Raw genomic sequence first — 144179 nt, 5'->3', positions numbered from 1 at the left:
GGCCCTCAGGGGCCCGGCCGGAGCTCCTGAACCCAGCCAAGCGAGGGGAGGCTCCCCGGCCACAACGGAACCCTGTTCTGGGCCTTTGGGAGTGCCGCAGGCCGGGGGACGGGGCCTGGGGCCGGAGCCCCTGACCCGGGGCCCGGCCAGGCCCCTGCACCCAGCCGGGGCTCCCAGGACCACAGGCACAGGGGAAGCCTCCCCGGACCCTCCGGACCCCTTGTCCCAGGCACCCTGCCACACGGCAGCCCCTGGGACAGAACCAGGGTAGCATCTGGGCCCGTCCAGCTGGGAGGGAGCCCCGGACACCTGGGAGGATGTTGCCCAGGCATAGCCCATCTGGTCCTCGGCAAAGAACCACCAGCCCCGGAGGGTTGTTCCGGCATACCCTGCCCCTACTAATCCGAAGGAAGGCTACCCACCTTTCTTGTAACCCTCGTGCTCCGAGTGACGGAGGGGATCCTAGGCGCGGATGCGCCCGACCTCCTGCATCCCTGACTGGGATCCGGGAGTTAAATGAGCCCTCATCGGGACTTCCAGGCTGGCCCGGCCATCTGGTCGCCCCATTGGAAAGCATTGCGCGCGACCAGATGGCCGAGGGGAGAGGTGCAACCAGATGGCCGGGACTGAAAGGACTCCCATCAGTCCAACCCCGAGCCTTCGCGCTAGGGTTCCCGCCTGCCCACGCAGGGCTCCGTGGCTGCAGGGCTCCGGGGCTGCAGGGCTCCAGGGCTGCAGGGCTGCAGGGCTCCGGGGCTGCAGGGCTCCAGCGCTGAAGGGCTCCGGGCTGCAGGGCTCCAGGGCTGCAGGGCTCCGGGGCTGCAGGGCTCCAGGGCTGCAGGGCTCCGGGGCTCTGGGGCTGCAGGGCTCCGGGCCTGCAGGGCTCCGGGCCTGCAGGGCTCCAGGGCTCCGGGCTGAAGGGCTCCAGGGCTGCAGGGCTTTGGGGCTGCAGGCCTCGGGGGGTGGGCTCGTTGACCCCACGCTGGGCCTCAGGCATGGGAGGCCCAGCGGAGCTCCCGGGGCCCGGACGCCCGGGGGACTCATGGAGTCCGTCCTGGGCACTTTGCCTCGCCGCGGGCTGGAGGAGGGAGCACCTGACGCCCCGGGGAAGTGTCCATCTGGTCCCCGCCTGAGAACCGCCATCCCCAGGAGGGGTGTCCCGGCATACCCTGCCCCTACTAATCCGGAGGAAGGCTACCCACCTTTCTTGTAACCCTCGCGCTCTGAGTGACAGAGGGGATCCTAGGCGCGGATGCGCCCGACCTCCTGGAGCCCTGACTGGGATCCGGGAGTCAAATGAGCCCTCATCGGGACATCCAGGCTGGCCCGGCCATCTGGTCGCCCCATTGGAAAGCATTGCGCTCGACCAGATGGCCGAGGGGAGAGGTGCGACCAGATGGCCGGGACTGAAAGGACTCCCATCTGTCCAACCCCGAGCCTTTGCGCTAGGGTTCCTGCCTGCCCACGCCGAGCCATAGTGGTACGGCTCCCGCCTGCCCTTGCAGGGCTCTGGGGCTCTGCACCAGGGTCTCTTGTCCCGGGCAGATGGACACTTGGCAGGCTGCAGGATGTGGGATCCCAGGCCCTGACCAAAAATCAGGAGGACCAGGGCCGGTCCCTGCTTCTCAACGCAGCCAGGCCGGGGAGATCGGGGAGCCTGCCCAAGCACGAGGGACCCCAGTCCCGGGCACATGGTCCCTCAGGTTGTGCACTCGTTTTCCACAATTTATTTCAAAATTCCGCGAAGTGGCATTCCGCAAATTCCGCCCAGCCCTAGTTTTGATACTGTTAAAAAAATGACGACTTGGAGCGTGAGGTATGTTGGTGAACAGGTAGAGCGATTTAGGCAGAATCACCATTTTGATCAAAGACGCTCTAGCAGCCATAGATAGGGGCAGCGCAATCCATCTGGTTATTTTATCCGTCAGTTGGTCGAGCACACGGCCATAGTTGTCCCGCATCAGCTCCTCTCGGCAGCAGGAGACATTTATGCCCAGGTATGTGACCACGTCTGCGCACCAAGCAAGCGAGTAGTCAGGCTCGAATCACGGGGTGGAATCAGTCAGAGGGAATATTTGGGACTTCGCACAGTTCACGTTAACTCCTGATAGTCTATCGAATAGGATTAGTAATCGGAGGATTGGGTTTAGGCTGGCGTCGGGATCTCTCAAATACAATGTCAAATCGTCCGCTTATAACGAGATTAGATTCTGTCTCTCTGGGTAGATCAGTGCATATTCCCGGTAATGTTGTCTGACTTTGGCCACTAATGGTTCGATTGCTATAGCAAAAAGGAGGGGAGAGAGGGAGCAGTCCTGCTGGGTACCCCTAGTTATTTTGAAGGAGGATGATTGTACCCCGTTGAGCAGGACTCTTGCTTGTAATCCCGAGTATAGCAAGTTGATCCATGCCAGAAAGGGGGAGGGGAATCCCATTCGCCGCAGTACAAAGGCAAGGTAGTCCCACTCCAGGGAGTCGAACGCCTTAGTGGCGTCTAGAAATATCGCTGCAGCGTTTGTGTCAGGGTCTACGTCCTGGAGTAGCGCAAACAATGTGCGCAGATTGTGAGAGGTGCCTCTGGTGGGCACGAAGCCTGACTGGTCCGGGAGTTCAAGTGCAGTCATTAGGGGACTAATGCGGTTGGCAATTAATTTAACCAGGATTTTTGCGTCAACATTTATTAATGAGAGAGGCCTTTACAAATCACAGTATGTGGGTGATTTGCCAGGTTTGGGTAAGGAGATGATGTGCGCCTCACGCATAGAGGGAGGGAGGATACCGGTATCCCTAGCTTCTTCAAAGACGTGCCGTTACACCGGGATGAGTAGGTGATGGAAGTTCTTGTAGAATTCAGCCGGAAGGCCGTCCGGCCCCGGCGCTTTTCTCGATTGTAGTTGCATTATGGCTGTGACAATTTCCTCATCCTCATGATGTTCCAGAAGAAATTTCCTCTGGCCATCCCCCAACCATGCAATTGCTGTGTCTTCAAAGAAGAGGCCAAATTCCGCTGGATGATCTCTGTGAGTTTTATACAGGCATTTATAGAATCTACTGAAAGTTTCCACAGTATCTGACGTATTTCTATGCATTTCGCCGTCCTCATCATCGATTTCAAGGACTATGTTCGAAAATTGCGGGGGGTAGATTAAGGATGCTAGCGCTTTTCCCGGCCTATCTCCTTCCCCATATTGGCGTGCTCTATGATACTTTCCTCTGAATTTGCACTCGCTTTCCACGGTTTCTTGGTATTCATTGAGTGGATTCCAGAGTCGTGCTTGCAGCTCAGGTGTCGGGGCAGTTTGTAATTCGGCTTCTATGTGTTTGAGGTCTGTCTCTAGTCGACGCAGCCTGGATCTAATGTCTCTCAAGATCCCTCCACTCTTAGCAATGCACAGACCACGAATGGTTACTTTAAATGCCTCCCATATCGTGGAGTAGTGTGTAACCTAGTTCTCATTCCGCTGGAAGAAGTCAGTAATCTCTTTTTCAAGTTCTTGTTTGAATATCGGGTCGAGCAAGGAGAGTGGATTAGGCGCCAGTTCAGAAAGGTTGAGCCTCCATGTGGGGGGGTGAGAGTGAGAAGCACTGGGGAGTGATCAGAATATGTGCGAGGAAGATGGGAAGCACATGTCAACCACGGGATGATAGCTTTAGTGACAAGCCACGCATCAATTCTGGACCAGGAGGCGCGGGCCGTAGTGAAGCAGGTGCCCTCTCACCGTATTGGGTGCATATAGCGCCAAGCATCTATCAACTTGTGATCAGCGACAATCAGTTTCATAGTGGATTGGGAGTTAGAGTAGTGGTGTGGTTGTGGGTGTGAGCGGTCTAGCGTGGGATTAAGTGTGACATTGAAATTGCCACCCCATATCAGGTGTGTAGATCCAATTTCTAGGATCTTACCGCAGAGAACCCGGAAAAATTCTGGGTCATCAGTATTGGGTCCGTAGCAAGAGACAAACGTAAAGGATTGTGCGGCTAGCCTACCCCATATGATGGTGTAACAGCCCTGCTTATCTGTTATGGAGCCTATTGGTGAGTATGGAAGGGTTCTCTTTACAAGGATACACGTGCCACGGGCATATGACGAAAAAGAGGAGAAGCAGGCATAGCTGGCCCAGCAGGAGGCAAACGTGGGGGTAGCACTAGGGTTAAAGTGTGTCTCCTGCAACATCGCGCATTGTATATTATGGTGGTCTAGGTAACATAATATATGTCGGCGCTTGCGGGGATCTCCCAGGCCTCGCACGCTCCATGTAAGGAGCTGGTATGCAGGAGGTCTCGGGGGGTCATTCATGGTGGTGGTTTGGGTCGCATATTCTCAACCATGGGTTCTACCAAGTAACTGTCGCATTCTAGATATGCATTGGAAATTAATTGACCAGTGGCGTGTGGCGTGTTATAAGTACTTATGTCTCAAAGGTGGGGGTGCAAGGAAACCCCTCCCACATCAGCAGCCCAATCCTGACGTGGCCCCCAACCCTCTCTCCCTCCCCCCTCTCCCGTGTTTCAAGTGACAACATAACTTCAATCAAAACAGTACAATATGAAATAAAAGATCTTTCAATCCCAACCGGGAAACAACAACAATAATAAGGGTTCACCTGATGGATGGAGTCCAGAGGGCGACCAGAGTCTCCTCGCGATAGCGAGGGTGTTCGGGCAAACATTGAAAGGTCAACTCAGTTCAATTGGTATGTCATTTCTATGACTTAATTGGTGATCATATCGGAGTTTTGGTAATCCAGGATAATGTCGTTACTGACTTGCAGATCACGGTTGTAGGATGGGAAATCTTTGCAAACCATTCTTGTCAGGGGTACATTTCCACAGGCAGCAAAGGTCGGGGGGCGACCGCTCTCGAGGGCAAGCACAGGACAGTCCATCCGGGGAGAGCATCTCGGCCACCACTGCCGCACATTGTATCCATTTCAAACTTAGGGTCCCCAAGTAAAAAATGATTTTGTGATATCGATTCCTCGTCTATAGAGCAGCGGTTTAGTGCAGAAGTGGAGTGGGGTTAGTTCATTCTACATCTGAAGCGCCGCCTTCCCTGTCTGGGGGGTGGGGCGGAGACGCTCGAGCCACTGGTTGTTTCGGTAGAGTCTTGAGGAAGTCCTGTGCCTGCTGTGGGGTGCTGAAAAAAAGTTGCTTCCCTAGGTGCGTGACTTTTAGACGTGCAGGAAAAAGCATGGCATAGGGCAAATTGAGTTGCTGTAGTCTCCATGGTACCGCCATGGTAAAATCAGGTTAGAGAGAAATGTCCATCCCCTCAAAGCGGAGTTGCCTGTGTTCTCTAGAAAGGCGAAGAGCCGTGTAGCGGTCCCGGTAGTTTAGAATCCTGGTTACGATTGGCCAGGGTGTGGCACCCAGAACAGGGCCGGCTGACAAAGAGCGGTGAGCACGTTCCACCACCAGGACCGGTGAAAAGGCCTCTCTGCTGAACAGCGCTATGAGGAGACGTTCGAAATAGTCCTCCATCCGTCCTGTAGCTGTCGACACCGATATACCTAGGATTCGGAGGTTATTGCTCCAAGAGTGGGATTCTAAGTCCTCGTTCTTGGCAGCTATCACCTTAAGAACCCGCTCCATTTCTAGTGTGCGAGACGTAGTGGCAGTGGTGGTGTCCTCCAAGTCGAATACACGACGCTTCGCTTCCGTCAATCGGTCATCGTGCTTGTCCACTCTCTGCGTGACTCCATCCATTCTAGCGTTCATAGAGCCCATCTTTGATTCGATGGAAGTCAGGCTGGACTGCATAGGGCAAATTGAGTTGCTGTAGTCTCCATGGTACCGCCATGGTAAAATCAGGTTAGAGAGAAATGTCCATCCCCTCAAAGCGGAGTTGCCTGTGTTCTCTAGAAAGGCGAAGAGCCGTGTAGCGGTCCCGGTAGTTTAGAATCCTGGTTACGATTGGCCAGGGTGTGGCACCCAGAACAGGGCCGGCTGACAAAGAGCGGTGAGCACGTTCCACCACCAGGACCGGTGAAAAGGCCTCTCTGCTGAACAGCGCTATGAGGAGACGTTCGAAATAGTCCTCCATCCGTCCTGTAGCTGTCGACACCGATATACCTAGGATTCGGAGGTTATTGCTCCAAGAGTGGGATTCTAAGTCCTCGTTCTTGGCAGCTATCACCTTAAGAACCCGCTCCATTTCTAGTGTACGAGACGTAGTGGCAGTGGTGGTGTCCTCCAAGTCGAATACACGACGCTTCGCTTCCGTCAATCGGTCATCGTGCTTGTCCACTCTCTGCGTGACTCCATCCATTCTAGCGTTCATAGAGCCCATCTTTGATTCGATGGAAGTCAGGCTGGACTGCATGATTGATAACAGTTCTTTTAGATCCGCAGGGGAGGGGGTAAAGGATCCGCGTTGTCTTCTTCTTGCTCCGTCTGTGAGCAGGTGGCTTTCCGCACTTCAAAGTTCAGTTTGGGTAGGCGCCTGTCCGTTTTCCCCATGGCTGAAGATTATAGTGTATGGTGTAGGACTAGAAGAGTTGGGGGAGGGCTCTCCAGCGACTGCCAAAATGATCAAGCTCGGGTCAAGCTCTGCATAGCATGCAAAGGTTTACTCCGTGTGGCGTTGCAGATAAGGAGTGGTCTCGCAACCCCAGAATCCACAGGAAACCGTTATTGAGCTCTGGGGCTTGCACACTAAGAATCTCAGCGGTATCAGGGCACAATTAAGGACTGCAGCAGCATCCGCATTGGTGGGTCCCTGGCCTCGGTGTTTTCAGATCAGGCCAGTCATGTACCGGGGTCCTCAGACCTCCTCTCAACATCCGGGGGGGCGACAGCCTCAGGTGGCCCACGGGCCTACAGTGTTCGCAATTTAGGCCCTGGGTGTCTTTTCCAGCGGTAGGGCGCTGCTCATTTATGCAGACACTGTCTCCACAGTCTCTCTGGAGCACAGCAAGAGCGGGGTTGGCAGCGGGGGGTATCAGTGGGGCCCAGGCCATTTCACTCGGCTGTCAGCTCCGTCGCCGCTTCCCCCCCGCTACTGAGCTTCAATGGGTGCACAGTGGGGCTCCTCAGGCAGCAGGGCCGCTCAATCCACCTTAGTCAGAGCAGCCCCCAGCGCAAGCACGGTGTCCTCGCCGGGTCTCCCGGTATGGAGTACCAGTGTCAGGGCCTTCAGCAGAGACCGAGCAGGCCCGGGGTGCCTCCTCTGGTATTTGGACGTTTCACAGTCAGGGGGCAAGCGGGCTCCACAGGTTTCCCGCAGAGGAGCGTCCGCGCAGACCCCCACACACCGGCTCAGCAAAGCCCGGTGAGTATCATGCAGCAGCGGGGCCTGGGTTATCTCATGCAGTTCTCAGTGCTGCCGTCGCGTGTGACCGCTGTTTGTGTGGCTGGGATTGCAGCGGGGCACTTCAGGCGGTAGGGTCAGCCAGCATTCCACACACAGATGAGAGCCGTGCCACAGCTCACCCTCCGCCGTGTGCGATGGGCGTCCGCCACGACAGGCACCCCTCGGCAGCAAGGATCAGCCCTGGGGGTAGTCGCGCCCTCACTCTCACCTCCCCGCAGCGGCACGCACCCAGTCGGGTCGTCTCCTCCAGCCCCGCGGCTCACCTTATCAGTGTGTGAGGCATTGATAGTCCGCTCTGTTCACAGTCGGTGTCGCACCAGGGGGGGGCGTCCACCGCAGTGCCTGGCAGGTTTTATCTTCTGCACTGCACACGCAGCATCCCCTCCGCAGATGACGAGTCCCACCAGTGTCCTGTCTCCAAGCTCATTCGGTTGTGGCCGCCGCCATCTTGCGAGCCCCAGCTCCGGGATCGGGTGGCGGTTTCCTGAGTCTATTTGTACTGAACGTTGCCGCTTTTGGTCTCAAATCAATGCCGCTCCGTACATATGGCTAGATGTGTGCAAAATGTGCGTTTTTCGTCTGAGATGACCACGATATTGAGCGGATGGCAGCCCGAACAGCAAGAGCCTCACGCAAGTGCGGCCATCTTGCTTGGCGCCCTCTAGCGCCCCCCCCCATGTGTGGGCAGACTTAAGTTAAATGTCACACTCTCAAATCCCTTTACAAGGAACTGAAATAGTTTTTGCTAAAATTTGTTGGCATCAGTGATCCAATTCGCAAAGCGAGAATGCTAATGCACAATGTGTTTACAGGCGCAGTAGGCGTGCTCCGCCACTGCGGTCACTGGCATTGGCCACAATTGAATGATGCAGAATTATGGTAGAGACATCCTGACCCACGCGGTGTGACACCGCCAATGGGAATGACATTGCAGCCAATGGGAACCGCCATCGCGGTAGTGCTTTTCAATTTTGAACATCACGGTAGGCGTGCTCCACCACTGCGGTCACTGGCATTGGCCACAATTGAATGATGCAGGATTGCGGTAGAGACATCCTGACCCCTCCGGTGTGACACCGCCAATGGCAAATGACATTACAGCCAATGCGAACCACCATCGCAGTGGTGCCTTTCAGTTTTGAACATCGAGGTAGGTGTGCTCCGCCACTGGGGTCACTGACACTGGCCACAATTGAATTGTCCCTCACATATGACGGAGTCTGTTTCACCAGCGGTTGAAGAAAGGGATCACAAAAAATTGAAAGGGGTTCAATGATGAAACCTATTCCTGAGACAATTGGTCTCCCTGGGATGGGTGTCATGCCCTTATGGATTTTCGGGAGGGTATAAAAGTAAGGGGTGCGTGGTTCCTTAGTTACCAGGAACTCAGCTTCTCTCTTACTCAACCATCCATTGTTTTTTGCCTCAAAAACCATAGTTGCTATCTCAGTGGTCAGTCTAGTTGTTGGATTCACCATGATAGGGATATAAAATTTCTTGTTGTTCAGTTGGCGATGGCTTTTAGTTTTAGTCTGCGGGCATTTAGTGATTAAACCTGCCCCCCTCTTGGACTCTCAGTGGTCTCTTGTCTTTTATGAGCGCCACCTGGGACCGGTGGTACGTACGGGCGTCTGTCACACACAAGATCAGTGACAGCACCGCATCACCTTCGTGAGATTTCTGTGTGGGACTCATGCCCGCGCTATTCCTGCACCCAGTGATAAGGCTCAGGAAGATAACCAGGGGTATGTTTTTTGACTACCCCGACATACTGCCATACTACCTGCCTTACCAGTATGGTTGCAATGAGATGGTAATGCTATTCTATGTTTGGTTAATACAGCAAACTTTTGAGTTATAACTCTCCCCATTTATTGTGTCTTCTCTTACGATTGCCAGACATCCTAATATAGATGTCTTTACATAGTGATGTAACAGTTGGGGCGCAATCTTGAAGCTTACTAGGTGAGTTTGAGAATATATACTTCACCGCCCCTCACCTGAGCACTAAGGATGACATCACCATGATACTTGACTAATGCTGCCTTGTTGATTTTAAAGTGTACGTTACTACTTGTGTAATTTTAAGACTTTTTAATTTTCTTGACTGCATGCATTAAGCTGTACTAATAATTGGAAATGGGCTCCTCAGCCTTCCTGATCTTAAAATGCGGTTGGCACCTTGCTGGGCAATCGACGTTTGAAACATAACCAAATGTCGTTTTCATAATCTTGACATGCAGGTTCGTCCCAGGAATTGCGGGTAGTATTCCGTACATCCTTTAGTGGTAGGTAGTATCCTCCACTTCACCCTTGCACATTAGATTTAATTTATGAGACATGTTGCACACCCCATTCACTGTAGATAGTCACTTCTCATGGTCCTGAAGAAATTCCACTGGATCCATAGGGCCAATTGGCATGAAACACGTCGAAAATCAAGGAGTAGAGCGCCTCTTGACCCTTGTTAGCTTGTTAGTCGCCTCTCCCCATTAATTTTAATCAAGTAGGGATCCACCTAGAATAAAAATTGCTCTTAGGATTCACCACTTGTTTTATTTTCACTATTCCAGAAGATCTACACGCACACTAGGTCCCTCACACCCACAGCATCCATACGGCAGGAACAAAAGATCTCCGACAAAGAGCCCTTTATGGGTGCCCGTCAGGTATTGCAGCGCCGACCCGACGAGGAGCAGGCCCATACGATGAAGCATGACACCTAGCTTGCTGGATGTGTGAGGGCTTTAGTTCCAAAAGGAGGATTTCTCCTCCTCCCTGGGTGCCTGGGTCACTACCTGCATGTAGAGGAACTGCGTACCTCTTCTTGGCACATAACTTTGATGGGGCTAGTACGCTGGACCTCTTATAAAGGCCCTTTGTCCCTCCTCTTTTGTTGTAATACAATTGAATGATGCCGGATTGCCAGAGAGACATCATGACCCTGCGGTGTGACACCGCCAATGCGAATGACATTGCAGCCAATGGGATCCACCATTGCGGTAGTGCCTTTTAGTTTTAAACATCGCGGTTGGCGTGCTCTGCTACTGCTGTCACTGGCATTGGCCACAATTGAATGAAGCTTTGCCCACTCCCCCGCCCTCATTTTTCATTGGCTTTGTCCTTTGTAAATGCTGGCTTCTGATTCACTATGAGGCTTGTTAGTCCCTCCTTAGTACAACCATGTCATCATTTGTATCCTCCCGTGGCTACTGGCCCCTTTACTTGATTGTTACACAGAGCATGTACTATTTCTTTCGTGCACATGTAGCGTCACGCAGCTTTGTCCGTGCCTTCTCCTCTCCTCCATGCGCCCACTCGCCCTCCCGATGTCTGTGCCTTCTCACCCCCACTCCCCCTCCCTCCCTACCAATGTCTGTGTCTTCTCCCCCCGCCCTCCCGTTGTTTGTGATGCCAAGTTGCCAATGCAATAGGTCTTGTGTAAATTGGAGACCTATTGCATTGCAAATGCTAGGTTCTCCATGGGCTGCGAGGTTTTGTCGTGGCATCTCCCAGCACAACCCCCGTGAGGAGGCAGCAGATGGTCAGTGAGAGCTGCATGGTTTCCCTGAGGAGAAACTTAGGGTGTCAGTGAATGAAATGGAGTCATTGACGTCTCTCAAGCTGTAAAGAGCAGAGTGTCTGAGTCCAAATGGTATGGTACCCAGGGAGATGAAAACAGCTTCCGTGGAAAGGAGAGGACAGTGGGGTTTCAGTTAAGACGCTACAACTTTCATGTTGAGAAAAATGGGATGCTGAAGGCTACGTAACTTTATTGGAAAGGAAAATTGAGTGTTGCCAGCACATCTCTGATGTACAGTAAAATGCGTGTGAGTGAGAGCAGGTAATAACCTCAGAAGGGTACAGAATGCCTGTAGGGCTGTATGGCTTATTTGTGATGGAACGCATAATGAAAGCAGCGTGACTGTTATAGAGCGGAAGACCGGTTGCCAGTAAAGGCTATTTAATTACTTATTTTGTATATTTAGAAATTGACATCTATTAGCCATTTCAGCACTTGAAAGTTATTTGTTGAGGGACCCTCAAGGAACTATCAGATATGCAGAATGGGGTGAACACCAATGCTAGAAATAATTTTAATTTGTGTCAGCTGACGTCCACATATTGTTGTTTGCCTGGGGCCAGGTCCTTTCATGCGAGGTAGAGGATGAACCCTGTGCTTTCTTGGTGTGAGGAGAAGGCATCTGTGAGTGTGATGAGTCATGTCCTCAGAAATCTTTTAAAGGCTGGCACATGGGTTCGTTTCTCAGGCGAGGCTTAAGGAGTTCAGTGATGAGAGCCCATCACACTCTCCTAGTTATCGTCATGAGGTGGAGAGTTGCTGAGGGAGGTGTCCGGTACAGAGGCAACTCTGCCCCTTTGGTGGATGAGCGCAGGTTCTCAAGCACCTGGATGGCTGGTGGGGCTGACAGGAAGCTTGGTCTCTACTTTCCAGGAGCTTTCTCCAATTTCATCCATATTTCTGTCCTAGTATTTTCATATTGGCAAGCTTGTGCCTTATATGTTGCCCACAGAGAGGCCACAAAGTTGAGAGTTCTCTTCATGTTGCAGGGTTTATGTGGGAAGGAACACAAGCTGCATGGCTCCAATTGATAGGAGCAAAAGTGAAGTGGTTGCTCTATGGGTTGAATGGAGAGAGGAAAAGGGTGTTTCGGGGAAGTCAATGAAGAGGAACAAAGAGTATTGGTGAAGAATGCATAGGTCGATGCAGAATGAATAATGCAGAGGTGTAGGTGAGGGCGGCATGGCTCCAAAGGAATGGAACCAAGGGGACCACTAAGTGCTGCATAAATCACTTGGAGAGGACGAAATGGAGTCGGAGACTAATAGGGAAGCATCCCTGGTAGGCAGATTAATCGTACACCCAGAGTCATGGTAATACCATAGACATGTCTGATCCCAGAACGGCCACCGATCCATGACCATGGCACATCAACAAGTTGAAACAACGGCCGAATCATATAGGCACCAGTATCATGTTTTTTGTAGCCTGGTCTACACACATTCAAAACCTTCCTGAAGAGGATGTGTCCTGTGTGCATGTCGAGAGTGTAGGCACTCAAAAGCTGACTGAGCAGTCCATTTAACACTGAACTGTTAGGTTGCCATTGCTCCTCAGTATGTAGAAAACCAAAACAACTATACAAAGTCCAGCTGTTTGTAAATGTGCCTAAACCTTTTCACCACTAAGGGGATTTTGATGCAGTTAGGAAATCTTCCCGATCTAATCGGTTTGGAAATGGTTTCCGACCGACTCGGATCGGGAGAGTCCGACCGACCGAGTATGATGCATCAGGATGCTTCCAGATACGATTTGGTTGGACTCCCATTGACTTCTATGGGAGCCTGTGTTCCAACCGCATCGTAATCTGGCCCTTGGTTGGGAAGACATGTTCCCAATCCGATTTGAAAGGGACAAATGCTGTTAGGAGGCCTTCCTAACAGCATCGTAATCGGGCCCAAGGTGGGAATGTTTTCCTAATCGGATCGGAATCGGGCCTTAAATATTCACATTTTTCTTGAACTCCTCAGTGCATTGATTTGTCTTCTATCCTGCCTAGAGTTTTCTCTCTGACATCCTTAGTAGGGCTGCTAAGTCAATATTGCCTAATTGAAGTATAAACCTATATTTCACCAGTGTACATCTGAAAAATGTTCATTCAGTTTTTGCACTAGTAACAGCATTAAGCACACCCTTCTTTGGTTTATGTGTGAGTATTTGTGTGAGAGATCAACAACTGAAAGAGTTTATGAGGAACAGGAGAGAAACTGGCATGAATGAGAGAAGGTGAGGGATCTTAAGGTGAGTGAGAAAGGAGAGCGCAAGAGGGTGTGGAGAAGGGAAAGTAATGAGTTTGCAAGGGCAAAGATTTTAAGAAAGGGAAAACTGTGTGTGTTTGTGTAGGGAGCATAGGTTAGTGAGAGAAGATGTGGTGCAGAAAAGAGATGTCTCAGAAGAGGGAGAGACTAGAAGATAGGTAAATAGAAGTTGTGAGAAAGGTATAACACAACAGTGGCATGATGATCAGGAAACAGTAGTGTGTGTGTGTGTGTGTGTGTGTGTGCAGGGGCGCAACTAGACCCAAACTTTGGTGGGGCTTACACTCCCAGCCAGGGCTAGCCGTAGCACTGGTAGCACAAGGTATAACAGTCTTTTTTGGCGCCCCTTCCCTATTTCCTCCTTCTCCATGAATTCCCTCACTACCATTCACCAACAATGCACCTCATCTCTCTATAGCACCTTTCTGACAAAACATTTAATTTTTTATAGTGCTACTCATAGTTTACTCACACTCAGTTCTGTGATCTGCATGGTACACAATCTTTGTAGCAGGCACATTAACCCTCTGCGCTGTGTAGGTGGCAGGAGGGCCCATGTGAGTGCACGGTGAGTGTTGCAACAGTGTGAGAGTAGCATAAGAGGAGTGACTGCAGGATGAATGAGGTGACCATATTAATTTTGGTGCGGATGTAAGTGCAGAGTGGGACAAATGAATGCATGGTTAGTGATGGGCTTGTTTTAGTGAGATTGCAGATTGAGCAGTGAGGGGGACATGTGAGTGAAGTGTCACATGAGTGCAGGATGAGTAGTGTGCTTCTGTAACTGCAGGGTGAGGTACAGGGTGAAGGGTACAAATGCACTATGAGTGCAGAGTGATCACTGATCGCAGAGTGATTACTGTGAGTGCAGGGTGAGCGGGTGAATGATGTGAGTGCATTGTGATTGCTGTGAGTGCAGGGTGAGCATAAAAGTGAAGGGCGAGAATGTGGAGTGAGTTGTCTGAATGTAGGGCATTCCCAGACACTTGAAGTAACTCAGCATGTTATTGACTGTGGCGTAGGGTTTCAGATATAAGTTAAACTATTGATATTATGGCTTTAATCCTGGATCGAGAGTGGAGGAAATAAATAATGCGTTAATCCTGCAACAAACTTACAGTCTTATGATTAGGGTTGCCAGCTCATTATTTGGATGTACCAGATGGTGCAAAAATGAACAGTCACCTAAAGCTAAAGTGGGGGCGGTGGGGGAGCTCACTTCGGAGGTGCATTCAAATGACTTGTGGGGGTCTCTGCACTCTGCTGGCACAATCCCATGATGTGTGGCGTCATTATTCATCTCAATGATTGATTGATTGATTGATTGATTGAGCTGTATTTTCAGCACTTATTTGTGCATACTTCGAACAGCAAACATAAATAGAAAGCACTTTTAATTGTGTTCTAGGGCTGCCTGAATGATCCATGACTGATAATTAAAGGGAACAAAGACAGAAAAGTCACATTACAAATGAATACATACTTTTTTAATTATAGTCAGTGTCAAGATGAGTTCTTTGGAGGCTCATTAAAGGAGGCTCATTAAACAACACATGGCTGGCATTTTTCTTTTGGCAACTCTACTTTTTATATTCCTTTTCATTAAATGCATTCTCACACTACAGCATTAAATGTTAAATACAAATGTAAGGAATAGGCTGAGTTGGTGCCTAGGGGGTACTGGAACCAGAAAAAAACCTAAGCCTCTGTAAATAGTGTACAAAGGTATGTATATATGCAAATGGTCTTTCAAGACCTGTGAAAAACTCGGGTGTGCTGGAGATAAGGGAGGCAGTATTTTTGTACAAAATAAAACTGATTATGACACAGAAGTATTTAGACAGTTACATAATCCTGCACATTATTCAAAGTTATGAAAAGACTCTAAAGGAATGATCAGAAAAGAGACTGCAAGCCTTACGACCCTGAGCCGAGATGGCCTATGGCTTAGCCAAAAAGAGTTTAATATCTCAATGAAATGATTTTTCAATTCTGACGTTTTATGCGCTACCTAAAATTTATAAGGATGACAAGAACCTGCATGGTAAACCTATAGTGGCAGGTTGCCTATCTATTTTACAACCTCAGGCAGAGTATGTGGACTTCTTTATTCAACCTTTTGTCCCTCTAACTACATATTATATTAGAAACAGCTTGGCCATGATTATACAAATAGAGGGGATGGGATTTGATGTTAAATCGGATATTCTAGTAACAATGGACATCGAGAGTCTTTATACCAGCATTCCCCAAAACGAAGCATTATCAGTAATTGAAAGCACCTTAGAATTGAGACCTCAACCACATAAAGTCACTATTGATTTCATTATTGACTGTGCAAGAATTGCCTTACAACGGAATTATTTCTTCTTCTTCTTCTTTAAGCTTTATTGCGGTTTGATTTGCCATAAAAGCACATAAAAAAGCAATTCTATACAATATGTTAATCAATCAATACAACTCATGCGTATATCACATTTGTATAACTTAGTTGTTAAACATATCCTTTAAAACTATAAAATTTAGATAGTGTCTAGAGCCCTAAAATTGATAAAAACAATGGTTATTATACTGATAAAATGCTATCTGTTCTCTCCTTGTCCAATAGAGTTAGTGCAGATGTGTAGCAATATTAATTATCAAGTTCCTTCGAATTAACCACATTGAAAACAAATATGTGGCTAATGCAGACACAATCACTGCATTGGTGTCAGTTTTTAAGATCCTAAAAAAAAACAAGTATTGCTTTACACCCAGATTTTTACACAACTGAATTATCCATTTCCTCCTGATGTTAACATATGCTGGGCAGAAAAGGATAACATGTACGGGAGTTTCTTCCTCAGTTCGGCAACCTGGGCAAGGACGTACCGGGCCCCCTGTCCACCTATCAACGTTGGAATAAAGTAAATTGCAGGTAGAGCTTCTTCGCCAAAGTGGGTTGTATTGCATCAATCTCCGGCTCAAAACTATAAAAGGATTTAACATCCAAGAAGATGTCAGTTAAACTTGAAATTTTTGCTGAGCGGAAGAGATTCCTTAAATTAAAATCTTTTACAACACATGTCATGTTTTTTTTTTAAATGGCTGGGCAAGAGACCTCAGGGTTTAACCAGAGATCCTCGAGTCCAATCAATGTGAGTGATCGTCTTACAAATGATAGCCAAGGGATGGGGTGGCAGAGTGGGCTAAAGAACGGTGATGGATTAAACCCAGATCAGTTGACTGGGGGTGAGTGCTTGCAATGTTCAACACTCCGTCCATCATTTCCTTTGGTTTTTGCTTTGTTCGCCATAAGTTGGCAGGGTATGCTCAGACGTGAGTCCCTTGCTCACTTTGCCACTGGATTCAAGCAAGCCTGGCTGAAGACGGCTGAAATGCCAGAAACCGGTCCTAGGAAGCTTGTTTCCGGTCCAGGGAAGACATGGCTTGGCAGTTCGGGCTGGACTGTTCCCATGAGGCACAGGGTCAGACTGATTTGCATATGGCCATGTCTGAACTGGGGTGGCAGAGTGGGCTAAAGAACGGTGATGGATTAAACCCAGGTCAGTTGACTGGGGGTGAGTGCTTGCAATGTTCAACACTCCGTTGATCATTTCCTTTGGTTTTAGCCAAGGGATCCTACCAGATCCTAGTAAAGCCATGACCACTTTAAGTTCCTCCTTATAATTCACCAGCTCAGGAGTGCTCCACAGCCGCCTCCAATAAAGTAGGGGCCGAGCAGCAATAGGGTCTGCGATTGGGCGAATGTTCAAGTCCAATCTGAGTGGGCCCAGGGGAGTACTTCTTGGCAAATCCAGTAGTTGCCGTAAGAAATTATTTTCTGTTATGGATAGGTCACTTGCTGATATATGTCCCCAGAGTTCCGCCCCATAAAGGGATGATGCCCTGGCTTGAACTCTAAAAATTTCAAGGGGGGCGCTTATTATTTTGTGGGTACAATTCTTCTGCACTTTTAAGATACCCCCAGCAGCCTGAGTTAATCTTAAATTGGCCTTGGCCAATTGAGGACCCCACCCCATTTTATCGTTCAAGATTAAACCCAGGTAATCCAAAATTGGGACCCTTTCGAGGGGTCTGCCTTCCATCATAGGATGGGGGCAGTTGGTGGTGCTAGCATTAAAAACCATGTACTTGGTCTTATTGATGTTGACCACCAGGTTCCTTTTATTACAGAATTTGACAAACTGATTCAACACCCGCTGCATACCCATTGGAGACTTTGAAAGCAACAGAGTGTCGTCCGCAAACATTATTGCGGGAAATCTTTGGGCGGCCAGTTTGGGGGAGTCAATGTCGTTTATGGCAAGAAGATCTTCAATAAGCCCGTTGAGAAAGCGGGAAAACAGGGATGGGGCAAGCACACAACCCTGTCTAACGCCTTTCTCTGTCGGAAATGGTTCAGTTAACTGGCCTTGCTTGCCAAAACGAACTCTGGAAAAAGTGCCTTCGTGTAAGATCTTAAATTGATGACATAAATATGGAGGAACCCCCATTGATAATAAAATGGTCCATAACTGGTTCCGATCCACCATGTCAAATGCGGACTTTAGGTCCACAAATGTAAGATATAGCCTGCCCCCATCCAAGACCACATGCTTCCAGTGAAGGACCTGCAGCCGGAATAATTGGTCAATTGTTGCTGTTTTAGCCCTAAATCCCGCCTGGAGCGGAGTCAAAATGTTATTGTCGTTAGTCCAAGCCTGTAAACGTTGTAGAAGGAGCCTGGCATACATTTTTTGGGTCACATCGATAAGGCTAATAGGCCTATAATTAGAAGGTTGGAGCGGAGAGCCCTTCTTGTAAATGTTAATTATCTCCGCCCCCAACCAAGTACTTGGAAGTGGTAACCCCTGCAATATCGCATTAAATAGTACTAAAAGGTATGGGGCCCAAACTGTCGGTTCTTCTCTATATAGATCACCTGGGATCCTATCCAATCCCGGTGCTTTATTCGATTGGATACTTGAAATGGCCGATTGAACTTCAACCAACGTGAATGGTTGTATTGACCACGTGGGGTTCAGGGCCAATAGGCTCGGTCGGGGATCACTTATATATGTAGAGGGGAGAGAATAAAGATCTTTAAAATAAGAAGACCATGCTTCATCAGAGATGTTTGGGTCAATTGTAGTCCTGCCCTCTGGTTTTCCAGTATGGACAAGATTCCAAAATGACCTTAGGTCCTTTGCCGCAAGTGCGGATGTGATAGCAGACCAACGATCTGCTTCCCATTCTGATTTTGCGTTACTTAGCATCTTCTTGTATACCTGCCTGGCTTCTTTAACACAAAGTTTGTTACCTTGCCTTAGGGCCAGCAATAGGGCCTTTTTCGCATCCCTACAGCACCTATTAAACCATGGATTCCCATCACCACAAGGTTTAGGCTTGGTGAGACCTGTCTTATAAAAGGTGTCCTTCAATGTTGAAACCATTTCCCTATGGATGCCTGTAAGGTCACCCATATCATTATCCAAGGAATTAATAATGCTGGAGTTTACCATTTCAAGCAGGGGGATTACATCTCGATACATTTTCGCCATATTTTCAGTGGACAATTTCACAGCTGCCCATCGGATTCTTCTCCCACCTTGCACTATTCTCAAGTCACTACTTGGGGTAATCGTCATTTCACTATCCTCACTAGTCAGTTGAAAGTCCATCTTAGTTATCAGGGGATTATGATCACTTTCAATGCGAGGAGGGACACTAAAGTCTATAATTTGGAGGCCACAGGACCAAGCTGGCCATAAAATAGTCTATTACAGATGCATGCCCCATACCACTATAAGTTAACTGAGCTGGAGTGTCACTCTGGAATCGGCCATTACAAGCTCTAATAGAAAACGTGTAAGTGAGGGAAGTCAACTGGAGGGCAAGAGCTGTCCAATTTCCCACAGGGTAGGCATTGGGGGCGGAACTGACCAGGTTTCGTCTTCTTCAGTTGTGATCGGAGGGACCCCTTGTAATGATTCGAAATGACAGTTGAAATCACCTCCGATCAACAAGGCAACGTCACCCCCAAGCGAATGCAATAGGGTGGTCAGTTTGTCTAAGGTGTTAGAAGTTCCCCCCAATCGCACTGGCCGTGAGTATATGTTAATGAGTGCCAATTTTGGTGTTTCCTTGTTTGACATCAGGATACACATCAGATCAGGACTATTTGTTTCTAGCCTTTTCAGCGTGAATCCAAGATGGACACCCACCCATATGCACAGCCCCCCTGATGGTCTACCTCTCGGGCCTTTTACTGCAGCATCCGCAAAGGTTACATAACCCATTCTATGAGTGGGGTCTACCGCCCACGTTTCCTGGAATAAGCAGATCCCGTGTAAATCCACGAATGTGCACCAATCCGGGATGTCTAAGTTGGATGCGAGACCCGCTATATTCCAGGATAAAATTTTGAGGGTCCCCTTCGTCAATATCTGCCTATTTCCCAAAGTTCCCTCCTGGCCAAGCCTGGCAAGACCACACACTCCAGGACCGGCTGAATGCTGGTCCGAGAGTGGGCGGGCAATCTGATGTTGCGGCAAGGGTATAAGGTTATCAATCACAGGAGGAAGTGGGCCATCCCCTGGCTCCCCTATGGTTGCATAAGGTTTTCCCTCAGGGAACATTCTTGCTTCAGTAGAGGGTGGAAGGTCGATTACGATGTTCGCCACCCCCAAATAATCCATCCTGGTAAACTTCAAACCTTCCTCCCTTTTATTAGCACCCATTGGATGGACCATTAGGGGGCTGGGAGACATATGAAGTCAATCTACTTGATCCAACAAATTATATCTATTGTTTACTGGAAAGCCCAGCTCCTCACCCCTAACCTGTCCACCCCTACTTCTGTCTACATAATGCCAGGAATCCTCTTGCTGGGGCCATAGGTCATAAGGCCTATGGTTGATGGCGCGGTGTACATAGGCCGTTTGGTAAAAGTGATCTAGCCTACAAGCCCCAGCATTCCAGTGGGCAGGTCGCCCTCATCTCTGCGCGCCAGGAGGCGCATAAAGCTGCACCTGGTCCCTCCTCCCGCGAGGACGCGCGCGGGAAGCGCCGGGAGAAGCCCGGGACAAGGGCGGGGCCGTCTGTGGCTGTCAGGGGCCGAAAGAGGCCGGGCTGGGTCACCCCACTGACAGCCTCCCATTTGGACTTGCCATAGTTGTAAGGTATTTTAAAAAAGGGAAATACATTATTGATTTGAACTTCGGACATTGTTGTGGAAACCAAACCTCTCTGGCTATAGGATTTATACACCTAATAGTTTACTCCCTCTAGTGTCTAGTGCTGCCTAAGTTTGCAGGGAGGAATTATAGCAAATTGCGAAAGCTTCCCACCCTGCTTGTAAATATGAAAGGGAATGGTAAAAACAGTAAAAATTCTAAGTCTACTACATCCCGCCCCATGACCAGGCATCAGACAGCAATGACGCAACCCCTCCCAAGTCTTACAGCCATTGATAAAATGCTTCAGAAAACAATTGGGGTAGTGGCAACAGCTATAGAAAACACGGAGAGGTGATTGTCGATTACCCCTGCCTTTCCATCTTTCCAATCTGTGGAGGATTTTTCAATTGCTATCACTAATCCCCCTGATTTTAATTCCTCTCTTATGTGTTCCTTTGCTGAGTTGCCCTGTGCACAGCCTGTCCTTAATGAAACTAATGCTCCAGAGGCTATTAAATCTCCATCATATCTTGTAGCCAATAATGTGTTTGTAACTCGCCCCGCAAGCAGGAAATTTAGGATTGGGAAAAGAAAAGTAACAAAAACAACTATGCCTCTAATTGATTCCACTTTGGCTGATGGTAGTCCTTCTCCTTCGTCTTCTATGGGGGCACCTCTCTGGGCTACCCATCTGCTACTTGACTTCCAGGCCCATATGGAACAGTTACTTGGCTCACATTTTAAATCTTTGTCATCCAGGTTGGACAGACTAGTTTCCACCATTAACAACGTAGGTCTAGGGAGAGCCCAACTGACCAGTTCATTAGGGAACCCTAGTACTAGTTCTGTTTCCAATCACGATAATCCCCCTGTTAGTAAAAATATTCCACCTGTACCCCCCCAGCTAATCGTCAAGACTACCCCTGACACAACTACATCTTTGTCTAGGGATACAGGCATCGGTAGCCCTATAACGCAGAGGGGGGCTACCGAAGTGGGGGTAAAACGTCTGGATAAGCAAGCACAAGTGAACAGAAATACTGCTAGGGAGGGGTCTCAAATCGTGCTGCCTTGTATAGATCTCCCACCAGAGTCCCTACCATACGCTGTGGTGCTTGTTGGTGTCCCCCCCTTAACCCAAGGAAAAAATGAGGACTATTCTGAATTAAAAAACAAATGTGTGTATTGGCTTAACTCCAATAGGCCTCTTCCCTCCAACATCTCTGGTGAAATATTGGGTGTAAGAAGAGTAGACTGGATTGGGGCCGCACCTAAAACCATCGCAGGAAATTGTGTCATTATCAACTTTAGGCACACACTCGCTGTAGATTATATCTGCAGCAGGACACCAATCAGGTCTAATACTCAAATTATTCCACTACACTTGTCATACTTCTACCCGGCACCCCAGCTAAAAACAGGGCAGAATAGAGGTAGTTGGTGTGAGGGGGGCAAGAATATTTTGCATGCCAGAGCACAACAGGGAATGACAACTTGGGAGGACCGGTGGAAAACTACCCCCCTACTCACACTATTCCCCCAAAAGAACAGGTTTAGTAGGTAGGTAGGTAGGTAAAGCTTTATTCGATAAAAATATCATAAAAGCACAACATACAGTAATATAAAAAGGATCAAGTTTAGACAATAAGAATCAATTGATCATAGGTATGTCTAAAAAGGATTGTAAAAATAGGTAAAAAACAACATGTGCAAAGTACAAGAAGCTTAGGGACCTAAAATTCATTGTAGTGGGATAAAAAGCAGGTCAAATAGATAATTCAGTGCATATAAAGGGCAAGTTTTTTCTTCCGCAATAACCAAGCACAACCTAGATACTTGGCAATGCCACAGACAATGGTAAGGGACGAGGCGTCAGTTTGTAGAATGCGTAACACAGTACGATAGTCGCGGCAACCAAGCATTCTACAAATCGGTCTCAACCACTTGGCTCTTGCTCTTCTATAATGGAAACAGGCAAATAAAAAGTGAGGAATAGACTCTTTGGGTGCTGTACAGCTCTGACAACCAGCAGATGTAGGGGAAAATCCCTTCCAACCAGCAGTAACACAGTTAAGAGGAAGGGACCCCATTCTGAAGCGCACATACAAAGATCTATCCAATGGGGACTGAATAAAATCAAGATAGGGTTCCAATTTGCAGAAAGGCTTATGTTCGAAAAAAGCCTCGCTCAGCTTCCCCAACTTTGCATTGTTCAGCTCTCTTGAGTTTACCCAGCTCCAATAGGCCTTCTTAAGATCCTGTTTCGAAGGGGGTATCTGGGATTCCCAACAATCTTCGTAGCCAATGGACCTCAATGTTTGTTTTATGTAGGAAATCCATTTTAGCCTCCTCCCAGTATCCACTGATATAAGTTCACTTAAGCCTGCAGCATATTTGGCAAGTTCTGGTGTCTGTCGCAGTCTTGCCCAGAATAGTAAAGGTCGTAAACGTGCAATATCCTGAATAGAATCATAGAGCAAGGGTTTTAGTGGAGATGAAGTGGGGACAGAAATGAGATTCCTCATAAATTTATTCTCGGAGATGACCAAATCATGAATATTTTCGTAGCCCCAAATTTCTGCCCCATACATAGAGCTAGATAGTGCCTGTGCTTCATATACCACGAGGGCCGGCGCCACTGGTCGACTAGTAGAGAGATGTTGTTCTCTGATAATGGCACCAGATACCCTCTTGTGGGATAGGAGCATCTTGGTCAGGTGCGAGCTCCACTTCATCCCTTTTGCAATACGTATGCCTAGGTAATCGAAGGAATCCACGATGTCTAGTGGTATGACCATTAGTTTGGTTTTTTCTGTATTTATAATAAGACCATAGGACTTGCAAAAAGAGTCAAACCTATTTAAGATTTTTTGCAGGCCAGCTGGAGATTTGGAAATCAGGAGAGTGTCATCGGCGAACAGGAGAGTGGGGACTTTTTCACCAGCCAGGACTGGAGCATCAGCTGGGACCTCTCTAAGGAGATCCACCACCCCGTTGATGTATAAGGAAATCAGGGTGGGGGCTAGAACACATCCCTGGCGTACCCCCCTGTTCACCCCGACACTCCCTGTAAGCTGGCCCTGGGCACCCCATCTAATGTTGGCATGGTTGTTCTCATGAAGAAGCTTTAAAAAGGCAAGGATCTCTTGGGGAACACCTAATTGGAATAAGACCTGCCACAATCGTTGGCGCGGAAATAAATCAAAAGCTGACTTTAGGTCTATAAAAGCTAAATATAAAGTGCCCTTGCCTAAAACTACCGTTTTCCAATGTATCATAAAAAATCTAAAAACTTGATCCATAGTGCCTACCTTTTGTCTAAAACCTGCTTGAAAGTGCGATAAAACATCCCTATTCTCAATCCAACACCTCAATCTCATAAGGAGAACCCTGCCAACCACTTTCTGTATTACGTCAATTAGACTAATAGGTCTATAGTTGGCAGGGTCCTCCCTATTACCCTTTTTATAGATGGGAATCATCACTGCGGCTTTCCAGGACTCAGGTACTGTGGAACCCTTGGCTATGGCATTCATGACAACAGAAATGAAAGAAGCCCAGGGGATTGGATCATGTAGAAGGAGATCACCTGGTAGGCCATCCGGGCCTGCCGCCTTACCGGGGGCAATACTTTTAATAGCAAGGATGACTTCATGGATACCGAAATTAGTCTCGGCTGGGAAATTTGCGGTGGAAGGCAAATCGTCCACCACAGGAACGGCAGAGACAGTCTCTCCCGCATATATAGCAGAGAAATGGTTAAACCATTGCAGCTCCGCTATATGATTTGGGATGCTTGCTGTTTTAGCCCTTTTGGCTCTGTTTAGGAGGTCCCAGAAAACCGATGAGTTTCGATTTAGTGCCGCCTCCTTAAGTTCCTGCCAGTGGTTTTCCTCCCAATTCCGCTTGGCGACTATCAAAGATCTCGAATAGTCTTGTCTCGCCTTCCTAATTAGATTTCTATCCTGTAATCTTATGGCTTTAGACAGGGTCGCTCTGGCCCTTCTACAATCTTTGGAATACCATGGGTTTGTGCTTTTCATGGGATCGACCTTGCGACCAGTTTTCTCCCCCAGAATGAAATGTTCTCCTATATTATTTATAGTGTCGTGATAAAGGGAAGATATAAGTTGGGGATCGTCCGTTTTATTCTTGGCTTCGCAGAGCTCGGTATGTTTTCTGGCTAAGAGTTCTTTGATTGATGCGAGCTTCTCATCATGTTGTGAGATCCCATGCCATTTAAGGCGTCGACTACAACCTGCCAGTGATACTTCCTTAGTTGCCATCAAGGGAAGTTGATTGTTCACATAGTGCGGGGTCATCCAAAGATCTTTAATTTGAAGGCACAGTGGATTATGGTCACTATCTATTGTACTTTTAACAACCATATCCACAATGTTCCCCCAGGAGTAAATGTCGACAAGAATATAGTCGATGCGTGATGGAGTAGTTAGCCTATTAAAGGTAAAGGCACCGCCCTTGTCAGATGTGGATCTACCATTCACTGCACGTAGATTAAACTCTTGGGTGAGGGCATTCAATTGTATAACCCTTTGTGACCATTTCTTAATTGGAGTGAGCTCTAGGGGCGGAATTCCCCAATTAAGATCAGACTTACTAGTCCCCAATAGATCTTCTGAGGCTAGGGGTTCAAAAGTACAATTGAAGTCACCACAAATCATGATAGTAGAGTTAGGATCAATGAGAGTTAGTTCATGATCCAGGGCAGAAACTATCTGAGGCGTTTGTCCTCCCACCGTGCCTCTAGCATAGATGTTAAATAATTCTAGGCTAGGACCACTATGTGAGCCTTTTATTGTCAAGTGTAGAAGGTCGGGGGAAACATTCTTATGGGTCTGTACCAGCCAATTGTGCTTGATGTTTACCCAGACAAGTAGTCCCCCCAATGGGCGGCCTTTCCCTGAGCTAAGGGCCGGTAGGAAGTATGTAGAGTACCCTGATTTGTGTAAAGGGATTGTGCTCCATGTTTCTTGGAATACACAAACATCAAACGTGCTAATAAAGTCGTGCCAATCTAGGATCAGGAGTTTTTTGGGGAGCCCCGCAACATTCCAAGAGACAAAATTAAGAAGTGGCATAGAATTTTCAAATGCTGTAGTAGGTTGAATATAGGGGGGTATCTCACAGAACAGAGTGGACGATGAGGGGGGAGATAAGCTCTGGGACAATGCGGTGGTATGATTAGGAAAAATAGTGACCGGCTCCACAGGGCAAGACTTAAGGGATAGGTCTTGGGCCAGTCAATCTACCCTATTCAGGTTAGAATCATTGCTTACAATCCTCTTTCTACCCTCTGGTTCGTGATCTCTTGAAACCCAGAGAGGAGTACACCTTATCTGGATGCAGGAATAGTCTGGAGCTGAAGTGCGATATTCCAAAAGAACCAAATTTTCGGCCAGAATATTATTAGAGAATGTAAGCTCAATACAATCGAATTGGCTAGTGTGGTGTGAGATTCTTCTGGCCTTGGTAATATCGTCGCGGATAATTGACCTGCACCCCCTGACATACCTGACCCAGTGTATGGCTTTATTTTTTAGAGAATCCTCGTTTTCGTGGGATTGGTTATTAGTGAGTCTAGGTACCTTGACCATATAAGCTATGGTTGGGTTGGTCAGCAAGCCACCTGTAATAGAATTCGCTACGATATTGCCTCTAGAACAAATCTTAGACTCCTGGGAGCTGGGTCTTGAAGGCCCAGCAACCTCACATCTAAAAAAAGAAGTGGGGATTTCATTATGGGTTCTCTGATTTTTCACAATGTCCCTATACGACGGTTTGGTGTTACTAGCAGAGGGCAGAGGTGGCTTTCTAGTGAGGTCAGTCGTATTGCAAACTAAATCGTTCCCCCTGTGTGCGATTAGCGGGGGGCCAGTCTGAACAGATATTAGAGGTGCAAGTGGTATTGGTATCCCAGAGCTACTGTGAGTGGTAGACTGCATAGGAATTGATGAGACCCTCTTGCTCAGTTCCGTGACTATATTTTTCAAGAGTTCTATCTCTCTTAATAAATGGTCAATTTTCTGTTCCAGAGACACCCCCTGAGAACTGGGAGTCTGAACTCCTTTGGAGATTACTGGACCAGTGTCTTGGCATACAGGAATTTCCTCCTCTAAACCTTCCAAAATAGCAAACCTGTTGGAGCAAGAAAGCTCATGCGAGGTGATGAGGGATTGGGATTCTATGCTAGGTGTCAGATCCGGAATATCCTGCTTATCTTTCTGGCAGGACTCGGGATCATTGGGTATGGGAAGGGTGAGTATTGTAGATGGCACTTGTCTAATTTTATTAAACATGCTTGGGATCTTGCGGGTGCAAGTACTAAAGGAAGGATCTGCTGCAGGATCCCCTGTGACAGTAAGTGCAGAACTAGTTTCCTCTAGTATGACTTGGCAGTCATCTACAATAACTTCAATCCTATCTAGGACACAATTACCTGCTGCATGGTTGACTTTCTTAGCCTTCTTTCCCTTTTTATTAAAGCTGCCCCCACCACCCTCCATGGATTTTCTTTTGGCCATGTACGAATTGCAAAGGGAAATTAGCGATAGAAAACAATACCACAATAGTTGCTGAATAAACTGGTAGAGTTATATACAGGTGAGATGATGAATCAATCCCTGATAGTAATTATCGCTGCATGATATATGGCTGTCGCAATGTTAGTAGAAGGATAGTTAGGACGCAACGGCACAGTACCTTGGTCGGCGGGTTGACATGCACGAGGGGTGGCCCGGCCCTGCCTCCTCCTGCCCCGGACGGCCACAGACGGCCCGCCCTCTGCCCGGGCTCTGCCCGGCGTCGCCCGCGCGCGTCCCGCGCGCGTCCCGCGCGCGTCCCGCGACGCGGAGGGAGCTTCAGCTTATCAAGCGCCTCCGGGTGCGCTGGCGGCGGTAGTGACGTCAGGAGCAGGGGCTCACGGGGATTGTAGTCTCCCCTCGCAAGTGCGCCGGTCCCCAGGCGAAGGAAACACCCAGCAAGGCACCCCGGACAGCAGTCCCACCGCATGGAAGATCGGCGCTCTCGGTGCTCTCCGTGACTTAGTAGGTGTATAATATGCCCCCCGCTCCACCGAGGGAGCTTCAGCTTATCAAGCGCCTCCGGGCGCGCTGGCGGCGGTAGTGACGTCAGGAGCAGGGGCTCACGGGGATTGTAGTCTCCCCTCGCAAGTGCGCCGGTCCCCAGGCGAAGGAAACACCCAGCAAGGCACCCCGGACAGCAGTCCCACCGCACGGAAGATCGGCGCTCTCGGTGCTCTCCGTGACTTAGTAGGTGTATAATATGCCCCCAGGTTTAGTATGTTGGAAGAGGTTGTGTGACCAGATGTGATGCAAAGCCCTGTACCACATATTGATAATATTTTGGGTACCCAAATTGCGACAGTGGTGGGTAATGGTGGGAGCAGTACCTCTGAATATGCATTAATACCCCACTCTTCAAGCATAGACGGGGGAGGGATGGAAGCGAGAGAAACTACTGAATATGTGGGGGCTTCTCTTCCATCGGAGGTGCCGCTAAGAGATGAGGTAAGGGAAATGATATTAAAACCTAATATTCAAATACTAAGAACTAGTTCTAACCAAAATGAGGGTGATCCACTGGCTAGTAATAGGGTAGAAGATGGGAAAATAAAACTTCTGTCCTGGAATGTGGCTTGGATGAAGAATAAATTATTCATACCTGAGTGGGACAATTTCATAGGCAGGCATGATATTTGTTTGATGCAAGAAACATGGGCATTCAAGGAGAATGTAAGGACTGGTTTTGCCACCTTTGATATTTTGGCAACCACAAGGGGCAGAGGGAGACCTTCGGGTGGTCTGACAACATGGGTGGGTACGCACTGGGGCGCCCAGGCAGTCCAAATACCAACTAACTCCCCTGACCTCCAATGTGTACTCTTAACACTTAAAGATATGTCACAGGTTGCCATAATAAACATCTATTCTAGACCAGTTAAGAGCGGCCAAGAATCTGGCACCATTGATACACTAAAGCACTTTATATTGTCACTCGACCCCTCAGTTGCTCTATTAGTTGGAGGTGATTTCAATTGCCAATTTGAGCCCCTTGAGAGCTCGGATATGGGAGAGTTGGATGAAGAGGACCAGTTCTGGCATGTTCTGGATCCTCAAATTCCTCCTGTTAGAGCTTGGACCCCTCTGGTCCTTCAAATTAAGTCCTTCTCCCTCGCAATGTCTTTAAGGGCCTGTAACGGGAGGTTGAAACCCAATTGCCCGGGGTCGGCCACGTTCAATAGACCAGGGCAAACTTCCATCATTGATTATATATTGATGGAAACCAGACACTGGGATAAGTTGTTGGAGTTTATGATATACCCTAGACAAGATAGCGATCACAACGCCCTTGTCTTAACTCTTAAACCGGGAAGCTTTGGGTTAACAAACCCTCCCCCTGAACCCAATGGCCTATCGCTTCCCTTGCTGATATCTAACAATAGGAGGAGGGTCAAATGGCCCTATTTCCAGAATTCCCCCGCTAAACTCGCTAAAATATATCAGACAGTTATACCGTTTCTTTCTGATATGGGGGATATAAGTGAAGGTAACTTAGGTGCAGATTCCAAGGGTACCCCCCTGGAAATTCATAAACAGCTGTTTGCCAAGCTGGTGGATGTGTTCAATCCTGTGGGAAAGGATAAATGCCACCAGGACGGGACATATCCCTGGTATGATGCCTCCTGTAGAAAATCAAAAAAGGATCTGCTTTCTGCAATAAAAGATGAAGATAGAGCCAACATTAAGAAATTCCGCCTAGAATATAAAAAGGCCATTCTCAGGGGAAAGAAGGACTGGGAGGGGCATAGATGGGAGGAACTTAGATCAGCTCTCTCTCGAAGGGATTCCAAGGTGTTCTGGGCTATTGTGAGTTTCGGTGTGAGTAGGGGAGGCTCAACCCCAATTGCAAATATAGCATCCCGAGTGTGGGAAGCGCATTTTGGAGCACTATATGGCGATTCGGGTGAAGATATCACGCTCCTTCCTAATCCCGATTTACTTTTGGAGCATAGATCAGTGAGAGGGACTGACTCGGTCTTTGGTGAAACTATGATCCGCCATCCGTTTGCCGTCTCTGAGCCCCAGCAGGAGTATCGATTGCTTGGGTTTTCGGACGGCGGACGGACTGAGGACTCCCTGGTGGATGGGGGCGAGTTTCACTTGGATCAGTCCGAGGTCACTACCCTCAAGGAAGTAGAGTCTGCAATAGCAAGGCTACTACCTAATAAAGCTCCTGGATTAGATAAGATGCCAGCGGACCTATTTCGGTCCCAACCTAAAATATGGGCACCGTACCTGGTGGTTTTATTTAATTCAATCCTTATGGGGGCTGATCCGCCAGATACTTGGCTAGGAGCGGAGATTGTCCCCATTTTCAAGAAAGGTTGCCCGCTAACCCCAGCAAATTATAGGCCCATTAGCCTTATAGATACCTCCCAGAAACTAATGGGTAGAATTATTTTAGACAGAATTCAAGGATGGATGGAAGAAAATGAAATATTGACCACATTACAGGCCGGGTTTAGGTCGGGTATTTCAACTATAGACCAAATTTTCCGGCTGCAGGTCTTATTTTGGAAAACGGTGAGAGTTGAGGGTGGTAGCCTCTACCTCATCTTTGTTGATCTGCGTGCCGCCTTTGACCTCGTCCCAAGGGAAAAGCTGTGGAAAGTCTTAGCAGATATGGGTCTCCCACCCTATCTACTGAACATCTTAATTAGACTCCACAACGGTAATTATGCCCAAGTTATTTTGTACTGCTCGAGGATTGGAGATAAACTTGGATAAGACCAAGTTTATGATTTTCAATCCTCCGAAGCAGACCCGTCCAAACCCCACTCTTAATGGCTCTGCGCTTGAGAGAGTTAAGACTTTTGTTTACCTTGGGATCAACTTGATGGAGAATTTTGACTGGGATTCTCAAATTTCGAAATCAACGCTCAGGTTGTCCCAAGTTATGGGAGGGATTAGCAAAGTCCAGCGAACTTCGGACTTTAAACCGGCAGCTCCGGCTATAGAAATATATCGACTACAAGCCAGAACGGCCTCATTGTATGGAGCTGAACTCTGGGGCCATAAAAACATATCTAAACTTCTCAGGGCTGAGCAGGGTTTTATGAGAAGCCTCTTGTGTCTGCCGCTAAGCACACCACTTATTCCTTTGCGATTTGATCTGGGGCTGGAATCAATCGAAGACTTAGCAGCTCTACGGCCCATGCTCTACTGGAAAAGACTCTGGTCAGTGCCTGAATTGGCACCATACAGAGAGGAATTCCTAGAGGTTGGGGCTCTTATAAAAAATAAGAATATCGCGTGGTTACACCACATCAAGAATCTCAGCATAAGGATTGGCCGGATCGAGCTCTGGGAGTCCCCGGAGGTGTCCTGTCTAGGGTACCTAAATTGGAACTCACAAGTCAGCTGACGCAACAGAAATTACTTGCCTTACATGGATCAAGCTCTCTGGGGAGACTCTCCAAAGAGTTTCTCTTAGTAAAAGCTGAAACACGAGCAGAAGTCTTTCTAGACGTAATTTATCCACCCCTCACGAGGAAGCTTTATATACAGCTAAGACATGGCAGCTTACCACTCAGGGCACTCACCTACAAATGGGCAAAATCAGAAAATATCGTCTGCCCGGCTTGTAATTATTACCGAGAAGATGTATGCCATGTTATGTTCTTCTGCCCTGCCTACCAATTGATAAGGAAACATTGGTTGATCCCATTATGTAGGAACCTTGGGTTTAGACATTGTATACAGGCATGTAGGGTTTTAACATATGATACTCATCCCCCCATTGTTTTTGCTGTCTCCCGCTTTTTACTTGGTATGTGGCGAAGAAGGAAAAGTTTTGGGTAAATATTGCCGCCTTTTATTGACCCTGTCTTTTGATAACCATACAGTTTAATTCCTTTTTAATAGTATATTAACTTGCTTTTATTTATTGTTTTAATGATGTGTGCACTCTTGTATGTATTTTTTCTCTTTGCACTTTTATGGTCTACGACCGAAATAAAGTTATCAAATGGTATAAGGTTATCAATCACAGGAGGAAGTGGGCCATCCCCTGGCTCCCCTATGGTTGCATAAAGTTTTCCCTCAGGGAACATTCTTGCTTCAGTAGAGGGTGGAAGGTCGATTACGATGTTCGCCACCCCCAAATAATCCATCCTGGTAAACTTCAAACCTTCCTCCCTTTTATTAGCACCCATTGGATGGACCATTAGGGGGCTGGGAGACATATGAAATCAATCTACTTGATCCAGCAAATTATATCTATTGTTTATTGGAAAGCCCAGCTCCTCACCCCTAACCTGTCCACCCCTACTTCTGTCTACATAATGCCAGGAATCCTCTTGCTGGGGCCATAGGTCATAAAGCCTATGGTTGATGGCGCGGTGTACATAGGCCGTTTGGTAAAAGTGATCTAGCCTCAGTGTTTTGATAGTTGTATCAGGGCTTGTATGGTGCCTACTACATACATAGTCAACTGCCATATGATCCTCAAAGTTAATAATTACACAGTCCCCGTCCACATTTTTGGGTTTCCAACCCACCCACCCCACCCTTCTGACAAACAAAAGTTTGCTTTGGATGGTTCTAGGCAAGGGTCTATGGGTGTTCAACCAATGCATCGTCTTATTCTTAAGTTCCCCGTACGATTCATGTCTGTCATTCGTCAGCTTAGGAATTCCTATAAGGACGACCACGTACGGAGCACAATCCGGGGGTAAGTTGATGCATGGTAGATCTGAAGAGAAGTCGTTTCCCCAGGGTCAGTTTGTGGACTCTTTTCCTGGAGTTTTAATTTTTACAGGATTAGCCGGTAGCAAGGGCTGTGCCTTTTTCACAGCTGTGGGACCAGTTTTAGGGCCAATTTTGCTGGAGCTTGGGATAGACCCCTGGTTAGTGGTCGCAATGGGTCGACCATTAGGAGTAGTAGGTATTGGCTTGTGCTGGATCTGCGGGACATTCGCTGTGGTGGCCAGGGCTTTAACTTGAGCTTGGATGACCAATGGTTCCTTTGCTAGACCCATGTTTTTCACAAGCAATTCCTCCATATTCCCCAGCCTTTTTTCTATAGATTTCAATCTTTGCTCCATGGGCTGGATAACAGTAGATAAAACCTTACTTAGTTTTCCCACCAGTAGGTCTAAGTCAAGGGGACATATAGGTATAGAATCGATGCCAACCCTAACAGAGCTATCTAAGGAAACCACAGGAGCACTGTGCTCAGGTTGTTCTGCAATTGGGGAATCCAGTTGGCTGTTATGTTTAGACTGTTTGGGTTTTCTACCCCGAAGTGGGGCGCCGGCCCTCTTCCTTTTAGGGATAGCACCCTCTTTGCATCATGTCATGTACGGCGGGTTTTTACTCGGTTCTGAGTGGGCCGGTGTTGTGTTTGTAGTCTGCCCACATAATACTAGGGTTGGCCCATCCGCCAGGTCTAATATGTTACTTTCGGTGGGGTTTAAATTGGTAGAAATCCCTTCAGTAACTATATTTTGCTGGGAGAGACCTGGTGAGCATGCTTGTGCGGCAGGGCCCAAGGAAGATCTCCGTAGGAAGACCGGGTCCTGGGACAGACGACGTTCCGTCATTGCAATTTCACGTTCCAATACCGATGATGCTCTCAAGATAAATTGATCTAGGGTCGCAGCTCCATGCCCTGTTGGTGTCGGTTTCGTACCCCTTCTGGCTGCCATGATAGTCAAAAATTAAAATTAGGAACAGGTTATAGATGGTACTCACAGTTCCCACTAGAGGTCAGAGGGTTGGCCCGGTCCGGTCTCCTTCGGTCTGTGACGGGCTTGGACGGGCCCGCCCTTGGCCCGGGCTTTGCCCGGCCTGCGCCCGCGCGCGTCCCGCGGGACGGAGTAGTGGGGCCTATTATATACCGCTGCTGTGTTTGGGGCGTGGCGGCTGGGCGTCTCTGGTCCAGGTGGCTGCTGGGGAGCGTAGTTCTCCCCTCCCGTATGCCCCACAGCACTGTTTCCAAAACCGGGGAGCGTGGTTCTCCCCACACAATATGTCCAATGCTGCTGCTGCTGCTTTTCTATTCCGGGGAGCGTGGTTCTCCCCACGCCGTATGCCTAATGCCTGCTGCTGCCTGTCACCACGTAAACAACTCTGCGAGCATCTTTAATGAGGAATTTTTTGGTCATATTAAAAGAGTGGTGAAGGGGGGCAATTTCGCCTCCGACATAGCTAATCTGTATGTTGCCTCTTTTGAAAATAAGGTTATTTATAACAATAATCCTTTCTTTCATAATGTGAAAAAATGGCTAAGATATATTGATTATGTCTTGTTGATTTGGCACGGCACAGTGGATGAACTCCTGAATTTCCATCTGTTGCTTAATAGACAAAATACTAATTTACAATTCACTGTTGACTATCATCATCAGTCAATAAGCTTTCTGGATTTGAATGTTTGGAATGACTTGGCGAGTTAGCTACCAGTCTTTTTACAAACCTACGGCCAGGATACACTTCTGAAATATACAAGTCATCATCTACGTAATTTGAGGGAGAACCTCCCTTTTGGACAGTTTCTGAGGATTAGACGTAACTGTACCAAAAGGGATGATTATTTCAAGGAGGCCAGAATTCTACTGTCCAAATTGTCATGAGGGGCTATCCAGATCGTCTTGTGAAGGGCTCACTAAAACAAGCCTGGTACTATGATCCGGATGCCTTGTTAAAAGTTAGAGAGCATGAGGGGTCTGATCAGAAGAGACAGACATGTATAATGACTTTTGGAAAAGAATCCAACATTATTAAAAGAAACCTATACTTAAAAATTGGCACCTATTACAGGCTGGTGATACACAATGGGATAAGCCATTATCTGCCTTTAAACGTGGTAAAAATCTAAGGGACCTCCTTGTCAGGGCTTACACTAATTATAAATGTAATTCAATACAGCTATGAGGTTTGACGCATGTAGTGGGGCATTACCCATGTGGTGACTGTGCAGCAGTGCCACTACATCAACAACGAAAACTTGTACTCTAAATGGTAACTTGTGGACTTTGAAGAATCATTCCAATTGTTGTTCTAAAAATGTAATTTATTGTGTTGAATGCCCGTGCTCATTGCACTATATAGATAAGACTTCACAAGAAGTGAAACAAGCATTGGCATAGCCAATAGGTCTCGCTTTTGGGACCTTATAAGTGTTTAGTTATGCAACTGTTGCATGGCTAAACACTTATAAGGTCCCAAAGGCGAGACCTATTGGCTATGCCAGAGGTATTTTTTCTTGCTCCTATGACATGCCTGCAGTTGCGCGCTGCACTCACTGCTCGGTCAGTGAGGTGTAAAAATATAACGGCAGGAATATAATACAAATATTTAAATGCGTTTTTTTTAAATGTATTTCCAATGGGCTTTAATCATTTCCCATTCTCCTCTGTTTCCCAGGCTTCTTTATTTGATTGCCAGGTTTGGCTTGTACGTCCCACCAACCCCCTGTCCCTTCGCTGCTTGAGCCGTGCCATGGTGCTTATTTTTATGTCCTTTGTCTGTGTACATATTTGGACACACCCCTGCAGATCTCTTCTTTTGCTTCTCTCTCTCCTTTCGGCTAGACTAGAGCGTCTACGGCCTTCCTTCTTGCACTTCCGGTGCAACAGCCGTTCTATAAGCTTAGATAAGAGTGCAGGGGTCAGAGAGGGTGAGCACCGTAGACATTGGTCATTGTGTATGTTGGAGTGTACACAGCCAGCATGCAAGCTTGAGAATCAAACTCCAGAGCCTGCTGAAGCTGCTGCATAACCTTGGGCCACTTGCCAGTCACGTCAAATGGTATGATTTATATTTTATTGCTGAATCTGATAGCGTAGGGTGGGATGGGCATTTAACTGGCATAACAGTGGTACAACATAAAAAATACATACAATTTGTCCGCTGAAACCCTTATGAGCACAAAACCCACCACTGGTGCAAATCAAACCAGGAGTTAAGAGTAAAAGTATAGTGTAAACAAGCATTGTCAGTGAGCACATGAAATCCATGTATCTGTTTAATTTTATTAGAAATTCATTGATCTCGGATGTTAGGTGAGGCTTGCACGGAGAAAGTCTTAATCGCTTTAAAAAATTTAGGACTTCACGATATATGAGGCAAAGTATGCCCAGCTATATACTTTATGAGGATACTGCTAGACACTAAAAAGTTATGTGGACCCATAGAGGCATGAGGATGCAGGGCGAGTGCTTTATAAAGTCACAGAACTATGAGATGAATTGCAATAACATTATAATATATCCTCGAAGTGTTATACTAAATTGCCCTACTCATTCCATTGCTGCCAAGTGAGTCTGCACCATGTTGACATCCTTGGCCAGTCCTAGCCTTTCGTTCACAAGAACTTTGCATGCTGGAATTTGTATAACATTACATGCACGATTTTAATATTTGAACTACAAGTGTGAGAATGCAACAACTTGTTGGCTAAAAAGTAGAGTGGCTGAACGTGTCACATTTGAAATGACACCACTTGGTAACTATGCAACAATACTTTCCAAACCAGCACAGCCAACAATTATCCTGATGTAAAACAGTATTTTTCTTCAACCTTCGCCCATACAAAATAGAAATCCCATCATTGTCAATCACTGCCATATTCATCTTTTGGCCCAGGGCTGCGGGTATCTTTCTAATGAAAAAACATGAGGCGCAGCTAAACGAGGAAATGTGATATGCGTGCTGCCCCAGACGACAGCTTCGACTTGTCCTTGGTGACGTGGCACTGCTTCCTGTAATGGGAGCTCTCACGCCAGGCTGTGCTAACGGTTAGTTAATGACACGTGAAGGCCGTGGGTAGGCGTAGCGGATCAGAGATTGGGGCGGTCATTATTGTAGCATCCTAAGCACAACTGAGGTGGGTGGCACTGGCCGCCATCAAGAACTAGAATGTTTCTATCTCCCTTCTTTCATGCCTAAAGTTTGTTTTTGAACAGCGTCGCGTCATTTCTCACCAAACGTCCGCGTGGAAGGGAAGTCACCTGTTAAGTGCACTAAGGAGTACGGGGTAGAACGACCTCACTGCTCAGTTGTAATAAGTTATACAGGTGAGCAGTGACACCATTTTTATGTTACATGTCTTTTCTGACGTAATAGCGCTCATGTAACACGACAATAATATGCTGAAGTTTAGAACAAAAAATATAACCTGCTTCCTTTTATTGCATTTTAATAAGCAAGGCTCGACCTTACCCTGTTATGTGTAAAGAAACGTGGCAGCAATTTAAAAAAGTGTCGAAAAGGACAAGCATGGCAAAAAAAAACAGTGTTTCCTGCTCCGTGAATCACAATTTGAGGGCCTGCCAAACTTCACTGCATTGAGCAAAAGCTGGACAATTGCTTTTTGGAGGAGTCATCCCCCACAGATGTTAAGGACATTCTGAAACATAAGTGAAAATGTGTTAAAATAAAAACATCCTGTCTCCCAAGGATAACAAGCAAGAGATAAAACAAGCGCCGGCCGTGCGGCCGCGAAAGTGATCGCGATCAAACATCAAAGCGGAAAATGAAAGTAATTGCGGAAAAGCATGGCGTGCGCACCCGCGCACATGCACTGTGTGTCTAGGCTGGCCTGGTAGCACTTTTTGGAGCCCTCTCAATAAGTCTCGCAGAGCATCGCTTACGCGATAGCTCAGGCGAGACCTAAAAACGTATCACTCAACATCAGTCACTTATACAATGCAAGTTGTTACTGTACCTTTTGATTGAGCACTACATGAATAAAGCGCATGCTCCTAATGAAATGAAACGGCTTGTTTTGGAAGTGGTTAAATGCTCAACGACACCCAGCTGATCCTCTCCATCACGCACAATGCTGATTCTATTTAGGTCTGGTGTGCAACGTAACTTTAAACGTGGATTAAACAGAAGTGTTGGAGGCTTTACTGCACAAATTAATAAATAGTAAGTATATAGGCTATGTGATTCCTGTTGGGAATTGTTTAATTTTTATTGCATTGGATTGTTAGCTTACGTCTAATGTGTAGTAGCATTGTTATTCTAGATGTGTTGACTCTAATTTGTTGGGAGTCGGGTAAGAAAAGATAACTCTTTTCATTTCTATTTAGATCTTCCTTCGGGCGTTATAGATTGCGGTTTAAGTCTTCTGTATGCAACACTGCTGGTATCGAGATCTTTTTCCTTTGCCATTGTATTTTCAGTGATATGACCACCGAAGGCCTTGATTTTATATTAAAAACAGAGCTTTGGACTATCCCATTTCCCGCTGAAAGGCAATATTTCGCTCCATGTGTTCCCATACCTGGCATGTCACGCAGTTTGGTGCTTACTTTTCCTCCATGTTAAAGAACAGTAGATGTTTCAGCACCCAGGCTAATGTGCTGCATAGCTAAATACAAATAAGGTCCCAAAAGCAAGACCGATTGCATTGCAAATGCTTGTTTGTTTGTATGCCTCTTTATCAACTTTTCTGCAATTTTTCCGACTTCCCCTCTATGCTGTTGCTTTTGCATCTGTCTGTCCCTTCATCACATTTCTGACCTGTCTTATTCTCCCACAGTTCTGTACATCGCCCTTGTCTCTACATCACTTTGGTAAATCTCATATGTTTTCAGTACTCCATCACAGCTTTCTTTCTCAGATATATTTCAGCTCTCTCATCTACCTCATATTTCTTTTTATCAGCTACCTTTACCCCTCAATTTAATTACCTCATGCACCTGCCTCCTCTCCTATCTCGTTATGACCTTTGTTGCTCAACTGCCTCCATCCCCTTTCTGCTGTCCCTTTCTAACTGTCTGTTTAACAGAATTTTCTCTGTCTTTCACTAGTGTCACCCTGTGTCTCCTTCTATTCGTCATTTATCTCAGCTCCATATCTCAGCTGTGTCTGTATCACCTTTCCCTCCTGTCTTTCTCAACTCTCTCTCACATCTCACTATCCTTTCTCTCTCTTCCATCTCTCACTGCTGTAGCGCCTGCTTCCTCTCTTCTGTCATTTTCTTATCTCTTGCCTCGCCATCCCTAAGCATTATTTGAGACACAGGGTCTCGTCTACTTTCAACAGTTATTAATTTTTCAAGTTTGATACCAACACTTTCCACCAACGGGAAACAGTGTGGTGATTTCTCTGCAGACCAGGCTGTGTGTTACGAAGCCCTGACTGCTCTTCCTTGCTATGCATGCGTTGCAAAAGTGTCTGCAGAGGTGGTTCAAGGCCTTCCCTTCTAGGAGGATAAATCCACCTCTCTCATCATAGTGGGCATGTGGGCTGTGGAGGTCTGTTTTCCACCTTCCCCCTCTGCTCAGCTCCTTGGACAGATTACACAAACTATTAGAGGCGAAGATGCCTCTCATGACCTGTGCTAAATTGCCACCAAGTGGTAATTACATCACATTTATAATATAGACAACAGATAAAATACAAAAGTGCACACGGACTATCAAAAGGAAATATAGCAAAATAACATGCTCTATATACAATAAGCAATATGCTGCGTAGGAAGCCCTCAGTTCATATTAGCAGAGACCAAAAAAACAGCACCACCCAAGCATTTTATGGCATGTGTTTTTTGTTAAAAACATGTTTCTTGTGGGACTACTGTAGAACTCCATTGTAAATTATTGTGTTTAAAATGGGACTATAAACCAAAGTTTAAAAACAAAGATGTCATTTGAAACACATGAGCCATCACTTTTTATTAAAAGTAATGTTGTTTCCGCTCTGGGTGGAGTCAGAAGCCTAGAGGTAAAAACACTAAGCAAACACCCAAAAACAAATCCTTGTTTGTCCTATCATCGGTCAACACTAAAATGATCAAATATCAAACAGCACACCACAGTAAATTAGATACATCTAGAGAAACAAATATGATCTGACTAAGAGACAAGCAGTAAGATGTCAAAGTACACCTGTAAAATACTCGCAGTGTTCCAATTTACAATCACGATAAACTCCTAAAAACAAAGTGAGAAAACACAAAAACAAGCTGCAGGAGTAGATGAAAGTCAGCCATCTGAGAGGCAAGAGGAGTGCAGAAAGAGGTAGGAGAGGTGCCCAAAGAGGAAAGAGAGATACAGAAAGAGGCAGGAAGGGTGCAGAAAAAAGGAAGAGAAGTACAGAAAGAGGCAAAAGAATTGCTGAAAGAAGCAACAGAGGTGCAGAAAGAGGCAAGTGAGGTACAGAAAGAACCAAACGCAATGCAGAAAGATCCAACAGAGGTGCAAAAAAAAGCAAAAGCGGTACAGAAAAAGGTAGCAGAGGTGCACAAAGAGGCAAGAGAGGTACAGAAATAGGCAGGAGGGGTACAGAAAGAAGGAAGAGAAGCGCAGAAAAAAGCAACAGAGGTGCTGAAAGAGGTGAGAAGGGTGCAGAAAGAGCAGGAGAAGTGTGGAAAGAACCAACAGAGGTACAGAAAGAGGCAAGAGAGGTGCAGAAAAAGGAAGGAAAGGTGCAGAAACAGATGTAGGACAGTAGGATCTGTCTCTTATGGTTACCCCCACTTTTTGCTGCTGTAACACTGTTTTTCGACTTTAGTCTGGCTGGGGCCCTGCAATCCAGGACCCCAGCCCAGCTGCTTCCTCTCTAAATTGATTCCTTGTACTTTAGGTACACTCCAGATTGGATTCTGGGGCACCCTTGTGAGTCCCTAGTATATGGTATACTATGTACCCAGGGCATAGGTACCCCAGAGGCCTACCAGGGGCTGAAGCATGTATTATGCCACCCCTGGAAAAGCCCTCCAAAATGACACCACAGGTCTGCTACTGCAACCTGGGTAAGATGGTGCATGCTCCCCTTACTGAGATATAGGTTCACAATATATCACCTATCACTGCACATAGAAACCTATCAGTCACCCCTTTGGCAGGCCTTATCAATCCTGAAGGCAGGGTCCTTGGTTATATGCGAGATGGTGCCCAGGTATGAGCTGAGCCCCTCTGCAGCCTTTGCAATCTATCCTCCGGGGTTGTCAGTAGTGCAGCCTGACCATATACTCTTAAGTGCATTATAACAAACGGTAAATGCTAACTTTGTACTGGCTGCACAGAAACATGTCGTGTTTGGTGTCAAACACCTTGGAATCATACCCCCACACCAGTAACTGGCATGGGAGTATGATCTCACCCTTCTAAAGGGAGAGACATGACAGCACCGGTATACCTGGTACCAATTTAAAGGAGCCCTGGTATCACAAAATGGATGCTGCAGCCACAGACACGGGTCTGGCCTCCTGCTGCTGACCGAATCTCTGGCAGGGGAGGCCGGGACAATAGGTTTACTGTCACGGGGAGGTGTAACCACCTCCCAGACAGGCTGATGTGTATTGGGGCTGGGTGGGAGCACTCTGAGAGTGCTTTGAAGTCCTGCACTGGGGGCACATTTGGTGTCCCTGTGCATAGTCCAGCTCAAACCAGTTCAGGGGCTTCCAGCCCCTGATCTGGCACGAAACTGGACAAAGGAAATGGGTGTAGCCACCCCTCTTTCCAAACCCTCCCATAGGTGGGTCCCCTGAGTTAGTCCAACCCCTTTCTTAGGTATAAGTAAGGAACCCCTGGCAACAGGACTTTAGTTATCCCTGGACGAAACACTGCAACTGAATCCTGGAACTTTGATGCTCTACTCAAGATTAGAGGGCTGAAGAAATCTCCCTTGGGGTTAAGGAGTGAATCCCCTGCTTGGCAGGCACCAACAAAGCAATTGCCAGTCTTCATCTCCGAAGCTCCCGCCGGACTCCGAAGTATCTGCAGCCCAGGTAGAGGATTTCCAGACTTCTCAGAGGCCGACCCCAGTCCCCAGCAAAGCTGGGACCCGCAGCCCTCGTGAGTAATGTGGAACCAGAACTCCTGGTCACCGTGCACATTTGCAAGTGCATTGACTTCTCGACGTCTCTTGAAAGCGTGCTTTGGGTTATGTGTAGCTGAGGCACCGAGCACCATCTGCACCGAAGATTGTGGACCGACACTCCATGAGTGTTCTGTGAGCCCGCTTCTTGCATTTCAGCTCGAGGCTCCTTCGCGATCCCTGGTCCGTCGACTGGTGGGTTCCTGTGCAGGCAACTTTGATTGTCCTTGGGCTTTCCTGGTTGCTCCAGATGTACCCTGACTCCCTACCATGTGGTGTGTCCCTCAGACCTTGCTGGTCTGCACCGAAGCATCGTTCTCCTTTCTGCTTGGGTTGCTGTTGCCAAGGCTTGTTGTGTCCAATCCGGGCACCGATGCTGCAGCACTCGACATCCTTTGTGGGACATCTCGAATCTAGCTCCTGGTTGTCCTCGACGCCTCCTGGTCCTCATGGCTGAAGAGTCAAGCTTCACCTTCTTCACCTGAAATCACCCGACATCGGTGGGCATTCGCCTATCGTGCCCCTGGTCACTGGCTAGTGACCCAGACTCTGTCCCCGCTGCTTTCAGGTTCTTCTCGACTTTGCTCCAGGCTTGGATCTCTTCGGACACTTCGCATCTTCTCAGCCAGCTTCCATTGAAAACGACTACGCGACCCGACACCATTTGACACCTATGCACCCGGCTTCCCTGGGTGAGGTAACTCAAGTACTCTGGTGATCCTGTGGGTGTTGGTCCTAGAACTTCCTAAGTCCAAAAGGATTTGGTCCTAGCTCATCTCTAAGTGTCCCTAATCTTTAAAAATCTAACCGCGACTTTCCCCTTAGAAGCTAACGGGAGCTCGCGGGTGTGTTCTCTCACTGCACACGGCTCCCGTGGGTCCCCTGTGTCACTACCTTGGGTGGTTCCTTGGGGTCCCAGTGATTCTACAGGCTGTAGGCCTTGTGTCTAGTTAAGTCGTGGTTCTTATACCACTATTTTAGTATAAGGTTTGTCTCGCCTCTAGGGCCTAACGTGTATTTGTGCTATTTTACTGTAATATTTGAAGTGTAACTTATGTGTTTGGACCTCTAGCCTCATAAAGAGACTAGTAGGGTGTGTTTATAAATAAATACATATATTTAATATATCGACCTGGTGTGGTTGCCTTTCATTTAGCCATTCAAGAGATTATAGACTGGTAAAACAAGCTGCTTTACATTCCTTCAAGACTTAGCCTGAAGGCTGCTCTCCATAGCTACCACTAGGATAGCTTTCAATAAAGGTTGTCTTTAACCTATCATTAATAAGGGGTTGTTTGGACTGGTGCAAGGTGCCCACTATAACGAGTGTACAGCATATACCAGGCCAACTTCTCACATTGGTGTGCAGCGTGTGGGATTCCAGCTTGCTATTGTTATATAATACAAGCTTTAGAATACAGTAAGTTCCACTGAACTTAGAGTTGTATGTTAAGGGCTTAGCACACCCTTTCTACAACTCAAGAGGCCACACTAGAGTAGGTAGTGCAATACACCACACCTCACTAGTAATGTCTTCAAGGCCAGGAACCAGTGGGTCCCTGCCAGAAGCCGATGGGCTTCTTCCCTCCAAGTATGATAACCTCCCATTCTTGGAATTGAGAGCATTATGCAGTACTAGGAGACTGAAGACAGGCAAAAGTCCAACCACCCAACACCCTTCTGGAAGAGTTGGTGGTAGGCCTAGAACATCTAGATCTCCCTCAGTGGAGTCTAATCCTTCTGGTTCATCTATAGGGACCTCTATCTCTGCTCATAGGAGGGAAACCTCCCAGGAGAGGAGAGGAGAGGAGGGACTGCTGAAGTACGAGGAAGCCCAGCTTAAAATCAAAAGGCAGCAGATAGCCATAGAAAGGGAGTCCCTAGAGCTCTACAGAGCTAGAAAAAAGATGACCATAGAAACCTAAATAAGATTGTCCCTCCCTACCAGAGTGGGGATGACATCCAAAAATTGATAACTGCACTGGAAAGGGCCTGTAAAGTTCAAAGGGTCCCCCAGGAACAGTGGGCAGCAATCTTATGGCTCTCCTTTGCAGACAAAGGTAGAGATAAGCTCCTCACTGTTAGAGAGGAGGATGCTGATGTTTATACCAGTCTGAAAAGTGCATTGATTGAAGGGTTTGGCCTAACCACTGAACAATACAGGTTAAAGTTCAGAGATACCCAAAAAGCACAAAATCAAGACTGGGTGGACTTTGTAGATTGTGCTACTAACCCTCTAAAGGGTTCGTTACTTGGCAGCAAGGTGCATGACTTTCAAGGATTGTACAATTTAATTATGAGGGAGCAGATCCTCAAAATCAGCTGTTGCATCAGTACCTGGTGGACTCTGATCTGACCTATCCCCAAGAATTGGGAAAGAAAGAGGCAGACAAATGGGTCAGAACCAGGGTGAGGCAGAAGGTTCAGAACCAAGGTGGTGACCAGAAGAAGCAAGATCCTAAGAACTCTGACAAGGGTGGAGTGAAGGGTAAAGGCCAGAAGTATTCACAAGGTCCCCAAAAATCTTCTTCAGGGGGTGAAACCCAATCTAATAAAGGGAAAGGCCAAAAGAAACCATGGTGCAAAATCTGTAAACAGAAGACTCACTTGACAAGTGATTGCACCAAGTCCAAAGACTCAACTCCAGCCACCATTGCCCCTAAGTAAACTGTTCCCCGTAGTGCAGCTACAATTGGTGGTGGTAATATTCAGAATAAGGGTGTAGTAGGGTTAACCCTGGGTTCTGAGATGGACTCTGGTCTTGTCAGAGTTCCAACTCAGTTTGTCCTGATCTGTGATGGAGGAATGGATATGTCCTCCTTTGTGAGTCCCAGTAACTTGGGCAAATACAGACAGCAGCCTTTGATTAATGGAAAGAAGGCTTTGGCATTCAGGGACACAGGAGCAAGTGTCACAATGGTGACAAAAGATCTTGTGGATCCTGGGAAGATTATACTTGGTGAAATGTACCAAGTGACCAATGCTAGCAATGTCAGAACAGACCATTCTCTGGCAGTTGTTATCTTCTCCTGGGGAGGGGTAATTGGCCTTAAGAAGGTTGTGGTAAGTGCAGACCTACCTGTTGAATGCTTGCTTGGCAACGATCTGGAAACTTCAGCTTGGGCTGTAGTGGAGCTCAGGACACATGCAGAAATGCTAGGTATCCCTGCTCATGTCTTTGCTTTGACTAGGTCACAGGCCAAAATGTCTAACACTGGACAGGCCCTGGATTCTGGAAAAATGGACCAGGTGCCTCCCAAGAGGAAGAGCAGTAGGGTTAAGGCAATGCCTTTCCCCCTGACTCAGAATACAGATCAGCCTCCTGAGGGAGATGATCTTGGACCTGAAGAAGGAACTGTCCCAGAGGAGCTTGAACCTGACCAGGTTGAGTTCTTGGGGACAGGGGGCCCTTCCAGGGCAGATCTGAGCCAGGAGCAGAAAACCTGCCCCTCTCTTGAACTCCTCCGAAAGCAAGCTGCTGATGAGGCTGCTGGGAATGCCAGTGGCACCCATAAAATGTATTGGGATGATGGACTCCTTTATTGAGAGTGTAGAGACCCCAAGCCTGGTGCTTCCAGGAGGTTGGTTATACCTCTGAAGTTTAGGGGCTTCCTATTGACACTAGCCCATGATATTCCCTTAGCAGGACACCTGGGCCAGAACAAGTCTTGGGACAGAATTGTCCCTCACTTTCACTGGCCCCACATGTCTGAAGACACTAAGGAGTTTTGTCGCTCCTGTGTGACCTGCCAAGCCAGTGGCAAGGCAAGTGGAACCCCAAAGGCCCCCCTGATACCACTACCTGTGGTGGGGGTTCCCTTTGAGAGGGCGGGGATTGACATTGTTGGTCCCATGGATCCTCAAACAGCATCTGGGCACAGATTTATCCTGATGGTGGTGGACCATGTCACTAGGTACCCAGAAGCCATTCCACTTAGGACCACTACAGCACCTGTGGTGGCAAGGACCCTCTTGGGTGTATTCTCAAGAGTGGGTTTTCCTAAGGAGGTAGTATCTGACAGGGGAAAAAAAGTCAAGTTCCTTTACTGCAATGTGGAAGGAGTGTGGAGTGAATTACACATTTATTACACCCTATCACCCACAATGCAATGGTTTAGTTGAAAGATTCAATAAAACCTTAAAGGGCATGATCAAAGGTCTCCCAGAAAAGCTTAGGCGCAGATGGGACATCCTTTTGCCCTGCCTTTTATTTGCCTACAGGGAGATGCCACAAAAGGGGGTTGGTTACAGCCCTTTTGAACTTTTGTTTGGCCATTCTGTTAGGGGTCCTTTGTGTCTGGTGAAGGAGGGATAGGAGTTACCTCTCCAACCCCCTAAAAAGGACATAGTGGACTATGTACTTGGTCTCCGCTCCAGAATGGCTGAGTACATGAAAAAGGCAACTAAAAACCTTGAGGCTAGCCAGGAATTACAAAAGGCCTGGCATGACCAAAAGGTTGTGCTGACTGTTTACCAGCCAGGCCAGAAAGTGTGGGTGTTGGAGCCTGTGGCCCCAGCAGCCCTCCAGGACAAATGGAGTGGCCCCATACAATTGTTGACTAGAAAGGGGAGGTCACCTACTTGGTAGACCTTGGAACCCTTAGGAGTCCCCATAAGGTACTTCATGTCAACAGACTAAAACCATATGTTGACAGGGTAGAAATGGGCTCGCTCATGGCTACTGATGAGGGACAGGAGGAAGAGAGTGACCCACTCCCTGACCTGCTTTCTCAGAACGCTGATGATGGATCAGTAGATGGTGTAGCCTTGGCAGGCAGCCTCACTGCCCAGCGGCAAACTGACTGCAGAAAACTTCTCAGCCAGTTTAGACATATGTTTTCTCTGACTCCAAGTCAGACCACCTGGTGCACTCATGAAGTGGACACTGGGGACAGTCTGCCTGTGAAGAATAAGATCTACAGGCAACCTGACCATGTCAGGGACTGTATAAGGACAGAAGTCCAAAGGATTTGGGAGTCATTGATTTTGGATTTTGGAGTCATTGAACTCTCAGATAGCCCTTGGGCTAGTCCAGTAGTCCTTGCGCTTAAACCTCACACCAAAGATGGCAAGAGAGTGATGAGGTTGTGTGTGGATTACAGGGTCTCAATGCAGTCACTAGGACTGATGCCCATCCCATCCCAAGGGCAGATGAGCTAATAGATACTTTGGCCTCAGCCAAAGTTCTTAGCATATTTGACTTGACAGCTGGCTACTGGCAGATCAGACTAGCTGATGATGCAAAACCAAAGACAGCATTTTCAACCCCTAGTGGGCACTATCAATCTGTGGTAAAGCCCTTTGGTTTGTAGAATGCACCTGCCACTTTCCAAAGGTTGGTGAATCAAGTCCTTACAGGCCTGGAAGATTATAGTGCAGCATATCCTGATGAAATTGCTGTCTTTAGCTCCACCTGGGAGGATCACCTGGTCCACCTGAGGAATGTTTTGTAGGCCGTGCAAAAAGCAGGCCTAACTATCAAGGCTACTAAGTGCCAGAGAGGGCAGAGTCAGGTTGTGTACCTGGGCCACCTTGTAGGTGGAGGCCAGGTTCAACCACTACAGAGCAAAATCCAGACCATAATGGACTGGGTTGCTCCCACTACCCAGGCTCAGGTGAGAGCCTTCTTAGGCCTGACAGGGTATTACAGAAGATTTGTAAAAGGTTATGGATCCATTGTAACCCCATTGAATGACCTTACTTCCAAGAAAATGCCCAAAAAGGTTCAGTGGACAGTTAGCTGTCAAAAGACATTTGATGACCTCAAGCAGGCCATGTGCACTGCTCCCATTCTGCAAAGTCCTGACTACTCCAAAAAGTTCATTGTGCAAACAGATGCATCTGAGTTGGGGGTAGGGTCTGTATTGTCACAGTTGAATGATGAAGCTCAGGATCAGCCAGTAGCTTTCATAAGCAGACGGCTGACCCCCAGAGAGAAACGTTGGTCAGCCATTGAGAGGGAGACCTTTGCTGTGGTTTGGGCTCTGAAGAAGTTGAGACCATACTTGTTTGGTACTCACTTCATTGTTCAGACAGACCATAAGCCCCTCTCATGGCTCAAACAGATGAAGGGTGAAATCCCCAAACTTTTAAGGTGGTCCATTTCCCTACAGGGGATGGACTATACAGTGGAACATAGACCTGGGAGTAACCATGCCAATGCAGATGGACTCTCCAGATATTTCCACTTACAATATGAAGACTCAACTGGTCAAGGTTAGTTTAATGTCCCTGCGTTTGGGGGGTTTGTGTAGGAGAGTAGGATCTGCCTCTTATGATTACCCCCACTTTTTCTGCTGTAACACTGTTTTTTGACTTTAGTCTGGCTGGGGCCCTGCTATTCAGGACATCAGCCTAGCTGCTTCCTCTCTAAATTGATTCCATGCACTTTAGGTACACTCCATAATGGATTCTGGGGTACCCTTGTGACTCCCTAGTATATGGTATACTATGTACCCAGGGCATGGGTACCCCAGAGGCCTACCAGGGGCTGAAGCATGTATTTTGCCACCCCTGGAAAAGCCCTCCAAAATGACACCACAGGTCTGCTACTGCAGCCTGGGTAAGGTGGTGAATGCACCCCTTACTGAGATATAGGTTCTTTATATCTCACCTATCACTGCACATAGAAACCTATCAGTCACCCCTATGGCAGGCCTTTATCATTCCTGAAGGCAGGGTGCTTGGTTATATGTGAGAGGGTGCCCAGGCATGAGCTGAGCCCCTCTGCAGCCTTCAGAATCTATCCTCCGGGGTTGTTAGTAGTGCAGCGTGACCATATACTCTTAAGTTCATTATAACCAAACGGTAAATGCTAACTTTGGAATGGCTGCACGGAAACATGTTGTGTTTGGTGTCAAACACCTTGGAATCATACCCCCACACCAGTAACTGGTGTGGGAGTATGATCCCACCCTTCTAGAGGGAGAGACATGAAAGCACCGGTATACCCGGTACCAACTTAAAAGAGCCCTGGCATCACAAAACGGATGCTGCAGCCACAGACATGGGTCTGGCCTCCTGCTGCTGACCGAAACTCCGGCAGGGGAGGCCTGGACAATAGGTTTCCTGTCACATGGAGGTGTAACCAACTCCCAGACAGGCTGATGTGTATTGAGGCTGGCTGGGAGCACTCTGAGAGTGCTTTGAAGTCCTGCAGTGGGGGCATGTTTGATGTCCCTGTGCATAGTCCAGCTCAAACCAGTTCAGGGGCTTCCAGCCCCTGCTCTGGCACGAAACTGGACAAAGGAAATGGGTGTAGCCACCCCTCTTTCCAACCCCTCCCATAGGTGGGTCCCCTGAGTTAGTCCAACCCCTTTCCTAGGTATAAGTAAGGAACCCCTGGCAACAGGACTTTAGATATCCCTGGACGAAACACTGCAACTGAATCCTGGAACTTCAACACTCTACTCAAGCTTAGAGGACTGAAGAAATCTCCCTTGGGGTCAAGGAGTGACTCCCCTGCTTGGCAGGCACCAATGAAGCAATTGCCGGTCTGCATCTCCGAAGCTCCCGCCGGACTCCGAAGTATCTGCAGCCCAGCAAGAGGATTTCCGGACTTCTCAGAGGCCGACCCGAGTACCCAGCAAAGCTGAGACCCGCAGCCCTCGTGAGAAATGTGGAATCGGAACTCCTGGTCACCGTGCACATTTGCAAGCGCATTGACTTCTCGGCGTCTCTTGAAGTCGTGCTTTGGATTATGTGTAGCCCAAGCCCCAAGCACTATCTGCACCAAAGATTTTGGGCCTACACTTCATGAGTGTTCCGTGAGCCCACTTCTTGCATTTCAGCTTGAGGCGCCTTCGCAGTCCCTGGTCCATCGACTGGTGGGTCTCTGTGAGGGCAAGTTTGATTTTCCTTGGGCTTCCCTGGTTGCTCCAGATGTGCCCTGACTCCCCACCATGTGGTGAGTCCCTCAGACCTTGCTGGTCTGCACCGAAGCATCTTTCTCCTTTCTGTGTGGGTTGCTGTTGCCAAGGCTTGTTGTGTCCAATCCAGGCACCGATGCTGCAGCACTCGACATCCTTCGTGGGACAGCTTGAATCCAGCTCCTCGTTGTCCTCGAAGTCTCCTGGTCCTCATGGCTGAAGAGTCAAGCTTCACCTTCTTCACCTGAAATCACCCGACATCGGTGGGCATTCGCCTATCGTGCCCCTGGTCACTGGCTAGTGACCCAGACTCTGTCTCCTCTGCTTTAATGTTCTTCTCTACTTCCCTCCAGGCTTTGATCTCCTCGGTTACTTCACATCTTCGCGGCAGCAGCACTTCTTCACCAGCTTCCATTGAAAACGACGACGCGACCCGACACCATTTGACACTTATGCACCCGGCTTCCCTGGGTGAGGTAACTCGAGTACTCCGGTGCTCCCGTGACTTTCCCCATAGAAGCTAACGGGAGCTCGCGGCTGTGTTCTCACACTGCACACGGCCCGTGGGTCCCCTGTGTCACTACCTTGGGTGGTTCCTTGGAGTCCCAGTGATTCTACAGGCTCTAGGCCTTGTGTCTAGTTAAGTCGTGGTTCTTATACCACTATTTTAGTATATGGTTTGGCTCGCCCCTAGGGCCTAATGTGTATGTGTGCTATTTTACTGTAATATTTGAAGGGTAACTTATGTGCTTGGACCTCTAGCCTCATAAAGAGACAGAAAGAGGCAAGAGGTGCAGAAAGAGAAAAGAGGAGTACAGAAAAAGGCAAGAGGGTGCTGAAAGAAGCAAGAGCAGTGCAGAATGAACCAACAAAAGTGCAAAAAGAAGCAAGAACGGTACAGAAATGATAGAAGAGGTACACAAATAGGTAAGGGAGGTACAGAAAGAGGTAGGAGGGGTGCAGAAAGAAGGATGAGAAGTGCCGAATGAAGCTTCAGAGGTGCTGAAAGAGGCAAGAGGAGTGCAGAAAGAGGTAGGAGAGGTGCACAAAGAGGCAAGAGGGGTACAGAGTGAGGCAGTAGAGGTGCAGAAAGAAAGAAGAGAAGTGGGGGAAAAGGCAAAAGAATTGCTGAAAGAAGCAACCGAGGTGTAGAAAGAAGGAAGAGAAGTACAGCAAGGGGCAAGTGAGGTACAGAAAGAAGCAAGAGCAGTTCAGAAAGAAGGAAGAGAAGTGCAGAAAGAAGCAACAGGGGTGCTGAAGGAGGCAAGAGGAGTGTAGAAAGAGGTAGGAGAGGTGCACAAAGAGGCAGAATGAGGTGGGAGAGGTGCAGAAAGAAGGAAGAGAAGTGGAGAAAGAGGCAAAATAATTGCATTATTAAATATTGCCCCAAGAATCTCGCCCACCCAGGGGCTTTAAGAAAACAAAGTGCAGGAGACCTCACTTTTTTTTCTTTAATTTTCTTCTGGATTCGCGCACCCAGCGTGACTCTGGCCCAAAATGTAAAAAAAAAAAAGATTTTTTCCTGAGCAGGCCTAAAGGGTCAGGGTGTTTCTACCCTTCCCCCTTATCTTCATTTTTTACTTTTGTTTTTCTCCTTTTTCCTATGACTCGGTTACGGAGTAACAAGACGGCTGCCAACACATTCTGGTTTGGAGTGTTGGCAGCCAATCAGAATCAAGCTTGTGCTCGGGAGGAGTTGCGAATCCTCCTCGGTGCTCAGATGTCAATAATTTTATTTTTGGAAATTCCCAGGAACTACTGAACGGATTTAAACCATTTAAAAAAAAAGGTCGCTTTCTGAACTAAGAGCTACCTTTTTGCCAAATTTGGTGTAATTCCGTTCAGCAGTTCAGGCTGTAGCCTGTTCCAAAAATTCCTATAGAAATTAACATGGAGACAACGCGTTTTGGGACCCCTCTTTTTTCTCGGCCCCCGCTTGACGAATCATCCAAAAACTTTCAGGACAGGAGCTGACCTGAGCGCCCCATTAGTTTTGAAAATTTCGCGAAGATTCTTGAAACGGCACCAAAGATGTTGGGAAAAGAAAAAACTCTTTTTGAATAGAAACAAGGTCGTAACTATAACTACCGACTGGCGACCGCCAGTAGGTAATATATATAAATGTATGCACATCCCTGTTGAAACATGCAGGTTCCTTGATTTTTTTAGTGCTATTCTCTCTTTGTGACTCATAGGTGCCGATTCCGATCCTGTAAAACCCGGGTACGAACCGTTTTCTCCGTCCGACTCGTACCCGGGAAAAACACCTTACAAACCCGCAAGTACGATTCGTACAGAAACACCATTTCCGTACGAATCGTAAAAAACACCGACCGGCAAAAAAATACATACAAATCGGATCCGGGACACCGCGGACGTGACGTCCGGACGGAGTCAGGCAGCGTTTCACGAACCAGCAAGTACGATCCGTGCCCATGTCACTCCGCACGGATTATATTTTACGGCAGCCAAAAACTGCCGGGAAATCAGGACGACGCGCAGAAGGAGCACCTGTACGCGAAGGACAGCCATGGACCCCAACCTACGTGTCATCCCGGCCCTCATAGCAGTCCACCTGGTGTACAGGAACAGACGCCGCAGAAGGTCAGAACAACACCCAGGGGCAAAGGGGGGGGGCAGGGGCAGGAAACATAACCCCCACCCAAGTTAAAAATCATACATGCCCTGTACATACCTGACCCCTAGGGCCTGGTCACTTCGGGGGGCGGGGGCGTCTCCACCAAGGCCTGCGTCCGCCACAACGGAAGTCGACATGGACGCGAACCGGCAACACAACAATAGTGGTACGCACCGTAGCCACGCCTTAAGAGCGTGGGTACGGGTCGTACCACACCCACCCCTACGTCACCCCAACAATGGCGGTACGGCTCGTACCCATGCCTTTGGGACGTGGGTACGGGCTGTACCGCCATTATTGGGGTGACGTAGGGGTGGGCATGGTACGACCCATACCCACGCTCTTAAGGCGTGGGTACGGGCCGTACCCCTACGGCACCCCAACAATGGTGGTACGGCCCATACCCACGTCCCAAAGGCATGGGTACGGGTCGTACCACGCCCACCCCTACGTCACCCCAACAATGGCGGTACAGCTCGTACCCATGCCTTTGGGACGTGGGTACGGGCTGTACCGCCATTGTTGGGGTGCCCAGACATATGAGGGGTGGGTGCCGAGTCCTCCCAGCAGTGCCCAGACACAGGAGGGGTGGGGGCAGAGTCCTCCCAGCAGTGCCCAGACACAGGAGGGGTGGGTGCCTATCACTCCCAGCAGGGCCCAGTCACAGGAGGGGTGGGTGCAGTTCTCCCAGCAGTGGCCAGACACAGGAGGGGTGGGTGCCTATCACTCCCATCAGTGGCCAGACACAGGAGGGGTGGGTGCAGAGTCCTCCCATCAGTGCCCAGACACAGGAGGGGTGGGTGCAGAGTCCTCCCAGCAGTGCCCAGACACAGGAGGGGTGGGTGCAGAGTCCTCCCAGCAGTGCCCAGACACAGGAGGGGTGGGTGCAGAGTCCTCCCAGCAGTGCCCAGACATAGGAGGGGTGGGTGCAGAGTCCTCCCAGCAGTGCCCAGACACAGGAGGGGTGGGTGCAGAGTCCTCCCAGCAGTGCCCAGACACAGGAGGGGTGGGTGCCGGGTGCAGAGTCCTCCCAGCAGTGCCCTGACATAGGAGGAGTCGGTGCCTATCACTCCCAGCAGTGCCCAGACACAGGAGGGGTGGGTGCAGAGTCCTCCCAGCAGTGCCCAGACATAGGAGGGGTGGGTGCCTATCACTCCCAGCAGTGCCCAGACACAGGAGGGGTGGGTGCCTATCACTCCCAGCAGTGCCCAGACACAGGAGGGGTGAGTGCAGAGTCCTCCCAGCAGTGCCCAGACACAGGAGGGGTGGGTGCAGAGTCCTCCCAGCAGTGCCCAGACATAGGAGGGGTGGGTGCCTATCACTCCCAACAGTGCCCAGACACAGGAGGGGTGGGTGCAGAGTCCTCCCAGCAGTGCCCAGACATAGGAGGGGTGGGTGCCTATCACTCCCAGCAGTGCCCAGACACAGGAGGGGTGGGTGCCTATTACTCCCAGCAGTGCCCAGACACAGGAGGGGTGGGTGCAGAGTCCTCCCAGCAGTGCCCAGACAGAGGAGTGGTGGGTGCCTATCACTCCCAGCAGTGCCCAGACACAGGAGGGGTGGGTGCAGAGTCCTCCCAGCAGTGCCCAGACATAGGAGGGGTGGGTGCCTATCACTCCCAGCAGTGCCCAGACACAGGAGGGGTGGGTGCAGAGTCCTCCCAGCAGTGCCCAGACATAGGAGGGGTGGGTGCCTATCACTCCCAGCAGTGCCCAGACACACCCAGCAGTGCCCAGACACAGGAGGGGTGGGTGCCTATCACTCCCAGCAGTGCCCAGACACAGGAGGGCTGGGTGCAGAGTCCTCCCAGCAGTGCCCAGACACAGGAGGGGTGGGTGCAGAGTCCTCCCAGCAGTGCCCAGACATAGGAGGGGTGGGTGCCTATCACTCCCAGCAGTGCCCAGACACAGGAGGGGTGGGTGCCTATTACTCCCAGCAGTGCCAAGACACAGGAGGGGTGGGTGCAGAGTCCTCCCAGCAGTGCCCAGACACAGGAGGGGTGGGTGCAGAGTCCTCCCAGCAGTGCCCAGACACAGGAGGGGTGGGTGCAGAGTCCTCCCAGCAGTGCCCAGACATAGGAGGGGTGGGTGCCTATCACTCCCAGCAGTGCCCAGACACAGGAGGGCTGGGTGCAGAGTCCTCCCAGCAGTGCCCAGACACAGGAGTGGTGGGTGCAGAGTCCTCCCAGCAGTGCCCAGACATAGGAGGGGTGGGTGCCTATCACTCCCAGTAGTGCCCAGACACAGGAGGGGTGGGTGCAGAGTCCTCCCAGCGGTGCCCAGACATAGGAGGGGTGGGTGCCTATCACTTCCAGCAGTGCCCAGACACAGGAGGGGTGGGTGCAGAGTCCTCCCAGCAGTGCCCAGACACAGGAGGGGTGGGTGCAGAGTCCTCCCAGCAATGCCCAGACATAGGAGGGGTGGGTGCAGAGTCCTCCCAGCAGTGCCCAGACACAGGAGGGGTGGGTGCAGAGTCCTCCCAGCAGTGCCCAGACACAGGAGGGGTGGGTGCAGAGTCCTCCCAGCAGTGGACAGAGACATGGTGGTGTGTACACCATCCTACAATTAGCAAAACTCCATGGGTGCATGAAGGCATACACAAAGTGCGATTATATTGAGAGTGGCATGCCAACACATCACTGACAGCAGTGTCCTACTCCCATAAGGGTGGATGCCCATCCCCCACTGCATGACACACCACATGTGGGTGTGAAGACAAATGACACATGCATACCCACCCCTGGCGCTGGCAGCACAATACACACACTGAGAGCATGCAACAAGACTGTATATTCATGTGCCACCCTACTAAACTAAGAGACCCAAAGGGAACACACACTGTCACGCACATTCCAGGACTGATATGAATGTACAGGTGCTGGGGCAGCCAACAAGTTGTTGCCTCCCATGGAAGGAAAGGGGTGGAGTACCCACAGATACAATGCCTACAATTGTCAGACAGGTGCCCAAAGACCCTGCAGAACACGTAACACATGTGTGCGAGGCTGGGAGTACACACATGCATAGTGCGTAAAAGGGAACATGTCCACATGAAGTCATGTCAATATACTCCATACACAAATACAGTGACCACCAAGGATGCCACAAATGATGCAGGTGGAGACATTGCTGAGCATGCATGGCCAAAGTTGAAGGGATCCGTCACACACCCAGGAAATGTAGACAGAGCTCAGCACAACAATTGGGAAACACCCTGCAGGGAAGATGTCAGGGTCCACAGAGGAAGGAACACACCTTGGGACAATGTCACCATACAGTAAGAGCTTACATGACCCAAGATTATTTGCAGATACCTTGTGATGGCACACAGATATCAGGGTCCACCCCATGAGCAGCACACTACAACATTTCCCAGACACCTAACACATTATCACCACCCCAAATCATGGAGCAGCACCACCAACAGCAAAATCAAAATGCTTTATTCAGCATAAAAAATAATAGCAAAAGAAATGTCCACTATATACAGGGCCCATAGGCCAGGCCATGTGCGAAGTCCTGGTGGGGGACACTTTGGGACGCGTCTCCCCTAGCTTGCCAGCACAGTTCACTCTTCCATATCATCCACAGAAGGGGGGGCATCATGTGGGGGGAAGGACCAGGCACCGCAGGGACAGGAGGGGCAAGGGTAGGTGTTGTGGGTGCAGGGACGGACGACTCCACCACAGGGGGTGGGGCAGCGCCAAAGGTGGTGGTCAGCAGGGCGCTGCACACGGTTGCAAGCTCCTCCAGTGTCTCCCCTGCACCCGAATGAACCACAGGCCCCAAGGAGGGGGGGGGGGTCGGAGGGATGGGTTGCAGCGCTACTGGGGGAGGATGTGGACAGGGGGGGACTCAACTCCCCTGCCTGGGGACTTCCTCGACCGCTTGCAGGGTGGTGTCACACTGGGGCTGAGGGACAGACTGGCCATGAAGGACTCTTTGTCCGACTGTTGGGCAGTGGAGCTAAGGGGAGTGGTTTTGGAGGAAGTGGGTCGTGAGGACTGCGGACTCCCACTGTGGCTGCGTGGCTGCCGTTTGCCCCCCGACCCAGTGGGTGTGCCTACTTCCCCCTGTGTGTGCGTGACAGGAGGTGTGCGCTTGGCCTTCCCTGGTGGTGTGCTGCCTGTGTCTGGTGGGGTGTGTGCATGGGGACGTCTGGGTGTGCGTGGGACAGGCATGGGAGTAGGAAGTGTGGATGGTGCAGGGGTAGGGGGGGACGGAGCGCTGCTGGAGATCCGCTGCTGCAGTCAGTGACGAGTCTATGGACTTCAGCAACATCCGTTGGTCAGACATCGCTGCTGACATGCCCTCCATGTACGACACCATCTCTGTCAGCAGTCTGGTGTGGCCATGGAGGACATTAAGCAGCGATGTCTGACCAACCTGCAACTGCTGCAGAATGTCCACAGACTCGGTATTGACGGCAGCAGGGGAGACAGGGGCAGGGGGTGCGGTGCCTGGCAGAAGGAGACATGTTGTCGCCTAGCACGGAGGGAAGGGAGCCGAGCAAGTGGGAGGCTGGTGATGGGAATGGAGGGGGCGGCGAGAGATGGAGTGCTGCTTTCAGCTCTGGGAGCAGCCTTCGCCCCCTCTGGGAGCTCAGCCTCAGACCCGTCAGCGTCATAGTCGGTGGTGGGACTGGACAGGTCCTCCGTCTCACTCCCCTCGGCCTCCGTGCCACTCGCTGCGCCAGACTCCCCAGCACTGGTGGCACCGGTGCTGGATCTCTCCTCAAGGTCCGTGCCAGTGTCTCCCTCGGCTTCCCCCGACGAAGCTGTGGGCAAGGTGAAGAGACAGGAAAAATCAGACACATGTATACATATGACACATGATTCAAAACTACATAGGTCACAGTGCATAGCATGAAAAACAAAATGAGTAACATCTACAATACTACGCACATATGTAGGCCCTGCACCACACAGTTGGTTGACCGACCATGCCACTGGGAAACAATGGAGAGCATGACACAACAGCAAATAACTTGATATCAAATTAGACAGAGGAGCCAGTCTCTGGGGACAGTCAAGCACAGCATCTGGTCCACACACCGTTGCCAAAAAAGGGATGAGCAGGAACCATGTCTCCTAACTTTTGGCACATGCTGCTTAGCAAATACATTAAACCATGCCCAACATGACTGGGTCACTGCATGTTGAGTGTATGTTCAGACAATCATCACACACAGGCCAGACCTGGCAAGGAGACATAAGGTTTGGACATGTAGGCCTTTCCCGCACAAACCCCCCCTACCTGAGACAATGTGATTGAGACAGAGGAAGTACTTACACCTCCTACTCTGGGATTACAAACATGCCCTTCAATAAATCCTGAGTGTACACAAAGTACCCCTCCTGAGCCTGTCCACACATATAATTGACAAACAACCATCATCAGATAGTTGTACCAAGACACACAGGCACTGGCCACTGTGAGTATGCACAAGCCAAATTGGGTCCCCCTGTACAGTGGACACATGTAGCACACTTTACGTAAATACAAATTAGGCCAGGGTACAATGCTACAGAGCCCAACCTATGCTGAAGACACAGAGAATGTCCACATTGTTGGATGACACACATGATACCTAGGAAAAGGTGCCCCAGGGGACTGTAGTGGCCACACTCCTCCATGGTCCTGTATGGATATGACAGCAACAGAAGCGACCGTCCCTACACTATGCACATCTCCCACTCATGCACATCATGTCTGAGGGCACAACATTGGTCATGCATGCTGTAAGGCAGTACACTTGTAAGACACACTCCTATGTCGGGACTCAGCATCAGTGGCAACTAACATGGACCCCACAATGACTGAACTGGCCAGGGCACAGGCAAGGTCCCAACACATGTCACACACCACCCCCACACATGATGCTGCAAGCATTGGGCACTTGGATTAACTGGCAGCCTAGATAACCTTGTGCAAGAGTGACTACACACAGACCAGGGTACACATGTCAAGGAGGGAAGGGAGGAAGAACAGCACGGGTTGACTTGGGGGAACAGGATATGCACTGCACATATAAACCCTGGCTGTGTATCCATGTAACTGGGCACTTCCAAAAGCTGGTGACACACAACAAACACACATGTACCTACCCCCTTCCTGCTGCTGCTTCTCCCGTAAGCGCCTATCCATCTCTGGGAAGACCACCGCCAGGACACGCTTCATTATGTGGGTGAGGCGGCGGCGCCCACGGTTCTTATGACCTTCTGGTGAGTCCCCCAGCAGGACCCGGGCGATCCTCCTTGTCCAGCACCGGATATCCTGCCAGCGTTTCCTCACCTGGGCCAGGTGCCGCTTTCGTCCCTCCACCGACCTCACGGCCCTGACGGCCTCCTTCCAGATCTCCCCCTTGGCATAGGCGCCTACCTGTGAGGACGACAAAGTGAGACATTATCAATACACCTGCTACATGTCACAGAGACACACATTTGAACAATTTGGCTGGTGTGAACAGGGCATAGTATGCAGCCAACTCATTGCACCTTTGTCATAGGGACATTATCCTCTGGGGAAGGCCAAATGCACTACGTGGCATTGAAAGTACACAGGTGGAATGAGGGGTGCCACACAATCAATGATCCTGGCTCACACTGGCCATCACCAGCTACAACCAGGATTATGTGCAGCACCTCAAAGCAGTCACATGCCCCAGGCCACTGACGCAACCTCAGCAGAGTACACAGACACACACAGGTACAGGACAATCACCTGCCATTGGCAACTGCGGGTACAAACCTCACTCTGCACATGTGCCACTTGACTGGGGGGGTGTCACAGGTGTTGGGCTAGCCCAGCACGTCAGACACACAGCACTGCTCCCTGCTCACATCAGATGGGTAGGGTATATGCATCCCTCATGCATCTGGGCTGCAACACTCCACATAGACACCCCCCACATGACAGGGGACTTACACACACACCAATGTCCAGGGGACGAACACATCATTTGGACACTCTCACCACAGGTACACTCAACTCACACACATCTGTGGGTACAGTCACCTGTCACACTGGGGGGAACACAGAATCACATCAGGACTGTAGAAACAACATTCCCAAGAGGATTAGCCAGGCGGAATGTGGCATGCACCATGCAGTGATTGTCACAGTAAGCACTATGCAAGTGAGGAGTGCAGACATGCACTACAGCATGCTCTGCATGGGAGACATGAGCCATTCCCCCCCCTGGGACCCACTCTAAAGAACATTGCATGTCTGTCACACCTGGACACAATGCCAGAAGTGACAGTCACAAAAAAGGGGCACAGTATAAGCTAGTGGAGTCAGCACTCACCTGCTCCCCTGGTCTCCCATACAGGCTGGGGTACTGTGGGAGGATGACATCCAGCAATGCCACATTCTCCTCCAGGGTGAATGGCTGGGCCCTCTCCACAGACCTGGACATGGTGCCAGAGGAATCACAAGCAGCAGCAGTGGTGTGGAATGAAAGGTTGCGCAGGCAAGTGCTCTCTCATGGGACCTGGCTGCCTTATATTGGCCTTGCTGGCTGTTTCATTTACAGGAGTACAGAGTGATTGGTCAGTCTCATTTGCATCCTACGTTTCCTCCAATCCCTGTAAACCTTCCCCAGTGAGGGCCTTTGCATGATTCAAAAATTGAGCATGATGTCAAGTCAACAACCACTTGGCAACATTGTATATTGTCTCCAACCGACTTTTGCTGCCCACCTGATGAATAATTTGAACTGGAAACTCGGTCTCCATGACAACCAGCATGCATTTAGGCCCTTATACTTGTTCCTCATGTGTCCCCTATGTAATTTCACTATACACACACAGGTACGGTGCGTTCCACGCCCCTAGGGCACCACTACTCCAGTGATACGGTCCGTACACGCGTGTGTAGGGTCCGTATCACTATGGTAGTGCTGCCGTAGGCGTACGCCATAGGGATATGGTCCGTACACGCGTGTGTAGGGTCCGAATCACTATGGTAGCGTTGCCGTACGCGTACGACATAGGGATACGGTCTGTACACGCGTATGTAGGGTCCGTATCACTATGGTAGTGTTGCCGTAGGCGTACGACATAGGGATACAGGCCGTACACGCTTGTGTAGGGGCCGTATCACTATGGCGTACGTGTACGGCTACACTACCATAGTGATACAGACCCTACAAACGCGTGTACGGACCGTATCACCATGGCGTACGCGTACGGCTACACTACCATAGTGATACGGACCCTACACACGCATGTACGGACCGTATCACCATGGCGTACGCGTACGGCTACACTACCATAGTGATACGGACCCTACACACGCGTGTACGGACCATATCACCATGGCGTACGCGTATGGCTACACTACCATAGTGATACGGACCCTACACACACATGTACAGACCGTATCACCATGGCGTACGCGTACGGCAACACTACCATAGTGATACGGACCCTACACACGCGTGTACGGACCGTATCCCTATGGCGTACGCCTACGGCAACACAACCATAGTGATACGGACCCTACACACATGTGTACGGACCGTATCCCTATGGCGTACGCCTACGGCAACACAACCATAGTGATACGGACCCTACACACGCGTGTACGGACCGTATCCCTATGGCGTATGCCTACGGCAACACAACCATAGTGATACGGACCCTACACACGTGTGTACGGACCGTATCCCTATGGCGTACGCCTACGGCAACACAATCATAGTGATACGGACCCTACACACGCCCTCTGAGCGTGTGTACGGTGCGTTTCACACCTTACACTGGTGACAGGCGGCACACAGAAAAGAATTGAGCTGTCATACTTGGCCAAGGCTGGACATCAAGTCATTGTCAGTGCAGTCCTACATGTCTCGGGCCTAGGTGTGTCAGGCTGTGATGTGGCACAAATCTCCTCATGTTTGAACCCAATAGATGTGTGATGAGCTGTGTACACATGTCATGTGTGATGGTGCACTATGTGCCACACATCCCCTTCACACCTTTGATATGTGTGCATGTAGTACAGACTTGTTGAGCAATGCGTCACTGGCATGGCACAGTCGCCAACACCCGCAACTGTCCCCTGATGCCAGGTGCACGGATAATTACACCTGACATGTGACTACCGGCGTTGCACGATGTGAGTATGTCATGTGTGTGTCATGTGTTCCCATAAGCATGCTGTTGGTGTTCCGTCAAATGCATCTGCAGTTGCTGCATCCAACATGTGCATGTGTGTGGATGGGCATGGCACACTATTATGCACACCAGGACACGTGGAATCAGACGTAACGTGTGTATGTATGCATCGAACTTGGACTTGCGGGACAAGGACATATCTGCGTAGTATCAATGTATGTGTGATCAGTCTTGACATGTACCCCTTCATGGCAAGGTGTGTGGTCTGTCCTTTTTTCAGGGACATGTGACCTGTGCCTCTAGTGTTCCGCAACCTGTCTGTATGATAAACATCCTTCTTCTGCACATATGTGGATGTCTGTCACTCCTGTAATGCGTCTGCCTGTTCACTTACACTGGCCCACAGCTAGTTTCATGCCATGTCATGTTGAGCTTGAGAATCCACGTTTGTAGCTGGCTCTTGGTAGGAGTGTCACCTGCCTGGCATACGTGTCCAGGATATATTGCACAGACCTGACTCTGTATGTAGCATATGTGTATTGGCTGTTTAACATGTGCTCAGTACATTGACATTGTTGTTGTACTGTACTCACTCTTCGTTGTCCCTTCCAAATTATTACTGCAGGGCTCCGCCTCTCCCCGACCAATGCCAGACTTGGCAGCCCTGAGGGAACGTGACTGTATACGCCGCTACCGCTTCACCCAACGGTTGATTGTGAACTTGACAGCAAGGCTGGCACCACACCTCCAACCGCTACACAGGTATCCTACTGCACTGACACCCATGATGAAGGTGATGGCAGCCCTACATTTCTTTGCCACGGGTACGTTTCAAGATACCATAGCTCATGTTGGTGGCATGTCCCAGACCATGTTCAGCCGTGTCCTGCATGATTTTTTAGAGGCCATGTTGGTTCACCTGGATGAGTTTATTCATTTCCCAACTCCTGAGCAGTTGACAGGTGTCAAGGGTGACTTCTATGCCCTGGGAGGGATGCCCCATGTCATTGGGTCTATTGATGGGACACATGTGGCTTTGGTACCACCACAGGCACAGGAGGTAGCCTTTCGCAACCATAAACACTACCACTCCATTAATGCCCTTGTGGTGTGTCTTGCTAACATGGTGATTTCCCATGTCTGTGCTCGTTTTCCAGGATCAGCACACGATGCCTACATCATGAGGCGTAGCAGGGTGCCTGAAATGATGCTGCAGCTGCGCAACGAACGAGCATGTCTTGTTGGTGGGTATACTCTGTTACTCCTGTATTTAGCGTCATCTTTCTGTCTTACTGCTTCTCCTGACCCACTTCTGTCCATGATGTTTCCATGTAGGGGACTCTGGCTATCCCAACATGCCATGGCTGATCACGCCTCTCCGCAACCCCAGAACGGCTGGTGATCACCGGTACAACAACGCCCATGGGCAGACCAGGCGAGTGATAGAGAGGACCTTTGGCCTCCTGAAGAGCCGATTCCGGTGCCTCCACAAGACCGGCGGCGCACTCCCATATGCACCGGTGAAGGTCTGCAAAATCTTCGTGTGCTGCATGCTGCACAACATGGCAGTGGAGAAAGCTGTGCCACTCATCCTGGATCCGGAGGAGCAGGAACATCCACCCGTGGAGGATGAGGGGCTTGGTGACGAGGCAAGTGATGTTGAGGAGGAGGCGGAAGAGGACATCCGGAGTCGGCTCATACGCAACTTCTTTGCTTAGTGGTGAGTTACAGTGTCTGAGTGTGCACGCATTGAGCCTTGTGTGGCATGTGTTTCAATGTGTGGGTCCATCTGCATGTATGGCAAGTGAGTCAGAGGTGTGTTTGGATGTGTCACTCGAGTGATGATGTAATAAAAGAATGTCTTTCCTGAGACACTATTTTCACCTAGCATGTTGACAACCTTATACGTGTCGAGTACATGCCCATGCATGCAGATGTGCTTCTTTTGGCTCACTTCTTGTGTGTCTCTCATCCCCAGGTATTTGCGCATGCTGTCTGCTGGTGGCATTGTTGTGCTCCTGCTATTCCTCATGAATACAGCAACATGTGCTGAATCAGCGTAACATGTACGGACATGTCGAAAATTATCCTTAGGGTAAGGGATGCAGCACGGCTTTTTGGGTGTGCTAATTGTTTGGAATGTGTGTGCACTGCTCCTGTTCATGTTTGGTTACTTTGCATACATGTAGAATCACCATGGGGCACATGATATGGAGCTGGATTCACCTGAATTGATAGTCACACTTGGTGACAGTCATCTGTAATGTGATTGTGGATTGGGATGAAAGCATCAATGTGTGCAACACTGCCCTCGGAAACATACGGGATGCACCGGGTTGACATAGTGTGGGACATCCCCATTAGAGGCTCAATGGTGAATAGCAGCCTCTCCGTGAGCAGCACGGGGTGTTTGCCTCAAACCCGTCACTTGTGTGCCAGTTCTATGGATTTCCTGCATCTGTGGTGCAAAGGGGGGTGCCAGTGTAGGGCCCACATGTTCATCCACATGACCTGTGCATCTGTTAATATAGATGCATTTGCCTTCCGGCAAACATGACTAATAAAGGTGTCCCTCAGCCTCCAAGGTGCCTCATCTCTGTCAATGCAGGTCTCTTGCCACTGTGCAGGCGGCATGTCTGGCATAGTCATCACAGATTGTGCATATGAGTCTATGTGTAGAGTAGCAAGATGCAAGCTGTTAGTCAGGGATTATGATATGTATTGTGCATGATGTACATGGCTGTGTAGGTATTTTGGCATCTCAGTCCCCACAACGGCCACTTTGCTGCATGTGCATCCATTGTCTGTGTGTGTGCCATGTGGAACCAGACACTCCTTCCTTATCATTCACCTTTTGCAGTAGTCCTTTCTGACATGCTTGTGTTTATGTGTAACTTGTGGCATGGTTTTCAGGACATGGCGCCTGCTGCTGCAGGCCCTGCAGCAAGGGCACACAGAGTTTCTATATTTGCCCTCACACACACGCCTCTAAGACGCACCCCCCTTCCTCCCTCCACCCATTCATTTTGGTGTAATCTGCTTGTGTGTGACACAGTTGCGGTGGCAAAGGCTGGACCGTCTGCACATGCTACGTGCACATTGCACGTGCCTCATGTCCTTGCATGTGCCACATCACGCTACACCATGATGTTGAGGCCACCCACCAAGCAATGTCCATCCAATACATCTGTTGCATGCACTCAGGCATGCACTCATCGCCCACACAACACCTTTGCATAATGAGTGTGCAACTCCAACTGCCTACACAGCGCTGGTACGCCTTCCAGGCCCTGTCACACCAACCAGGTCATGTCCCTCCTACTCCCCACCGGCTCTGTACCCCAACAAGGCCATGGGAGTGGTACTCCAGGCCTCTGCATGTAGTATGGTGTCGTTGTGGGACACATGGCACAGGTATCATGTCTCAGCGTGTCAGTCTACAATGTGTCCAGGATCCCCCTCTACACCATGACATGCGCACTGCATCTCATCATCATCTGGTGTCCCATTGCCAGCCAGGTGCTCCTCACCCTCCCCAAAGACGCAGTCCTTGCCAGTTCTCAAATTGAATAATGCATGGTATCCATTGGCAGATGGCTGAACATCGGCCACCTGATGCTGGACTTGTACACGACTGAGGTGTTCATCTGCGGATTGTCCCCTTACAGCTGGGTCAACTGCTTGTATCCCACCCGCAAGGGCCCTGCACAGGCAGACAGTGTCCACGCACACGAGCTGGTGTGCATCATGGATTGCTTGCTCACATGTGCTATGCTGATCACCAGCATCTGTACCTCAGGCCTCAGCACACTCTGCATTATGCACAAGATCCACAGTTTGATCCACCTCAAGGCAAGACAGACCATCCCCCAGGTCAACTACAACATCCGTGTCTAATCCTACCCTGCACTCTACGGAGAAGTACGTTACAACTCCCATGATACTTGTCCACATCCAGGGTGCATCTGCACAGCTCTGCTTCAACATCCGGCAACCCAGCCACATCACCGTCCAACAGAGATAGCTGCAATGGATTACTGTCAGCTGCAGGATGACCTTCACAATCCACGCCCACACTCAGGATGCAGCCCACGACCACGACCCCAACACAACCTTGTGGCACTGTCATCCAAGACCCTATTGTGCCATCTCCATGCATCCAACCTTGGCCTGGCCACCATTCTCCACATCCACCTGACTCCAGCATGCAGGACATAGTTCTCCCACCTGGCTACACATACCTGGGACTCCCACCCCAGGACACTCCACATGATCCCTGACCTCTGCGCATGACTGTTGCTCTTCAAAATAGGTCTGTCCGCACAGTTGTGCAGGCACCCCCTCAGCTGGTTGGGCCCATCACGGGTGAGTATGGTGCTCCATGTCTGTATTGGATGATACATTGTGACCCATGTGTGTCCTGTGCCAGACTCAGACCCCAGGGTATGCATGGTTGGAGTTACTTCAAAACTCAGGCATGGTTTGACTTTCCAACACACACATGTTATGGAATAATGCAAAATGACGGCATCATCTCGTGATTTTTATGATCTTTATTAGTGGTGGCGTACGTGTTTGGGGCGATGTAAAGAGGTGCTCGCCGGGTGTCTGTAATCCAAAGTTCACAGGGGGAGTTGGGATCCTTGCCATTGGAAGTCATCAGAGTCCATGCCACAGTCTTTGTCAACATTGGTCAGACAGTGACCAGAAAGTCCATGTGGCAGAGAATGTCATTGGATGAGGTGCTGCTGTTGCACCAGAGGGCCAGGTGCCAGGCCAGGTGACCTGGGAGATGGTGATGGTCCGCTGACTCTCACGGTCTTTTGCGTGGACGACCCACCTTCCTCCGGGGACCCTCAGAAGCAGGCCATGACGATGTCTGTGATGCTCCGTCGGATGAATCCTCCTCCTCCTGATCCCTCCCTGTGGCTCGTGGTGATCTTCGCCTGGTGGCACAGGGAGGTATGCCCATGTTTTCGCCAATCCGACGGAGTGAACGGCTCATGTCCGTTAGCACCGCCACGAGCTCAGCCTGTCTTGCCTCCATCCGTCCTTGGTGTTGCTGTTGACTGGCATATTGCTCGGCCTGCAGGTTCTTAATCTCATTGTGGGTCTCCAGTACCTGGCTGATGCCCCTGGTGTCACGCCGGTATGTGTCCAGGATGTTGCGGACGTGTGACATAACGGGTTCCTCAGCTGTTTGGTCAGGTTCGCGCCTCCGCCGTCCTCCACTCCCACCACCCCTGCCCACTTGAGCCTGGCCTTCCGTTGTGGGCACATCAGGTCTCCGGGACCCCTGAGGGATGGCATTTGCGGGGTCGCCTGCCTCCTCCTGGGTGCCCGGAGTACCTTGTCCCTCCTGGTCAGACTGGCTGCGTTGTTGTGTGCGAGCAGGGCTCCTGTGTGTATCCTGGGATGTGGCAGGAATGGGGGTGGTGGTTGGCACAGTTGTACCTGACGCAGGTGCTGCAGGTGCTTGGGCACCAGAGGGGCCAGGTTGGTCGGGGTCATCCACGGTGTGGTGCGAGTCGTCGCTGCCGGTGGGATCATCGTCACGCTGAGCCTGGTCCTGTGATTCTTCCCCCCAGTGTTGGGGGGAGATCGACGATGTTGCCCTGTGTGTGAGAGAGAGACAATGTTAATGGTGTTTCATGCGTCATCCATGTCTCATACATATTCAAGTTGGCACATTTCCTCTGGGTAGTTGGATATGTCTAGCATTCCTCTCACAGTGCACTTGTGGATGGGTATGTTGCGGGGGACAGATTGATATGTACTCCTGGTTATTTGGCCTTTCTAATGAGTGTTGGGATGCTTATTTGGCTATGGATTGGTCTTGTTGTGTCACATATCCATTGTGGGAGTGCCAATTTGCGTTGGCTGCCCCGGGTGTGTGTGCTTGTGTAAGGGGGGGTGTGACTGGGCATGCTGTTGGGTGTGGTGTGATTTGTCATTGGGTCTACCAGGTGATGTGTCTATCCCCTCATGGTGCATGCTGGCATGACAGTGAATGTGAGTTCCTGTGGTAGGTAGGTGGCATGTGGAGTTGGTGTTTGAGTGTACAGTGGTCACAGGATTGCCTTGTGCTGTCTACAGCAGGGCCAAGTGTCATCTACCTTGTCTGTACTTGGCAAGTCCCTGTGCATTATGCATGGTGCATGGGTATGTCCCTTGGCCACAGCTTTCAACACTTTTCCTATGTGTGACACACTCTTTGTTGTTGCATCATTTTTGAACGCAGTGAGCAGTGTAGCGAGCGTGCGTAGCGAGCGATGCAGAACCGGCTTACGTGTTGCACTGTACGTGGGCAAATGGTGCTTTTTCATATCTATTGGAGAATGCAGGTAGGTAACTTATGCATTTGTGACTGGGTTCTAACAAACACAGTGAGTGGGTATACTGGGTGTAAGGTTAGGTTTGTGCCTGCAGCAAGGATCTACTCGTGCACAGTTTGACACATGGCCCAGTGATTTCCAAACGAAAAAGGGGTGTTTCACGCACTGCCAGACCTTGTCAACATGCACACAGTCCACCTGCTGACGAGCGGACATGCCCACACCACCCAAGGGTGATTTTGTCCCCCTCTGTCTCCCTCTCTCCCTCCCTCTGTCACCCTCCTCCCTCTGTCTGTCTCCCTCTGTCACCCTCTGTCTCCCTCCCTCTCTCTCCCTCTCCCTCCCTCTGTCTGTCTCCCTCTGTCGCCCTCTGTCGCCCTCCCTCTCTCTCCCTCTCCCTCCCTCTCCCTCCGTCTGTCTGTCACCCTCTGTCACCTCAACCCAGCTTCCTGGGCACACGCACTTTGCAGGTCTTTCAAAGGCCATTGGCTTGTTCATGTGGCTTTGTTTAGAATCTCCCGGCCCCCATTGGGCAGAGTGTCTCTGAGTCTGCGCTGCTGCGGCGGTGTGTGCTGACACTCTTTCACAGTGATGCCTCCTCATTAGCTGCTGTTATGTGCAAATTGGGCCTTCGTACCCATGTCATCCTGCGACGCGGCCACCATTTGCAGGCGACACAGTACAGTGTCGGGACACACTGTTTGTATAGCTCTGCCCTAGGCCATATGGACTGAGGGCATTGGTGTCTGATTCTGTGTTGCACAATGTTTTTTTGGAGGCCCACCCTCCCAGCATCACGGACATCCTGTCTTGTGTTGGTGTTTTGTGTGGCCTGTGACTTGGCATGGCCTTGCTTGGTGCATGGGGCATGGAGCCGCTAGTGGCATGTGTGTGTTTTTGGAGTGTGGTTGTGTCCGGTGATGGCATTGGGGTAGTTGCGTGCATTATTGTGAGTTGGGTTGTTGATGCGGTTCCACCCATGTGAGGTGAGTTGTTTGTGTACTCACCAGGCTCGGTGACTCCTTCTACTCCGTGTACTCCCACCGGCGGCAGCGTGCGCATCACCTTCTCCTCCCAGGGATGGTAGTGTACCGGTCTGCGGGGCGGGCCACCTCCAGTGATGTTCCCCTGGTTATATTCGTCAGTCATTTTGCGGCGGACCGTCCTCCGCAGATCGTACCACCTGGCTTGGCATTCATGCCTGGTCCTTCTGATGGGCGCAACAGCATTCACCCTCTCGACGATCCTCTGCCACATGGCTGATTTTGCTGCTACGCTGGTTGTCTGACCAATGTTCTAAAGAGCTGTGGCTCGACTCTGATGATTTCGTTGACAAGGATCTCCAGCTCCGCTGTTGTGAACTTTGGATTCCAGTCTGTGGGCATGGTGTGGGGTGTGGGTGTGGATGGTTGTGTGTGTGTGGTTGTGAAGGTGTATGTGTGAATGTGATGAGGGGGTGTTTGTGAAGGTGGTTGTGTGAAGGTGTGCAAGTGTAAGGTGTAGTAATGGTTCAAGTATGGTGCTGTGGGTTGTCTGTGGGGTCTGGCAGCAGTGGGTCTGTTGCAAAGGCTCATGGTTTGTGTGTGTGGGCCCATTTTATTGGTCCATTTGTGGGTGTGGCTGTGTTTGAACTTTGGGTGGGTGTGTTATAAGGAGTGGTTGTATTTTGGGCCTCTGTTTACCTGTTTGGCTGTTGCAGGTCAGTGTATTGGATGTATTTGGGCTTGTTGGACGTGTTTTGTGGTGTTGTGCGATTCAAATTGACTCTCCTTGTGTTGTTTTGCAGTGTCCTGGTTTAGTACGTGTGTTTTTCGCGTCTGTGAGGTGCGTACATCGGCCATGTTGTTGTACAGTGCTCACATTTGCTATGGCTTGGTACGACTCGTACATGCGCAAGGCTGGGTGAGGGTGCTGGTGTAGGGGCCTGGGGTAGGGTGTGTACAGGCACGGGCAGGGTGTAGGGGCCTGGGGGTACATGCTGTACATGCGTGAACCGAGGGTACGGCACGTACATAGGGGGGGGCTGGGGGTACGGCACGTACGTACGGGGTGCTGGGGGTACGGTATGTATCCCCACCCCAGTATGGACGGTGCGTTCCCCCACCCCGTATGGACGTTGCATACCCCCAGCCCCCGTATGTAAGCACCGTCCCCCAGCACATACCCCCAGCCCCCCGTATGTACGCGCAGTACCCCCAGCCCCCGTATGTACGCGCCGTACACCCAGCCCCCCGTATGTACTTGCTGTACCCCCAGCCCCCCCGTATGGACGGTGCATACCCCCACCCCCCCTATGGACGGTGCGTACCCCCACCCCCCTATGGACGGTGCGTACCCCCACCCCGTAGGTATGGAGCGTACCCCCACCCGTAGGTATGCAGCGGACCCCCAGCGCTACGCGCTGGGGGTCCGCACCGTACATACGGGGGTGGGGGTACGCTCCGTACCTACGGGGTGGGGTGGGGGTACTCTCCGTACCTACACGGGGTGGGGGTACGCTCCGCACCGACACGGGGTGGGGTTACGCTCCGTACCTACGGGGTGGGGGTACGCTCCCTGCCTACGGGGGTGGGGTGGGGGTACGGCACGTACATGGGGGGGCTGGGGGTACGGTGCGTACATACGGGGGCTGGGGGTACTGCGCATACCTACGGGGGGTATGCACCGTACATACGGGGGGGTGGTGGTACGCACCGTACATACGGGGGGGTTGTGGTACGCACCGTACATACGGGGGGTGGTGGTACGCACCGTGCATACGGGGGTGTGGTGGCACGCTCCGTACATACGGGGGGTGGTGGTACGCCCCGTACATAGGGGGGTGGTGGTACGCACCGTACATATGGGGGGTGGTACGCCCCGTACATACGGGGGGGTGGTGGTATGCACCGTACATACGGGGGTGGGGTGGGGGTACGGCGCGTACAGGGGGGGCTGGGGGTACGGCATGTACATGGGGGGGTTGGGGGTACAGCGCATACTTGGGGGGTGGGCTGGGGGGGTGTTCGGCGCGTATGCGGGCACATGTTTGGACGTCTCCATGCTTGCCATAGGAGTTCGCTCTGTACAATGTTTTTTCCATACGGTTGTGCATTCGGACGGATGGGACGGATCGTACTTGCGCGCTCGGACTTCAGTTTCCCGATTCGTACGTAAAACTGTCCGGGGACGTGTCAGACACTTTTTCCGACCCGAGGACGTGTCGGGGAATTTTCCCAATACGATTAGTATGGATTTTTTATCATACGGATCGTACTTGGCAGTTTGTACGGGACTTGTACGATTCGTACGTAAAAAAGTCCGGATACGATTCGTACGGGGAATATTTTTAACGGATCGGAATCGGCACCTATATGTTGTTGTATGTTAAGCTGATCCAGTGGTTCAACAACAACAGATACTCCACTACCATATACTCACCTGGGCCCATAAACACATAGTGCGTAAAACCGCTGGTTGTCAAGTTTATAATTTTTCACAATGTTTTTAGGATTAGTTATTTAATACTTATGCTCATCTATAACTAACCCTTTCACAGATCAAAAAGTTCTTTCCTCTGGTCAATGGACCATTAGTTGAACTAGTGGATGAAGATAATTAACATAATTCTAACTTTTCTATACTTTGGAGTAAATAACTACAGACTCAGGAAAGTTTTAAATCTTTATCTAAATTAAATGCATGTAACCCATTTCAAAATACAGTGCAGTCACCATCATTCATAGGAGAGAAAATTCAATTAATTAAACACTAAGCATATACTTTGGACTCATACAACGATCAATGCTCAGAAAGGTAGAGGACAGAGAGAAAAGAACATCTGCAAAAATATTAAGAAATTATATTTACCAAGGATGGTGTGAAAGCCCAGCCCCCTGGCCAAAGGGCTGCTGTGGGTCCCCTGGGATAGGTCAGGAGACAAAGACTTCAGGACAGGATTCAGGGCAGGATAGTTGACCTCTTTAGAATACCGCACCCCTGTCTGACACTCTCTTCCTACTAAAGATTCTACCGCGATCTTCTGATCTAACCCAATTAAATTAGGATAGAAAGTTCTGCTTCAGGTTCTGCATTTGTCTCTTCATCAGCATCTCACAGCATCTCTCCCAGCATAAGCATCGCGCTAACTAACTAACTAAAGCTACCTTAATTATACCTTTCATTCTTTATGTTCCACCCACTAAAGTTTCAATATCGTAAAAATACGAACTATGATTGGTCAGGCAAGGGTGGAAGCTCCATCACACCATGCTTACATGTCATTAACATCAGTTCAACTATTGTTCGCAAACCCATCCCCTTAATTTGTATTCATAAATTGGGTTCTCACACGCCTTCACGTTTTACTTGAAACAATATTATAACATATTGAATAAGACTTCTTCTTCGTTGAACTCTTCACCCTCCATTCCCAGGGAGTATCACTTTTACTTTGGCTCGCATTCAAAGTTTCAGTCATCATTCCGGGCTCCCTTTCAGTGGACATGCGCAAACTTCACGTGACTCAGCTTAATCCAGTTACTCGAGAGAGGCCCAAATGCGCACTAGTAATAAAGTCAGAAAGACAAATATTAATTTCACAAATAAAGTGGTCACACTGTATACCACCCGCCTCATACTCTATTTCCCTTTACTTATTAATAGTTTCCCCGCATTAGCATTAGTAAAATAGCTTGTTTTCGTTTCAAGTAAGCAGATGCTATGCACGTGAGTCTTCAAGACTCCATTTTAATATCTTCTGCTCATGCGCCAGAATTTCCCTTCAAGCATTAAATCATAATACTACGTAGATGCAGTTGACGCATGCGCACAACAGTTCCCTGTTTAAAGCGGTATTAGTCCGTCTTCATTGTTATCCGTATTAGTACACACATACGCAGGCTTCACTAACCTGCGTGTTCATGTGGTGCGTATTAGTTATTTACAAAACATGATTAATACTTTGTTAGTAAGTTAAACGAGTGGATTGCATCCGAGGAAGTCTTTTTTCTACGAAACCTTGCTCCATCAAACTATGGCCATTTTTGGTGGATATGGCAGTCACACCCTGATCAGAGTGACCACAATACCCTGACACTCAAGCTAAGTTAGCCCTTTAGTAAACAACACAACTCCTCAGGGAAGCCTTTTGATAGAAGACTAGGAATTACTAGCAATTGCCGTAGAGTTAAATAGAGCACATTACGGTATTCTCAGGAGACCATCAGTGAGACCTATACGAAGGTTGTTGCAGGAATGGAGGGCATGATACCATTGTTCAACGCACAGAGTACTCCTTAGTCTCTTGGGGAGATAATTGAAATTCACACTCAGCTTTTTACAATCCAGAGAAATCTTTTTATAGTTGAATCAGGGTGCATGGCAGTAAGGAAGCGCCCCTAAATCTTGGTTTAACAGAGCATGTCGAGAGTCTAATCTGCTCGGATCATTGGGATCAGCCAAAGTGATAAACTGTTAATCCAGGCCGCCAGGCTGATTTACAAGTTTGTGTTCTCAATGTCTAACAAGTATTTCCAATGCAATAGGTCTCGCATTTACAAGAGTTTGAGCTATTGGCATTGTATTTGACATTGCCTTTTATTTATGTGTTGTTTTTAAAACAGATAAATAAAAGTCATTGTCATTTACAATGCCAATAGCTTAAACTCTCGCAAGTACGAAACCTAGTGCATTGCAAATGCGTTCTGTGCCCGTGCTATAAAGATTAACGAAAATAAAAAGTGTTAGGAGAGAGCGTGTCCTACCTGCAACAGCAGGCAGGACAAAGCTATTTGAGAAAATAGTGCTTGGAGGCTGTAATTAAAGCCTATCGAGTAACAACACACATAACAGGGGTTTTCTTCATGAGAAGTTACAAAATGAGTCAGGGCGATACTAAGGAGGGACTACTTAGCCTATTGACCAAGGAAAAGCCACAGTGTACAGTGGACAATGACACAAGACAATAAAAAATATGGACGGGGAGTGGGCGGAGCTTCAAGTCCATACCTGAATACAACATGCCTCGCAGAGCAGCGCATGCGCATCTCAGGCTCGACTTAAAAAGGAGAGCACAAGCAACATGGAAAGCCTTTCAAACTATTTCATCAATATTTAGCAATCTAAGTTCTTGGCTGTCTGCCCCTAAATGGCTCCGAGTGCCCGCTACCATGGCACATTGCAGAGATAAAAAAATGTAAACTTCTAGTTATGTTCTGTGCCAACCCAAAAGCCCACAACACCCTATCTAATTCAAGGTAAATTCACACCAGAGATATCTACACATTGATCAGTTTACTTGTTGTTTTGAGGTCAATCTCTTTACTTCTGAACCCACTTTAAAATAGTAACATGCATCTGCTTTGGTTTCATGAAATGAAAGCTTTTCGTCTTCAGAGAAAGCCTCACAATCATAATATTGCTTCACATGCTCTGTCATATATCCAAACAGTAATTACCTAGGGAAGATCTACAAGGAAGTGCCGCAGCGTGGCACCGCAAGCCCTTTGGCTGCGCCATGCTGCGGCACTTCCGAAGCACAGGAATGCAACATATTTACAAGAATATGTCGCATCTCTGTGCTTTCCCCTGCGCTGGCGCACAAACTGCAGTCATGCGCTGGTGCTGGCACCCTTGCACCATGGTGCAAGGATGCCTGCGCCATGGGGAGATTGTTTTTGTGCAGGAAGGGGCACCTTCCTGCACAAAAACAATCACTACAGGCATTTTTCTATTTCAGTGAGTGCTGTAGAATGCAGCACGCATTGGAAGAGGACAGAACGAGGAGAAATGAAAACATTTCTCCTCATTGCGCCTCGCTGCACCACCTCTAAGGTGGCGTAGCATTTAGACACATCTCCAGAACGATTTCTCGTAAATCTGGAGATGTGTCTTGTTCCATGGGTGATGCGTGGGAATGTCCACAGCAACACCCATGGAACGCCCCTTCAACGCAAAGGGTCGTATTTACAAGGAGAGGAAAAGTCATGCAGATATGGAGGAGCCTCCTGCGCCACCAGTACATCACGAAAAGTGACGTACTGGTGGCGCAGGGGGCATGGGCATATTTATTTCAAGAAACTCAGCAGCAAAACCAAAATGTGTAGCAATCCTCAGGATTCTGCTCACATCGTATTATGCTTTCAAATATCTATCTCGGTATGCCCCCTCAATATCGAAGCTAGAATATCGAGGTATTCAAATATAGAGGACAACATATTGAATCCAAAATATTCAAAGGTAAGTTATGTGTAGATTTTCTATACCTAACTCCACGTATATGTATGTTGACAATATAAATCTATATCTTCATTGCATGTATATGTGGAGCTCGGAACTCGTGTACTTCCACTGTACACTTACCTTTCAATATCATGGTCTTCAATATTTTGTCCACAATACTCTTGTATCTCAATATTCTTAGCCTCAATATTTACTAGTACAATTGTATATGTCATATTTCAAGCAGTGCATGTGCAACATATCTTATAACTTTCACAATAATTCACTATTGTGGGGCAAGCCTCTTCTTCCAGAGAACATATTTCCTCACTCTCCTGTACCCCAAACGTTTGAAAGGATTCTGTGTTCAGGCCTAGCTACAGAACAAGATATGCCTAAACATTCCACATCCAATTCAATGAAGATATAGGACCATATTTATGGCCAAATCACCTTACTGCGCTGCACTGCATGACAGGCAGAGAGCAGGAATGTGCCGTATTCAAGTTATTATGGTGCATTCATGCCTTTTCTCCTGTGCTGCATTTTGGCTGCCTAGAGAGGAGGATTGTTTTTGTGCAGGAAGGCGTACCTTCCTGCAAAAAACCAATCCTCTGTGGCATTTCCCATTTCAAGGTGTACTTCAGAATGCGGCACACATAGAAAAAGGAAACAACAAGGAGAAATAAAGATATTTCTCTTCGTTATGCCTCACCTGGGGGAGTTATAGGTTTCTGGTACATTCCCAGGTCTGCACTTATGGTAAAGCTGGGACTGCATCAAAATCCATTGATGTTGCGGGGTAACACCCCTGCAGTTCCCATGGAAACACCTCCCTAGCGCAGAGTAATGCAGCGCAGTGATTTGCTTTACATTGCATTACTCAAGAATTATGAAGTCACTCTGTGTCACACAATGTGGCCTTGCATGGCTTCATAAATCTCCTTTTTAATTTACATCGCTCTTGCACCGCGTTACATGGTGAAAGGGCGATGCAAAGGGGCTCGTAAATATACCCCATAATTCTTTTGTAGGATTACCTAATGCCCCTCTGATGTAAGCCTCACTCTCATCTTCCAATTTCTCCTTTACCCCTACTACGCCTCCTCTAGTAAGATTAACGTAATCTGTAACACATTAGAACTAAAATAGCCCCTGCCAAACCCATAATCCCACACCTAATGTGAGGTGCCGCTCGCAGGCTCGGTCTTTTGCTGGACTCTCCCTGTCATTCCTGAATCAACGCATGGAGCTGATGGGTGTTTGAACACAGGAACGTGTGCCTTTGAAATCGGGATTTCCACTGTCAGGACTGCGAGGACCAGGGCGCTTTGTGCTACGAACATCGCCAGCACCTGGGGCCCTCTTCCTGACTCCTCCCCTGACAAGTACTTTATGCCTCGCGGCCCCCGCTTCGCGGGAGCCGCTCGCAGGCTCGGTCTTTTGCTGGACTCTCCTTGTCATTCCTGAATCAACGCATGGAGCTGATGGGTGTTTGAACACAGGAACGTGTGCCTTTGAAATCGGGATTTCCACTGTCAGGACTGCGAGGACCAGGGCGCTTTGGGCTACGAACATCGCCAGCACCTGGGGCCCTCTTCCTGACTCCTCCCCTGATTACTTAAGGCACGCCCACACCCGCGCGAGCGGGACGCGAGCAGGGCGCAGACCGGGGCGAAGCCCGGGCAAAGGGCGGGCCCTCTGTGGCCCTCAGAGGCCAGAAGAGGCTGGGCCGGGGCTACTCTCTTGCTTACGTGAAGGACATTTATTGTACATTCTTTCATTAACCCATTATGGCCTTGAGCCATGAACATTTGACATCTGCTAAGGCTGGGGGTTTTACTAAAGGCACATTAGACCGCTATTTTAGCAAGGTTCCCATGGATCTAGCGAGGGAGGACACATTAGCTGAGCGCCGGGCCGAGCGCCGCCAGTCAGTTGAATGTATGAAGAATAGGCTCCTTATAGATCTATCACAACAAGCCATTTTGCCTGATGTAAGCCCCTCTATTGAAATTGATGACTTGCTCTCTATAAATAGTGTTCCCGTACTTTTGCGGGAGTTATCCCCTCCATTTTCTTTACCTAATCCGTCTGGTAGTTTACATGCAAACACCATCCCTCCTCCTAGCGATTCCCTATTAGAAGTAGAAGCGATAGTTAACCCTTCCCTGTCCAATGGGGTGATCACGAAAAAGAAGAATAGGAAACCATTGTTGTCCAAAGCTCTTGGCCCACCACCAAATAAAAGGAGGAAGAAGGGCGGAGACCCATGTAGACCCAGGATCAGCCATTCTGATTTTGGGAAAAACACTAAGGCTGTTAAACCAGCTGCATCTATCTCAAAGGCTCCCATAGTAATTGCACCAACTCCAATGGCTGCCTCAACTACAGTACCAACATTAGCGGAATTAGGCACTCCTTTGCATTGTCCTCCAAAGGAAGTACAGTTTACTGACCCTTTGGAAAGTATCGAACATCTCATAAGGTCATTCATGTTACCAATTATCGAGAGGTTGAAGAGGGTTGAGGAAAGGCTAGGGAATGTAGAGCTGGCCATTAGTAGTAAAGCTGGGCAGGTTAAGGACCAAGTGGTCCTGGCCCATTCTCCCGTAGCCACCATGCCTTCTTCTTTTCCTGCTGCGCGTGAAGGCCCAACCAAAGTTAGCACGACCACAGATTTCAAACAACAGAGGCTAATACCCCCTAAACCTGTAAGGCAATCGGCTTCGCTTGTTGCTAGCGAAACGCAGAGGGTTGGGGAAAAACAGGGCGCAGGAAATATGGGTGATGAGAGCAGGAGCTCTAGCACTGCTAAGGACGCGAAACGTAAGGAGCCTCAAGTTGAACTACCGCCAGAAGCTGTCCCCTATGTGGTTGTACTAGCGGGAGTCCCAATACTTCCGGATGGTAAGAGGGAAGGGTTTTCTCAGCTCAAAAATAAAACTGTACATTGGCTGAGCCAAAATCGTCCCCTCCCTTATAACATTAATGGCGAGATCCTTCATGTTCGCCGACTCCCCTGGCTGGGAAGTATGGTTAAGGACATTAAGGGGGATTTAATTGTTATTAATTTCAGAGACCCTGAGGCCGTTAGATATATTCTAAACTGGTCAGTAGGGAATCCTGGTAATTCTATTGCCCCTTTTGAACTCACCTATTTTTACCCCAGAACCCAAGGGATCAGAGTTGGGTACTCTGGGGCTCTTGTCTTCCCACAGACTAACCCATGTGTATTTTATAATAATGGGCACAAAATGTTGGAACCTAATTTCAAACCAATGACCTTTGATAATGTCCCAAGGTGGGACATTGTACCGCCCAGGAGCTAGTAGAAACGGGAGGATGGACCATCTGGTACCATTCACGCCGTTTGAAGCCTTAAATAGATTTGAAACCCTTTCTGGCCTCGACGGTTGTGATTGACAGTTGTGGCCACTGACCAACTTACCTCCCCGCTACTGTCCAATCTGACCTAATCAATAATCTTAGACCACTGCATATTGGTAAATCTGACCCAATTGAACGATTCAGACCATTAGAGGGGATCTTGAAATCAGAATCATCTGCCGAGTCTCCATCTACTCCTTCCCTTATCTTTCGTTCTCTCTCAAATTGCATACCTGAGCAGGGGGCTGGTGCTGGGTCCTTCACCTTGAGCGATTCCAATGGTTCCTTGGACTCCCTAACACCTAAGCATGCTATTGATGTTGAACATGTTAAAATTCTCTCGTGGAATGTGGCGGGTCTCAAGAATAAATTTCCCATTCCTGAGTGGGGTGCGTTTATTGCCTCATTTGACATTTGTATGTTGCAAGAAACTTGGATGCTCAAAGAGAGTGTGGTCCCAGGCTTTGCAACATATGACATTCTGGCAAGTATGAGCAGTAGGGGCAGGCCCTCGGGCGGGCTGTCCATATGGGTTGGCACGTATCTAGGCGTGAAGGCACTAGAAATTCCAACTAATTCTCGGGACGTACAACTTGTTCTGCTGGACCCAATAAATGGCCCAAATATCTCCTTGATAAATGTTTATTCAAGGCCAACTAAGCGGGGCCTTGAATCTGAGGCTATTACTGCATTGTCTAATCTTATACAGTCACTTGACTTCTCCACTGTGTTAATCTTGGGTGGGGACTTTAATTGCCATTTTGAGCCCCTTTGGGATCCAAATGTAGGAGACTCAGATGAAGTGGATTTACTATGGAATATTCCAGACCCGCTGACCCCTTTGGTTAAGGTCTGGACACCCCTGTTTTGCAATTGCAGTCGCTCTCTTTAGCTGCATCGTTACGAGCATGCAATGGAAGGGTGAAGCCAGATAGACCTGGGAAAGTAACGTTCAATAGATTAAATCATACCTCGATAATTGACTACATCTTTATTGAAGCAAGGCATTGGGACAGGCTTTATGAGTTTGTGGTCATTGAGAGGTTTGACAGTGACCATAATGCTCTAGCTTTGACCCTTAAACCGGGGAGCTTTGGACTAAAAAACCCTCCCCCCGGATGAGAACCAAGTCACTGACCCATTGATAATTACAAACTGCAGAAGGAGGGTCAAGTGGCCAGAATTTCAAATGTCTGACAGTAAACTTGCGGAACTGTATGAGATCATCATACCATTCATTGAAGAGATGGGGAGAGTTGGCCCTTTGGGCAGCTCAACTGATATTCATGGCCAACTGGTTGTTGCTCTAAAAAATATCCTGTATCCAGTAAAGAGGGTAATTCAGCTCCGGACCGCAACAGCTCGGTGGTTCAACACGACTTGTCGCATGGCCAAAAAGGCTCTGTTGTTGGTCTTAAAAACCAACGACAGAGAAGCCATCAGGGTAAATCGCTCCCTGTATAAAAAGGCAATCAGCGATGCGAAGAAGGAAAGGGAGGCTGCAGTGTGGGAGGAGTTGGGTTTTGCGCTTAGTCGCAATGACGCCAAATCATTTTCGTCCATCGTAGCAACTGGAGTTAGTGGGCAATTCCACGCTCCTGCCCCCAATATTGCCTCCTCAATCTGGGAAAGCCACTTTGGTGATCTATATGGCACGCCTGATTATGATGGTTTGTCTGTTAGTACTCCTGAACCTCCGCCACCTCTTGTATGTTGTGCTCCATTCGAACTTTTTACCCTGGTTGAGGTAGAAACAGCCATAGGAAAAATGCTCCCTAATAAGGCTCCTGGCCTTGATAAATTGCCTGGGGACCTGTTTAGGGCACAACCAAAGATATGGGCCCCCTATTTGGTCGTCCTATTTAACCGTATCTTGCAGGGGGATGATGTGCCCCCCACCTGGCTAGGAGCGGAAATTGTGCCCATTCTAAAAAAGGGCTGTCCATTATCTCCCTCTAATTATAGGCCCATTAGCCTAATTGATACTTCGCAAAAACTAATGGGGAGGGTTCTCCTGGACAGGGTCCTGGGGTGGATTGAGGAGAATGGGATTTTGTCTACATTCCAGGCAGGTTTTAGGGCTGGTACCTCCACTCTTGATCAGATCTTTCGCCTGCAGGTCTTGCACTGGAAAACAGAGGGAGGGTGGAGGGTGGAGGGTAACAGCCTCTACCTTGTGTTTGTGGACCTGCGGGCAGCTTTTGATCTAGTCCCACGAGCTAAATTGTGGCAGGTCTTAGCAGACTTGGGTCTTCCGTCCTATTTACTGGCCGTCCTATCTAGGCTCCATGAAAATAATTTCGCCCAGGTAAGGTGTGGCAAGCATGGTGGTCTTACTGACCGATTTCCTGTCCAAAAAGGTGTCCGCCAAGGGTGTGTGTTGGCTCCCACACTATTCAGCCTCTATATTAATGGTCTTGTGGACCATCTGAATTGTGTGGTAAACAATGATGCCCCTAAATTGGTTACAGGTCGAGTGCCCGCTCTGATGTTTGCAGACGACACTTTGTTGCTGTCTAGAACATCATCGGGCATTCAAAATACACTGGATGGTTTTGTGAAGTTCTGCGAGCTGCGGGGATTGGAAATCAATCTGGGGAAAACAAAATTTATGATTTTCAACCCCCCGAAGCTGGTGCGCCCAAATCCAGTTCTATTTGGCACTCCCCTTGAAAGGGTTAAAACCTTTGTTTATTTGGGCGTTACTTTAACTGAGAACTTTAATTGGAATGCGCAGATTGCTAAGTCGACACTCAAGCTCTCTCAGTTGGTGGGGGGTCTAAACAAAGTTTTAAAAAAATCAACTTACAAACCAGTGTCCCCTGCTTTGGAGATTTACTGTCGGCAGGCCAGAGTGGCTGCAATTTATGGGGCTGAACTTTGGGGACATAAGCAGACAGGGACCCTCATGAAGGCTGAGCAGTCATTTTTAAGAACTCTTGTAGGGCTCCCTTCTAGCACGCCTTTGATCCCCCTTAGATTTGACCTTGGTTTAGTCCCAATAGAGGAGATCATAAGTGCCAGACCAATCTTGTATTGGAAGAGGTTGTGGTCAGTCCCTGAACTGGCCTCATATAGAGCAGAATTTGCTGAGATTTGGCCTGTCCTTAGACACAAAAAGATCCCTTGGCTCCAGCATATTAATGCAGTTAGTATTTGTCTAGGACTGCCGGAACTGTGGGTAACCCCGGAAACCTACTGTTCTGGGCTATCAAAGAAAGAACTCCTCTCCCTGATATGTATACAGAATTCTCAATCACTTTCGAGTTCTACAGCGGTGGGTAGGTTGACTTCAGAGTTCCTCATAGTTAAACCAGACCGAAAACTTGAGGAATTTATGGACCAAATTGAACCTCCGCTTGCCCGAAAACTATACATTCAGTTAAGACATGGTACCCTACCGGTTAGGTCCTTCTCATCTAAGTGGCAGACGCAGAACCAGGAAATTTGCCCTGCATGTAATTATAAAACGGAGACTGTTGCACATGTGTTGTTCTTCTGTCCTGCCTACTATGTAATCAGAAAACGTTGGTTGATTCCCATCTGCAGGAACTTGGGATTTCGTTATTTTATGCAGGCGTGTAGGTCTTTAACTTATGACACCCACCCCCCTATTGTCTTTGCAGTATCTCGCTATCTATACAGCATGTGGCGTAGGAGACGAATTTTTTTAAATTAATTTTTGTACTTATTCCTCCTTCACTGATAACTTGTAGTTTAATTCTTCTTTTAATCTTTTATGCTTATTTATTGTCTTATTGTATTTGCTGATGTACTTATGTGTACTTTTATGGTCTTATGACCGAAATAAAGTTATCACTGACTGACTGGCATTTACACCCTCCAAAGTACTTAAACTGTAAAAAGTAAGTAAGCCCCCTGAGTAAGGGTTGTGACAGAAAATTGGATTGTGTGGTACAAACTACATGGGACCGTTTTGCTTATTTTTTCATAATAAATAGAGAAAGAGGCGTCAAAATGCTCGGTTTTGGAAACATTTATATATGGGAGCATGGTTCCTGGGTCATCTCTACATCCCTCTTTTAAAAATTAGACTGAACTCTGGTCTCCAGTTGAAAGAGAGCTGAGTTTGTCACTCACTGGGTTACTTAGACGACTGACATCAGGAGAGGGTCAGTATTTATAAATGATTTGCCTCTTATTTAGGGGCTGATGTTGAGGTAATCTATTGTATGTTTATGTCTCATATGCGTGAATTTATTGTATTATGATTGAGCAGCTTTCTATTTTTATTTCTATATGCATCTTAAGACGTACAAATGGCACTGTTGTTCTTGCAGTAAACTAAACGAAACACCGGCCTTGTTTCTATAACTTGCTCACACACGAATTCATATCTCTTGTTCGCAGCTTTGCTTACAAATGGGAATATGAAAGCTATTATGCTAATTCAAGAAACGTATTAAAGAAGGAGTCATCAGTTTTCCTGCATAGAGAAGGGGGAGCGGATAAACAGATTGTAATATTTTGCTACCACTTAGCCCAGGACTTTTCTGTATTTCACGTGGCATGCCCGGAAACTCGAGCACACGTCTGCAAGATAGCTCACTCAGTTAAGAGTTCGACGACTACGTCTCTTTGACATGTAGGTCACAAGGTCAATCCCCAGCAGGGCAGGGGGTTATTCCCAATCCCTTCATCCTTCTGATCGAGTACCATTAAAATGGGTGCACTCTACAGTGTAATAAATGGGAGGCATTAGTGCAGTAAGGGCTATACCAGACAATTATTACAATGTCAGTCTCTGTAGCCCCAAGTTAGTGTATTTGACCCTATGGCCACCACTAACACCACTGGCCGTTTTCTGTCTCCATGGCACATTGCCTTTCTTCTGACTCCATGTATGCCTCTATAATCTCCTGTTTGCCTATGCCACTCCCATATTTGTTCCTATCTGCCAGCACTTGGTCTGACCTAGGCAGTGGTGCCTCCTCCTCAAAGGCAGCGGAGCTTTGCTCCACTGCTTTACAACAGGGTAAGGAAAAATAAAGTGATAATAACTGAAAGGTATTATCTTTGTATTATTTCCTGTTGCAGGCGTGGAAGCTATGCCAGGCAGTGCGGGCAGGGCTGCTCTGCTGACAGAGCAGGGAAGGAGTGGAGTGGTTTTCACTCCCTAAGTGCACATGAATGTTTCCTAAGTGCACATGAATGTTTGGACGGCCATATTGGGCCGGCCAAACATTCATGTGCACTTAGTGTGTTCTCCACACAGGCTGCATTACAGTGTGGGTGGAGAACGTGCCCAGGCTCCCTGTCCCAGTCTGATCGCCAAACCACGGCGCTCAGATCAATCACAATGCCCCCCATCTCCACCGATCCGTGCTGGCCGCCACTGGACCTGGGGCTCCCACCTAACTCCCCCAACTACACTTGTTCCCTTTTCTCCTTCCTCAAGATTAGTTAAGTGGGACTATGTTAGAGAAAGACGAGAAGTAGCAGTCCTAAAGTCAATGTAAAGGACCAAAGAGGGAGAGATTGGACAAAGGGGGACTGAAGGGGAAAAGAAGAAAAGTGTATAATAGAAGTAAGGCTAGGAGATTGGATCGACTAGAAGGGGGAAAACTTCAGGACTATGTATTCATACCTTGACTATTCAAAATATTCAGTGCCACTCTGGGACAGATAGAGCACATTGAGGTGACTGGAGTAGGGCCACAGGCGACATATTGGACACATTTAGTTTAGGGAGATGGTTAGACATGTTTACAAAGGTTTTTGTGATATATTCTTTTTGAAACCGTCATTACCTAGATGATGCTTTGACCCATAAATGTTTACAGCCAAACTCTCACAGTTAATAATACTATGCCTTTTCTAGACCACTGCTGAAGTAAAGACCCACACTCTATACTAAGAGTCACTTGAATTTTGTGGCTGCAGCGTTTTCTTTATAGGTATAGATTTTCCACATTTGTGACATAATCCATCATCTGCTACAGAATCTTCAGATTTTAACAAACAAAATGTTTTAACTCAAACAGATCAAAAGTTACGAAAAACATGGCTATGCCTGTTGTCACACACTAGGCAGTTCTTCACAAAGGTTGACTGGTCCCTTCTGTGTTGCTTTTTGGTGTTAAATAAAGTTATGAAAAAATACTATCACAAAAATGTGCCACATCATGTCACATAATTTAACTTTTTCTTACCATATAATTTAGTGAACGCTGCTGGCTAAGTTGATCCTCCCCTGCCACATAATTCCAGTGGCTCTGTCTATACACTATATAGCGCACCTTGTTTCCCGGAGCTATGCGCACGGCTTGGTTCATTGAGTCCTTGTGAGGACGTGACATTGCATATGATGGCTGGGCTGCTTTCTGCATTTACATGCACATCCACAGTGAATTGTGCAACAGGTCCAAGAATATATGAAAAGCAAATAAGTATATTTGGGCAGGAGTAAACTACTGCAATTGATAATCAGCAGGACATGATTGGAGTACACATAATAATTTTTTTGCAGTGTTCATGCTTATATTATGACAAAGTTATGCATACTTGTATTACACATTAACATTATGAGGTTCAAAGAGACATTAGCAACGTAACTACTATTCCTCATCTCACTGATAAATAACTCTATTTTATTATTTATCTCAGTTTTTTTCATGTTTCCCTTGACCTCAGCATCGTACTCGACTCATCACTCACCATGAACCGACAGGTCAATGCCGCCACATCCAGCTGCTTCAACATCCTCCGCAAGACCTTCAAATGGATCCCCCCTGAGTCACCCACGCACTCATCACCAGCAGACTGGACTATGGGAACGCGCTCTATGCCGGCATCAACAATTACCTACTCCGCAAACTCCAGACAATACAGGACACCGCCGCCAGACTCATCCTCGGCATCTCCCGGCACGAACATATTAGCCAGCACTTACGAAGACTCCATTGGCTCCCCCTGGAGAAAAGAGTCACCTTCAAAATCCTCACTCACGCCTACAAATGCCTACACAACGGACCCAAATACCTCAACGAGAGAATCAACCAAAAGGAATCCCCGATTTTCCAACCTCGTACTGGCCAAAACCCCGCGCACCCACAGAGCCAGAGCAGGCGGAAGATCCTTCTCTCACATTGCAGCCAAGACCTGGAACGAACTGCCGGCAGACATAAGACGCGCCCCCTCCCTGAACACTTTCAAAACCTGGCTCTTCGGCTAACAGATCTGCGGACCCCCCCCTTCAGCGCCTTGAGACCCTCATGGGTGAGTAGCGCGCTTACAATTCCCCTAATTGATTGATTGATTGATTGATTGATTGAATGACCCTTTTTTAAAATTTCTTACACAACAGGGACCATAATATTTAAGTGCCCCGGGGGAGCAACGGACGTTGGCACCCGCTTTGCGTGCCCCCAGGGCTCTTGAAATCACATAAGGGGCCACCAATGCTTCTGCACTGCCTTCTGTAGTACCGATAGCGATGGCGCACATAAAGACCCAGCGCTAGTGCTCCCTCTTTGCATGGGGGTGTGGCCCCCTGCAAATGAAGGAATCCTTTCCCTCTGCGCCCGCGTCATAATACAGATGCAGGCGCAGAACCACAGAAGCTCTCAGGAGGCGCACTGAATCAGTGCGCCCCCTGATGCAGCCCTCCAGAGCCCTATTACACATACCGTGCATTTTTCTTGATTGCCAGTCCACTGGGGCGTGACGTCTGCATAATTATAAAAATGAGTATGGGTAATAGTAATATTCTAACGTATCGTACCCATTCGTTGCATGTTAATTGTGTTGAGATTGACATCACTACATACGTTTTGGTTATTTATAGCCTACATGTTTTATATTCTGCCGAGCAATTTAATTTTATTAGCTGCTGATTGTATTATTTTGTGTTTACACTTTGAAATGCCCATTAGTTTTATTTGTATTCACTGTCCTGCAGGGAAATGTGAATTTAACACGAATACTTTGTAGCCCACTCAGGTAGAAATTGAGTAAAACATTTTTCCCTTTCTACTAAGAAATGTTTTCCAGGAACATGTATGGGGGTATAAAAACATTATTTCAAAATGGCGAATTTTATTTTGAAGAAGGCGGAAACCGAAACGCGTCCCGAGAGGCCGTTGTTGTTGTAAGCCCACATGCAAATAAAATCTTTAAGCATTTGACTGCCCCACCTTTGTGAATTCTTTTGGAGAATTCGAGAAAAATATATATGTATATATATATGGAGAGAGAGAGAAAGAGAGACTCAGGTGCCAATTACGATCCTGTAAAAACAAGGTACGAACCGTCGGACGGAGCATATTCTCCGTCCGACGCGTACCCGGTCGGAACAATATGCAAACATGGAATTACGATTCGCACGGAAACACCATTTCCGTACGAATCGTACAAAACCCCGACCGACGAAAATAAACGTACAAATGCGATCCGGGAAAGCGCCGACGTGACGTCGGGACGCACGCAGCCTGCCATTCACGAACCAGGAATTACGATTCGCACCAACGTCATCCCGCACGGTGAATATTTTCCGGCTGCCAAAAACTGCCGGGAAATCAGGACGACGCGAACAAGGAGTACCGGTACGCGACGGACAGACAGAACGACGCGAACAAGGAATACCTGTACGCGATGGACAGACATGGACCCGACCTACGTGTCATCCCGGCCCTCATAGCAGTCGACCTTCTCTACAGGTTACGACGCAGACGCCGCAGAAGGTCAGAACAACAAAGGAAGGGGGGAAAGGGGGGGGGGTGGCAGGACCAGGGCAGGCCACAAAACCCCCACCAAAGTCACACAGCACACATGCCCTGGACATACTTGACCCTCAGGCCCTGGTCACTACGAGGGGGTGGGGGCGTGTCCAGCTAAGCCAGCGACCGCCACAACGGAAGTCCTTGACGACGCGAACCGGCAACACAACCAGACAGGTACGTCCCTTACCCACGCCTTAAGAGCGTGGGTACGAGTCGTACCACGCCCACACCTACGTCACACCAACAATGGCGGGACGGCTCGTACCCACGTGGCAAAGGCCTGGGGACGGCCTGCACAAGCATTCCACAGCGTGGGTATGGATATGTACGGACCGTACCCCCACCCGCGTACGCATGGAGCGTACCCCCCACCCCAACAGTGTAAGTACGACACGTACCCCCACCCGCGTATGCAAGGAGCGTACCCCCCACCCCAACAGTGTAAGTACGACACGTACCCCCACCCGCGTACGTATGGAGCGTACCCCCCACCCCAACAGTGTAAGTATGACACGTACCCCCACCCGCGTATGCAAGGAGCGTACCCCCATGCCAACAGTGTAAGTACGACACGTACCCCCACCCACGTACGTATGGAGCGTACCCCCCACCCCAACAGTGTAAGTACGACACGTACCCACACCCGCGTATGCAAGGAGCGTACCCCCCATGCCAACAGTGTAAGTACGACACGTACCCCCACCCGCGTACGTATGGAGCGTACCCCCCACCCCAACAGTGTAAGTACGACACGTACCCCCACCCGCATATGCAAGGAGCGTACCCCCCATGCCAACAGTGTAAGTACGACATGTACCCCCACCCGCGTACGTATGGAGCGTACCCCCCACCCCAACAGTGTAAGTACGACACGTACCCCCACCCGCGTACGTATGGAGCGTACCCCCCACCCCAACAGTGTAAGTATGACACGTACCCCCACCCGCGTACGTATGGAGCGTACCCCCCACCCCAACAGTGTAAGTACGACACGTACCCCCACCCGTGTACATATGGAGCGTACCCCCCACCCCAACAGTGTAAGTACGACACGTACCCCCACCCGCGTATGCAAGGAGGTACCCCCCCATGCCAACAGTGTAAGTACGACACGTACCCCCACCCGCGTATGCAAGGAGCGTACCCCCCATGCCAACAGTGTAAGTACGACACGTACCCCCACCCGCGTATGCATGGAGCGTACCCCCACCCCAACAGTGTAAGTACGACACGTACCCCCACCTCGTATGCATGGAGCGAACCCACACACGTGTATGTTCCAAGCGTACATATTGTGAAACAGGAGGGGTGTGTGCAGAGTCCTCCCAGCAGTGCCCAGAGACAGGAGGGGTGTGTGCAGAGTCCTCCCAGCAGTGCCCAGAGACAGGAAGGGTGTGTGCAGAGTCCTCCCAGCAGTGCCCAGACACAGGAGGGGTGTGTGCAGAGTCCTCCCAGCAGTGCCCAGAGACAGGAGGGGTGGGTGCAGAGTCCTCCCAGCAGTGCCCAGACACAGGAGGGGTGTGTGCAGAGTCCTCCCAGCAGTGCCCAGAGACAGGAGGGGTGTGTGCAGAGCCCTCCCAGCAGTGCCCAGAGACAGGAGGGGTGTGTGCAGAGTCCTCCCAGCAGTGCCCAGAGACAGGAGGGGTGTGTGCAGAGTCCTCCCAGCAGTGCCCAGAGACATGAGGGGTGTGTGCAGAGTCCTCCAGCAGTGCCCAGACACAGAAGGGGTGGGTGCCTATCACTCCCAGCAGTGCCCAGACACAGGAGGGGTGTGTGCAGAGTCCTCCCAGCAGTGCCCAGACACAGGAGGGGTGTGTGCAGAGTCCTCCCAGCAGTGCCCATTCACAAGAGTGGTGGGTGCAGAGTCCTCCCAGCAGTGCCCAGAGACAGGAGGGGTGGGTGCCTATCACTCCCAGCAGTGCCCAGACACAGGAGGGGTGTGTGCAGAGTCCTCCCAGCAGTGCCCAGAGACAGGAGGGGTGGGTGCAGAGTCCTCCCAGCAGTGCCCAGACACAGGAGGGGTGGGTGCCCATCACTCCCAGCAGTGCCCAGAGACAGGAGGGGTGTGTGCAGAGTCCTCCCAGCAGTGCCCAGACACAGAAGGGGTGTGTGCAGAGTCCTCCCAGCAGTGCCCAGAGACAGGAGGGGTGTGTGCAGAGTCCTCCCAGCAGTGCCCAGAGACAGGAGGGGTGTGTGCAGAGTCCTCCCAGCAGTGCCCAGAGACAGGAGGGGTGTGTGCAGAGTCCTCCCAGCAGTGCCCAGAGACAGGAGGGGTGTGTGCAGAGTCCTCCCAGCAGAGCCCAGACACAGGAGGGATGTGTGCAGAGTCCTCCCAGCAGTGCCCAGACACAGGAGGGGTGTGTGCAGAGTCCTCCCAGCAGTGCCCAGAGACAGGAGGGGTGTGTGCAGAGTCCTCCCAGCAGTGCCCATGGAACGCAAAGGGTGGAGTAGCCACAGATACCATGCCCACAAATGTCAGTCAGGAGCACAAAGACCCTGCAGTACATGTACCACATGTGTGCGAGGCTGGGAGTATACGCATGCAGAGCGCCGAAAAGAAAACGTGCACATGAAGTCATGTCAATAGTCCACATACACAAGTACAATGACTACCAAGGATGCCACGAATGATGCAGGTGGAGACATCGCTCAGCATGCATGTGCAAATTAAAAGGAGTCCGTCACACACCCAGCTAATGTACACACAGCTCAGCGCTAAATATTGGCAACACCCTGCAGGGAAGATGGCAGGGTACACAGAGGAAGGAATACACCTTGGGACTATGTCACCATGCAGCAACTGCTTACATGAACAGAGAAACCTAGCGAACACCGTGTGATGGCACAAAGATCCCAGGGTCCCCCCTATAAGCAGCACACTACTACATTTCCCACACACCCAACACATGAACACCACCCAAAACCATGTAGCAGCCCCACCAACAGCAATACCAGCAAAGCAGTAGTGTTCCAAGGTAAAAAAAAAAAAATGCTTTATTCAGCATGATCCAAAAAATCTTGTTTGTAGGAAGTTCAATGTTTACAAAGCCCATAGGGCAGTCCAGAAGTCACAGCTGGATGGGGGACACAGTGGGATGCGTGTCCCTAGCTTGCCTGCACAGTTAGATTCCGTCGTCTTCCACAGGGGTGAGGGCATCATGTGGGGGGGAAGGAACAGGCACCGCAGGGACAGGATGGGGAAGGGTAGGCGTTGTGGGTGCAGGGATGGAGGACTCCACCACAGGGGGTGGGGCAGGGCCAAAGGTGGACTCTAGGAGCTCGCTGCACACCCTAGCAAGGTCCTCCAGGGAATCCCCTGCACCCGAAGGAACCACAGGCCCCAAGGAGGGGGAGGTGTCAGAGGGATGGGTCGCAGCGCCACTGGGGGAGGGTGTGGACGGGGGGGGAATCAACCACCCTGACCGTGGACTTCCTTGACCGCTTGCGTGGTGGTGTCACTGTGGGGCTCAGGGACAGAGCGGCCATGAAGGAGTCTTTGGGGGAGATGTGGCCAGGAGAGCTGAGGGGAGGGGATTTGGAGGGAGTGGATTGGGTGGAATGCGGACTCCCACTCTGGCTGCGTGTCACACGTTTGCCCCCCGACCCAGTGGGCGTGCCTACTTCACCCTGTGTGTGCGTGTCAGGAGGTGTGCGGTGGACCTTCCCTGCTGGTGTGGTGCCTGTGTGTGTTGTGGTGGGTGCATGCTGACGTCTGGGTGTACGTGGGACAGGCATGGGAGTGGGAAGTGTGGATGGGGCAGGGGTAGGGGGTGGGACGTAGCGCTGCAGGAGACCCACTGCTGCAGTCAGTGTTGAGTCTATCGACCTCAGCAAGCTGCGTTGGTCAGCCTGCGATGAGTGAATGCCCTCCAAGTATGCCTCCATGTTGTTGAGGACCTGGCTGTGGGCATGGAGGACATTAAGGATCGCAGCCTGACCAATCTGCAACTGCCGCTGGATGTCCACAGACTCGGCATTGGCGGCAGCAGTGGAGACAGGGGCAGGGGGTGCGGTGCCTGGCATGAAGGAGACATGCGGTGACTGGGCACACTGGGAAGGGACACGAGCAAGTGGGAGGCGGCTGATGGCAATGGAGGGGGCGGGGCGAGAGGTAGTGCTGCTGTCAGATGGTGGTTCAGCCACCGCCCACTCGGAGAGATCATCCTCGGACCCGTCAGCTTCATACTCTGTTGTGCCAGTCGACAGGTCCCCGGCTTCACTCTCCTCCGCCTCAGTCCCACTCGATGTGCCAGCCACGATGTCACCGCTGGCACTGGTGCTCGGTCCCTCTTCTCCGTCTGTGCCCATGTCTCCCTCCGTGTCCCCCGACGATGCTGTGGGCAGGGTGAAGAGACAGAAATTAATCATACACCTGTATACATATGTCACATGAGTCCAATCTACATAGGTTACAGTGCATAGCCTGAAACAAAAGAAGAGTTAAATCTACAAAACAAGGTACATATGTAGGGCATGCAAGACACAGTTGTTTGACCCACCATGCCACTGAAAAACTATGGAGAGCATGACACAATAGCAAATGAGATGAAATGGAATTTTGACTGAGGAGCAAGGCCCTGGGGACAATCCAGCACTGCATCTGCACCACACAGCGTGGCAGGAAATAGGGATGAGCAGGGACCATAGCCAGGAACTAGAGGCACATGCAGCATAGGTAATACTGAAAACATGCCCACCCTGACTGGCTCACTGCACCTTGAGTGTATGTCCAGACAAACATCACACACTGGCCAGTCCTAGCAAGGAGATATCTGGTTTTGACATGTAGGCCATGGCCGCACCACCCACCCCCTACATGAGACAATTCTTTGGAGTCACAGGATGCACTTACATCTCTTAGTCTGGGTGAAATACACATGGGATGCAAAAATTCAATATTGCACACAAAATACCCAAGGTGCGCCTGTCTAAATAATCATGTACAAATGGGCATCATCAGATGATTGTAACAAGACACACAGGCAATGGCCACCGTGAGTATGAACAAGGAAAATCAGGTCAGGCTGTACAGTGGACACTTGTACTACATTTCACGTCAATATACATTGGGCCAGGGGACAATGGCACTGAGCACAAACTATGCTGTAGACACAGAGATTGTCGACATTTTCGGATTACACACATGATACCTAGGAAAATATGCCCCTGGGGACAGTAGTGGCCACACAACTCCATGCTCCTGAATGGGAATGACTGCAACACACGCTACTATCCCTGCACTATGCGTACCGCACACTCATGCACATCATGTCACAGGCCACCACATAGGACATGCGTGCTGTAAGGCCTCACACTTGAGAGACTAACTCCCATGTCTGGACTCAGCATTAGTGCCAACTGACATGGAACCCACAAGTCCAGAACTGGACAGGGCACAGGCAAGGTCCCAAAACCTGTTAGACACCACCCCCACACATGATGCTGCAGGCATAGTACACGTGGAGAAGGTGCCAGGCTACATAACCTTGTGAAGGAGTGACTACACACAGACCAGGGAACACATTGCAAGGAGGGGAAGGGAGGCTGGAGAGCACTGCAATACTGTGGGTAACAGGACCTGCACCGCACCATTAAACCCTGGCAGTGTATCCATGGAACAGTGCACTTACAAATGCTGGTGAAACACAACAAACACACATGTACCTACCCCCTTCCTGCTGCTGCATCTCCTGTAAGCGCCTGTCCAAGTCTGGAAAGACCACCGCCAGCACACGCTTGTGGATGTGGGAGAGACGGCGGCGCCCGCGGTTCTTATGGCTCTCAGGTGAGTCCCCCAGCAGGACCCGTGCGATCCTCCACGTCCAGCACCGGATATCCTGCCAGCGTTTCCTCACCTGGGACAGGCGCCGCTTCCGACCATCCGCACTCCTCACGGCACTGACAGCGGTCAGCCATATCTGCTCCTTGGCAGAGGCACCTACCTGTGAGTATGAACAAGTGACACTACATCAATACACCTGGCACATGTCACAGAGACACATATTAGAACAAATATGCTGTTTACAACAAGGTATAGTATGCATCCAACGCATTGCACCTTTGCCATAGGGACATTCTCCTCTGGGGAAGGGCAAAAGCAGTACCTGCCACTGAAAGTACACAGGTGGAATGAGGGCAAAGACACAATCAATGATCAAGGCTCACACTGTGCATCACACCCACCTCTCCTGCGTCTGGGCACTGCTGGGAGGACTCTGCACCCACCCCTCCTGTCTCTGGGCACTGCTGGGAGGACTCTGCACCCACCCCTCCTGTCTCTGGGCACTGCTGGGAGGACTCTGCACACACCCCTCCTGTCTCTGGGCACTGCTGGGAGGACTCTGCACCCACCCCTCCTGTCTCTGGGCACTGCTGGGAGGACTCTGCACCCACCCCTCCTGTGTCTGGGCACTGCTGGGAGGACTCTGCACCCACCCCTCCTGTCTCTGGGCACTGCTGAGAGGACTCTGCACACACCCCTCCTGTCTCTGGGCACTGCTGGGAGGACTCTGCACCCACCCCTCCTGTCTCTGGGCACTGCTGGGAGGACTCTACACCCACCCCTCCTGTCTCTGGGCACTGCTGGGAGGACTCTGCACACACCCCTCCTGTCTCTGGGCACTGCTGGGAGGACTCTGCACCCACCCCTCCTGTGTCTGGGCACTGCTGGGAGTGATAGGCACCCACCCCTCCTGTATCTGGGCACTGCTGGGAGGACTTTGCACCCACCCCTCCTATGTCTGGGCACTGCTGGGAGGACTCTGCACCCACCCCTCCTGTGTCTGGGCACTGCTGGGAGTGATAGGCACCCACCCCTCCTGTATCTGGGCACTGCTGGGAGGACTCTGCACCCACCCCTCCTGTCTCTGGGCACTGCTGGGAGACATCAGGCATTCCCCACCCTGGGACCCCCCCTACAGTACATAGCATGTGTGTTACACCTGGACACAATGCCAGAAGTCACAGTCACAAAAAAGGGACAAAGTCTGTGGTAGTGGACTCTGCACTCACCTGATAACCTGCTCGCCCATACAGCATGGGGTACTGTGGGAGGATCACATCCAGCAAAGCCATGTTCTCCTCCAGGGTGAATGGCTGTGACCTCTCCACAGCCCTTGACATGGTTGCAGGGAATCAGTAGCAGCAGCTGGGTCGTGGAATACAGAGATGTGCAGGCAAGTGCTCCCTCATGGGACCTGGCTGCCTTATATCTGCCTTGCTGGCCTATTTCATGCACAGGAGTACAGAGTGATTGGTCACTCACATTTGCATCCTATGTTTCCTCCAATCCATTCAAACCTAGCACAGTCAGTGGGTTCTTATTCTGTTTTTTTCTTCAGCATGATGTCAACCCCACAAACACATTGCAACAAAGTAGATTCATTTCAACTGACTTCTGCTGTGCACCTTCCAGGACAAATTCAAACTTTAAACTTGGTCTCCATGACAACCAGCATGCATGTAGGCCTTAATACTTGTCCCTCATGTGTCCCCTATGTAATTTTGAGCTTCACACAGAGGTACGGTGCGTTCCGGGGCCCTAGGGCACCCCAAATGCATGGCAACGGCCCGTACACGCGTGCGTACGTTCACTATCACTATGGGTGTCCTCGCGTATGCGTACTCGTAGTGGTACGGCCCGTACACACGCCTGTACGCTCCCTATCACTATGGGTGTCCTCGCGTATGCGTACTCGTAGTGGTACGGCCCGTACACACGCCTGTACGCTCCCTATCACTACAAATACGCATACGCGAGGACACCCATAGTGATAGGGAGCGTACAGGCGTGTGTACGGGCCGTACCACTACGAGTACGCATACGCGAGGACACCCATAGTGATAGTGAACGTACGCACGCGTGTACGGGCCGTACCACTATGGGTGTTCTTGCGTATGCGTACTCGTAGTGGTACGGACCGTACACATGCCTGTACGCTCACCATCACTATGGGTACACATACGGCAGCACTCCCATAGTGATACGGGAACGTACACAGGCCCTCTTAGCAGAAGTACGGTGGTTTTCACACATCACAGTGGTGACAGGCAGCACACAGGAAGGAATAGGGCTGACATACTTGTCCATGGATGGACATCAAGGCATTGTCTAGCCAGTACTACATGTGTGGGGCACAGGTGTGAAAGGCTGTGATGTGGCACATTACTCCTGAGTCGAGAAGGCACCAGATGTATGATGAGATGTGTACAGATGTAATGTGGGACGGTGCAATGTGTGCCAGGCATGCCCTTGACTCCTTTGACATGTGTGCATGTCGTACTGCACACTTGGGATGAGCGTCACTGGCATGGCACGGACACCAACACACGGAAGTGTCCCCTGAGGCCCGGTACAGGGGTTACCACACCTGACATGTCACTACACACGGTGCACGATGTGACTATGTCATGCATGTGTGGGGGGTTCCCATTAGGTTGATGTTGGAGCTCCCTCAAAAGCTGCAGCCGTTGCAGCAACCAACATGTGTCTGTGTGTAGATTGACATGGCACACTGTTCCGCACACCAGGCCACATGTGGTATCGGATGTGAGGTGCGTATGTATGCATGGGACACGGAGTAGCGTAACAAGGACATGTCTGCATCCTCTCTATGAATGTGTGGTGAGTCATGACATGTACACCTTCATGGCAAGGTGTGTGGGCTGTCCTAGTGTAATGTCATGTGACCTGTGGCTCTAGTGTTCCGCTACCAGTCTCTGCAATCGACATCCTACTTCTGCTGATGTGTGGATGTATGTCACTCCTGTGTGGCGTCTGGCTGTTCACTTACACTGGGACACAGCTCATCCCATGCCATGGCATGTGGAGGTTCACAATCTCCGTGTGTATCTGGGTCTTGGTAGGGGTGTCACCTGGCAGCCATACGTGTCCAGGGCATGTGGCACATACCTGACTCCATATGTAGCATATGTGTATTGACAGATTAACATGTGCTCAGTACAAATAAATTGCTGTTGTGGTGCACTCACTCTTCCTTGTCACTTCCAAATTACTGCAGAACGCCGCCTCTTGCCCGACCAATTCCGGACTTGGCTGCCATACGGGAGAATGACTGTATCCGGTGCTATAGCTTCCCCCAACGGTTGATTCTGGAGTTGACGGCGAGACTGGCACCACACCTGCAACCGCTGCACAGGTATCCTACGGCACTGACACCCAAGCTGAAGGTAATGGCAGCCCTACATTTTCTTGCCACGGGTACCTTTCAAAATACCATAGCTCATGTTGGTGGCATGTCCCAGAGCATGTTCTGCCGTGTGCTGCATGATTTCTTAGAGGCCATGTTGATTCACCTGGATGACTTCATCCATTTCCCAACCCCTGCAATGTTGAAAGGGGTCAAGCGTGGATTCTATGCCATGGGAGGGATGCCCCATGTCATTGGGTCCATAGATGGGACACATGTGGCTTTGGTACCACCACAGGCACAGGAGGTAGCGTACAGGAATCGCAAGCACTACCACTCCATCAATGCCCTTGTGGTGTGTCTGTCCAACATGGTGATTTCACATGTCTGTGCTCGTTTTCCAGGATCAGCACACAATGCCTACATCATGAGGCGTAGCAGGATGCCTGAAATGATGACGCAGCTGCGCAACGAACGAGCATGTGTTGTTGGTGGGTACAGTCTGTCTGTCCTGTATTTTGCGTAGACTTCCAGCACGACCGCTTCTCCTGTCCTACTTATGTCCATGTGTTTTCCATGTAGGGGACGCTGGCTATCCCAACATGCCATGGCTGATCACACCTTTCCGCAACCCCATCACACTGGCCCAGCTCCGCTACAACACTGCCCATGGCCGGACAAGGCGAGTGATAGAGAGGACGTTTGGCCTCCTGAAGAGCCGATTCCGATGCCTCCACAAGACCGGCGGCGCCCTCCCATATGCCCCGGCGAAGGTCTGCAAAATCTTCATGGTCTGCTGCATGCTGCACAACATGGCAGTTGAGAAAGCTGTGCCACTCATCCTGGATCAAGATGACCAGGACCATCCACCCGTGGAGGACGAAGGGCTTGGCAATGGGGCTAGTGATGTGGAGGATGTGGAGCCGCAAGAGGACATCCGGACTCGCCTCATACGCGACTTCTTTGCTTAGTGGTGAGTACCAGTGTCTGAGTGTGCACGCATTGGTCCCCGTGTGGCATGTGTGGCGATGTTTGTCTCCACCTGCATGTATGGCACGTGAGTCAGAGGTGTGTGTGGATGTGTCACTGGAGTGATGGTGCCAGTGATGTGTGTATTTCCCCAGTCCTAATTGTGACCTAGCATGTTGTCATCCATACATGTGTCGAGTACATGCACATGCAAGTGGCTGTGCTTTTTGTGGCTGACTTCTTGTGTGTCTCTCTTCCCCAGGTACTTGCGCATGCCATCTGCTGGTTGCATTGTTGTGGCACTGCTATTCCTCATGGACACGTCATCGTGTGCTGACTCAGCGTTACAGGCACGGACACGTTTGGAAGTCTCCTTAGGGTAAGGGATGCATCAGGGGTGTATTAGGTGTGGCAGTTGTTCACGATGTATGCACACTGCCCCTGTCGATGTTTGGTTCCTCTGCAGACATGTTGCATCACCATGGTACACATTACATGCAGCTGGGTACACCTGAATAGATGGTCAGACTTGTTGACAGTCATCAGTGATGGGATTGTGGAATGTGATGATGGCATCAATGTGTGTAACACTGCCCTCGGACACATACGGTTTGCATTGGCTTGACATGCTGTGGGACTTCCACATCAGCGGATCAATGGTGTATGGCAGGCTCTCCGTGAGCAGCTGGGGGTGTTTAGCTGTTAGCCGACACTTGTGTGCCAGTTCCATGGCTATCACGCATTTGTGCTGCAGAAGGGGGGTGCCAGTGTTGGACCCACATGTTACTCCACATGAACTGTTCATGTGTACTCCGAGTTGCCTCTGCAATCCCGAATACATGACTAATAAAGGTGTCCCTATGCCACCAAGGTGCCTCTTCTCAGTCAATGCTGGTGTGTTGCCACGGTGCATCCGGCATGTCTGGCATGGTTTTCCGTGATAGTGGCTATGTGTCTATGTGTCGAGTAGCAAGATGCAAGCAGTTTGTGTGGGATTAGACTGTGTATTGTGCATGATGTCCATGACTGTGTGGGTATTGTGACATGTGCCATCCCCATGCATCCAACGTTGGCCAGGCCACCATTCTCTGCATCCACCGGACTCAAGCTTTCAGGACATGGTTCTGCCACCTGTCTACACATACCTGGGTGCCCCCCAGGACACTCCACATGATCCCTGACCTCTGCGCATGACTGTTGCTGTACTCAATATGTCTGTCGGCACGGTTGTGCGGCCACCCCCTCAGCTGGTTGGGCCCATCACGGGTGTGTATGGTGCTCCATGTCTGTCTTGCCTAATACACTGTGACCCATGTGTGTCCTGTGCCAGACTCAGGCCCCAGGGTGTGGATGGTTGAAGTCAAAAGAGAACTCAGGCATGGTTAGACTTTACAAGACACATGTAAGGTAATAATGCAACCAGCAGGCATCTTCTCTTCATGGTGTGACTTTTTATTTTAGTGGGGGGGGGGGTTTGACATGAGGGGCTTTCCGGGTGTGTGGAATCCAAAGTTCACTAGGGGAGTTGGTGTCCTTGCCATTTGAAATCCTCAGAGTCCATGCCACAGTCTTTGTCAACATTGGTCAGACAGTGACCAGCAAGGCCATGTGGCAGAGAATGTCTTTTGATGCTGTGATGCTGTTGCTCCAGTGGGCAAGGTGCCAGGCCAGGTGTCCTGGGAGATGGTGCTGTAGCGCCGACCCTCGCGGTCTTTTCCGTGGACGACCCGCCCTCCTGCGGGGACCCTCAGTAGCAGGCCGTGACGATGTTTGGGATGCTCCATCGGATGTTTCCTCCTCCTCCTCCTGATCCCTCCCTGTGGGTGGTGATGTTCTAGGCCTTCTGGCACAGGGAGGGTTGCCCATGTTGTCGGCCATCCGACGGAGTGTACTGTGAATTCCCGTGAACACCGTCACAAGCTCAGCCTGTCTGTCCTCCATCCTCCGTTGGTGTTGCAGTAGACAGGCATGCAGCTCCGCATGTTGCTGGGCCTGCTGGGTCTTGATCCCCTCGAGGACGGACACAACCTGGGCCATGCCCGTGGTGTCCTGCCGGTATGTGTCCAGGATGTTTCGGACATGGGCATATACCGGTTCCCCAGCCAACTGGTCAGGCTGGCGCCTCCGCCGTCCTCCACTCCCACCACCCCTGCCCACTTGCGCCTGGCCTGCCGTTGTGGGCACATCGGGTCTCCGGGACCCCTGAGGGATGGCATTTGCGGTGTTGCCTGCCTCCTCCTGGGTGCCCGGAGAACCATGTCCCTCCTGGACAGACTGGCTGCTTTGTGGTGGTGGGGCAGGGATCCTGGGTGTCTCCTGGGATGTGGCAGGAGTGGGGGTGGTGGTTGGCCCCGTTGTACCTGACGCAGGTGCTGCAGGTCGTTGGACACCAGAGGGGCCAGGTTGGTCGTGGTCGTCCACAGAGTGGTGAGAGTCGTCGCTGCCGGTGGGATCGGCCTCCCGCAGAGCCGGGTCCTGTGAGTCTTCCCCCCCAGTGTTGGGGGGTGAACCACGACGTTGACCTGTGTGTGAGAGAGACAATGTTAATTTTGTTCCATGCAACATCCATGATTCATTAGTTTCAAAGTTTGAACATTTCCTCTGGGAATTTGGATCTGTCTAGCATTCCACTCACAGTGCACTTGTGCATGGGTATGTCCCTTGGGCACAGCTTTGGCGACTGTAACTATGTGTGGCACAGTCTTACTTGCTGCGTCAAGTGTGACTGCAGTCAACAGTGGAGTGGGCAGGTGTGGCGAGCCGTGCATTGGCGCCTTCCGTGTTGCACTGTACGTGGGCACATGAAGTTGTTCCACACACTTCAATGATGCAGGTAGCTGTCGTTCTGCTCGTGCACAGGTTGTGACATGGCCCTGTGTTTTGCCATGGAGGAGAGGGGGGTGCTGGCACTGGCCACCCTTGTCTACATGCACGCAGTCCACCTGCTGACGAGCAGACATTCCCACACACCACAAGGCTGATTTGCTCTCCCTGTGTGTCCCTCCCTCTCTGTCCCCCTCTCCCTCCCTCTGTGTGTCAGCCTCCTCCCTCTGTCCGTCTCCCTGTGTGTCCCTCCGTCTCTGTCCCCTCTCCCTCCCTCTGTGTGTCAGCCTCCTCCCTCTGTCCGTCTCCCTGTGTCTCCCTCCCTCTCTGTCCCCCTCTCCCTCCCTCCGTGTGTCAGCCTCCTCCCTCTGTCCGTCTCCCTGTGTCTCCCTCCCTCTATGTCCCCCTCTCCCTCCCTCTGTGTGTCAGCCTCCTCCCTCTGTCCGTCTCCCTGTGTCTCCCTCCCTCTATGTCCCCCTCTCCCTCCCTCCGTGTGTCAGCCTCCTCCCTCTGTCCGTCTCCCTCTGTCTCCCTTTCTCCCTCCCTCTGTCAACCTCCTCCCTCTGTCCGTCTCCCTCTGTCTCCCTTTCTCCCTCCCTCTGTCAGCCTCCTCCCTCTGTCCGTCTCCCTGTGTCTCCCTCCCTCTCTGGCCCCCTCTCCCTCCCTCTGTGTGTCACCCTCTGTCACCTCAGCCCAGCTTCCTGGGCACACACTGTTAGCAGTTCTTTGAATGGCCCTTGGATTGTTGCTGTGAGTTTGTTTGTGATCTCCAGGCACCCATTGGGTCTTGTGTCTGTGTCTGCGCTTCTGCTGTGGTGGTGTGTGCTGCCACTCTTTCACAGTGTTGGCTGTTCATTAGCTGCTGTCATGTGCAAAAACGTGCCTTCACACCCATGTGTTAATGCAAGGCGTCCGCCATTTGCTGGCAAGTCTTTCCTGTGTGGGGACACACTGTTTGTCTGGCTGTGACCTAGGCCATATGGGCAGAGGACATTGTTGTCTGCTTCTGAGTTGCACTATGTGATTTTTGGGGCCCACCCTCCCGCCATCCGGGTTACCGTGTCATGTGTTGGTGTCTTCTGTGGCCTGTGACTTGACATTGTCCAGCTGGGTGCATGGGGCATGGTGGCGCCAGTGGCATGTGCTTGTTCATGGAGTGTGGTTGAGTCATGCGATAGCTTGGGGTGGTTGCGTGCCTGTTTGTGAGTTTGGTTGTGGATGACGTTCCCCCCATGTGAGGTGCGTTGTTTGTGTACTCACCCGAGTCTCGGAGTCCTCCTAATCCCTCCACTGCCTCCACCGACAGTTATGTTATGTTATGTTATTAATTTTTGTATAGCGCACAGATTCTGCAGCAAAGTGGCGTCCTGGCACTGAGAAGATGGTAAAACATAACGGTGAGAGAATACTGGTCATAGATGAGCTAAAGGACCTAAATAGTGGCAAACAGGAAGGTTTTCAGACATTTCCTGAAAGGAAAAAGGTTAGTAATGGAACGGAGCGAAAGGGGGAGGGTGTTCCAAAGTGAGGCGGCTAGCACCGAAAAAGAGCGTCCACCACCCACCCAGTATGGCCATCACCCTCTCCTCCCAGGGATGGTAGTGTACGGGTCTGCGGGACGGCCCTCCTCCAGTGACGTTGGCCTGGTTGTGTTCATCCGTCATCTTGGCTCGGACCCTCCTCCGCAGATCGTACCACCTGGCTTGGCATTCCTGCTTGTTCCTTCTGGTGTCCGCAACAGCATTCACAGCATCGACGATGGTCTGCCACATGGCTGTGTTTGCTGAAATGCTGGTCTGTCTGACCAATGTTCCAAAGAGGTGTGGCTCGACTCTGAGGATTTCATCGACAAGGACCTCCAACTCTCGGCTAGTGAACTTTGGATTCTTGTTGGTGGGCATGGTGAGGGGTGTGGGTGTGGATGGTGGGGGGGGTGTGTGGATGGTTGTGGGTGTGTGGGTGTGGTTGTGCAGGTGTGTGTGTGAATGTGATGAGGGGGTGTTTGTGAAGGTGTGTGTGTGAAGGTGTGCAAGTGTAAGGTGTGGTGCAGCTTCTAGTATGGTGCTGTAGGTTGTCTGTGGGGTCTGGCAGCAGTGAGTCTGTTGCAAAGGCTCATGGTTTGTGTGTGTAGGCCCTTTTTATTGGTCCATTGGTGGGTGTGGCTGTGTTTGAACTTTGGGTGGGTGTGTTATAAGGAGTGGTGGTGTTTTGGGCCTCTGTTTGTTTTTGGCAGTTGCAGGTCAGTGAATGTGTTGTTTTAGTGGTTGTTGGACATGTTTTGTGGCTTTGTTCCATTCGAATGGTGTATTCTTGTGTCGTTTTGGTTTGTCCTGGTTGTGTACGTGCGTTTTTAGCGTGTGTACGGTGTGGACATGGCCCATTTTGTGGTACAGTGCTGTCCTTGTGTGTGGCTTGGTACGACTCGTACATGCGGTTGTGATGTTGGGGCCTGGGGTGCGCTCCGTACTTAGGATGTTGTGGTGGGGGTACGCTCCATGCATACGCGGGTGGGGGTACGACTCTAACGTACACGGGTGTAGATACACGGGGGGTACGACACGTACACGGGTGTACATACACGGGGGGTACGATACGTACAGGGGTGTACATACATGGGGGTATGACACGTACACGGGTGTACATACAGGGGGGGTTCGACACGTACAGGGGTGTAGATACACAGGGGGTACGACACGTACACGGGTGTACATACACGGGGATACGACACGTACACGGGTGTACATACACGGGTGGGGGTTCGACACGTACAGGGGTGTGCATACACGGGGGGTACGACACGTACACGGGTGTACATACAGGGGGGGTTCGACACATACAGGGGTGTAGATACACGGGGGTACGACACGTACACGGGTGTACATACACGGGTGGGGGTTCGACACGTACACGGGTGTACATACACGGGGGGTACGACACGTACACGGGTGTACATGCACGGGGGTACGACACGTAAACGGGTGTACATACACGGGTGGGGGTACGACACATACATGGGTGTACATACAGGGGGGGGTACGACATGTACAGGGGTGTAGATACACGGGGCTACGACACGTACAGGGGTGTACATACATGGGGGTACGACACGTACAGGGGTGTACATACACGGGGGGTACGACACGTACACGGGTGTACATACACGGGTGGGGGTTCGACACGTACAGGGGTGTACATACACGGGGGTATGACACGTACACGGGTGTACATGCACGGGGGTACGACACGTACATGGGTGTACATACACGGGTGGGGGTACGACACGTACACGTGTGTACATACACGGGGGTACGACACGTACAGGGGTGTAGATACATGGGGGGTACGTCACATACACGGGTGTACATACACGGGGGTACGACACGTACACGGGTGTACATACACGGGTGGGGGTATGACACGTACACAGGTGGAGATACACGGGGGGTACGACACGTACAGGGGTGTACACACACGGGGGTACGACACGTACACGGGTATACATACACGGGGGGTACGACTCGAATGTACGGGGGCTGGGTGGAGTGTTGGGCGCGTATGCGGGCACATGTCTCCATGGTTGCTATGGGTGTTCGGTGCGGACGGTGTTTTTTCCATGCGGTTGTAACATCGGACGCACGGGATGGATCGTTATTCCCCGGTCGGACTTCACATTTCACATTTGTAAGGTAAATCGTCCGTGGACGTGTCGGACACTTTTTCCGACCCGAGGACGTGTGGGGAATACTTCCCAATGCGATTCGTATGGACTTTTTCCCATGCGAATCGTAATTGGCAGTTTGTACGGCACTTCTACGATTCGTACGGTAAAAAGACCGGATACGAGTCGTAAGGGCCATTTTTTTACCGGATCGTAATTCGCACCAGAGTGTTCATTAGGCATTATGTGATATATATCTCTGTCCCTCTACGGTTTAGTGCTGTGGCAATTTACAGGCCTACCCAATGAAGATGTTCATTTCATTTAACACGCACTGCATTTAGGGTGCTATGGTCTTCTTTAAGAGTACAACAACAGCAATTGCAATTGTCCGGACAGGAGAGAGAAGCCACAGTAGCATGCAGTCATAAATAATTCACATTTCACAGTCTAGTTTTTCATCCATTACTTTAAGTAGAAACCCATATCATTTTAGCCTGCTGTTGGTGCCATGGATACATGCTGCGGCCCTGCTCTGTGGGGAGAGGTCGCTGAGCTAGGAAGGGTCCTGTTAAACAGGCAGAATGAGCCCACTGCCACCATATAAAACAGGAGAGAAGCATCAGCAGCCATGAGAATAGTGCTGTTGTTTCCCTCAGAAGGCCAGAAGCCCCGTGGGGCCGGTTTGCCTACCTCTACAATGCACTTATTGGGCCAAAAAAGATACATGTCCCTCCTGAAAAAACCCACGATCCAGGCAGATGCCGGCAGAGCTCCTGACTTCTCAAATATATAGTCAAGTCAAGTCAATATTCTTTATTCGAAATGTAAAAACATTATCATAAAAGTACAGTAAAGTCATATTAAAACATCATAAATAACATAAAAATTTAAAAGTGATAGTAATATGTAACATAATTTTAGTGTTGAAACAATCCTTACGAAATTCATTCAGTGGGGGGAAAAGATACATGGCATAGAAAAGAGCGTTCATCGTCTATCTCTGCATAGAGGCTCTTGTTATTACAATCTTTTTCAGATAAAGGGAGGCCACTGCAATAGTTAATGGGCTATCTAATGCTTTCATTTTAAGATAAGCTGCCCTGCAGGAGCGTAATCCCCAAGATTTAAGCAATGGTTTCAAATAAATAACCCTTTGCCATTGGTAGAACTTACAAAATAAAATGCAATGGATGTTAGATTGCGCTGACAAACCATCACAAGGCCATTTCTCCAAGTTTCTTGACCAGCTATTCTGGTCAGGGAAGGTCAACAGTCTAAAAAAGGTATCCGTACGAAAGCGGGTCACAAGCATACGGGAAAATGGAGAAGGAATTAAAGATAGATATTGTTGCATCCCTTCAACAGTGGTGGAGAGTTGGTACTCCAACACGGTATGCTTAGAATTTTCAGTGAGCCAACGACGGTTAGCCAAATAGGTAGCGACTAATCGTTTTAAAGTTACTCTAGGGATATTATTTAGGGTAGAGGGATCATTAAAAAATTCTGGGTGCCCTATGTCTACTGACAAATTTCTGATGTAATTCAACCATTTGAGGCTGCCAGCCTCACTTAAGCTGAGACAGTCCATGATAATTTCCCTGTTAAAGTGTGTTTCAGGGGTGGTCTATATTTTATGCCATAAAATGATGGGGGCTGATTTTATAGTGTCAGTAATATATGTCAAACCAAGTTCCTTGTGCATTACAAAAACAGAAGTACCACGTGGGGTGGCCAGGAGGTAGCGCAAAAATAAATTCTCAGAGCGCTGTATATGAACTGCCGGATCAATTCCCCAAATCCCAGATCCGTATGTTCCAGTCGAAACACACTTAGCACGATAAATCTGTGATAGAGGGTTGATCGGGCATCCCCCCAGTTTTTTTGAGAAATTAATCAGGGCTCCTATAGCTTTGGAAAATGCGGTTCCTCTAGCTTGGGCAGCAGCCCGCCAGCAGCCCTTCTTCTCAAAAGTAATGCCCAGGTAGGGGAACCTATCGACACTTTCAAGCTTATTACCATTTATAAAAATGGAGCATTGTCTTTTCCCTATTCCTAGGCCACAGGACATGGTAAAAGTTTTTGACGCATTGATTTTTAAGCCTCGCTGTGACATGAACTCAGTGAAATCATTTACTGCTCTTTGAAGGCCCATACGGGTTTGTGACATAATTGCTGCGTCATCTGCATAAAGTAAAATAGGTATGGGTTTCCCATTTATAGTGGGGTAGTCGTGATAGTTTCTGTTAAGATACGTTCCGACAGAGTTTATGTAGAGAGTGAAGAGTAAGGGGGCTAAAATACATCCCTGCCTAACGCCTCTTTTAATATAAAATCTATCGGAACACTCTCCCTGTCTGCCATATCTTACTCGTGCTGATGCTCCCCTATAGAGCTCCTTAATAAAAGCAAGGATAGGGGGCTCAATACCAATCTCGACAAGGGATTCCCAGAGAAGCTCGTGATTGACGCAGTCAAATGCGGAGCTAAGGTCTACGAAAGTGACAAAGAGATTCCCCTTTTTTGCTTGGGTATATTTGGCAATAATAAGGGTCAAGTTCAAGCCTTGCTCAATAGTGCCTCTACCTTGTCTAAAACCGTATTGTAATTTTGAGATTATATCATGTTCACCCAACCAATCCTGAATCCGGTTTAAAATAATACGCCCTGCGACTTTCATAAGAGAGTCAAGCAGTGAAATTGGGCGATAATTAGAAGGGTTGTTCCTATCACCTTTTTTAAAAATCGGCACAACAACCGCTTCAGGCCAAGTGTCAATAAAACCTATTTTATTTAAAGAATTTAGGACATTTGTAAGTAAAGGAGCCCACAGGTCCAGCTGTGATTTAAAAACATCAATAGGTACACAGTCAGGGCCTAGGGCTTTCCCAGAGGGACTTTCTTTCAGGGCCATAAGTACCTCACCACAATCAAAAGTGAGATCTAAAGGAAAAAAAGTAGGGTCATTCAGATCTTTATCATGGTTATGGTAAAGATCCAGGCTATCTATGGGCGCTGTATTGTCTATTGTATCGTATAGTGTGCCAAAATGGCTGACCCAAGTTTCAGGAGTTATAGCCATCTCAATCTTCGCAGCCCGTGTACTTTGCAGGAATGGGGCATTAACCGCTTTCCAAAAAGCAGTGTTGTCCCTGCTATTGGAAGCTTCCTGTAAGGTTAGCCAGGGCTCTGCTTTTAGCTGTTTAGTTCTTGCCGCCCGTACTTCATGGTATTTTTGTCTGGCCTGCCGTATTTCCAGCTGATTTCTGGGATTGGTTCTTAAGGTAGTTTTTAAGTGTTTCAAGGCTTTTGAGCAAAACCTGTCAAACCAACCCATGCTGCCTTGTGAGGTTCTCCTCGGTGCTCTCGCAAGAGAATTCTTAATCTCCGCCGAGATAACAGAAAAAGCCTGACTAATTGCCTGAGGGGTCTCTGAGATGGACAGGCATGTCTGTATATGCTCATATGTATTCTTAATCAGAGAATTAAGAAACACTGAGGGGACTACTTTGTCCCATTTAAGGTAGAGCCCCGTCGAGGTTCCCAGAGTGAGTGGCGGTGTATGAAACAAGTTTACCCTTGGATCATCATCAGAGGTTGTGGTTAGTTTTAGAGCCACCGCCAGTGGGTAGTGGTCACTGATGGGACAGTCCAGTATCTCACAATTTGATATAATCTCTGGGTACCTGGAGGATATCAAGGTATAATCGATTATAGAGTTACATCCTCTCCCATTAAAGGTAGGTTTAAAACACTTTGGTGTTTTAAACCTACCTTTAATGGGAGAAACCTTGAAATAGGATGATATGCCGTTTAAAAGGTCACCCAATTTAGAGTGTGGGAAATGCGAAGTGGTAACACCTCTAATAGAATCTAAACCACAGGTACCTCCGTTGCTCAGTGAGCACAAGGAGCAGTTAAAATCGCCTACCCACATAAGCAGCATATCGGTTTGAAGGTGGGACTCAACTTTAATTAAGTCTTCCATTAAGCCATTAAGGACCCGCTCTTGATGGGAACTGGGAATGTTATTATAAAAATTTATCAAAATAATGTCCTTACAGCAACTGCCTTTTAGGGAAATAATCTGGTAGTTTTCCGTCCCAGTAAAATTAGTATATGATATTCCGGACTCTACGGATATATAAGTCACTAATCCACCCCTATTCCTGCCATATGAGCTAGGGAGTGCTGGAGTATGTAGGGTCTTATATCCTAAGAGGTGGAGTTCATTAATATTCCATGTTTCCTGCAAGCGGATAACACTGAAAGGGGAAATAACCTGAACCCATAAGGGGTTTGTCAGCTTGTCGAGGAGACCTGCCACGTTCCAAGACAAGAAGCGTTTGACCAATGGACTTTTTTTAGTGGCGGTATTACTGCTCGTAGTGGCCGTGGGGTACTCAGGAGTATCCAGTGACTGGCAAGTAGCCAAGGAAATTAAGGAGCATGGAGGATCATCAGTCTGGTGTTGGATCAGAGATGGGTTAGATGTTAAACCATCATTGACTGAACTATGCTCAAGGTTTAAAAAAGGCAAGTCAGTTGATATTTTTGTCTTGGTTTCGAGCTTACGGGAGCTCGTGAGGTTGATCTTGTGGTGTAAGGAATCAATATCTAGGGAAGAAGGACTCCAGGTGACAGTTTTACTAGTCTCATTATCCGCGTTTGGGAGTCAATCTAATTCATCCAGACCCGAAAGGATGGCATATCTGTTTGAGGTTGGAAGGGACGGATAAAGAGGTTCTACATTGGCCATGAGTAAAGGATATGGTTTGGGTGGGTTTAGCAAGAGAGAGCGAGGGTAAAAATAACTTAATGCATGTGTCGAAATGCCTGCACCATTGGATGGAGTATACCAGTCTATAATATGGCGCTGAGCTCTACGGTCTCTAAAATTTATAATAATTGCATCTCCTTTAATGTCCTTTGGTCTATAACCCACCCAGCCCAGTCTTCTTACTTGAAGAATTTCACAGTTGATGTCATTGGGAAGTGGCCTATTTTTACTCAGCCAATGGACCACCTTGTTTTTAAGCTCCTGATGTCCCTCTGTTTTACCCATAATCAGTTCAGGAACGCCTGCGAGTATCACCACATATGGGGCTGCTTCTGGGGGCAGATCAATATGATCAGTCTTTCCTTCCTTACCAAGCTCGGGTGACTGTGTGTTACCATTATCGTGGTAGGAAGCTACCAGTCTATGCGTTTGCTTAATTCTGGAATATTTTTTGCCAGGGGCACAATTCTCCAATGTGTGCGTGGCGGCGGGAAGATTTGCCATTCTAGGAGATGATATTGGCTGACTATCATTTTGCTCTGATGAGATATGCCCAGTGTTTAAAGAATGAATGGGATTTTTTAAGAGGCTGATGTTTGAGTCCTTGTTAGATACAGTGAGTAAGGCAATAGATGTTTCCAGGGACGTTAGTTGAATAGCAATATTTTTGATTCTCTCCACTAATGGTGAAAGTAGCGATTTTACCAAGTGCTCAATGTCAGTTAATAAGTTAGGAGAATGTAACATACATGGCTGAGGGTATTCTTGCAGAGATTCTGCAGATATTGAGGTCACCTTAGTTTGAGAAATCGACTTGGGGCGAGGTGAATGGGAAATTTTCCACCGTTTTGTTGTTTGCGCTGTTGGATTAGTGGGTTTTTTGACAATGGTAGGTTTACTCCTGGAGCCCTTTTTCTTAGTTTTCCTCACGCTTTTAATTGGGGTCTGATCCTCAATTGAATTATCAGTTATGTATTGAGTGTCTGAGGTATGCCTAGTGTTAACCTTGGCAGCAAGAGATGTATCAATTGTATCATGGGGCTGCAAAGTAGCGTCCGTATCAGGTGCAGAGTCCATAGCTGGGATATTAATCGTTGGGGGTGACGGAGCATTATCCATAAGGCCTAAAGATGACTGTTTCAGGAAGAATGGATCCAGGGACAAACGGCGTTCGGTTTTGGCTATCTCCTGCTCTAATACATTAGTAGCCCTAGTAATGAAATTATCCAAGGTCCCCCTGACTGAACCCCCCACCACGGTTTTCCTAGTTTGGGTTAGGCGGGTAGTCATGGTTTAACAGTAATAAGCAAAACAAAGTCACGCTATAGGGTAGTACAAAACAGCAAAATGTCAGCACTGTAACAGACGAGTCTTACTTAAATATTTCAGGGCCAACGGACAAGGGAAATAGCCCGGCCCGGCCTCTGTCGGCCCTGGACGGCCGTAGACGGCCCGCCCTTTGCCCGGGCTTAGCGCCGCCCGCGTGCGTCCCGCGACGAGGAGGAAGCACCGATCTTTTGAGCGCCTCCTTGCGCGGGAAACGGTGTCAGCGGCTCCCCTGCCGCACAGGATGTTGGGAATTGTGGTCCGTCCCCGCTCGGTGGCCGCTGCTGGAGATGGCGGCGGCGGGGGACGAAGGACAGCAGCGAGGCAAGGGGCACAAAGGTGAGTGGCAGCACAGAGCACAGCCACTGTCTTGGATCAGCCAATGCTTGTTTGCTCAGTCAAGCTCCTTCCCCCACTTGGTGCATTAACAGAGTCACTCTTCCTGCTTTCCCCTCTTACTTTCCTTTTTGTTTTTTTGTCTTTTTCTTTTTTTTTGCTTTGTGAGCTTGCTGGGGGTATTTTCTTGGGCCACTGTGCACAGTACTGCTCTTCCCTCTTGGGTTTCCGATCCCAAGCAGGCAGGCGGAAGGGCAGCCCTGCCGAGGCCCCCTCTCTGGGATTCACTGAGACGGCCGGAGCCAGCGAGGGCAGAGCACCCACGTGGCCTCCAGAGCAGGGGAAACAACGTCGCACTGCGGGATGTCGCTGGAGCGCTTCAGGTCAGCCACTCACCCCGATTCCTCGCGCGCTGAAGCGCCGCCGGCTGAACACGCTCCCGATGTGAAGGGATGCGCGTGGGCGGCGCAGCACCAGCAGGCAGGTCAGCGTAGCGGCAGACAGCACGCGGGTGGGCTCCGCGATCTCTAACCACTTGCAGGCAGTCAGGAGGAGCGTGTCAACCAGTAGGCCTCAGCAATGTACATAAAAGCTTATGTAGGACTAACCCAAGACTTCTTGCGCAACCCCCCTGCTCCAGCTCCACACTTGCTTTCGATGGTTTGAGCTCACCCGGCGTCTTCCTTTGTGCCGCGGTGCGCTGCTTCCAGCCTCTGCAACAGCGTCTACTGCCTCGCTGGTTTCCCCTTGCAACCTTTCGTCGCTTCAGGGTTCAGACGTCTCCGTTCGGCTACTCACACCGATGGTGTACGTTTCCAACAACCAACTAACTCCAGGGCAGCAGGAAGGAGGAACACAGGCTCAAATATATAACTAGGCATTGGCAATGCAAATAGGACTGCCTTGATGACACACAGGCTTTGTAAATGCTTTTTGTAGATGCTGCACAACAAAAGAGAAACCAGTGGAAGGAGGGCCACAAGTTCCCTTCTCAACGCGCACAGAATAATAAGAAAGGCACGCCAGAGTGGATGTCTGCTTGTGCCCTGGGTAGACTGTAGAGTGCGTTCTAATACAGGAGCACTTTAGTCGGTCCCTGTTTGTGCCCCAGGGGCATTGTAAAGGGCACGCTACGAAACAGCAATGCCGAAGACACGCACTGCGGTGAAAATTGAAAGGCAGGTATTGCGTGCATGTGGCTGCTCGTTCCCGCAGCAGTAATCCAGGGGAGTTAACTTTGAAAAAAAGGTGGGACATGCACCAACTATTAGCCAATTGGACGCTACAATTTTTAAATGACACATAAAAAAGCCAATCCTAAGCAAAGGAGGAGTCAGACTTCACAAAGTAGATACAACAGATTGCCTACAGCGCAAGTACTGTTTAGGCTCGACCTAAAAATGGAATAGGAACATGGAATTCGGGAGGCTCTTTTAGAAGCTTCCAAAGTGATGGCAACAGAAAGTATGGATGGATTTAGAATTATAGAAAAGAACAACGCAGCTAAAGACTGGGTGGCACACTTCTCCAGCTTATACATGCAGACGGGAGATCAGCAGGACAACATGGGGAGACAGTTGGGGGCTCAGGGATATCCACCAGCTGTTGAGGGTACAAGATGTGGTGAGTCACAAGATTGTCTTCCGAGGCCCTCTCACCCATGCACAAGAAGAGGAGTTCACAGACATTTATATGGAGGAAATACATTTGGCAATTAGGGGCATAGTACCCAATAAAACGCCTGGGCTAGAAAAACTTCCAGGTGATCTAGTCCTGAGTGAGACAAAACTCTGGGGTGCTTATTCCCCAGTACTGTATTCAGCGATTTTGAAGGGGGCACCCATTCCACGTACTTGGGCAGGGACTGAAATAATTCCCATCTTTAAAAAAGGCTCACGTAACTCGCCATCGAGTAATCGCCCAATAAGTCTTATATACAGCCCACAAAAGCTCTTTAGTAAAGTGATCCAAGGCAGATCACAGGACTTGCTAGCTGCCAATGAGATCTTCACTCCCCTTCAAGCAGGCTTTAGAGAGTCCACAAGTAAAACTGATCAGGTGTTTCGTCTACAAATGTTGTACTGGCAAACAGCTACTTTGGGATGGGGCGAATTTATAGCATTTTTGCAGACCTGCGCTCTGCCTTTAGTCTGGTACCAGGATCAACGCTTTGGCAGGTCCTTTCTGAGATTGGAGCGCCAGGTTATCTGCTAGACACTATAGTCAGGCTGCATTACAACAATTATGCACAGGTTAGACACAGCAGAGCTGGAAAGCTAACTAAACCCTTCCCCGTAACTAGAGGAGTCAGGCAAGGGTGCGTGCTGGCACCCATGCTCTTTACACTCTACATTAATGGTCTTGTCAAATACCAGGACCAGTGTGAAAACAACACACCTAGATTACCAAACATGAGGGTTCCTGCCGTCATGTTTGCTGATGATACCTCATTGATCTCCAAAACCTGATTGTACTTCATACGCTCTTGGGCCAGTTTGTTTGCTTCTGCAAACAGAGGAGATTGGAGATCAATGTGACTAAAACCAAGTCAAGGTCCTGAATCCTGGGCTCTTGACTAGGATACACCTTACTTTAGCAGGGGCCCCATTAGAATGCGTGCACATATTTGTGTTCTTAGGTCTCACTCGCACTGAACATCTGGGATGGCAGGCACACATTACACAGCGACAATCAAAAAACAAACAAGTGTGAGGCATTTTAAAGATGGCACGTAGTTTACAATTAAGCCCTATCCTGCAAGAGATTCAAATTTACAACCTCAAAGCTCTGGAGACAGCTGTCTATGGTGATGAGCAGTGGGGACATCAGAGTGGGACCTCACTGGAAATGGTGGGAAAGCACTTTATGAGACAGCTGGTTGGTTTACCTGTCAGCACTCCTTTGCTCCCACTCAGGCTGGTACTTGGGGTGAGATACATCTATGTATCTGGACTGGCTACATTATGTAGCCAGTCCAGTTTATTCAGGACTTCCTCTGTTCCCTATGGAGACAACAGCACTTGCTTAGCGGCGCCCAACGCTAAAGTAATCGTTCTTCCCCGACTTGAAAGGGTATGTAAGAGAGTTGGGGAGTCCTAGTAGGGTGTAGCTTGGAAATCTGGGTATTTCTGTGTGGTAAATGGTGTCAATGTCTTGCATAGCTGAGTCCCAGTAGGCCTGTAGCTTCGGGTACTCCCAGAAAATGTGTGTGTGTTCCAAGCTGTTCACATTTGCACCAGCAAAGGTCATCCCCACCAGGTTTACATCATGCAGTTCTGACTGTGGTATAGTACCAGTAGTGTGCTATTTTTTAGAACAATTTATTTTCCAGCAGGCAGTGCACAGGAGGAGGCCCTGGCCCTATGAATAATATCCTGCCACTCTCTGGGGGAAAACTTGCGATCCAGCTCAGATTCCCATCTACGTTGTGTAGGGGATTTAGTGTTGTTTTTAGGCTTGTTCAGGAAGGCATAGATATCTGACAACAGGCGCTTGTCTGAGTTACGGGTTATGTACCATAACTCAAATTTAGTGAGGGGGCGGCTCCGTGGGGGTGCACCTGTGCTTGGGTCACCCAGTGACGGAGCGCCCGGTATTGCCAATACGCGTTCTTGGGGATTACGAAGTCTGAAGTGAGTTGGGGAAAGTCCATGACTCCCTTCTCATCGAAAATTCTTTTACAATTAGCCTCTTGCCATTTAACATGACTGTTACCTTCCATAGCTGGGGGGAAGTCTGGGTAGCCTATAAAAGGTGTCAGAGGCGACATGGAGGTTGAGAGGCCGGAAGCTTCCTGCACCCAGTCCCATACACCAAGGGTAGCCCTCAGTACCGTTGAAACATAAACCCTGACTGGCCAGTGTCGTTTGGGAAGTCAGGGTACCTGCCAAATGTACATGCCTGCGATCGCGCGATCAGTAAAGCACCAGTGTTTCTCCGACTCCAATTTGTACCATTCTATCATATAACGCAGTTGCGCTGCAGGAAAGTAACTGTTCCGGTGTGGAACCCCAAGTCCTCCATCTTCTTGCCTCAGGTATGTCTGGTGTTGAGCCATGCGAGCTCTCTTCCCTCCCTATATAAAGCCCCCGATAAGTTGCTGCAGTTGAGCAATTAGTCAGGGCGGGGATACAATGGGAGCATCTGAATCACATACAAGAAGGGGGGGCAATAGAGTCATTTTGATGGCCGCCAGCCTACCTAGCCACAACATTGCAGGCTTCTTCCAAGTAAGGAGCTCCCGTCCGGTCTCGTATAGGAGCGTCGAGTAATTTGCCTGTGCGGTCTTCTCGATTGTGGGGAATATCTGCACCCCAAGTAAGGGATGCCCCCGGGGGCCCACACGAATGGGAACTGACACGCCAGCTGCTGTTGATCAGCTTTGGGGAGGGTTAAGCTGAGGGCCAGTGTCTTCTGGATATTGATTTTTTTTTAAATTAATAATTATTTTTATTGATGATAATTATCAACACAACACATTACACACTTATGTTACTGGGAGTACATTTTGATCCACAGTTGCATTATTGGGTTTCCGGATTTTACAGCTAGCGAGTAATTTATTCATTACAGTTCACAATTTGTTGCGATCCATATAGGAAGGGGGGGAGGAAGGGGAGGCATGGCACAGATATTTCCCCTATAGGTATTCCACTTTCCCCAGATCTGCATTAATTTTTTTGAGCTCCCCCTAGAGATATATACAGTTTTTTTTCTCTGAACATGCACCAGTCCATGTCTGCTTTCCAGGCCCTCACCGTTGGGACCTCTTGTGCCCCCCAAGGTTTGGCTATGTTTTGATTGGCAACCATCTGTCCCAGTGTTGCCCATGTTTTCTCCTTACTATTTAAATCAGTTGGCTCCCAAATATTTGGCTTCTAGGACCAGACTCCGTCCCAAGGCCTCTTCCATACAATGCAGGACTTTTTCCCAATACTTGTGAATGTGGACACACTCCCATTATATGTGTAGGAATGTACCGTCACGTCCGCATTGTCTCCTACAGCGTGGGTCCACCCCGTATACCATCTTTACCATTGTTGGTCCCAACAAATATACTCTATGTAATATTTTTAATTGCACTAACTTCAATCTAGATGAGATTGTGACTTCTTTTGGTGAAGCTAGCACCTCTAACCAGTCTTCCTCTTTGAATTCTACCAAATCAGTTTCCCTTTTTTCTTCGAAGTTGTGCGAGAGGGTCCGGGGTCTGATTGATTAGGGGTTGGTCAGCAATATAGTTTACTTGGGCATGTATTCATCAATCAGCCTATCCTCCAATGGCGATATCTCGGGGAGCGCTTCTCCCATTAGGATATTAGCTTGTAGTACATGCCGCACCATCAGGTATCTGAAGCATTCTGTGTCTGCCAGCTCGTATTCTTGCTGTAGTTGCGAAAAAGCCATCACCTCCCCTCCTTTCCATAAGTCCCCCACCCGAGACAGACCTATGATGTCGCATTTATCAAATCCCTTGGCCTTCCTCAGGGTACCTAATTGCTCCGAATCCCACAAAGAGGTGACTGGTGTGATTTTCTTGGCCCATCCCAAGCTCTTTTGTACCATATACCATATCTGGACTAAGTGTGCTGTGGGTCCAGTTACTTGCAGTTTTATGGGATTTGAAAAGAGTGCCCTCGTGTAGGATCCTCCCGGTAGCAACCACCTGTCCATTTGATACCCCGGATCATCTTGGGGCCGATACATACATTGATTAATGCTGCCAGTTGAGCTGCCCAGTAATATATATATATTTTTTTTAATGGCATTTTCAAATACTTACATAACAACATAACCAACAAAACAAGCCAGTTAGTGTTACATAAAATCAATAGTTGTGGTACTTTAGATGCCATGTGTTCACATACACAGTTAACAGTGGGACATGTTGGCTCTACCCTGCAATATACACACATGTAAACATCCTTTTGGGTTCGGGGACTCCTTGACTACCATGCCTGCAAATTAATATGTTAAAGCATAAAAGTTACATTTAGTTGCTTCAGAATACTGCAATACCAAACGTGCCCATATATGTCCCCATTTCCCACATCAGGAGTCTGCAATAATATCCTTCCTCCCAGTTCACTGCCATCCATCGACGCCCTACAACCCGGGATTTATATGCCTAAGACATCGTCCACCTCAGCATCCTCCCGCCGTGCCTGAGCCCACTGCACAAATGGTTCCCAAATGTCCCGAGGACGGGAGGTCGTGGCATCAATTCCCAAAACGTGGTCAGCTGCGAGTGCCCATAAGCCACATCCGCCAACCATCCCTTTACCGAAGGCACCAGGCTTCTGCCCCAATATATCGTCACCTGCCTTTTCGCGAAAAGAAAAAGTAGAGCATGCAATTTGCGCAATTTAGGTGGGGTATTCTTAACGTATCCCAGTATGCCCAGCTCAGGGGATGGGGCATCGGACCGTCCAACAATCTGATTAACCAACATAAAAATCCGAGACCAAAAGCCTTCGAGTCTCGGGCAGGACCATGCCATATGTAAAAAAGAGGTGGGTGAGTGCCTGCATCGCCAACATCCATCTTCCTCTCTGAGCCCCATCCTCTGTAGACTAATCGGCGTCCTATAAAGTCTGTGCAGGTATTTAAAATCTATTAGCCTTAATCTATAGTTTGGAGAGAGCTCCGCTAGTTGCCCACAACAAAAGTTCCACTGTTCTTCTGTCAGCGGAGGGTGAAGTTCCTTATTCCAGTGTTGGAGGGATTGAGGTCTGACCACTGGCGCCGTGTTCTGCTTCTGCCTGTATAGTCTAGTGACTAACCTTCGTGGAGACGGGGAGCCCACCAGGCTCTCCAATGCCGGCAGGGTTGGGGGAGCCAACGGAAAATTCTCGCTTAGCGCGCGGCATGCCGCCCGCAGTCAGTGATACAAAAATAGTTTGGAGAAGGATACCGTCTGCCCCTCCATCGCCACCGGAGGTGGTATAAATTTGTCAATACATGGCAGCAGCGGGTTTTGCGCCAATGACAGAGATGGGGAATACAAAATCGGCACACCCGCCCTCTTTCGCAGTTCCTCCCAGACCAAGCGCAGCATCTCGGCAGAGTCTACATCTCCCCTTGGGCATCGCACCCTCACACAAATGGCCACTTTCAGCTGGACTGGCGCCACAATATCCTGCTCTACTGCTACATGAGGTTGGAAGTGAGTCGGGTGAACCCAAAAGTGCAAAAATTGAGCTTGTGCACAAAGTGCATATAGGCGCATGTCAGACGCTCCCAATCCACCCTGTTTCAAAGGTAAGGTCAGCATGTCCCAGGATGCCCGTGCCTGGCCGCCAGCCCACGCCAACGCAATCAAATGTGATCTCAGCGTTGCAAAAAATTGTGATGTTAAAGGAATTGAGATATTCGCAAACAAATATAAAAGTTTTGGCAATATAGCCATTTTAACCAAAGCGATCCTGCCCGTAAGTGACAAAGGTAGTCTCGCCCATATCTTTCCCTTCTCCTCCAGCCACGCTACAGCCCTTCCGTAGTTCAGATTCCAGATCTCCTGAGGATCTCGGCTCAACCAAATTCCTAGATATTTAACCGTATCCGCCTCCCACCTTAGGGGGTACTCAGAAGAGACCCTCAGGGTGTTATCTGTCAAAGGAAAAATCACTGATTTAGACCAGTTCACGGAGATCCCAGCCAAACCCTCAAATCGGATAAATTCGCGCAGCACTGGGTCCAAGTTGTCTTCCGGGTTTATAAGATAGAATGTCACATAATCCGCAAACAGCGATATCAGCAAACTCCTGGAACTGAACCCTATACCCTGCGCCGTATGGTGTTGCCTGATACGGGCAGCTAGAGGCTCCATCGCTATTGCGAACAGCAGCGGGGACAGGGGGCACACCTTGTCGCGTGCCGCTTGAGATAGGAAATGGGTCAGAGACCAATTCATTTACCCTGACCCGGGCACTGGGCATAGTATACAACAAACAAATCTTTTTGATAAGGAGCGGGCTAAATCCCATTCAACCCAATATAGTGAATGAACATGGCCATTCAAGAGTGTCAAAGGCCTTGGTGGCATCTAGAAATACCACCGCGGCATGAACTTCTGGGTGCAGATGGTGCAAGGTGGAAAAAATCGTACGTATGTTGTGGGACGTGGAACGCCCCGGAATAAACCCTGATTGATCAGGAAGAGCTACCAGAGGTAGCATAGGCTGCACTCTATTAGCTATCAATTTGGCCAAAATGTTAACATCTACATTTATTAGAGAGAGAGGTCTGTATGAGTCCATCTCTTCCGCCGGCTTGTCAGGTTTTAGCAGTGTAATTATCAATGCCTCTCGCATTGTTGCAGGCAATATCCCCACCTCCAGAGCCTCCTCGTATACTGCCAACAGTCTGGGAGCCAGTTCCTCTACATATGTCTTATAAAAGGATGTGGTCAGGCCATCCGGGCCAGGGGCTTTGTCCAGAGGTAGGCTCTTAATTTTTTGAGCAACATCCTCTGCACTTATCGGAAGGTCCATATATTCCCTATGTGTGTTGTTAAACCAGACCAGGGCAATTGATTCCAAAAAAGACTCCATCCCCTCCTGACATTTGCCCTGAGCGGCCGTGTACAGGCTGGAGTAGAAACCCAAGAAGGCATTCAGGATTTCACCTTGGCCCCTAATCGTGGCACCCGCCTTCGTGTGTAGTTCATGAATGTACCTCACGGATCTGGGTGGTCTTATCATAGTAGCCAACGTACGACCCGGTCTTTCCCCCTCCCCATACCGCCTGGCCTCCGTGTGTTTACCCAAAAATTTCACCTCACGTTGCGCTTCTTCAGCATAATCCAGTAACTTAGCCTTCAACAGACCAGCGGTCTCTGAGTTACCTGTCTCATAGAATTGATTTTCAAGGTCTTTTATGCCAGTCTCCAGGGATGCAAGCATGCCTCGCATAGCCCTCAACACCCCCGCCTGGCGGGCTATGCATTGGCCTCTAATAACAACTTTAAATGCCTCCCAGAGGGAGGACTCAGTATCTACCGACCCAGTATTCAACGCAAAATAATCGGTAATATCCTTCCTAATCTCTTCTTTAAAAGCCTCATCGAACAGGGCATGCGGCGGGAGGCGCCACAAAAAAAGGTACGACGAGGCAAATCTGGGAGCAGTAATTTCAGCAGGCAAGGGGCATGGTCGGACAGGGAACGGGGCATGTGGTCCACGTCCGTTGTCCACATGGCAACATCTCGGGACACCAACCAATAGTCTAATCGGGACCACGCATTATGGTGATCCGAGATACAGGTGCCATCCTTCAGCGCGCCATGTCTGCCTCGCCATACATCAATCAGCCCTCCATCTGATATTATCACCTTCAGAGCGGCGCTAGCCATCGGGTGTAAGGTTCGGGCAGCGCCCCGTCTGTCAAGTCTATCATCCAGGACAGCATTGAAGTCACCCCCCCAGAGAATGGTATTACAGCTAGTCGCCGTAACCATTGTGAAAGAACTCAGGGGAATCAACATTCGGGCCGTATACAGCCACGATAACCATCGACACTCCACATAAGATCCCCTGAACCAATACATATCGCCCCTCCGGGTCTCCCTGTACCAACCCCTCCTTCCAGTCCAGCCCTCGTTTAATCAGCACAGCTACCCCGCGAGCGTAGTTTGAGTATATGGCAGAGTAAACATGGCCCCATCTATTATGACGAAGTCGGTAAGACGGGGTGGTGTTCAAATGTGTTTCTTGCAGAAGGCATATATCAATGTTGTGACGAACTAAGTAGGCATGCACCAATCTACACTTCCTGCCATCATTAAGTCCCCGAACATTCCATGTTAAACAGTTCAGAACATTAGCGGACCTGTGTGTGTCGCTATCAGTGAAGATTCATCCAAGAATAAAACCAACAAAGCCCACATCTTCCAAGTATGACATAATCCACATATCCAGTAATACTGATACTGGCAATAAACAACAAAACAGGTCCTCCCCCCCCTCCCACCACCCACTCCAACCCCCCAATCAGGTTGTGGATTACCCATCCCTAGATAAAAAATACACAGCAAAACAGGGAACCTTCCCATGAGGGCGTAACTGTGCCAGCATCTACCCTGTGTTAAACAGGGTTGCCGGAAGATCTGCGGATGACTCAGTTCGCCCAAGGCCGCATCAACGGAAAATAAAGGAGAGGTGTATACCTACAACAATAAGGCACTGGCCCCCGTGAAGCGACACAACATAGTCAGTAGACAGCCAATACGATACTCTTGTCAGTCATTGTCAATTAGCTGGCCTCCTGTGGCTTCTGCGCTCTCGGTATGTCTCTTAGATTTCTTACCACTGGTGTGTTTGGCAAATTTCAACGCCGACTTGGCTTCTGTGAAGAAGTGCGTGGTGCCTTCAAACTATACCTTGAGTTTAGCCGGATATAACAGAGAATATGGGATCTGCGCTTGTAGGAGGTCTTTTGACCGGGAGGAACTCTCTTCTCGCTGCCTGCACCGCTGGAGTGAAATCCGGGTAAAACGAAATGTTGTTTCCCTGGTGCGTAATGTTGCCCTTCCCTCTAGCTAGCCACAGGATAAGGTCCCTGTCTTGGTAATTCAGAAGCCTGGCAATGATAGGTCTGGGCGGCGCCCCAACAGGTGGCCTCTGACCCAGCAATCTATGCGCTCTCTCCACCACAAAAACTGTAGAAAGGTGTGGGTCAAAAAGTTCATGGAGCAAATCCGCGACATAGGTCTCCATTTTGGATACGGCAATCGTCTCCGGAATTCCCGTTACGCGGAGGTTGTTGCGTCGCGATCTTGCCTCCAAATCGTCGTTCTTTGCTCTTATGACCCCCAGTAGTTTATCCATATGTAATAGTTGTTCCTTAGTTTCTACCTGGAACTCGTGGAATTCAGTGGTACGATTTTCAAGCGTATCCAGTCGTGTCTCGTGCGTGGCCACTTGCGACTTGACAGAATCCAATTGCGACGTGAGGGTATCCAATTTAGTGTTGCGGAGGCTAGACCTCATTTCCAGCATAAGGGTCCTCAAATCTTCCCCCTGATCCTCTGCGTTGGGATCGCGCCGGCTCTCCGTCTGTGTCTCGGGTTCTGAGTCGGCATGCCTTGTCGCTCGCTTATGTTCGAAGGTGAGCTTCGGCTGTTTAGCATCCTGCTTTCCCATTATGGCGGAGACATTGGCCGTGACACAGAACAAAGCAGTCAGTTCACCCCCAACCAGGGCCCCCGGAGGGCGCAAGACGACGCAATCTCCGCTCCCCACCGATCACTCCTCCACCTCCGCGACCCCGTGCGTACGGGCACGGCTCTCCACCGACGTTCCGTAGGATATATAGAACCAGTCTTCCTGGAGCCAGAGCACGCACTCTGTATCCACGCCCCTACCAGCAGCTACAGATCAGGAGGTCAAGGGCACAGGACATCCGGATCATCCACAGAGCAGCTCGGTGGTACTAGGCTGCAACACCCCCCCCTGCCCGCCAGAGTGCACCATCCGCTGTGGGGCGGGCAGCCCAGGAGACACACACACACAGTTCCAGCGTCTGGGCAAAGGCGTCCAGGTATAGCCCATCAGATGTACAACCTCAGCTCCGCTGTATCGCATGTGTGAGTACCACCATCTGCGCCACATCAGCGGTTATCCATAGCAGCGCTAGCATCTGATCATGCCCAGTAACAGCCTGTTCGAGTACACAAAGTCAATTGCTCTCAGATCCAGACACTACCCACCTAGGAGAGGCGAGTGAGAAGCCAGGCCCGGTCGCACCCTCCGGGGCCCCCCAGGCGGGCCAACGAGTATCCTCAAATTGCCCCCGACACACACCCAAGGGGGGCATGAGTTGCAGAGATCCATCCAGGTGCCACCACTCACGGCTGGGGGGCGCATGCACCTCACTTGGCCCCACAGCAACCCACAACAGGCTCTCGGCACTCCCACTCGCCTGCGGTATCACCACGTCGCTTCCCCGCTGCGTGGAGCGCATTCTCAGGCACCTCCCATCTCGCCTCATAAAATGGCGGCCATCTATGCTCCTGCTGCAGTCAGAGGTCAGCGAGGGCCGTGCAAGGTAGCAGATGCGGCATAGTTGTGAGAGCGTCTGCACCTCTCGGCACACCAGCGCCCGTGTGTCAGATCTAGCTTTCGCTGTCCAGCGGCGCTATGCGAGGAGACTGCATAGCTAATCCCAAATGGCGCCGCTCCAGTTCCTGCAGCGCGCGGTCCCATTCAGCAGCCACAGCGTCCCGTCTGCTCCCTCTAGATGTCGGATGGGGCCGTCGCATCTAGTCTTTACTCTTTCGCGGGGTTCCGTATAGCCGCCTAGATGGGCCACTCTCCGTTACGGGGGAGGTTCCTCCTTCCAGTGCTAAGGCCTCAAGTAGCGTGGCAGCCCCGGGCTCGATTTTGGCTCTCCCACACCAGGGAAGTCTCCGGCCTCCACCCGGCGGAAGTGTCAATAGGCGGTTATTTCAGTCGTCCTGAGCAGCAGCGCCCCAAACTTTTGCCCACTATTTCCCCACATCTTCCGACAGCTCCGCAATGGGACTGGACGAACCTCGGTCAATCCGAGGTGCAGGATAAGTAAAGGATATTGTTCCGGCCGGCGGAGCACACTCAAGGAGCGGCTATTCCGCTGCTCAGCAGGCCACGCCCCCGCACCCAGTAATATTTCTTAACATCCGGGAGTTCTATTCCTCCCTCATACCACCGCCTCACCAATTTGCTAAAGCTATCTGGAGGTGCCCTGTTACCCACAGCAGTGCCCGTTGTGCAGTCTCCTCGGCCGCAAAATATATCGATGGAACAGGGTTAGGCAAATTATGTTGGACATAGAGAAAGTGGGGTAGGGATTTTATTTAAAGAGCACTGCTCTGCCTAATAGGGATAACGGGAGAGCCTTCCAGTGTTCTACGTGGTCCTTCAATCTCTGCAACGGTAGGAGAAGATTATGGGTGTAAAATGAGTCGGGATCTTTGGTAATGTAAATTCCCAGGTACCTAAAGCCATTCTTCGCTTCCGCCACTTGGAATCCTCTAGGTAAGGGTAGAAACCTCCCCTTATTACAAAGATCAGCGATTTGGCCCAATTGATTGTGTATCCTGAATACTTGTCAAAATTGGCGAATATATTAGGAACCCTGTGTATCGAAGTGTGGGGCGATGCCAGATATAATAATATATCATCGGCATAGAGGGAAATGTGGTCTTCCCATCCTGCTGACCACCGTAAGCCCCTGATAATGGGGTCTTTGCGGATCCATGTTGCCAGGGGCTCTAATGTTAGCACAAAGAGAAACAGAGACAGGGGACATCCCTGTCTCGTCTGACTTTGCAGGGTGAAGGTCTCCAACTTTTTGTTGTTTACCACTACTTGCGCCAGTGGGTCAGTATATAATAGTTTTATTAATCCGATGAAATTGGGGCCGAACCCCAACTTTCTCAGCATGACAAAGAGATAGGGCCATTCAATTGTATTGAACGCCATGGTGGCATCCAAGCACACCACCACAGCGTCTTCCCTGCTGGTATCTATCCATCCCATCACTCCGTGCAGTCTTCGGAGATTGATGGAGGTGTTTCTTGAAGGAATAAAGCCAGACTGGTCGGGGTGGACCAATTTAGAGATAACGCCTACCAGACGTGTGGCTAACAACTTTGCCAATATCTTGGCTTCTGCATTCAGTAAGGAAATGGGTCTGTACGAGGAATATTTATTTCGGGGTTTACCTTCCTTATGTATCACCACCAACGTGGCGAGTCTTTGGTCTTGTGGAAGTCTGCCCATTTCCCAGCTCTCCTCATACATACCTTTAAGTTATGAAGTGATACTATCTGGTTTTAATTTGTAGAGTTCTGTCGGGAGGCCGTTGGGACCCAATGCATTTCCTGAGTGCAAACCCCTGATGGCATGCGCCACCTCATCATTTGTAAGTTTGCTCTATAATAGTATGTTCTCTTCTTCTGTCAATGTTGGCAGTGTCCTGTCCAACAACAATGCTGTTGATTCTTCCTCTGGAAGGGTTACATGTGAGGCATATATTTGCTTTTAATAGTTGGCAAACTCGGTTGCTATTAATTGTGTATCGGTGAGCACCCCTCCTGCATCTGTCAGCAGTTCTATGACTAATCGATTTGCGTGATCCCTCTTATCTAACCATGCCAGCAGTTTTTCAGCTCTATCCCCCAAGTTATATATTCTACTAATTGTGTCTCTGTTTAGCGCTTTTGCCTTTTCTGTCGCCACATCTTTATATTCTTCTCTTTTTAATTTGAGTATGTACATCATTTTATTGCCTCCACTATTTATTAGTTCTCCTTCTAGTTTCAGGATTTCTGTTTCTAGTTTAATCAATTCTGCGTTTCTCTATTTCTTTGCCCCTGCTATTTGTGATATTGTGTGCCCCCGAATCACTGTCTTAAATGCTTCCCAGAGTGTCTGCACTGAATCCACCGACCCCTCGTTCTCCTGGAAGTAAGACTCGATTTTGCGTGTAACTTCTGCTTTGATGGTTGTGTTACGGAGATGCCAGGGATTAATCGGAGCTATTCTTCCCGCTTGCACTTCCCTTGCCCCCGTTCGCACCCAAATAGGAGAGTGGTCCGATATGCCCCGCACTAAGTGTCTGACTTCCGTGATGTTCCTCGCCTGATCTGCCAGTGTAAGGATGTAATCAATCCGGTAGAGACTATTGTGGACTCCAGAATGGAACATGAACTGGGCATCCAGGGGGTGGTGAATCCGCCACATGTCTATCAGCCCAAGCTCCTCCATGAAGGTGGGGAGGACAGTCTGTACACATCCCAAATCTTGTGGTGGTGGTCAGTCTCTATGGCCGGACACCCCCGAATTAAAGTCGCCACCCATTACTAGTCATCCCTCAGGAAATGTCAGCGTGACCTTCCCCGGGTCCTTAAAAGTCATTGCCTGCAGCTCGGGGGGCACATAGACATACCCTCCCATCTTCCTGTCACTGATGTGTATCTCCTGGATATGTTGTTCCAGGTATGATCGATTGTCATGGGAAAGGATTGCCCAAACATTATTCTCACCCCCCTGGAGCCTGTAGTGAATCCCGAATTTGCCACCAATTAATATCCCCATCTTGTCAGTGCCCTACACAATTACCAAATAGGTGCGTTTCTTGAAGGAGGACCACTTCAGGGGAATGTCGCTTAATGTATTGTAGAACAATCCCTCTTTTGAGCTTGTCCCTCAATCCATTTATGTTCCAGGACAGTAGTCCGAATCTTTTATCCTCCATCGGACCTAGGACCACCTCCCTCTGCACCACCCATCCCAGCATCTCCCATGTCTACGTTGATTCGGGAGGAGACATCCATAAAGCTAACTCGCTGTTGACCAATGGCAACCTGCCGTGTCCCCGTCTTTGTTACCCTCCCGCACTCATGCATTTTTGGTGTTGTGTTGCCATCTAAATTGCTAAATTCTACCATAGAACTCCAACATCCCCCCACCCTGCTTCCCCACACTATGGGCTTGGAACTGCCATATCCCCAACTGTGTCGAGTGCGAGTCGACCGAACTATAAACTAAGTAAAAGTTGGGGGGGTGGCTTTCCCTCCCCAGACCCTGCCAGTACATATGTACTTCGTCCCTTTTTCCCCCCTTTCATGTCATGATCTCAAATAAATTTAATAATGTCACTTAGTGTTCCTCTCTGAGTATTGATCTGACGTTTCCATGCTGTTGATACGGCTGCCAACTTTATCTTTGTTCCCCCGATCCCTCTCCACCGGCCGGTCTTGTTGCTCCTTCCTTTGGGGATGGCTTCTTTGCCGGGGGACAGTCTTTCCCTCTTCTGGTCTTATGTTCTTTTGCCGGCCTCTATCCTTCCAGCCATTCCAGAGTTGACTCCGGAGTGTTGAAGAACCACGCCCTGCCCTCCGCCTCAACTCGGTGTCTCGCTGGGAACAGCATAGAGTATTGGATACCTCTTTCTTTGAGCTGTTTCTTGGACTTCAGGTAGGTACGCCTCTGTCTCTGCACTGCCATTGCAAAGTCGCTATTCTCATATTTGACCGGGGAAGATACGCGAGCAGATTACAATATTATGTTTGAGAAATCTTGCCAGAATTGGACACGGAGGTGCTCCCTGTTTAGGCCTGCCCCCCGGAACTCTATGTGCTCTCTCCACCATGAAAAATTTGGATAGATTCTTTGGCTGTAGGCGAAAAATAATTAGGTCCTCTACAAAGGGATCTGTTGTCGGGCCCTCTGCTTTTTTGGGTACTCCAATTATTCTGGCATTGTTACGTCTCGAGCGACCCTCATAATCTTTGAGTTTGGCCTCCATCAATTTGATAGTCGTTTGGAGTTCTTTGATATCTTGTTGCATTTGTTTAGTCATCTCACCCAGTTCGGAGGTGGTCGTTTCTATGACCTTAAATTTCTCGCCCATCTGTAGATCCACTCTCATTAGTGTCAACTCAACAGTAGTTGAGTCCATTCTGTGCTCCAACGACGTGCGGACTCCTGCAATAGCATCCATAATGTCTTGAATCGTAGAGTCGCCTTTATCTATTTCCGCTGCTTTGGCTGCATTTACCTTTTGCGATGGATATAGGGCCACCGATTTTTGCGCTGTGAATTTGTCCAATTTGGTTTGGAGTGTAGTTTTGGGTCCTTTTGAGCCTGATATGGCCGCCTGAAAGCTGGTCTTTAGCAAGAGTCTCTGTGAATGAGATCTGACGCTGGCGCTTGGGGTGATATCTCTGTTCGGCCTGTCAGGGTCCTCTTAGCTGGCTCTTGTGTCTCCTCTGCCTCGGGCACCAGGGCCACTTTGAGGGTGGTTCTACTGTATTTGCTGCCACTCAGTCGCTCCTGATTTGTATGAACCTTTGTTGCGTACCTGGTTTAATTGTCAGCCAGTTAGCCAGTACTCAGGGCTCAGGGGCACTATTAGGCCTTATGTCCTCTACCTCCACCGAGGGAGCAGGTGATCTCATCGCACTCCGGGAACTCAGGGACTTCCACACTGTTGCAGCAATGCTCTTTAGCCTCTCGCCATGAGGCGCCATTATGTGCGAGCCATCCGCCCCGCCATATTGTAGTTATTCACAGCCGCGTGCCTTCACTTCAGCTTCTCGGTGGGACCGCCATACTGCAGGAGCTGTCCGCCGCACCTCTTTCACTCACTATGTGTCAATGGCAGCCCCACGCCTTGTTATGCACACACTGGGTCTCAAGGGGACATGGGCCCAACTCCAGCGCTGTTTTGGCCATCAAGGTTACCTGTCCATGGCACTCAGTGGGAGGACTGGGCAGTGACCCTACTCTGGCGTCACGCTAGCCTCAGGCAGGTTCTTACGCGCTGCTCCCGTCACGAGGTCGGCCTCCGCTGGAGGTACTGCGCAGCATATTCCCTCACTCAAGGCCGAGGCTTCCGTTTTAGTTAGGCTGCAACACGGCTCCTCTATTGGACACTCTTTGTTTGGTCACCGCGGTTCAGATTGCCTGTCACTTGCAATCTTGGGACCGTTAAATCGTTTGAGGGGCTATACGTGGATATTTTAAGAGATATAGGGCTGGCAGGGCCTGGGGTTTCTCGGACCCTCACTGATGTGCGTCCATTTCGTTCAGCGTCTTCGCCACGCCCCAGGATATTGATTTTAAAGCCCGAGACCCTGCTAAAGGCCTCGATTTCTTCTAAGGGGGAGTAGGGAGAGTGACAGTTGTGCGAGGAAGAGCACCACATCCTCCGCATAAAGGGAGATTTTGTGTTCTTTGTCCCCCATCCAAATCCTGGTGATAGTAGGGAGGTGTCAGATTATTTAGGCAAGCGGCTCCATATAGAGAGCAAAGAGTAAGGGTGAGAGCGGGCACCCCTGGTGAGTACCCCTCCCAATCAGAATCGCTAACTGTATTGAAAAGATGTACGAGAAGCGGGATGAGCTGACGAACAAAGACCTTATAAAAGTCGGCCGAAAAAACTTACCCACCTCGAGTTTTCCCTGAAGTGAGTGCTTCAACAGCCCTTAAGACCTCCCCTGGGTGAATATACACGTCCCATATGTCCGCATCTGAGTGTGGGGGAGAGAGGCCACCGGTGCCTGGCAGGTGTAGACCTCAGCCGCAGCCGAGTACAAGTGGTCCAACGTGTAGAGATTGGTGTAGCAGGACCTGCTGGTAGTTAAAGCTCATCCTTGCAATCTGAGGGCCTGATTCACAGAACTAATCTGAGACAAAATCCTAAACTTACTACTTTTGGTATTCACAGAATTCATTTAGTAGGAGTAAAGTTAGGGTTTTGTCTTAAGTTTGACTTAAGACAAACTTGAAACAGACTTAAGGCAGACTTAAGGAAGACTTAAGGCAGACAAAATCCTAACTTTACTACTACTAAATTCCTTCTGTGAATACCAAAAGTGGTAAGTTTAGGATTTTGTCTCCGATTAGTTCGGTGAATCGGGCCCTGAGTTACTGGGTAACTTGCGTCCTGTATGTAGATATACATATGCTTCCACTTTGTATTTTGGTATATTGTGAGGCATCACAAATATATATTTCCAGTCAATATAATATGTTTAGAAATGTATGACCTTATTGCTTATAAAACTATGTCCAAGTGCTGCTGAAAAACGGGATCTGCGGAGCCCAATGGGTATTAGAATATTTCCTAAAAGGATAAAAATATATGTGCGTGACAAGAATGCGTACGCTGCACTCAAATACAAGAAATGAGAAATACAAATGTCAATGAATACAGACAAGATTCGAGGCATGGTTGCTTTTAAGTACCAGTTCATGTGCTGCAAACGTAAACAGACACAGAAGTAGAACAAAATATCAGCGAAAGTTACCAGCTGCCTACAGCAAAGGGATATAGTTAAGCCCAAAACTGGGTCTGGATTAAATAAGCAACCACATACCGCGACTGACACAGAGGGGCAAAAGGACAAAAGAAAAGGAGATTTTCAGAGTCAGTTTATTTAAGTATAAAGGATCAGGATAATGATCAATAGAAAAGAGTGTATATAAATAATTACACAATATAGAAATAATTAAGTCCCACACTGAACAGTCATACACACATTCATTCCCACAGCATACTCATTTATTCAAACCGACACATAATCAAGAACAAATTATTTCATACATGGGTTAAAACAGTCAATATTCAAGGAATAACAATTCCAGGGAATAACAGTTCCAAAGCTTGTGCTCTCCCAATCGTGTAGACAGACGGGGTCTCCAGGTAGACACGAGACAATGAGAGCCAACGCACGTTTCGGTGTTGGTCCCACAAGGGGGCTATACCATCATCAGGGCAATAGTAATTACGAACGTGTGGGACACACAAATGACACCTTTATTTAGGTGGGTAGACTAGTAATTGCCCTCTGATAATGGGGGGTGATTTCAGGGCCTCAGGGGGCTCAAAACAGCAGTTCCAGGAAATAGGTGAGGCAGCGAGCTCGGGATTCATTTCTGTCGTACGCACTGCACAGCTTCACAATAACGCCTCTCCTCCACCCCTCCCCCCGTGGTTCCCTCGTTCCTTCAGCTCTCCTTGTTGAGTCTATACACTTTACAGATTTCAGTCAAAGTGGAAGAGTTGGCTGGGAAAATCTACTTTTCTAGAAATCTCTGCATCGAAATACCGCATATCTCCTGACCTATATAGGTTCAGCACACCTAGAATGTGGATGTTGTCAGCACACAGTGTTCTACCTGGAACTCCTTGCACATACCACAGTTCTCAAGTTTATGCTAAGTCTTGCTATTCTTCTTCAGCTCCGCTGCTGAGAACTCAGCCATGTAATCTTCGATAAGACCTGCTGTACTTTCCCCTCTGTTGTGGGTATCTGCTGCTTCAGAGAAGCCAGAGCAACTTTAATAGATGTCAACATCCTTCAGCTCTGAGGTGTTCTGTTGCCTCTGTCTTAGGGCTGCCAATTTTAGTGTCTCCCACTCAGAAGGACCTTTCCCTAAGGCATCCACAGAAATGTCCCCCCAGTCACAACAACAGCCTTGGGGAGGAAAAAAACTTATGTTCTCTCTTGCTCTTCTCTTATTCTTCTATAAGGGACATTTCAAAGCAGCTTTCGAGCACAGATTCAAAATATGAAGCAGAGGTGAGACAAGCAGAAATAAGGGAGAACCAAGCTTCTCAATTCCACTGATACTTTGCAAGGTCAGAAGGGATTCAAGTCAAATCCTTGAAGAGTCCTTCTGAACTTTAAATGAGGTGAGCCTTATGGTCCCATCTTCCTGGTAGTCTTCTGTGAGGAGAGGAAAACCCTCCACTGTGTGTGTGGGTTGGGGACTCAGGGGAAGGTTCTGAATGGGTATCACTCCAATGAGCTAATTTGTATGCATTGTAAGTTTGCAGCCTCCTGGAGGCCAATGAGCTCGTCCCAGGCTGCTCGGAGCACGACTTTGTCATAGAACTACTCAGGATCCCCAAAAGGCCATCCTCCCTCACTCAACTGGCAAAACTGGTGGTGCCATCTCAAGCACTTTGGACCCTGTAAGGGTTAGGACGGTGGTCTAAAAATACCAAAAACAATATAATACAATCTTAGATTATCTTTGCGTTGGAGGAGTCGCACTCTATGCTATTTCCTAAGATGGTGGCCTCAGCTTGGTGCTGCACCTGTTTAAATTATTGAGCACCACCAATGTTACTATAGTTATTTATTCATGTTCTTTTTATAATGTTGATTTAAGCACAGTGAGGTGCTTCAAAGATAACGTAGACCCTGTGTAACAACAGCAGGTGATGCTTTCGGATTAAGAGGATAGCACATATAGTAGAGAGAAGAGGAAGAACAATAATTGCATATAAAATTCTAGAAAATGTGTGACTTCAGTGCTGGCAATCAGAAGGCCTGGGCCAGACCTTTGCAGTTTTTGCTTTGTTTTCCGAATTTCGAGTGGCAGATGGAATTTCTCTTTGGCTCCGTGATTCTCCTATGTTGTGGACTTTGTTGGTCCTGTAGGAGGTTAGTCCTAGACAAAGGCTTCAAATCTGATTTCGCAGATTTTGAAGGTCATTCTGGCTTAAGGAGGCAACCAGTGGATTTCAGAATGGGATCATGCAATCTGATGTATTTGCCTATTTAACACAACATACTGCAGCGTGGATCCTGTCTATTCCCATCAGAGAGGACATGTTAGTAAACAGTGTCTTGTTTTCTATTGTAGCAAAGGCGGTTGGTAGGTTTAATGGAAGCTGGCAGGAGACTCACAAATCCAGAAAGTGCAGAATGTCACCCAACACATTGAGATATGCTGCTTCCTGTGCTGGATCTAGAATAGATGCCACATTGAGGCGAGGTGAAGAGGAAGCAACTAGCTTTGTGTGCTGAAACTTATGTTAAAAGGGAAGACTGGAGAATGGATGGTCAGAGCTTTTCACATATGGATTCTTTAATGGAGCTATTTGACCTGATTTAAAGAATGATTGGAATTTACCTTCAGTGAAGTATTCAGTGAAGTATTTATAATATTAATAAGTAAAGAAAAGAGGATAGTGGGCCCACAGCCCGGACATATTTAGACCAATAAGCGGAACATGGTAAACAGAACAGATAGAGATAAAAGTGTTAGAAACAATTCAGACATAGAAGAGACACTGGAGTGTCAGCCTAGTGCTGTTTATCAAACTATTGCATGTTAACAATACGTTTTGTAACAATACAAAATAAACTAAAACTGTTCTGGCAAAGCGGTTTGCGTATCTTATCTTAGAGCAGGAGAAAGACATGGAGTTCGATGTACTAATGTGTTTGTAGTGGTTAGTGGAGCATCAGTCACCAATTCTCACCTGTGAGTGAGGACGTTTGATTTAGGTATTAGCTCTCATTGCCTCTGGGCTAAGACTGCATTTGCAATTTAATTTGCTAACTATCCATTTTTATACATGGAGTTACAGTGCGACAAGGACTATGTGAGTAATCCTAGATTGCTAAATCACATATTTGTATCACATTTGCACCTGAAATGTGTGCAATTATTTTTAAACAAATCAGGGAAGGTGTTGGACACTAAAGGGGCAACAATTACTATTCCCTCTGAAATACAATTTATAACAATAAAGATGTTGGACACAAAATTGACAAAAATTACAATACCCCTACTACTACAAAAAATAAATGCAAAATACTAGAAGGTTAACACTTACTACCACCACAATATCAACAAGTTAAACAAAAATCTATGTAAAATGTAAAAAACAAAACATACTTTTCCTGAACTTAATAAAACTTCTTCATTTTAAATGTTGATTATCCATACCATTTTTAAATATATATCAAACCAAATAAAATTAACTATTTCTATATGAACATATTTAACACACTACAATATTACAAATCATAATCAAAATGTATTTAAAATTACATTCTTAATTTTAAATAATATAGTTTAAAATAAATTTTGTAAATATGTAGCACATTTGTTTTTTAATTTATGAAATTGACAAAAAAAAATATCAATGTCTTAATATAACTTTTTAAAATATTTTTCCTATTTGTAAAATAATACATTAAAATATTTTTGAAATTGTATTTTTCTACCTAAATACAATTCTTTCACATTTACTGTAATATTACATTTTCCAATTTTTTTCCCATTTTTACAACATTCAAAAACAATTTTATTTCACCATTTTAAAAATTTCCAAACTTTTTTAAATTACATTTTTTTCGAAAGTAATAATTTCTCATCAAATATTACATAACACAATATATTTGAAAATAATTTTTATTTATTTTTTAATAAATATCTATCATTTAATTTTCTTTAATTTTTTTTTTAATAATTAAAATGTAGGAGTACATGGGAATGACAACCAAGCTGACCAGGGTGTATAGGGTAAGTTCTGAAGCTAGCATGTACAACAATGAGTGCAAGGATCAGGAGGATCAGGAACAGATTGAAGAGGACTATGAAGAGCAAGACCTAGAGGGCAATGCAATGGCCAGTAGTACCAGGAAACCAGGATTAGCATTTCAGGAACTAGGAAGGCCAAAAGGGAGCCCAGAAAACCAGAGCAAGGAGGACTAAGATCATGACCAGAAGGACCAAAAACAAGGCTAGGAGGGTCATGAAAATTAGGACCCTTGGGACCAGGGTTTGGATCACCAAGTGAGGCTGAGGAAGGGGACTGGACAGTGATGGCCTGGAGCACTAGGACCAAAATGACCAAGCTTTGGAAGACTCGAACAAAGATAACCTTGATCAAGAGGGCCAGAATTCATGGCTGAAGTATCAGTAGCACTAAAAGTCCAAGGAAAAGATACAGGATGGCCAGGACAGCTCATACCAGGTGGGAAAAGACTTAGAAGTCCAGTACACAAGAGGCCAGATGGAAAAGTGTTGCGGTACCAGGGTTTGGAGGTTCAGGTAAAGGATCCTTTACAAGGTGACAGGGCCAAGAGAACCAGAAAGGAAGAGAGACAGATGGGCTACGACTGGGGGACCAAGAAGGACAGGATGGCCAAAAAGCATGGTTTATGATAACAAGCACAATAGGACAGTAAAGATGACAAGGACCAAGGAGACCAAGGCTAGGATGGTTGGTGAGCCAGGTCCATGAGCTAAGCCCAGGAAAAACCAAACAATAAGGACCTAGACGATCAGAAATAACTGGCACTTTTTCTCGATAAGGACAAGGACTATGATAAACAAGAATAGCACGACCAAGGCAAGGAGAACCAGGGAGGTGAGACTAGAGACACAGGCGCCCAAAGCCAGAAGCAAAAGTTATAAGAGGGCCAGAAAACAAAGGACTAGGGGGGACAGGAAGATCTGGGCAAAGAGGATCAGGGCCTTGATTACCATGACCAGAAGGATGAAATTGAGTAGGAAAAGGAGGATTAGGACCCAGAATATCAGAACTGGGATGACCACACCCTCAAAACCCATGCCACAGGGCTATGAACATGATAGACACAATGAAAAGGAACAGGATGGCCAGTACCAGGACGACTAGTGAAAGGAGGGGCATGATCAGTTAGTTGGTGTAGAAGCACAAGGACAAAGAGCAGGAGGATCAGCACCAGATCCTGGGAGACTAGAAATATTAGGATCAGGAGGAGTATGCCAATAGGACCAACGGACCAGAATAAGCAAGGAAGATGAAGGGGCTAGTACCAAGTATACCAGTAGGACCAGAACCAGGATGATGAGGACCAAAGCAATGAAGATTTGAAGGATCAGCTCTAAGTGGACCAGGAACAATCAATCAATCACGTTTTTGTTAAGCACAACTACTCATCCGTAAGGGTCTCAAGGTGCTGGGGGGGGGGTGGGGGTGCTGGTTCCAGTCCATCAAGGAGGGGGTCTGTCAAAGAGGCAAGTTTTGAAGTTTCCTTGAAGATGGGGAGTGATGTTGTCTGCCTGAGGTGGAGCGGTAGGGTGTTCCAGGCTCTGGCCACAAGGAAGAAGGAGAGGCCTCCCGATCTGGTCTTTCTGGTGCGGGGGACCATGACGTTTGAGAGCTGGGCTGATCATAGGGTCTTTTGAAGTGCGTTGAATTTGAGTCGGCTGTTCGGGTATGCTGGTCCGGTGTCGTGGAGGGCTTTGTGTGCATGGGTGAGAATCTTGAAGGTGATTCTAGCCTTGATGGGGAGCCAGTGGAGTGTGCGCAGGTGCTGGGAGATATGGGAGTGTCTTGGCAGGTTGAGGACCAGTCTTGCGGCAGCGTTCTGAATGTTTTGTAGCTTATGGGTGAGGTGTTTGTTTATTCCGGCATAGAGTGCATTGCCGTAGTCGAGTCTGCTGGTGACGAGGGCATGAGTGACGGTCTTTCTGTGCTCAAGGGGAATCCATTTGAAGGTCTTACGTAGGAGGTGGAGGGTGTGGAAGCAGGAGGATGCGATAGAGTTGATCTGGCAGTCCATTTTGAGCTCGGAGTCTAGGATGATTCCAAGGTTGCGTGCGTGGTCCGTGGGTGGGTTTCCGAGGGCGGCGGGGCCACCAGGTGTCATTCCAGGCATTGGGGTTTGGGCCCATAATGAGTACTTCTGTTTTGTCGGTGTTGAGTTGTAGGCAGCTGCTTTTCATCCATTTGGCGATGGATTCCATGCCTTCTTGAAAGTTGTTTTTGGCTGCGGTGGGTTCGTTGGATAGAGAGAGGATGAGTTGGGTCATGACACAATGGGGGATATATTCTCAAGGAGCTATTGCAGTTAACGGCACTTTATCTCAGCCAAAGTAGCGATAAATGTATCACCCCATTCACAAGCTGGTGCTAACAGCCCATAGCAGCAGTTTACCTGCGATAGCAGCCGCAAAAAACATCACCACAGATGACCCCGGCAACTATCCCTAATGAGATGCAGAGTAGGCATTCCTGTGCAAAAAGCCGCGACAACACCACTTCGCAACATTCTCAAAGACCAGCCATATCAGCGAAAAGACCGAGATACTTGCAATAAGGCACGTTAGCAGCAGAAAATTAACACCTGCACTGACCTGGTGCAAAGTCGGACGGCAGCCTGCACCACAAAAGAGAGCCCAGCCCAGAGCCACACCTGAAGAACAACAGATGCCATGGAGCCACTGAACATGCATGCCGGACACCCAAGAGGAATGGGAGATGAAACAGCTAAGCGCGCACTCGTAGAGAGAAACTATTAATCAAAACGTATACACAATATTCTGGTTGTGTGTGCAATGCCTGAGGTGGTTCTACCCTGCCACCTGTGAATGAGAACTGCAACTAGGCCCCTGCGGTCTAGACAGGCTATGCACTACCTAATTCACTCATGAAAGAGTATATTACATGCTTCAAAACATTCTTAACATAAGTTTGACTAGTTTAAACTCATTATAACCAGTTGATGAACAACAAATTGAAAAAACGAAATCGTTACAAGAGTTAATCATATAATTTCCGAAAATAATACGAAGAGTCCAAAGTAGAAGTGCTTCAATGAATGTTTCTTTAGGATGTGTAATCATTTATTACCACATCTGTAAACGTAAATCCAAAAAGTTTCTTCACAGAAAATCAAATTAATCCCAATGCATTTCGGGTGTAACAATCACCCTTCTTCAGGGGATCTACGAATAACAAAAATACATATTAACAATATAGTACATGCTTGTTTGAATACAATTAGAAAGAATTAGAGTGAAATTTAAGTTAACAGCTTAGTTATATAGAGGAGATGAATGGTGTGACATCTACCCAACACCCAAGAGGGCCACAACACCCACCGCCACCACCCCCAGGACCCCCCCCCCACGGTCCCACCCCAGGCACCCCCAACTCCCCGGACCAAGACACTGCACATCAACGGCATGAAAACATGAACAAAAGCACCCGCCTGATGTCGCACAATTGCAACAATCAACATACATGTGAGCACTGAAACCCTGATTCACACACTCACCATTGAAAGACCAAACCAGATGTCACATCCTAATTTGTCACCAAACAACTATTTTGAAGAGTCATGGCGGGGTATCCCTGGACAATCTATGGCTCACAGCCTGCAAGACAATATCCAAGATAAGAAGGTGTGTCAGGCACTCATCAAAGGATAGGGAGAGAGAGAGAGAAAGAGAGAGACTGGACAAGGAGCGCAAGGCCAATCGGGCCCTTGGCTCATACAAACATGCCAACAGCTGCGTGTGTCTCAATCTGTGCACCCCAAATCACAGGCCTGGTATCAAAGTCAGTGCGAAGTCCACATCACATTTAGGAAATGCAAGCAGTAGCCAGACTAAAATCAGGAATGAAAGCCCCTTTGTCTCAACACACAAGGCTGAAGGCCAACAAATCCCCGACCTTGGTCCTGAATGCAGCTGGCACACCCTGCGTGAGATACCATACCAGCCTCCGACGACTCCCACACCACGCACTGCGCTAATGAAACACCAATGTACCAACATCCCACACACACTTTTTCCTGCACGGTCTACACATGCAAGGGATGCCATTGACACATTGGCTATAAACTACCCATACAACCAAACATTGCACACACGTGCGACTCATTGCCCAGAGCTGTGGCATATCGTCCACCAAACTTCTGCCGGTCTGGGGAGTGCCGGTGCCACAAGCCCAACAAACGCAATGGCAGGCATTCCAAGGCACATGCACAACCCCTGTCATGTGAAACTGTACCGTGCACAAATGCTGCATCTGTCGGGATCACTGCCACTGGCAGTGTTGCAAATCAGTTTCCGTCTGAGTTTCCGTCTTGCCTACATCACCTACGTCCAGCCCTGGTTCCACCTTCGATCATGCACATTCGAGTGGCCCATAGAGGTCTGCCTATCCAACGCAACCGTAGCTGAATTGGATTATGACCTGACAGTGCGCCCCCTGTTGGCCCACGAACAGGAGTGTCACCGGGATAGTCGTGCATGGGATGCACTGATCTTTGGCGTATGTGCTGGCAGTTGCGCATGGGAGATTGTACAACTACTTGTGTGCTGTGACCACATCGAGGCATTCCCCTATTGGACTGTGTTGCGGATTGGGGAAATGGCGTGGGCTGAGCACATCTGTTAATGGATTGGCTCACCCTGGTTTTCCTAGAGCCCGACAACAACGTACTATTGGAGCACATTGCACATGAAACTGCACTGGCATTCATGGACGAATAACTACGTTCCTGCAGGCACATCGGATTGTCACCCACAGCACAGGTCCCAACACCTTGTTGCATCGTGGGGAATGCTCCCATATCCCACCACAACAGATTACATGAGAACATGTCTGCCTTTGTCTGAACTCTGAATGCATGTGCGTGGAACTACTCGTGTGTAAACACACCTGTGCAAGGTAATGCAGTTCCGTGGTCGGAGCATATGGCCATGTCTGAAATGGGGTGGCAGAGTGGGCTAAAGAACGGTGATGGATCAAACCCAGATCTGGTGACTGGGTGTGAGTGTTTGATTGGTTCTGACGCTCCGTCCATCACCACCCCCTTTTGTACCGCTTTGTTCACCATGAGTTGGCAGGGCATGCTCAGACGTGAGTCCCTTGCTCACTTTGCCACTGGATTCAAGCAAGCCTGGCTGAAGACGGCTGAAATGCCAGAAACCGGTCCTAGGTAAGCTTGTTTCCGGTCCAGGGAAGGCATGGCTTGGCAGTTAGGGCTGGACTGTTCCCATGAGGCACAGGGTCTGACTGATTTGCATATGGCCATGTCTGAACTGGGGTGGCAGAGTGGGCTAAAGAACAGTGATGGATCAAACCCAAATCTGTTGACTGGGTGTGAGTGTTTGATTGGTTCTGACGCTCTGTCCATCACCACCCCCTTTTGTACCGCTTTGTTCGCCATAAGTTGGCAGGGCATGCTCAGACGTGAGTCCCTTGCTCACTTTGCCACTGGATTCAAGCAAACCTGGCTGAAGACGGCTGAAATGCCAGAAACCGGTCCTAGGAAGCTTGTTTCCGGTCCAGGGAAGGCATGGCTTGGCAGTTCGGGCTGGACTGTTTCCATGAGGCACAGGGTCAGACTGATTTGCATTTGGCCATGTCTGAACTGGGGTGGCAGAGTGGGCTAAAGAACGGTGATGGATCAAACCCAGATCTGTTGACTGGGTGTGAGTGTTTGGTTGGTTCTGACGCTCTGTCCATCACCACCCCCTTTTGCACCGCTTTGTTCGCCATAAGTTGGCAGGGCATGCTCACACGTGAGTCCCTTGCTCACTTTGCCACTGGATTCAAGCAAGCCTGGCTGAAGACGGCTGAAATGCCAGAAACCGGTCCTAGGAAGCTTGTTTCCGGTCCAGGGAAGGCATGGCTTGGCAGTTCGGGCTGGACTGTTCCCATGAGGCACAGGGTCAGACTAATTTGCATATGGCCATGTCTGAACTGGGGTGGCAGAGTGGGCTAAAGAACGGTGATGGATCAAACCCAGATCTGTTGACTGGGTGTGAGTGTTTGATTGGTTCTGACGCTCCGTCCATCACCACCCCCTTTTGTACTGCTTTGTTCACCATAAGTTGGCAGGGCATGCTCAGACGTGAGTCCCTTGCTCACTTTGCCACTGGATTCAAACAAGCCTGGCTGAAGACGGCTGAAATGCCAGAAACCGGTCCTAGGAAGCTTGTTTCCGGTCCAGGGAAGGCATGGCTTGGCAGTTCGGGCTGGACTGTTCCCATGAGGCACAGGGTCAGACTGATTTGCATATGGCCATGTCTGAACTGGGGTGACAGAGTGGGCTAAAGAACGGTGATGGATCAAACCCAGATCTGTTGACTGGGTGTGAGTGTTTGATTGGTTCTGACGCTCCGTCCATCACCACCCCCTTTTGTACCGTGGTCGGAGCAGCACAGTGTCATTTGGCAACGTTACCAATTCGGACACACTGCTGGGGGGAGAGCACACACATGGCAACGTAGCACGACATGTGACCTTGTCAGACCCCTTCACCTGATCACTGTCAGCAGAGCACTATGCAGATCCCATGGGCTGTGAGTCGTGCCCCCTCACACGGGGCAATGGGCAGACGCCAAATGACACAAGACTTGTACAGCAAGGCAAGGTGGGCTGACACCGTTGCCATCTGTAATGATTGGTGTTCAAATCTGCCTCCCCATTTCCTGCACCTCAACATGTTCCCATGCTGTGGGTAAGTGTCTTAAGCATGTCCCTGCATGCTGTGGCCATTGCCTTGTCCATACTGACATGCACATGCCAATAAAGTCTACGCACTGGTGTCTAACTGTGATGAGTGTTGATTAGATTGACCACTCGTGTGCCACAATGAGCATCGTCCCTACACAGGGAGGGTCTGACTGATGCATGTACAATGGGGGTGGGTCCCTTTTGACAGCTCCACGTCTGTGAGCCAGACATTGTTTTGGGATAGTTGCTGGCAGACATGTGCACTTACGTGTCTTCAGCAATGTGAGTATGGTGTCCAACCTCTGACCATGTGGATCAATGTCATAAAGCATGACAGAATGTGTCCACACAGATGAGTGTGAGTAGGTATGCAACGTGAAGTTCCGTTGTCACATGTGATGTAGGACACCACTCCTGGCCTGGTACCGAATTGGTCATTCCTACACACAGCCCTATTCAATTCATGGACGTGTGCCTACGTTGGGGGGGGTTGTGAGATTGTTGTTAATGTGCAATGGGGACACAGCTAGTACTCACCTTCACAGTCATCCAATTGGCCATGCGTCTCAGGAATAAACATGCGCATTGATGTCATTCAACTGTTGTTTTTGCATTCACCAGAATGTACCTTCTTGTGCAATCATTGTCCCTACATCTAGCCATACTTTCATACGTGAGTGAACATAGTCATGACACATCTGTGTGATTTCGAATGGTTTATTCACATTCTGGTGACTGATGGAGCTGGACCTGTACATGGCCATCCAAGCCTACATAACATGGAAGCTCAGTGGTGGGCCAACCTGAGTCCTTTGGGGATTGAAAGGTGATTTGGAAGAGGGAGAGTGCAGCCGGCAGCAGGATTGCTGAGTAAATGTCAAGCAGTGAAGATGTGGCAGTCCATTTTCGGGGTCCGGGTGGATGTCGCAGAGTGTTCCGGGGGTCAGTGGAAAGTGTTGTTCCAGGGCATGATGCATAGGGCAGAACCAGACAGGGACAGGCCATCTGGTGGTGATAAATGCTACTACCTCCTTCCTCACACAGCAATTACCATCCACGTCTCACTCCGCTGATACTTCTTCTGTGTCCGGTGTGTGTGGTGGTGTAATGGCTGCATCACTGTGTGCCACTGACACATCAGGGTGCGAAGGTGATGGGGCTGCATCACTGTGTGCCACTGACACATCAGGGGTCGGATATGTGTGTGTCGAAGTTCCTACTGCAGTTATCTGGGACTGGCTCAGTGGCAGCAATGGCAAGATGATGAGCTGCAGGGCATGGAAGATCCCAGCTGCATCTCGCTGGTGTTCAGCCGGGGCAGCCGTACTTCCAGCCGGCATCTGCTCCATGGTCTCCATTGTCCTACGCATCTATGCCAACTCTGTGCTGTCATCGCTGGTGCCTGTCTGACTAGACAGTTCCTGTATCTGAGCAATGGCCCCAGCGAGGTCAGCCAAGGATTGTCGGTGAGCATGGTGCAGACAGGGGGTGTCCTTTAAGGACTGTACGTGGTCCCTGATGGGACTCAGACACCCACGTATGGCATCGAGTTTGGCTGCCACGAGCTCGAAACCCACCCGCAGCTGTTCCGCCAACTCCAACTGGCAACCCAACACACGGCGTTGGAATTCCATGTATTGTTCATGGGGGTCCTGGGAGACAGCCGTGGTGGTGTGTGTTTCCTGCTGTGTGGTCTGTGCAGGTGAGGGGATCACCTCGAGGCAGCTGGCCTGCCCTGCTCCTGGGGGTGGGGTGCAGAGGCTGTCCATTATCCGTTGGAGGGTGTCTTGACATATGTGCAGGTTGTCCTCTTCATCATCAATGATGAGGTTAGTGGTCTGGTCTGCAGTAAGTGTTGATTGGCCCTCTGCAATGTTAAGGGGAGATGCAGGTTAACAGAGTTTCCCATGTATGTTGACGCTTAGCAGATGTTTACATACAGACTGAATGACAAGGCACATTCTGACTGTTTTGGTGAAGCTGGCTATTTGATGGCAGACAGTGGGATTTTCGACTATATGATGGATTTGTGGTAGTACCCGTACATTATCATCACACAGTGTCAGGCAATGCCAGATGTGAGTGGATAGTTACTACACACAAGCGGAACCTGTTGTTGTAAGGAAGTGGGTTTCTGTTGCAGTAACCCCCCCACTTTTTGCCTGATAACTGATGCACTTTTCCTTTTTGTGCCCTGGGCACCTGCCAATCAGGTGCTCAGGGCCTGTGTTCCTTCCCTAAAAACTGCCTAACAGCCAAAACCCAATTGGCATCTCTGGTCACATGCCAGCCCCTGGTAAATGGTACCCTAGGTACCCAGGGCCGTTCTGACCAGAGAAGGCCCCTAAGGGCAGCAGTACTTATTGTGCCACCCTTAGAGGCCCTGTATCTTGACACACACACACTGCCTTTGCAGGCTGAGTGTCTTGGTGCAGGACAAAACAAAGAGTCGACATGGCACACATCCCTGTGTGCCATGCCCACAACTCACACTGCCCTGGCATACCTCAGTCACCCTTCTAGCTGGGTGGCCTATGCCAGTGGTGTGGGCACAGGTGCATGAGCCCTGTGCCCCTACAGTACCCAGGTCTATTCCTGGGCACTGTAAGTGCAGTGCTGCCATTGAGAGAATATGGTGCTGGGAGGTAGTCAACACGAACTCCACAGCACCATGATGGCTACACTGAAGACTGGGAAGTTTGGTATCAAACTTCTCAGCACAGTAAACCCACACTGATGCCAGTGTGGGATTTACTGTAAGATGCACAACAGAGGGCATCTTAGAGATGCCCCTGAACCTAACCTACAATCCACGTCTTGTCTGAGGGGCTGCCTAGGCTGCCACACTGCAGACATGTTGCTGAACCCCTGGGTAGAGAGCCATCTGCTCTCCTGGGCCTGCAACAATGCAAATCCTGGGCGAGGTGCTAGGTCTCCCCCAGCATGGGCAGGGGAAGCTTCAAAGGCATGCCACCTTTGTGAGCTTCTCCAGGCCACTTACTGTACTCAGCAACTGGCCCCTACCGGTTCTGACCCCCACTCTGGAGGGAAGACTGGCCAGAAACCCCAAGGAAGGAAAGGGGGTGTGCCAGCCTCTGCCAACCCCACCCCTCAGGTGAGAGAGGCAAGGTGAAGCACATCTCCGGGCTCTCGCCATCTTGAAGATGGGGAGCCCTGACCAATCAGGACTAGGCTACTGCCCCCCTCCCACAGGAAAGAGGCAGGATAGGGGGTGTACCCACCCCAGGGAAGGGACCCATTTGTCCCTGCCATTTACCTACCTGTAACACCCCTAAATTTAGTATTTAGGGGCACCCTGAACCTTCCTTCCTTAGACCCAGATTCCTAAACAGCAAAGAAGATCAATAAACAAGAAGACCTGCTGTGCAGCTGCTAACAAGAGGAAGCCACCAACTGCTTTGGCCCCAGCCCTATCGGCCTGTCGACCCTTGAACCTGCTCCTGCTAAATCCCGGCCCCTCCCATGGCCAGCAACCTCACAAACCCCGGAGGACCAGGCTACCTTGTGACTCTAAGCATCTGGGACGCCCACAAGCAGTGGTACTGCTCAAAGCAAGTAACTGACCCCTGGCATCAGCCAGGAACCGCAAACCCTGCACACTCTGCACCTGCCAAGCCTGGCCTGTGCTGGAGTGGACAAAGACAACGAGGACGTCGCCCCGGCAACTGTGACCCTGAATCCAGCACCCAAGGACCCACCTTGATGCTCCTGAAGACGCCTGCAGCCTCATTACCAGGGACCCCTCCAACCGCGACCAGCAGAGGGTAAGATTTCCCGACACCAAAAAGCACCCCTGCACCCGGCTCCCTGCGGCCCCCTGTGCCTAACTCATGGGTGCCTACCTATCCTCCAACTACCCAACTTACCTCTCGAAGTGGTCGTCACACCTGAAGAATCTTCGTCCCTGAGCTTGCAGCCTTTGTTCGTTTTTGAGCTTCTCCATTGCAATCCATTGAGCACCCGACAGCTCAAAAGCACCCTGCACGCAGCCGCCCGAGTGCCCCTGGCCGTGCAATCTCTACTCTACTCTACTTCCCCATTTGCCCTGAGCAAGTGACCAGGAGCCCAGCTCCCACAGCCGCGTTGCCTGCTAGCCAGCAGCCACCAACAAAGGGCCCCCTGCCTCCCATAGGATAACATTGGGCCTAACTCACTCTGCACCCGGCTGCCCCTGTGCCGCTGAGGGTGTAACAACTGTACTTACCTGACCCTGGGAGACCCCTGAGTCTATGCCCAGAACCTTAACTCTGCCAGTCAAGTACTTACCCAAAAGACCATAACTCTCTTTTCTTCCATAGGGTAACATTGACTGGTTTCACTTGGAAATTCTTCTAAATTCACATAAAATCAACCGAGTAACGAAAACAAAAATACTCACCTGCTATCAGGAGAGATCCCAGTGCTGGATCTTGGTGCCCAGCACTGACCCTGAAACGTAATTACAACCATACTTACCGCTAACCCAATTTTCTTCCATAGGAAACCATTGACTGTTTTTCTGTGAAATTTCTTGTGTCGATTTTTGCCAACTACAAATATTCTGTAAAAATCGCACCAACTGTGAAAACGTAATTACTTACCTGTTTTAGATAGATGTCCCAGTGCTGAACCTAGGAGTCCAGCACTGGATTACAAAAGTAATGAGAACATACTTTACCTGCAACTTGAATTTCCTTCCATAGGATAACATTGCCTGTTTTTTGTGTCAATTTTGCAAACTTACAAATATTCGTTAAAAATCGCCTGTATAACCAAAACACCTTCTTTCAACTGTTCACAGGTGGTGCCCCAGTGCTGGATCCAGGATCCAACACTGAGTTAGAAAAATTAACAATAACCCCACTTATCTGCTAAGTGAAATTTCTCCCATAGGATAACATTGGTGATTCTATGAGAAAACGTTTTTAAGTGTCAACTTTTAAAATACCAAGATATTGCTTAAAATTCACTACTGTAATCAAAACGCTTTTACTCAACTGTTTATTGTAAATGTCCCGGGACTGAATCCAGGATCCAGTCCTGTGGTTAGAAAAGTAATCCTCAAAGTAACTAATTGCTTTTAATTAGAAATTCCCATTGAGCTCAATGTATTATTGTGTT

The sequence above is a fragment of the Triturus cristatus genome, chromosome 1_1 (assembly GCF_964204655.1).
Source record: "Triturus cristatus chromosome 1_1, aTriCri1.1, whole genome shotgun sequence".
Classification (NCBI taxonomy): Eukaryota; Metazoa; Chordata; class Amphibia; order Caudata; family Salamandridae; genus Triturus; species Triturus cristatus.
The sequence above is the reverse complement of the archived record's forward strand: the minus strand, read 5'-3'. Positions refer to the sequence as shown.